Source organism: Melanaphis sacchari, unplaced genomic scaffold, assembly GCF_002803265.2.
Source record: "Melanaphis sacchari strain LSU unplaced genomic scaffold, SCAv2.0 Contig323_pilon_pilon, whole genome shotgun sequence".
NCBI lineage: Eukaryota > Metazoa > Arthropoda > Insecta > Hemiptera > Aphididae > Melanaphis > Melanaphis sacchari.
Window position 1 is genome coordinate 216,400 of NW_020271194.1, and position 144,179 is coordinate 360,578.

Here is a 144,179-nt window from a genome sequence, read left to right on the forward strand (position 1 = left end):
AAGTTAAATTCCTAAAAACTCTAATATTCTTTAAAAATATAAGATTCTGATTACGTGTTTTTATCTGCTGGCGTGGTTTTATTTTGTAAAATATATGTGATGTTAATCTGTTAAGGTAAATACGGAAAAAATATAGTCGCACAACATTCCAAAAAAATAAATAAATACAAAATATTGACGAAAGACCTTTGCTAAAGACTAAGGTCATTAATTATAAGTACAATAACAATAATATACGAAATAATTCTTACTGCGTCATATCTATTAAGAAGTTAAATATACCTGATATATTTTTAGTATACTTATCAAATTCGCAATGTATTAGCACAGCTTGATTCTAATAATTCTGAATTAATAAAAAAAAAATCACTTATTAACGAGCCGAATTTAACATTTATTGTTTATAGATTCGAAATTTAATAGGTAGGTACCTACTGTTTTTTACCAGTAAAACGTACACAGCTTTAAACGATTGAAGTTATCTGAAACCATTTGCGCAAATTGGAAACTTTAAAGAAGTCTAAATCACTTTTGATGGTTGACTTTTCAAGTAAAACAAAAAATGTATTTATGTACTTAACAAATATTTAAAATATATTTTTATTAGTACTACTTACCACTTTTTTTCAGTTCAATAATGTCAATCAGTTTTCTAACTAATTTCATGAAATGTTTTTAAGTAGATACCTTAATTTGTATGATTTACAATTAAATATATAAATTTTGAATAATTATATTTGCATTTTTCATAAATTTTTTGTACATACTTTACAATTTTATTTATTTTTATTAATTTCCAAATCCAAGATATGATTATTCTATTATGAAGATTTAAATAAGAATATAATATACCAAACTTAGGTATACTATATAAGCTGCTTTTTTTTTATTATTTTATACTCCTAAACTAAATAAATATTGGCTGAAGTGGCTATTTAATTTTCAATTAACATGCGTAGTTCTTATTAAAATATGTGTCTCAGTGCATTTTTAACAATTAGGTATTCATAAAAAATTATTTTGATTAAAATTAAGAAACAACATTTTTATGGTTAACTTTTAAAAACAAACTATTTAAGTTGACTATTAAAGTATTTACCTATTTTTTTTTTAGATGTTAAAACCCATCATAACTATTACTTATCTAATCTAATATATTGTTTATTATGATTTATGAATTTTTTTTAAAAATATTAAATGAATTCTTCAGATATCGAAAAAAATAAAATAAATATTTTACTGTTCCTGTCTTAAAAACTACACACACTACGTCACGGAACCTAAATTGTGATTTACAAATAAAATTAAAGATAACTATATATAATATATTTATATATACCTATTAATATGTATACTGAGTGGCTCAAACACGTCGCTTGGATATCCGATTACTACTTAAATTGCGTCATACAGCCTGTATGAACAATAGTTATTAATTATTATAAGCTATCATATCTTATAGTAAAAAAAAAGCGATAAACGTATACTAATCATTTAAAAAAGTGCATCATATTCTACGCGTATTATGACAATAATGATTAATTGTACGTTTAATATTATACAATTTTATCATACGCAATATCTTATTCTTATGAAACTGTATAATAATAATAATAATAATAATTAATAAATCAAAAACTCTGCTTCTAATTCTTTTCAATTCATCGAAAATTTAATGAATGGCACAAATTCAAATTTTCAAGAAGTGCCTATAACCTATATTACATATCTAGTTGGGCCTAACTGAAGTAAGTGGTATATTTTTGGGTATGTTCAGACTTAATGAACTAAACCATCTCTTAAAAAATAACATATATTATCAAAATTTAAATATAATACAAAATTTTATTCAATTTTAAGAGTCAGAACTTTGAGAAGTTTAATGTTAACTTTTCTCTCAATTTCCATTTTTAAGTAGAAAGAACACCGTTAATCATTTTAGATGTGAAATTATAGTTAATTATTTTTATGTAACGTACATCAGTACATGGCACATCCGTATTTTAATTTCATGTATAAAAATATATGATATGACTACTATTATATTATTATACTTGCTGTGTAGTGTTGTCTGGTGAAGTGGTGACCTAAATGTACTCATTGATTAGATAAAAATTAGATTATTATACCTGGGTAAGCCGGTCGTCAGTAAGTGATAAAAAGCTAATTCTGTTATTAAATTACATTATTTAAATATTTTCAAACATAAACGAACAAATTAATGCCATTTATAAACGTAATAATTATAAGTTCCTCTCGAGTAAATTTAATATTTCATAATTTAATAAATTATAATAAATTATGAATAGGTACTATATTATTAATTTCATTATTGTATTAATAGTATTTTTTATGTGGTTCTTGAATCATTTAATATGATAATATTCAAAATGATATTTACTTTTAATTTATTTAATTTCAATAAGTAGTTAATGTAAAATATATTTCATATAAGACATAAGTACCTATTTATTTAAAAAAAAAAAAAACTGATTAAAATTGACTTTTTCCCTGATATCTATCAGTCGTCTATAAGCACACAATGATTACCCGTAGGCTACTATTGCGAACTGCATATTATAATATATCTACTATATATGATAGCTGTTAAGTAGTATAACACATAGCCACATAGGTATTTTTCATAAATATTTATAATAAATAAGAGTTATGTTATCTTAAAAAATGATTTAAATTTGATATGAAAGATTGGTTATTTTATATTTAAATAAAATAGAAAATTAAAAAATGATTTAAATGAAGTATAATATTATGAATTTTATATGTAATAAATTGTAACAAAGGTTGCATATTAAAATTATGTTTTTATTAAAACGATATTATTAAAAATAAAAATCATTATAATATAAACATACTGCGATCTTGTGGATTTGCCAGTCGTTATCGTAATTGTCTAATATTTGTGTTTTATTATTATAATACTTAACGTTTGGAATGTTACTTGTTAGGATTATTGTTGACTAATACTCCTGAACTGTATTGAAGATTCTAATGATATGCCAATACATTGGATATGCATAACTTAACAATGAAACAACTAATATGTCCATTGTCTATATTATAGGAGAAATATTAGATTAAAAATGTGACAGAGTTTATGTACTTTAGAGTAATTAGTATTGTATTATAATATTTTTACAGGGATTTAAGTACCTATTAGATTCTTAGTAGAGCAATATATATATTGATTTTACAATATATTTTTCTTTGTTTATGTATACACGATAAATATGGAAAAAATACTTCAATTCTTAACTTTAAGGATGGTTATCGGTAGAAAATTAATTTTTATAATTATTTAAATTTCAAATATTGACAAAATTTGTCGATTTTTTTTTGTTTGCAGGTTAAATTAAATAATATGGGTAGGTTAAGTTTTTAAGTCGTTGAAAGTATTTTTGTTAAGTTAATTATAAATAGAGTACTCATAATAATATCTTGAGTTATTTTCTTTATCAGTATTAAATTCATATTATAATTTCACACGATTTTTTAGGCATTAACATAAATAACCGCAAAAATACGTATGTATACATCGTAATCATGAATAAGCCACTAACAATTATATTTGTATTTATATTTTATTTTTTTATACTAACTCGTATGTGGAAAATAAATCTAAATCATAACGATTAAATGTGGTTATTTAAATCAAATAATTTAAATATAATAATATAATGGTACAGTATATAATATATATTATATATTATCCTATGGTTTATTATTAAGTTATTTTTCTCAGTTTCTATTAGCTAGGACAACCTAAATGACCAATCGAGCATTGGGACATACCTTTATAACCGGAACGAATAACAATCCTAATTCCTAGGTATATAGAACGGTATATTATGCACTTAATGATAATCTATTTTTCATATGAAATTTATATACCTATGTGCTATTATAATAATAATATTTTTTTATAATTAAATTAATTTATAACCTATAATGCAATTAGTATTAAGTATTTTTATTATACGAAGTCACTTATTGGTAATTTTTCATCATTTAGATCTTTTCTTTAGAAATATAATAATATTAAATGCTTATATTTGATTAAATTAAATTTTATGACGTTCTCAACTTCATTTAAACAAAATTAGCCCATTTCGTTAAGTAGTAATGAATAAATTATTTTTGTCCTATGTGAAGTTAGTAGATAAGTATCTATATAATGTATAAAACATTACTCATGGACGTTATATTTTAAAATAAAACTAAAACTAGCATCATGTTACAATCAACGTTACTTCTTTTTTACAAACTATATATACCTACCTACCTATGAAAAAATGTATTACCTACAATGAAAAATTACTGTTAATAACTAATATTTTAACAAAATAATAAAAGCACTTAATTCGGCAGTGTTAAATGTTGGTAAAAATAATTTGATCATAAGAATGTAAAAAATATAATAATGATGAAAAACCCTTTATCATTAAAAAAGAATATGTTTAAAATTTAATACAGATATAAATATACACATTGCACATGTATCTAACATTTATATTTAGATGTAGGTACACATTTTAATGTACCTATCTACTACCTTTATTAAAATTTACTTGGCATTACTTTTTTTTTTTTACATAATTCATGTATTGTTTTTTCTTAACATCACTAGTTTCCACGATTTCGCCTAGAATAATTTATTTTAGTCTCATTTAACGCAGACAAATAAAATAAAATACGGGACTACGTTACATTACATTGTTTTTGCTGTTTGCGATAAGTGCGAGCGAGCATCAGCACCTGTGTGCGGTGCCGTTGTTATTAGTAATTACTTATTACGAGTATAAAAAATAATTATTGTAGTTTATATTTAATAAATAAATCCTTACACAGGTTATTCGCCCATCTGTATGTATGTTTCGTACATCGTATAAATTGTCTTCTGAACGAAATATAAAATAGCTTATCGATAATATACTTGATCACTTTATATTAATATTAAATTATCGTTTAATATTATACTTACTTAAAATCACACGAGCAGATAATTTATATACTTATTTATACATTATGTATATTATATTCCTGAGTTATTTCATGAACTATATTTTTAATTTCTAAAATATTATCAGGCCATTAAGTTTGTTATTGTAACGGGACAATCCGTCTTTGAATAGATATTACCTTCATAACGCAAATAATAAAATTATGATTTGCGTTTATGGAGGTAATTTATGCTATTTGTTATCATAATTTATTTCGCGTGTTCGTTTCCCGCCAAATGGTACATTCGTGTTAAACAAAAGTTATGATAACAATAAATTCAATAGCATTTCATTTTGGATGTATTTTCAATTTTGTATTCTATCGGTCGGTTCAGTCGTCAGTGTTTAGTTTTTTCGAATTTTGTTTAAACAATTAATTGGTGAAATTAAATACTTGGACGGTAATTGATTTGTGAGTATTTTGGTTTATTATTATTACAAGTGCTTGTGTATGTAACTAAATGTAATATTTTGTTAATATACTCCTCTACAGTGCCAAATTTTATGTTTTTTGACATATATACTATCCAAATACTTGGAAGATTTGTTCTGTAACTCCTATTATTAAATTGAATCACCTTTCCAATGTTACCCATTTCCCTCTTACCTCATTTTTCTAAGATTTTTAATCAGATAACCCTTACAAAAATAAAAGTTAGTTTAAATCACATAATAATTTATCAACTACACAGTTTTTAGTCAAAAAGTTAACCGTTCTAAATAATGTCGTATATTGTATTTATGTCTAACATTAGATAGCTTTGATTTTAGTAAAGCATTTCATTTAATTGATTATAGTTTTTTACTTGGTGAGCTAAATACCCTTGGAATTACTAATCAATTATTATCTTTGATACACTTATATACTAACTGCATTTTTAGAGCATTATAAGTATCAAATTGTGCTATAGATCAGGCGACTATACTGACAAATTTTAGATACTTAACAGATTTTACCTTACAAAATGTTCTATATTTTAATTTAATCTTGGTTTCAGTCTTGATTTCATAAGTAATTGGATTTTTTTTAACTAAGGTTATCAATTTAAAATTGTATTTGTAATAAAATTAATTAGTAAAGTTTTATTCATCAACTTTAAATATCAAATATATTGAAAATATTTTTAACAAACAGTCGCAATTTAAAAATTATTATTCATGGATATCTGTATATATTTTATTTTGTTATCATGGAAATATATTTAAATAATTGTATTGATTTTGAAATGCTTATAAAATGAGCAAAATTGTAATAACAAGTCACAATTTCTTAACCAATTCGATGACATTTTTATGTACTTTGATACTATCATTATATTTATATTAAAAAAATTAAAAAAACTTAAATAAAATTAATATTATGTATTTTATCAAGAACGCTTTTATTACTATCACCATATTATATGACTAAAATTGGTTTTAGTGTAGAATAATTAATATTTATGAAAAGTAAAGGGTGAAATAATAAATTTACATCACTAGTCAATATCAAATATCTGAGTATATGCTTTTTTATTTAACATTCTTGAGAACCGCTAATCTACACCATATTAACTGTAAATTTTATTATTTAAATTAATAAATATTTTTTTGAATGGAAGGTTTATCTGAGTGATAATGAATTTTACACCAAGCAGAAAGAATGTAGCTTTAGAAGGACTTAAAAAAGCCTCTTGCGATCATGATTTACAACTTTATCGCGAAGTTCCTGACATTAATATTAATTTGGACGAATTTGAAGAATGGGCAGTTGAAAGACTAAAGGGTAAGACAAAAAAATTAGATATAAAAATAATATGTATTGTTTTGGAGTTTAAAATACTAATCTATGATTAATATTCTGATTAGTTTTACAAATATTGGAACAATTAAGTTTGAAAGGAAATACAAATAATTATGAAGATTTTACTAAATCCGTAGTTCAAGAAATAAAGAAAGAAGGATTAAAACATATGTATAAATTGGTATGTATTTTATACTTAAAAGATAAAATATAAAAATAATAAGTTCTAACTTATAATATTAAATTTTATTTCTGAATAAAATTTTTAAGTATTTTTTTTTAAATATTATCTACTGTTATAACTTATAACTAATAAGTTAATACTATTAAAATATGAGGATTTAAACTTTTACATACTTTATATTTGTAGTTTGAAAATTATTAATATCTTTAATTTAGTCTGTATTTATATTCTTCAAATCCTTTATTTTTAAAAAATATTATAAATACCTTGAAAATGTGTATTATTGTACTAAATATATTTAAAATCTAATGTAACTGTTATTTATTTTATTTAGATTAAGGGTGGCATTTATAAGGATTACAATGAAAACTGTGATGCTAGAAAAAGAGATTTATGTTCACATTTTATTCTTCGACTAATTTATTGCAAAACTGATGAGTTACGGAAATGGTTTATCAACAGAGAAATAGAACTGTTCAAATTACGTTGGTCACTTCTTTCAAAAGGAGACAAACTTAAATTTTTATCAACTAACAACACTAATTATTCAGCAGTAAGTAATGTAAAAAAAAAAAAATGTCTATAAGAAAGAAAATACAATAATACTGTACTAGACAAAAAAGAATAATTGTTTTTATTAAAACTTCAATATATTATATTTATTATAATATTTTATGAATACGCCAGATTAAATTAATTATTTAAGAGTTTTTATTTTATATTTGTGTAATTGCTATTCTAGCATTTGTTTAATTATGTTATATGCTGATGTAACTCAACTTATGCGCATTTGATATAACACACTATATCATATTTTTATTAAATAATACATCATATCATGCAATCAATTGCCTAAATTTATTGTGATTTATATCATATATTTTTATAAATCATTTGTAGGTTAGTGAAGAAGAACATCAAATGATGGTTGATAACATGGGCTCTTTTGCTACAGCTGGAAACAATAATGAGTATTTTAAAGTTCGCTGGACACAAGTATTGGATTTAGTTCGTAATAGAAAAGTATATCTCTGTGATGGATTTGCTTATGTCATACAAACTGATGTTATCTCCGGTGTTTGTCAAACATTTCGTTCAGAACTTTCTCAAGAATTAGTAGTGAGTTTTTCTTTACAGTTTAATATGATTTTATTTAAAAAAGCACAAAATATTGAAATTATTGGTATAATAAATTGTAAACTACATAAATGTTCTTTAATATATATAGACATATAGTACATATTATATAACTTTTAGTTTCTCTGGTATTAACATTTTTTAAGTTTTGTTTATATATACATTGTATTAAAATTTAAAACTATTTTTAAATGAAAATCTTCAATTTAAATGTATTTAAATGTCTAATTGTATTATAATATATTTTTAGAAATGTTTTCAAAAATTCAGTGTTATTAGTGAAGATGAACGATTTGGTGCATTTATCAAATATTTACATCAGTCCTACATGGGTAAAAATTATTCTGTCACAGAAAACACGTCTTCTTTATCTATTAACACTATTGATCATGTAAGTATTTTATCAAGTTTATTATTATGTTATATGACATCTGCATTGTCGTGTTACTGAAAAACAAGTTAATTCTCATTTTGGTTTAAATAAATAATTTTATTTTACATCTCCCATTAAAGATTAAACAGTGATAGAATTATTATGTCACTGTTATTGAGACTTAGTAATAATAGTAACTATCAATAAAACTTAAAAACATTGTCTATTTTTATTCTTTGGTACTGTGTATCTATTGGTGAGATGTAAACTAACTAGGAAATATGAAATAATTTTAATATTAATAATGTAAAACAAGACATAAAGTTATTCAATTCAGAGTATTATATAACACATATTTAAATTTCATGTTTATATGTTTTACTTAACTGAAATGACCTGGTAACAAAGGAAGCAATGAAATGAGACTGGTTTGGCTCATGTATATGTTGCAGGCTGAAGGATTAATATTATAAGTTTTATTAATTATTTAAGAATAATTAAACATATATGGTGAAATTGAGATAGTAAAAAATGAATGTAAGATGACTCGCATGTGTAGGATATAATGGTATGAAAAACCATTACATCTATATTTTATTTCAAATTATACATTTTTGTGTTAATTATCAATTTTAAATGTGTCAAAAACATTTATTATACTTACATCATTTTTACACATTTTGTATAACATTTTGATATTGATTGTTAGAATAGAGTGAAATTGGGTTTCAACGAGATATCTGTGGTTTATTAACATTTATTTTAAAGTTTTAACTCTGCCCTTTGAATCTTGTTTTTGTTATTGATGAGGTTTAGTTTTTTTTTCATAATAGTATGCTGTTTCTGTTTTGAAAATAATATATTAAAAATGTTGTATTTCATAATTAAATACATATACAGCTAAAAATATTTTTCAGTATAACATTTTTTTTAAAAAGTAACAGTTTTTATAACGTATAGGTATAGTCATCATATATTTTATGTATACTGAAACAAAATGTTAATATTCATTAATAATACAGAAAAAACTAAAAATGAAACATGTGTTTGGGATATATGTATAATATTAATTCTATTAAAATAATTAATGTAAAAATATGTAACTATTCATTTTTTGTTTTAAATATTTTAAAAATTAGTCTTCAAAGTCATTTCCTCTATGTATGAAACGGTTGCATGTAGTTTTGAGGACCGAACATCATTTGAAACATCAAGCTCGCCAACAGTATGGACTATTTTTAAAAGGAGCAGGATTACCGCTCGAACAAGCTTTGATATTATGGAGATCAGAATTTACCAAGAAAATGGATGCAGATAAAGTAAAAATGACTTGATTTGTATTTATTATTAATGATGATTAATGTTTTTTTCTTCTCAATTTAGTTTGATAAACAATATAGTTATAATATAAGACATAATTATGGCAAAGAAGGAAAAAAAGTAAATTATACACCTTACAGCTGTATGAAAATAATTATGGGCGCAGTGAGTTTGGATGAATACCATGGTTGCCCATATAAACATACTAGTAGTCAAGCTTTAAAACAATTACTCGAGGCTTCTAATATTCCAACTCAAAGTATGAGTGTTTTTAGTTATATTATTATAGTGAATTTAACATAAAATTATTAACTATTATCAACATTTTTGTGTTTAGGTGTTCAGGAAATTTTAAATTTGTCTCAAAATGGACATTATCAAATCGCTTGTACAAAATATTTTGAAGCATTTAATGGTGCACCACCTTCTTGCACAGCTATCAATCATCCAAACCAATTCTTTGAAGAAAGTCAAAAACTGAAAGGGATCAATAATGGATTTTACAATGATTGTAAGTGTTTTTTTTTTTTTTTTTTATTTATTTTAATATATTTCAAGCTAAATCTAATGTACATATTGCTATGTTAACAGCTCATATGAATGATTCATCTGTGATAGATGATATTGACAATACAGAATTTGATCAAACAATTGTTGATTTTGTTGATAAAATGGATTGCGATTAACATGCGAAACAAAAAAATTAATTTAACATTTGTACAATAATATATTTTTTTTATCATTTTTATTTTTATTTTAAGTATTACTCAAAAACTGAATGGGTTATTCAATTAATTACAATAATTTTTTTTACTCAACATAAGTAAATACAAATAATAAGTATTTGTACAATATATTGTTTTACTTTTAATAAAAAATTTATTTGAATGATTGCTAGCTAATTAAACTAATTTATACTTATGCAAGCATCATATAATATGACTTATCGTGTGCAACTAAATCTTTTAGATTTTAATATTTAAAGAAATAAATGATTTGTTAAAATTTTTTAAAAACTAGAAAGTAGTAGCAAATTTTAATATATAAAATGTATAATTAAAAAAAAATACCTTAAAATTAAAAAAGTATAAAAGTATAGTTATTAGAATATTAGTTATTTTACGAAAAAAAAAAACAAAACAAATTTTAAAACTTATCAGTAAATATAAGGAAGTAAATTTCAATACTATAAATTAACAAGTGCAGAAACATTATATTTTCTTCACAATAAAAACAATTTTTATTTTAACAAAGTGTTAAAATTTAAAAAAATATTTTAATTATCTAAGTAGTAAGTACTATAATTTAAATTTAGGATATAAATTATTTTTTTTAAATTTATTTAGCAACATATAATTTAACTATAATAATTTTATACAATAATATAATAGAAAATATGAAGAGGTATCTAGAATTGCCAATCATTTAATATTTGTTTAATTTGTTCTGTCTAACAATGCTTTGAAGTTAAATCTCTTCAAGAAGTTATGATAGGTATAATAATTGTACATCAAAAATTATCTTACATTATGCAATTTGAAAGTTGGCAACCTTAGGGTTATTGCTAAAACCTCATCATCCTATAATTACAATTGAGGAGAGTACATCTTAAAAAAAAAAACATATACATTATTTATGAATACATTACTGATTTTATAAACAATTAATCTTAAATATTATAATTATTCAATAGTTTATTGAAGTTAGTTTTCAGTAACATGACTTAAGTCCATTGTATCGAAAAATTGCCTCTCCATATTTATGAGTAATAACGATTTATAGGTGTCCTTGTTTGTTATTGATTCCAAAGCAGTTATAACTTTTTTTAATTCAGAAGAGGATTTTTGAACAGGACAATTGGTAGCTGGAATGCATAATGCTATTTGTATCACTTTAGAAATTTGTGAAAAATGTTCTTTAAACCCATCTAATCTTATAAAAGTACTAACTCCTTTAATAGTAGTTGGGTAGTCTGGATTATTTATTACATATTTAGGAAAAAGCTCAAATAAGTCAAACGATTCGCTATCAATGTGGAATGTTAGTTCTCGGTATTTATATAGTAGAGCTTCAATTTTCGGTATTCTATTTATTCTTCTTTCTGAGATTGTATTTAAAAAGTCAAAATTGAGTGCCAAATCATTGTAAATAACAATTCTGTTATTAAATTCAGATTGTATTTCATCTATTATTGAAAAGTAAGTGTTGGTTTTAAATCTTTCGGCGTCATCTATATAATCAACAGGAAATCTCATTTGTGGTTGTTCGACATAATGTTTGTTATTGAAATGTAGAATTTTAGATTTTTGAAACGCACGAGTCTTAAAATCCATAAATTTTTCATTGGTTCGAAAATTATTTAAATGATTTACTAGTAATTGATAAATCTCAAGAATCTCGTAGAAATTAAATTCAGTAGACACAAGTAAATGTAACTTATCTTCAAAACTTGTAGTTAGTTCTATAATTTCTTCCCAAAACATTGCTAAGATACATGTTTCCAATCTTTTAATCTTCACCATAATTATAAAAGCTTGAGTACGAACTTTTTGAGGAAAACTCAAGTTTTCAGATATTTGAAACAATGCGTTTACAATTGTTGACCAATTTCTATTAAGGTATTGGAGCAATTTATTTTTCGATAAATTATTAATTTCAGGCAGATTTTTTAATAAAATTTGTATCTCATACCATTGGGTTTTAAAAGACGATAAAAAGTTCAATAGTTTATCAATTGTTGTAAGAAAATTATTTCCTTCACAGAAAGTAGATGCTGCCTTAGCCATAACTGAACTTAGAGAATCCGATGAACATGGTAAAATTTCAGCTAATTTGTTAATTGTTTTTAGACTACTCTTTAAACCAGAACTGTGTATAGGTAAATTACTATTAATATCGTATGATAGTCCCATAAAACCACTACGATACAAACTATATTTGTCAAGTACCATATGGATTATATCCATTATTTGCAAAGCATTATCTGCTTTTTTATTTATAATATCCAGAAACCGTTTTACTGGTATACCATCATCATTAACATACCGAATATAAATCGCTGATTCATCAGTGTCTGGCAAAGAATCAATATATATTGAAAAATAATCAGCTTCTAATAGTTCTGTTGCAATTGTAATCTTAATTTTTTTGGCTATTAAAGAAATTATTTTCTCATAATATTTTAATGAATGTTCAGGTGTAGGGAATATTGGAAGTTTATATTTATTAATTCGTTTTGATACTGCTTTATGTATATCAGCAATATACTTAATTGTAAAAACATCATCAGGAAATTTCTCAGGTACGTGGGACTTTATAACATAAATGACTTCATCACAAATATTTGTCAAATATTTATTTTCTGAATTTTCCCTTTTTCTTTTCCTTTGATCCATTGCAGTTAATTGTCTTTTTTACTGCAACTCCTTTATTGTCAAAAATACTTATTGAAAAATCTCATATAACACCATGAATCATCTATAATTGATACAGCTTGATCAATGCTAAAAAAAAAAAAAAAAAATTATAATTAATAATGTCGAAAAAATTAAAATTATTTAATTAAATGATTTTTAGAATATTTATACCTAGAATGTAACAATAACAATTTAATTTTTTTTAAGACTTATTATTAAATAAGTATAATATTTTATTATTATTTAAAATTTAGAATTAAATACCTAGTGATTTTTTTTTTTATTTTAAAAAGAAACAAAATACCTATATTTAAAAAGAAAATTTAACACAATTAAAATTTGTGATATTTCATTTGCAGGGCACAATTTGAAACCTCCTATAGATAACAGATTTAGTATCACTGATTTGATCTCAACATGGTTTTTCAACAAATAAATTACCATTTCATATCTATTAAAGTGATTGGTACATAATAATGTTAGTATATGAAATAATTAACACAATATTTGTTATTATACTCATAATGTTAGGTTTAACAAACTTTATTTTATTTATAATTAATTATTCTTTAAACACGAAAACTCTAAAACATAAGCTGGAATAAGGTATATGCAAATATAAATAATTACCTATACTAAATTATGTAAAGAGAGATCTATATAAGTTTAATTCAAAATCTTAAGAAAAATACTCATTAATTATTTGTTGATAAGTTCGAATAATTAAAGTATAAAACATAATTATTAAAATAGAAATATTTTTCCTTATTTTTAAAATTAAATATGTAAACCAAAACACAAAAACTGTTTATGTAAACTTTACATAAAATTCAGCTCCCATACTAACTTTAACATAAGTCACCTTACTTCCCACCAAATTCTAGACAACCTCACATGCAGATTCAAACAAAAGTGGTGTAGAGACCTCTTTTATTTAGACTATTCATCAATAATAATCCAATTAGGTCATTGTGTCATATTTCATGTTATGTACAAATCAATTTATCATTATTACTTGTTGTGTTTAATTGTTTAGTTGTAAATTTTGTTGTTAAAATAAAAAATATGATACCAGTTAAAAAAAAAAAAATTAAGTAAACAATAGTACCTAAGTTTGTGTTACAGTCTGCAAAGGCGAGTTTAATACTTATATTAAATACCTACATGGCGAAATCTTTAATGACTAATTGGTAAAAATTTGAAACAATATTAATTGATAATTTGTTACTTGATATTAATTATGCAGTAACAATTTCTATATCAATGTATTTAAACTAAATCAATTATAGCTTGGAATAAAATTAAAACTTTCACGACAAAAAAAAAAAATTGAAAAAAAATTAAGTAAAATACATTCCTTATATACAAATATATACAAAAACAAATTCTTTACCAAAAAAATTTATTCAAGAAGACCTGATAAATATTATAGAAGATTTTCGTATTAAGCGGATTCAAAAAAAAAAAAAAAACATCTGGAGAATAAGTGTGTAGATGAAGTTAGAATATGACTTTTACAAAATTAAAGTAAAAAACTGTTGTGCTCAGTTTTTGTTTGGGATACTGAAGAACTTTTGATACAACATTTACAGTTTCCAGAATTTTATCAATGAAAATTACCCTGAATAGAAATTGAAAATATCATATTCCATATGAACTTTTAAATAATTTGCTTAAAATATTTTGTCTTTATATAAACATTTTAAAATATCAACGTAATTATGTCGAATAGCTAATAAAGAATCATACCTTGATAAGTGATAACCAATCAAGAGTACATAATATTTTTAATGTAACTAAAATATTTGATGACTCTGAAGATAATAACTGCCAAAGTTTAATATTGTTTAAAAAAATGTATAAATTTTTTCCATAAGTCTAAAGAACGTTTTTACTTTTGTTAATTCATTACATCGTTTAGAACCAAGTTAAAATTATGTGAAGCGCAATAGATAATTTTGCCAAATTTTGTTTAGATTTTAACCTAGCCTGGACTCCTAAATGTACACCATTCAAGTTGGTTCGTGGCATTAGCATATATCTCACTCACACACATGTGTGATACTTCACTAATACACCCTGCTTAGAACTATTTATTAATTAGCTATTACTTATTACGAATTAGCACAGCGGAAATAACAATATGAGACTAGAAATAATTCCAGTGTAAAATAAAAATTATTAAAATTATTACAATATTCGAATTATCACTAAGTAAACTCTATGGAAGAAAAACCATTACTTTTGGATTATTATACCACGTGATCATATAAATTGTGACTCTATGTTATAACTCTATGCATTTATGTGTTTGAATTTTATATTTACGCAATCCATCATAGACGAAAATCCAGAAAATAATAAACAAAGCTCCTGATCGCGAATTTTTTTACACTTTAAGTATACGTATGCGCAATACAACTTAAATATTTTGAATAGAAACATCATTTATTTTTTAGATATTTGGATACATTTTTTTTTTTAAACGTTTTTCGTAAAAAATTCTATTTATAAAACTGACTGAAGTTAGAGAAGTCAACACGTGAGTTTGGTATACAAAATTCGTGTTTAACAACATTTCCAGTTAAAATCACTGGAAATAAAATAAATGCCAAATAAATGTTTACTTTACCTTATCTGTTTACAAATAATAATATAATAATAATATCATACGTCATCCGGATGAATATATCAAGTATGGAATAATGTTAATTCAGTTGACTGCTATAATATGATTACAATTCTAACCATTTTTAAAGTGGAAATTAATTTTATTTTTCAATAATTTTAATGACTATTAGATAATAAGATAATATAATTATTAAGAAATAATAAAATAAGTAATTAAACATTATTTTTTTTATTTCGTAACTGTAATAATCAAATTTATCTATAACGAAACAGTTATTCTAATAATAGTAATATTAATATTATAAAACAAAATAAAATGTATTTAATTAATTTATCTTATACATTTTTTAAAACTTTCACCATAATGTCCTTAACATGATTCAAGTTGCCTCAAAATTTCAGTCGTAGTTACCGCCTTAATCAATACTGTCAACTAAATAAAAATTATCATATACTCGAGATATTCATCTGAACGACGTACGATGTTATTAAATTATTATTTGTAAACGGATAAAGCAAATTAAACATTTATTTTATTGTTTCCAGTGGTTTTAACTGAAATTTTGTGTCAAACACGAATAATGGCATAAATTCAAATGTGGACTTCTCTAACTTGGTCAGTTTTATAAATGGAATACAACTTTTTATATGAAAAACGTTTAAAAAAAAATGTAAGTTGTATTACGCATGAGCACACTAAAAGTGTGAAAAATCTGAAAACTATAAATAAATGTGTATTCAAGTACCAACTAAGCCCTCTAAAATATTCACTTCAATACAAGGTCACCCAGCTGAGATATTTAATAGGACCTTGAATCGTGATCACACTATATAATAAATTAATAAATAATATAATGTTGATTTATTAGAATTTTAAGCCTTCAAATTCAAGGTGTATCACCTACGATTACCACTGTCGAAATTTGTATACAAACATTTAAAATGTGTTAATATTCAATTTCAGTTTCATTTAATTTATTAGGTACTATAAGTATTAGTATTATAAATGAGCAGTTAATTTTCAATTTTATTTCAATAATATTAGAATGAAAACATTTTTCAAATTTATAACTGTCTAAATTGAAATATTTTCAGTTATGACACACACTAACTCAAAATTAGCATAGAATTTTTTAATTCTTCTAATTCAATAGTTTAGCATTTTTATTTTAAAATGGTTAATATATTATTTATCGAAATTCAATTACATTATGCTCGAGAATAGACATTATCCAAAAAAAGGCTGATTCTAAGCTATATACGATTTAAAATTGGCTTTATAATTTCAATAAGTTTTGAACACATGACCGCAGTTTTTCAAGCCATCTGATGAATCAAAAACTGGTGAAAGTAGTTAAAGTTAGGCACCAAGACACCTACAGTCACGGTTCAATGATACCTGTGTAACATGCTACACCTACCAACTTACATGTGTATGTGTATATATACTTATTTTAAAATGTTATCTGTTAAAAATGTTATATTCTTCCAACTCGGTAGAATTTCCTAATTTTAGGTGTTATTTTACAGCGTATTAAAATTTATTTAACAAAAAGCTATTTAATGTATTTTCAATAACCATTATTGTCAAGTATTTTAAAATGTTTTTACTGTTTTTTAAAGTCATAGGTTGCTTTCACATAATTCAAGAAAAGTAAGTATAGTATTTATGAGTATATGACCGTTAATTTTGATTACCTTAATAACTCAACTCACATTTGTTTTTCAGTAATAAAATATAAAAGAATAAGAGAGATAGATATGCAATATTTTCTAGTAGGTAACAATTTATCACTTCACTGGTTAGTATAGCAAACTATAGCAATGAAGTAGCAGCAGGTAACATACAACACGACTTTGGTAAATATCTATGTTTTTTTTTTAATATTAAACATGATGTTATACAAATAATATAATATAAAATTTATCTTATAAATATAAGACAAATTATAAAAAAAGACTCGAGTTTTTCTATCAATTCCAATTATATTGTTAAATAAATTGATACGCAAATAATGTACGAAATTTAAATGTAGTGAAACGTTCATAAGTCATAATCCAAAAATCAATGTGCAACTCGCTGATTCGGCCGTATCTCGCGTCTCGCTATATGGTTCCATTTCATCGAACTTATTTTTGAATATACCTAGACAAGGCCGTAACTGGAGTGGGGGAGGGTCCAGAGGTCCAGACATTGAAACATTTTAGAGGTGAATATGTGTTCAGTACCTATTTTACAAAATATGTTGGATCCCAACCAAAACTTTTTTCAATTCTGATCTGGTTAGCTCATATAACTTATCGGAATACACAGTGTAAACATTAGAAACTATCACGTGAGTATCACAGTTTTCAATGCACTTTCAATATTTTTTATTCAATATTTTATTAATTTCAAAATAATAATTATTTAAAACAAAATTGTATGGATACTGATAATAATTATGCGACACCTTATGACCAGGACAAACTTCATTTTATTTTATATACTTAATAATCGGGAATTAATCAATTGATAACGAGTTAAGTTTAGTACTAAGACCGTTTCAAATGGTACATTTTTCACTACTATGTTTTAAAAAAATAAATAATTTAAGAATTATACGACGAAATGAGACGGCGAAAAAATGAACAATAGCAATGCGTAAACGATACGCCATCTTATTTATTAATTGTATTACAATTAATTATATTTTTAGAACCTTAGCGATAATTTTTATTTTTTTAAGCGACCATTACGTCATCATAACAAAAATAAAATTCTATTATGAATAAAATATTTTAAATTAATGATTTTACTAAGAAAACATCAGCATACTGTTTGTTTTCTATCTCTGGCTCACACATAACACAGACAAAACACAGTTGGACATTATTATGTTTTTGAATAATTTTAGAGTAAATCATCTATAGTAAAAATTATAGAAAATAATTTTTTTTAAGAATTTTAAGGGTATGACATATTGATTTGTAAAATGTTGTTTTAAAACAATTTTTAACATCATTTAAATTTTTTTTTCGTTTTGAAAATTGAATACTGAGTCAAATAATAATAAAATAAAAACCGATATGTTAAACCCCCGCAAAACTACTATGCCCTATAATTTTGGTAATATGTGTTTTGTCTATGTTACACAATTGCCAGAGGAAGAAAATAAACAGCGCACTGACATCCTTTTAATATAGTATGACGTAATACGTGGAACGTTGTTTATAAGAAAAAAATTATTAAAAATATCGAAAAAATAATAAATATGAAAAATGACCTAAAATTCCCCCAAAAAGAAATGATGAATTAAAAATGCTAAATAAATAAAAAAATTCAAAATAGAAATTATTTGTACCTAATTCAAACTATGTATTATAATAAATATTATGTGGAACGATAAGATAAAAATAATGTATTCACAGCCCTATGGCTGTAAAAATATAAAAATGAACCATTATTTTTGTATAAATGTTACAGGTAATAATTGTTTCCTTTAAAAAAAATTAAAGTAAGTTTAATGATAGATGGAGAGTGAGTTAATATTTTTCGAATTACAACAAACATTTTTTAAAGCTATACCTTTAAATAGTTCAAAAAAGTCAAAATATTAAAAAATTTCATGTGTAGGAAATATTAAAATAATCATTGGGTGAATAAAAGTACATACAGTTATTCATTTTTTAGTTATAACAAAATCAATTTTGTTAAACTCTTATTTTTCCATTATTATATTGTTCTCCCAGTTTTTAAGAATAGTGTTAAAATTGTTTTTCTATTGAATCCAAATTACTAACAACATTGATTTTTAAAACAAAAAGGATATTGAAATTGAAGATTGAAGCATTTTTACTGCTCAGAAAGTAGATGATAGACAAAAAATATATATATATATATACCATTCTCCTCTAATTATCTAAAATAGAATCTCTAAAACCTAAATCAAATAAATAAATTACATCTAAAATAATTAGATTTATTTTTAGTTATTAATTGATTTATATATATATATATATATTTTTGTAATAAGATTAAAAAAAAAACATTATGAAATATTTAATAATATCTAAAAAATTGTGAACAATTATTTGCCTAAGATATACTAAAAATGAAAAATGAGCATTTTTATATGCAAGTTGACAAAAATTTAACTTTTTTGGGAGTGGTTATTTTTTCTAACTGTGCAACAAACAAATTTATTTTTGATAGGTGAATAAATATTATATTGAATATAATATTTTATTTTTATTTTTTAAATTATTTTATAATATTATATAATTAGAATATTGTATTCTTGCTTTTATTAATTTCTTGAAAAATACTTTAAAGTTCTGATTTAAATAATACTTATAATACTTACATTATAATAAATAAAGGATATTTTTTAAACAATTCTGTTGTTTAGCTAAATTGTATTTTATTAGTTGCACCAAAAATATCATCTGATGCATTTTCCTCAGCTAAAAATGATAAAATGTGATCATGAGTTTTAAAATTTAGATTTATATTAAGGAATTCATCTGCTTCATTATCAATTATAAATTATATAATATTACTAGTATTACAAATTTGGTTTAAAATAATTTAATAAATAAAGTATTATGTATTTATTTTAAAATAATAGTAATTATTTTTAATCAAAAGTTGAATAAACTATTTGGTGTTATTTATTAATTATCATATCACAGGTTTAATTTTGGGATATTTTAAATTAATTGATTACATGTTTTATAATTATTTGAAATCAAAGAACTTGGTAATATAAAACACACTTAAGTCATTTAATTTGGATAATATTAATTGATATATTTTTATCTCTATTAATCATGTAAAATTTTGGAAAGTTACTACATGACCAGTTGGTTATAAGCTAAAGAAAGCTATTTCTTCATTTAGAAGTACCATATAAAGGCCTAACATTTTAGTTTTTAATATTAAAATAGTAAAAAAGTCAAATTAATATCAAATAAATTAGACTAACAGTATTTAATTATAATAATAAATTACTAATCAAAAATATAATATCAAGTAATAAGACCCAATACTTTAGCAGTTATTTCTAGATTTTATTAATTATAATTGCTTTGGGTGAACTAGCTTCAAAAGCTGTATAAATACAAAATACTGAAATAAATTTAATCTATTCTGTTATACATATCAAAACTCAATACTTAACTCTAAAAACAATTTTGACTATTGGTTATAGTTTCAAATTTTCTATACTTATAACTATAAGAGCAAGTCTCTAAAATATTCCATGATCTCGTAATAGCACATTGAATTATACGCTTAAGACATCAACTTTTTATGACACTGTATACTAATCTAATGAATTATCCATAATAATTATAACATATATTACATTCAAAACAATTAATAGATAAGTTATATACCACCATAGTATATTTAAGATTAAATTTATTGATTACATGTTTATGAAAAGTTAATACCAGGTATTATTATTTATTGTTGAACAAAGATGAATGGATCATATTATTAATAATTCTTAGTTATTACTACCTACTATATTCTCTCTTAAGTTATTTCGAAAGTATAACAGCCACTACACTATTGGAAAAAGGCTTGGACGTCAAAACATGTATCATAAAGATTGATTAAAAATTTTTTTATAATAGCACAATTATAATATCTACACAATTAAGTACAATCGATTAAATAATTTATTTTTTTTTTTTTTAGTGAGAAACTTGTTATAATATCCTAATTTATTACAAACTTGAAACAAAGTTTAACAGAGAAACTCGATAATTATAAAAAATATAAAATAAAATATTCAATAATATAAAATTGTGTTCCGTGGCATTATGAAATGGAAAATTTGAGAATTTTATTAATGATCTAAAACTGCTATTCATGGAAAATTTGAGAATTTTATTAATGATCTAAAACTGCTATTCATTACAGCTTACATTGTTAACTAAGGGGTATTTTAAAAATATGCATTTCTTTTAATTCTTAACAAGAAACAAGTAGGTATGTTTAACCATTTTTCGCAATCAAGATAGTAATGATTTAAGTGGAAACAAAGTAAACAAGCATAATCAGTGTTACTAGTGTTATAGTTACTAATGATTGAAATAGAAGGATTCACACTATTATTCAATAATAATGTACTTGATATAATTGATACTCACACGATTTTCACTATTTCTATATAATTTTATGATCTATTGAAAACAGTAAATGTTATAACACGGAAGTATATTGTACATACGCTGTTAAAAGTTAAATTAATTTTATATACGAGAAGTAAAATTATAAGTTTCTGCCAAAGAAATAAACAGTGGACGCAGACGCTGGAGTCTGGACCGGATTGTAAAGTAACAGAGAACAAAAACACATGTTTATTTATTTCCAAATCATCGATTTGTTATTGTTTTGATAAATATAAAATAAATATATATTACATACAAACGTAAACGATGTTCCATTATCAATTTTAAGTCGTTTTTATCATTCGTAAAACACCACAAATATACAATAGACTGAACACGTATCTATGTTCAGTTTACTCAATCTACTCTGCCCGACTAGACTGATTTGCTATCAGTCACGTGTGGCTTTTTGTTTTGGAGTTTGAGCTTTTGGCAGGGGGGATACAAAAATTCGAGAATTCGAATGGAAAATAATGTACCAGATGGTCCAAACATCGGATTTTAACATAAATCCATTTACGCATTGTGTGAGAATTATTGTCAATACGCACTTTGTACGACTGAGGATAATAGTGACCTTTTCCACGAATCGATAATGAAAATTGAAAAAAAAACAACACAAGCCTTATCGTAATAATACAATTCCAATACCGGTTTCGATATAATTGTTACTGATCAGTATTATAAAGCATTATATCATAATAAACTGCAATTTATTTAATTTAAAGTAGGTAGGTATATAAATAAATTAAGTTTGATGCAAGTTTAATGGAAACGTAGTTACAATTTAGAAAAATTCTGGGTACCTATTTATTCTTATTAAGAATATACCCCTTTAAACTTTGTATTATGAATTAATAAAATTATATATTATACATTTTTTTTTGTTTTTGACAAAATCATCCAGAGTTATGGAATCACTCAATCCCAATATTACACCTACCCAGACATCCCTCGATACAAATGTTCCAATACCTATACTTGCCCCATTCGGTAGTCGAGTTCGGGGACGACGCCAACCCGATAAATCATTTTTTAATAAATTTGAATTGTTAACAAAGTAATGCTTATTTATGTTTATAAAAAAATAATTTAAGACGTAAGATAAATTATTATTTTTATGCTATTAAGACTATTAAGACGTGTAGCCGTGTAGGTGATTTTATACATGCCTAGTTAAATATCGTACCATGTATGCATTCGTCACGTGCGCTTTCTCTTCTTTTTGTCAAGACGGTGAACTCGGTCGAGTCTGAACCTTTGAACACAAAACACACGGTGCTTGGGTGATCGAGCGAATCTTGATTCTAAATGTCGGCAGACCACGTGGCTACTGGCTATCTCGCCGCGCCACAAAGGTGTTCTCGAGTATACGGCGTGTCCCACGAGGTTATATTGAGTACTCTGTGTTGCTAGCGTTTGACGGTGTTCGGCAAGGACAGCCACTCCGTCTCCGATGAATCGTACGTGCGTAGGCGCTACTTGGTCAATATTGGCGGCGATTGGCGGTGCAAAAAAAACAAGTTCTGCGGTCTAACGCTAGTCCCATGTATCACGCGAATACTGTTTGCGCGCTATTGCGACAATGGACATAACAACAAGGTCACGGACTGATAATACAGTGAGATGCCAACGGTTCCTGTAAACACCAAGGAGATTGTAGCATACAACTTGACCCTTCTGTAACGCCGTGTTAATGGCGTTAGGTTACGGGTGTGGGTGCGATAGTGAGAGAGAGGAGAAGTTTCAACAACAGAGACAACAATATTTTTGTAAAAAATGGCGTTCTCGTCTTTAGGGTCCAATCACGATGTAGAGAAGATAAGGTGATACCACTCGTAAACATTCCGGATGCCAATTTGGACGGCAAATTGATAGTACCGCGGGTGCACGATAGGTAGCGCCACCATTCGCCCGGAGGCCTGTTTTTCCTTTTTGTTGCATGTAAAATCATGAGGTTTATATAGGATTTAGGATTTTCTTTATAAAATAATGTAAGATTTTGAAGTTAAAACTTACCAAGTGTTGAACCTGACTCATTGATTATAAATAGTTTTATAAATTATATTTCAATATGTTTATGTCAATGGTAAGAACTATTTTCTATAATTAAAATAATGGAATAGGAATACCTACCTTCTATTTACATTTCACTAATATTTATATTTATATTTTTTCAGCCAGGAGTCATGAAACATTAAATTAGTAATATTAAAATTTATCAATAACTTATTAACTAATAAATAAACATTTTTTTACATGCTCCTTGTATAATTATTAAAATAATGAAAAACTAACAATTATTAAGTAAGTATAAATAATTATCTAAAAATAAAACTATTAAGTGTAGGTAAAATGTAGTATTATAAAATTAAAATTAAAAATATTCTTTTTTATTGGTCAAGTACATTATTATTATATAAATTATAACTATTTTGATTGCTTGGCTAGATTTTTTTGTTTTTTATTTTTTTCTCTAGCTGTATTTTCTACTGTACCTACATGTAAAATGCATCCGACATTGCAAATAAAAAGTTATGATGGATTTTGCTAGCAAATGTCCATGTTTATTGTAACCGATAGATATAATTTTTAAATTATTAGTTTCCAAATATTCTAATATTTCAAATAATATATTTTTATGCATTTTGGTAGATGTTAATATTTTGCATATTGCGTCTTCAAACTGAAAATAATAGGTAGGTATGTAATTTTATTGTTATTAGTTTGTTGTATATATTTTAATTTAATTTATTTGTTTTTTAAATACATTATCCATAAGGTACCTGATATATTATTTCATATAAATCCTTGATGGAACCATTAAGAATCCACGACTCTTTAATGACAATAAATTTTCCCTTTGTTCATTTTCTTGATTGTCCTGCATAGCACATAGAGCTGTACTGCATGCACTACAATTTTTTGCTGGATTCATTTTTTTCATTTTTCGTGCAACATATCCGCTTAACATTTCTGAATCAAAAACTAGCAAGTCCTTAGGAGTATCATAATTAAATATATTTAATTAATTTATTTTTTCATTTTTTCCAGAAATTTGTGGTCGTAATTTTGGTGCTGGACGTTTTTCTATAGTTTTGGTCAAATATTTTGGAAGACTTGGAAAAATTGTTGGAACTGTCTCTAATTTTAAAATTGGAGTAGTTCTTTCTAATTTTTCTACTACACCTTTACTTATTTTAAATTCATCATATTTAATGATGCTGTCAAAGTCAAAATGTAGAGAACATACGTGGTCTTTTTGCGTTAATTTTCTATCACTTCGAGGAATACTGTTCCTCACTACTTATTCCAAACTTCTCGAGTTTTATCATCCTAAATTATGATTTATAATTTATTTTAAATGATTTTATCTATACAATAATAAGTGTAATTTATTGGTATATTAATATTATTATATGTATATTATAAATGGAAATCTCTATGAATTCAATTCATAAAAATGCAAGTAATAATATAGCAACATATACATCTATAGAAGAAATAAATCATCAACTTGAAAAATAAATAAAATTTAAATACCTTTGGTGAACTAAATAATGTTGGGGTTTTTTCATTACTCAATTTTAATTTTTTTGACTCGCTAGCATAACCTGTTTTACACCCAGGTACATAACACTTTTTTGGCATTGTTAAATATATATAAACAAGGTTTCAAACTTTAATGTTGTTTAAAATCATCAAAGTTGTGGTAAGTTATCTTATCTAAATCATGAATCATAATCATTCAATTGCTTTGTAACTAATTTTATTACTGGTATTTACAAATAAATAAACTAATATTAGAATATATTTTCGGATAACAACTTAAAATAAAATAGGTCTCCGGGCGAATAGTAGCGTACTCAGTTGAGAGATTTCCAAACTCCTGGTTTGCCGTACATTTTGGCATCCATTTTTTTACATTGTGAGATAGGGAAGTAGTGTCACCTTATCTTCTCTACATCGTGGGTTCAGTTTAGCTATCATAGTTATTGGTAAATGATAGCGCGATTGTGCGACGAGAGGAAAAAAACCTTTGCTTGAATGTTCTCCGCTAAATAACTGATGCCATACAGCGCTTCCGGTGGATTTACATACTAACTGATGTCACAGGTAAAAACGGCTGCTTTTGGTAGTATATTATTGTTTAGTGAAAAACGCCTTGTAAAATATTTTATCACTTATATCAAAAAACGTAAGTTATACACGTCCGTAGTTCATACTGCGACTGTAGCATCATTTTATCCATTAAATATACACAATATATTATATAAAAATTTAAATTCGAAAAATAAATATCAATCATGTTATATTATTATTATTTTTTATAACGATGGATTTACATTTAAGATCTACAGTCTTGACTTCGGGAGTCTAATCTTACGCCATAGATATTTAATATCTATGACCTATGCACGTATATTTGCTATCTCTTGTTTTCTGTTATCACTAATAGTTTTAATAATAATTCTACAATTATTAAAATTCTATGACTGTATTTGAGATTTTGACTGTGTGAAATAGTTATCGGATTATCTCTTATAATTTTACATTAATTGAGTGTTCATTATAACGTTCACAAATGTACTCACTTCCTCGATAAATACAAATTGACCGTAATTAGGAATCACTGACGTCGGTGTTATAGATAATAACATTTACCATCGTATTTGTAATCTAAATGCTTAAATAGGTATGTGCCTAACCTATAAACCTCACACCTTAGTATAAAATCTATGGCCAAACTAAACGACAAATTACAGTAATAAATAATATGTGTATCGAGTAAAAGTGAAATTAATAACATTATTCAACTAAAATTAATAATAATATTCAATGGCAACAATTATTGATTTAAATTTTGTAATTATTGTGTGTGTGTGTTTTATTAATTTAATTAATATATTTTAAAATTATACCAGTAGCATTATATGCTAGTAGATAAGTCGTTACAATGTATGGCCTATTGTTTAAAAGGAAATTTTTACATAGTATACAAATATGTTAATAAGGTATAGGCGTGATTATATAGAAACAATAAACTAGAACTCATAAAAAATTAGATACAAAAATAATTTAGATAGAAATAATTCAGAATATACATATAATATAGTTAAGTAGTATTTAAGTAGTAGTAGAAACAGAGGGGCCTGAAGATTAATTGTTGTTAGCAGTTTTAAGCACGCGTTACAAAATATGATTGTGCTCATAAGAGGTCTTGTGAGTTGGAACACAAAATTGGAATTTGTTTTTGGAAAAGTGAGAAAGAACTCTGAAAGGAATTGCAGTAAGGAGATTAGGAATGTCTAGAGAACTATTTAGAATTGAATTTAAGAAGTTCAAGTCTACTTTATCGCGACGAAAGACAAGTGTAGGGACATTAAAAAATTGTCTTAATAATATATTGAAGTAATCGTGTGGATCATGGTAAATATTCATTTTGATAACAATAAAGTTTAAAAAATTATTTTGGACACGTTCGAGTAGCAGCTAGTCCTAACCTGGCTGCCAAACCATGGATCTGTAATCAATAAGAGAACGGGCGAGGGTATGGTATAAAGTTCAAACGCACCCAGCAAACTTAAATAATTTAGTATTGCATATGATGACTCCAAGAACTTTGAGCGCTCTTTTAACCATTGTATTTATGTGGGAAACTCGTTCAAGTTCAGTGCTATTAAAAAAAGTAAGAGGTTAAATTAGAATATAAAGATCTCAAGAAGGAAATTATGTTACACTTAAAAAGGTTTAGGAATACATAAAAACATGAACACTAAAAAATATAAATGGACTAATATGACCCTAAATCATTTACCTGATCTATTCGAAATATTACTTACAAACATGTTTCTAAACCCTAGTATAAATATACCTAAATAGGTATTACATAAATTCCTAATCAGGGGACCCATATTTCTTACGATCGAAAGTTATAACTATTCTTTTATAAAATCAATCTAAGGTTATTTTAATTTACTAATAAATTATTAGCTATTAATTATCATTTTTTGAATATTTATTAAATATGTATCATCCAAATACCTTTTTTTTTGGTCCGCGGAGACAGCTTTTATATTGCTTTCACGAACATCCAAACACCGGTACAACATATCTATAACGTGCGTAATTATCTTAAGTGACACAATGAAAGAAACAAAAATATATATTATCATTATTTATATAATTTTTTAGTTTTCTTCGATTCATGTTTTTTTAACAAATTTCATTAGTGATATATGAGTAATGGGTAGGAGCATAGCCTGTTTCTACTAAGTTTTCATTATTCTTTTCCGTTAAAACTCGTTTTCACCTTAAGTGTACCTTTTTCTTTTCCACCAAAACAATTTCTATACTACACTATATTAAAAACTATAATAATATGATATATATCGCATGTAAAAATGATTTTATGTTTTTCTTCATCATTATTAAAAAATTTTAATCTTAGGTATTTAATATTCGTGCTATATTGCTTAATATTTTATTTACCTCTGCTATATTTTTTGAAATTTCAAGTAGTTCAATTTTTTTTCTTAGTCATTTTAAGACATAATTAGTGAAATTAGATGAACCTTTCATTTCAGATATTTCTTTTAAAATAATTTAGTTTGGTTTATTGACATGGTATGCAAAGGTCGCGAATATCAAGTACAGGTACCGCAGCGACCGGTCTACGCCGTCACAACCGCCACCACGGGTAAAGATGCAACACCGTCGACTCTCATCAATGTCGCAAAGGCCTAAGGTGGGACGGGAAGATAGTCATGCCGGACGAGTATCAGTTACAGACGATCGGTTACTTTTATTTTGACCGTGAAATGTGAATCGGACTACACCGCGCAACGCATCAACACAATAAGTCATACCGACAGTAACTTTGTATGTTTTTTTGTCGTTCTGCCGATTATTTGTTTATTTTGTCAAATATAAGTCACGCGTTAGTGTTCGGCTAATTGCTATTAGTTTTTTTAATTTAATTTTTCCTTCAAGTGATCGTGAGTGTTACGGCGCGACCTACCCACTGCGAATCTTTAAGTTATTCAGCACCCGTCGTGGCCGTGTCCACTATTAAACAGATCATCAATTATTTTTGTTTTAAACTTTGAGTTTATAATTTACAGCCTTTCAATTAATGTAGTAGAAAATTTATTGATAATAATTAATACTTCATTTTTATTATGAGTATATACTTTTTGTGAATCAATTAATTTTTTTTTTTAAATATAGTTAATGAATAATTTCATTAGATATGTTAACTGGCCCGATACAAAATTTTAAGTTATTTACTAATATTATTTTGTTTTCACGTTTACTTAAAATGATTTTAGCCATTACAAAATTATAAATTTTAAAAATTACACATGTACAATTAACATTTTATTTCACCACATATAGTTTTAATGTACAATTTAAACTGTGCAACCTTTTCATTGTTTCATAAGTTATTTTTCCATTGGATATTATATCGGTTAATTAATATAACCGATATGTACAATAACCCTTTAACATACAATAAAATATTACAATGTATATTTATGTATCAATACACTTGACATTGTCTATACAATTTTTCCAATTTTCTACTAATCATAATCTATACATTTAAAAATTGGCGTTTGTATGTAAAAGTTATGTCATTTTAAATTAACTTATACAGTATATAAACATATTATATATTATTTTATTTTTATATATAATTTTAAATTTAACCATTTTTTTTTTTTTATAAAATTTAATATTTTTTATATTATATATTTTATTACTGTATAAGTATAACAATTTTTAATATAAGCTTATTGTAGAAATTGTCATGGTGGAAACGTTGGTGAATACTTATTTGGTGGAAACGAATAATGGTGAAAAAGATAAAGATCCACTTAGTTTGAAACGTGATACACTCATAGGTATAAATATAAAATAAGAGAAAGGGGATCTTAGGGGTCGTTGGTTATCATATTTGCATTGTCTGTTTACTTGTGCAAAATTAGCATTAACATGTTGAAAAACAGAAGGGTGTAAAAATATGGAAAAGTATACAAATTGTACATCACACATTTAATGAAATTTTAATAAATATCGAGATTCTAATATAATACAAAAATTTAATAATTGGTAAGTTTACCCACGAAAGTAAATTTACACCTAAACAAAATTAAAAATAAATTTGCTTATTTGATATTGTAATTATTTAAATTTATAGATGATGCGAGTAGCAGCAACCGACCAACTTTTTCGTTGAGTTATTTTAATAATAGATTTAAAACGTTAGTATTTTAAGGATAGAATTAGTGCTCGATTAAAACACATTAGTAATAAGTAATAACTAATAAAAAATAATATTTATCAAGCAAATAGTAAATCGATTTTATTAGTCGTAGTAATTTTAATGTGTGATCTGTGTTAATTTGCTGTTGACATTGGGTATGGCTATTACAATAATATTATAATGAATGGTCAATTACGTCATAAATATTGAATATTTAAAAGTGTCGCTGAAAAATAAAAATTTTAAATTATTAAAGATTTTGAAAGTAATGATACAATTACAGTTTCTAACGTTTACTCATTAATTTTATCAAGATTATTTTTTGGCAGTGGTAGATTAACCAATTGTATTAATTCATCAACGCTTTGAGCTATTATCTTATCATTCAGAAAACTTTTGATTTTTATAAAATATTGAAAATTTGAAGTTATTTGAAGATGAAACATTTCGAAAACATTGTATAAATTTAGAAATACTACGAAAAGACGGTGAAAATTGTGATTTAAATGGAATTGAACTTTTTGATGAATTAAAAATATTTTGTAGAACTTTGAACAAACAAAAGGCATCTATTAAATGACTTAATTTAATAGAATTAACATGTGGTACATTTCCAATTATTTCTATTAAATTAAGAATATTATTAACTGTTCCAACAATTACTAACAATGCTGAAAGAAGCTTCTGAAAGTTAAAAATCATAAAGAACTATTTGAAAACAATAAAAGTTGCAAGATCGACTTTCTGATTTAGCATTATTTTAATAAAACGAGTTTTGTGTGAAAATTTAGACTATTACGATATTATTTTTAGTTCGTCAAAACAAAAGCCAGAAAAATTAATTTTTAATGAATAAAATTATTCTTTTGTATTTAATTAAATTAAAGCAAATTTGTATGAATATTCAATAAATTAAAATTAATGTATTATAGATGAGTAAATAAAAAGAAACATGAGTTTTAAGTCTAGTGTACAGTTATTTTAATTTATTTATCTTTTCTTTATAATTCATAAAAAACCCTTATTTTAAATTGTAATTAGTGAAGTTTGTGTAATAATAAATATTGATAATCGAGGACATCATTATTATATATAGGTATGTATAATAATTAATAACTAAACAGTGTTACAATTATTTCTGCTCTGGGCATTGCAAATTCTAAGGACGGCCATGGTTATTGGTATTTTAACATAATAATATAACAAGTATTTTCTATAGTTAATTTAATTTATACATCTGAACAAGGTTGTGGTTTCTTCTTATTTCTGCAGATATATTCATTTTTCCATAAACGTGAAGGTGGACAATTTGGAAATGGAATATCAATGCAGCCTATTTTAGTGCAGCAACCAGGATGTTTGCACGAATCTTGTAGGCCATTGAGTTTTACACATAAACAATTTTGAGTCTAATAAATAAATAAATTGAATTTCTATATTGTACTGTATTAAGTTAAGGATTTTGTTAAATTGCCTATTCTATTCTAATCAATATTAAAATAAAATATATTAATTATAAACATGAAAGCTTAATCGTATGCACACTTACTTAGTAGGAAGGCTAGTTTAAAATTATTAAAATCTTATATAAAAATTGTTATGTATATTTTCTATACACCATTGAATTTACCTATAACATTCCTTGCATTATTATTTTACATATTAATAAAATATAAATGGTAAATTTCTCCCTCCATCTTGGTTTTGAACACTATCTGTATAAGTCGCAAAGTTCTCATCAGTCTACTTTAATTACCCCTTAGCTCTTGCCTATAGCTGTTATATAGGTAACTCCCACAAGAACAGGCACACGGTACACTTGGTCTACAAAGAATTTTGAATCTTAAACTTACTTCATAAATAGTATTTAACTTTGAAAATTAATTTTTTGCGCTAGACACTTTTATTTAATTTTAATATGAGCTTAAATGGAAGCCGGTGAAAATATCAACTACAGTCAAAATTTTGACAAATAAAAATGACGACTGTTTAAATATTGAAAAGAACGAAATATTGGAATTTTAAAATAGCAATTGTGAAAGTAAAAATATCGAAAAAACATGAAATTTCAAGAAATTAAAGTTTATAAATATTAAAGTAAATATTGATGAATATTTATTGTGACCAATTGTTTGTAGTAAAAATAATCGTCTTTTAAATGAATTAAAATTAAAAATTAAAAATATTTATAAAAACAGATCATTAAGACCAAAATAATAATTATCTAAGTTCTAAGTTATTAACTACCTATTTATGAATTACTTATTATTTTATTTTATTATTACACATTATGTCATTATAAAATTATTCATTAAAAACGTCATTTTTGCTATTAAAAAATAAAACTAAAATTTTTTTTTAAGTAATTTTCTTATTTTAATTTTTTTCTTTGAAAAATTAATAATTATCAAATATTTAATCTATAGAAATTATAGTAACTGTCCATATTTTAAGTTATCGATATTTCTAATATCGGCATTTTATCTTGTCGATGTTACGTACCACACATCATTTAATTATGTGCTACTTTAATTTATGTGTCAATAAATTAGTTAGGTGTTAGGTTCTATGCATTTTAGTATATAAATATATCATTATAAATTTATAAAAATGTTCACTCACTAATCTTCCGGTTCTCAAAACAAATTCTTTTCCGTATGATGTCAATTCGAAATCGTCACAGTCGGCGTTAACTGTTGAAAAAAAATTGCCTTTGCAAGGTCTAGCTTTTTCACAACAATCGATATGAATCAAAGGAGTTTGTGCAACGGGTGATAAAGTACAACATTTGTAAAATTGCCCGTTCTTAATTGCAAGCTTTTGATTTTCACAATTAACATTTTTGAATTGGTTATTTACTGTATCTTTCTGTGTGTTAGTTAAAGTATTTTTATCGCACGATGCCGGCTCGATATAACATTTCTGATATTGAGGAGAATCCATTTTAAGATTAATTTAAAAAATTTAAATTAAAAATCTGATTTTAAAATATTTGTATTAATGAATTTTTAAAATATGAATGTTATATTATATTATTTATTTGTAAGAAATAGAATATACCAACGTAACGTTGAAAATAATTTTTCTCGAAATATTGTTTTTAGCCATGCTTTGACAATTTAAAAGCAATATTATACTAAATTAATCTCTTGGTTAAAGGTTAATATTCATTATAACATGATAAGTATATATGTTTAAGACTTACAATAAATATTATTAAAGTGCTTAACAAATAAAGGTTAAATCTATTTAATGTATTTTCAAGATCATTTATTATGACATTGTTATTTCAAAACCTACCACAAAGATAAAAAGTCATGTAACCTTTTTCTATTCATATACATGATTTCTATAATATTAAATGATGTATGCATTTTTCTATATGGTTAAAATTATAATATAAATATTAGATAATAATTTTAAATATAAACCAATATTTATTATTATTATCAACTTATTAGGTAGGTATATTTTTATTAAATGAGATTAATAATCAATACATAGCAATTATTGATGCTTAATTTATTACCTATGAGTAACTTATACTTTCTATAAATTATATAAAGACAAAATATATAATTATTTATTAATTATTACCTAATATTAAGTACCTATTGGGCAGGGACGTAGCCAGGATTTTGTTTTGGAGGGGGTCAAGTAAAAAAAATAATGAGTAGGTAGTTTTAAAAATTCTTATAATTGAAGTAAAAATTAAATTATTAAAGCAAAGTAATAATTATTATTAGTAAATAATAATAAATAAGAAATAAATAAATAAATGTAGGTACGTACAAATTATATTAATAATAATTTTCTTTTGGTTTTGTCATTATATCTAACACATTTTTTGGTGAAACTTATATTTCCCAATGAACGAATAAAAGAGTCAGCCTGTTAAATGGTCATTTCCAATTTTATTTTAAAGTAGTGTTTTTACTCTTTTTAAAGTAAAAAAAAAAAAAGATAAAATTTAAGTAATATATATATATTTAAATTTTTTTTTACCAGTGTATCAATAAAAGATAAAATTAATTATCTAATTATTTGATAAAGGACAATCATGATTATTATATTTACAAATTTATCTTATATTAGGTAGGTAAGTATTAATATTGTGTAAAATTCTTATCTACGCAAACAAGCGGTTATTATGTGGTTTGGTTCATATGAGAGTAATTTTTTCTATATATAAAAGTACAAAAAAAAATATTATCGATGATATTACGGGGTGGGGGGGTCCGGACCCCATGGACTCTTCCCCTGGCTACGTCACTGCTATTGGGCAAACAAAGATCTTAAAATTTTATGTAAATTATCAGTGTATTGGCGTATAGTTATGAATTATGATATTATATGACCTGTTATGTTACCTTTGATATATTATTTAGATGCATGCATGCTATGTTACGAAAAAAAAAAAACGCTAAAAAATAAAAACTTTAAATTTTAAAAATGATAAGTTTAAAATATATGATATAAAATAATAACTTAAATAAATTGTGTATTCTGTAAAAATGTATTAATTGAAATTTAATTGTCTGAAATAGATTTATAATTTAACAATTATTAACATCATAAATTTTAGAGCTAAGTAAACTATAAATTTATGTAAATAGAAAGCAGTGGCGAACCCAGGGGTGGACCCCTCCTCCTCTTGACTTATGTCATAGTATTTAAATTTATTCTAACATTTTCATCAAATTTTATAAATTAGATTGATTACTCGATTTGGTATTTTGTTATTAACACGACGAATTCGATGTATAGATAAAATCAATATTAAGACTAATGTCTAATGCAGAGGTTCCCAAACTGTGTGCCACGGTGTGTTATTAGGGGAGCCGCGGCTGTGCCTCGCTATATTTATGTGAAACTGGGTTTTCGGCGGCCGCTGTGATAAAAAGCAAATATCGGTCAAAAATCAATGTGGAAAAGGAAATAAGAGTAGCAGTATCAAGTTTGATCCCAAGATTTGAAAAACTATGTAGTGATGTCCAGGCTCATCCATCTCACTAATACAATTGTTTTCTAAAAATAAACTAAGTTTAATTTACTTTACCTAATAAAATTAAAATTAAATAATTCAGTATATAATTATATAAAATAAATATTTCCATATTATCTATTGAAAATTAAACATGTTTATTACTAAATCTATTTTATTTTAAAAAAGTCGTAAATTTTACTAAGGGCGCCACGAGTAGAAAAAGTTTGGGAACCTCTGGTCTAATGACTATACCATAATTAATTGACATACATTGTAAGTATAAATTTAATAATGTAAAATATATATATTAAATAATATAATTTTATTTCTTAACAATAAAATGTATGTATTATTTAAGTAAAAGAACAAAAAAACAGTTGATAAATACATTTTCTTGGACCCCCCCTTGAATAAATCTTGGTAGTGCCACTAGTAGAAAGTAACATAATATTATAATTAGGTATACAATTACACACTTTATCTGTGTCCTTACAAGATAAGCGGAATTCATTACAAATAGTATCTAGCTTCTAAACTAACTTTTTTCATAAAAAAATTATACATTTTTCTTTATCTAAAGTACAAACTGTTTAGCTTAATTACATATTTTCATATAAGTAGATAACTAGTGATACTAGTTTAACCATATATATTTTAATACATTATAACTGTTAAACAAATTAAATTATTAAAATATTGTCTTAAAAAAAGTGATGTTGGAGGAGAGAATTTTCGAATGCCGTTAACACAATAGCGTCAACAACCTTGTAATACGTTTTTAGATATGTAGGTTTATATTGCATAGAATATAGATGCATTGACGATAAATTGAATACACACTATGTACAGGACTTCACAAGGGGTGGGGAGGGGAAGGGAGGTTGAAGAAATGTACAAAATAGATACATCAATAATTAATAACTAATTTTATATATTTATGTTTATTATTAATTTTTTTAGTACATTAGAAGTGTTTTTTTTATCAGTACTAGAAAATTTGAATAATTATTGTAATACATTTACACGACGAGAGGTAGAAAATAATTCATTCAATTATTGGTTAATACTTGATATCCACATTTATATCAATGATGGTAGTCTATTTAAGTGAATTAAATGTTTGTATAATTTATTATTGTTATTAACATATGAGTTAGTACAAAACTCTCTAACGTGGAACGGAGAATAGGTTCGTGGTGATTTATAATATTAATGATAACGATGGAATTTCACTAAAATTATTAATCTAATTATTTTTTAAATATCATTGCTTATTTATGTATAGTATATAATGATTAATAATATAAGCATAAACAAATTTATCTAGTGAAATAATATTTTTTTGTAATTTATCTTTTGTGAAAATGACTAATTTCTACAAAATTATTTCAAGAATTTATGAAACTACTAGAGGTGGGGCGTGGCTCATTAGGTTGAAGGGTCACTGAATAAAAAATGGTAATATGTCTCCTCCCCTATCCTATTTTATATATACTGTAAGAATATATGTGTAAAAACTAGATAGAAAATAAATTTGTATGAGTAGTTTACTATTGCATCATTAAAAATATCTCTAATTAAATCGTCAGACATAATAACAAATAACAATATTATAAAATGTTCATAACTAAAAAATATCGTAAAATAAATATCATAACCAATAACCACGATAAAAAATTTACAGTGGACTATGACGCAACAACGAGACACGCGACACGCGACGTCAACAATTACGAAAAAAAAAATCATAAAAATATGAAGGCCATGTACATCCTGTTGTGCAAATATTACCTGCACTCACTTTTTAATTTTTCGTACGCCATGTTTATTTTGTACTTAATGGTCCTTCAAAATACTAACAAGATTTTCTTTTGAACCAGCAAATATTTTTAAGTTAAAAATCTAATCATTTTTGCTCAGGATAATAGAGTTAGCATATAATTTGTTTATTTCAATTATTAGGTAGGTATAAAATATTTTCGTCGTAATCTCGTAATCGACGTAATCTGTTAAATACGAAATTCGCGGTGTGATGGGACCGCCGTATGCTGTCGACGCGGCGGGTTGTGTCTACACTAGGGTGACCATATTAAGAAAATAAAAAAACGGGACATCTGAAACGTCTAACCCCCCCCCCCCCCCACCCCAAAGAATGAGTTTACAGAAAGAAATTCATTGATCGAATATCAACAGCGAACAGTGTCAACTAACAACTATTAGCGATAAACGCGTAATGCCTATAAAAGAAGGAAGAAGACGGACAACGTAAAAACGATAAAGAACATAATAGAATTAGAATAGAATAATAATAATATTATTAATAATCGAATCAATATAATTATAATATTCATAAGACTACAGGCTTGTCGTCCAGTTGTCGATACCGTAATACGGGTATTCGTAATAATTGAAAAACAAAAATAGCAGACGACTGTCTATATACTTTTATATTTAAGGAATAATAATAATAATTGTGTAGCGTGTGTGTGGTTTGGTCGGTCGGTGCGATAAGACGACGACGATCGAAATAGTCGCACAGCTGAACATGGTGTCTGTTATTTATAAATTTGGTTTCTAATTTTTAACATATCTATGACTAAAACTGTTTTATATTAATTGTTTCTTAAATCGATATTTTTTTCACAAACATAATATAATAATATTGAAATAACGGGATTAAAACAGGACCATCTTCTAAAAACGGGATAAAAAGCGTCCCGTTCGAAGTTTGTCGGGACAACGGGACATGATGACCAAAAACGGGACAATCCCGTTTTAAACGGGACGTCTGGTCACCCTAGTCTACACCGTTCTGAGACATATAAAAATCCAAAACTAGCATTCTGCTATTGGCATCATTGTGTTACCAATCGTATCAGCGTTGGTGGGCGGTACACTTGTAGTGATGCTTGTTCAGTGTATAATATTGTTATTGAGACATGATGACATTTCAACCGAAAGTCGTCGTCGGTGAAGAAGTTACATCCCCGACGCAGACACAACAATGCTATTATTATGTCTATAAGCGTCGAGGTTAAATGACGTTTGGGTTAGCTATCGACGACCCGGCTCCATTAGGTTTATGACGCCAACGTACAGAATACAGACGTAAAATAAAACAAACAACAATCTTAAGCAGTCTTTGAATTCGGCATTTACCATTGTTTTTCATTGCAATTGTTTTATATTTCTACTGTCGTTTGCCTTTGCGGTAAGTATCAAATTTTTAATGACATAACCGTCTATTTTTGTTTTTTTACTTTTCATTTACCATTAGCTTACCACTCGTCCAAGTTACACAGCGTTCCATGATTCTTACATTGTAGGTATTTTTCTCGTTAAAACGAACGACCGTACGCTTATCGTCAACCACGTTTTTGTTATTTGCCGCTATCGCCGTGACTGTCAAGACGTCTGCACAAGTGCTCAATATTCATCTTGAAGACTCTTCCAACAACAATCGGTAAAATTATGTTCCTTTAACCCACTGAGCCTCCGTAAAATATTTACAACACTACATTTTAGCCACGATGTGCTACGAATTCAATTCGTACTTTTCCATGTTTTGTATTCAATACCCAGTAGTCTATATATAATTATTAATAAAATACTAATTAAGTCTATAATTTTTTTAACATTTTTTCCAAATATAATGTTAGATTTTTTGAAATAATATAAATTTAACTGTTTCATTATTAGATTGAAAACTTAATTGAAAAATTATTCTAAAGAAGATTTTTTAATCTATTAGTCAAATCAGATTGTATCATTGATATAATAACTAAACTTTTTATTATTTTTATAATGCATTTTTTCCATTTGAAATCAAAATGCTTAAAAGGCACTTTGAGTATTAATAAATATCAAAGCACACAAAAAAATATATTTATAATATTAATAATATTATAGATATAAGTTATAGAAATTCATTAATATTTTTAAAGTACCTCAAAATGATTAATTAAAAAAAAATTATACAAAATAGTAGAAATAATGTTTTTCAAGTACATAATTTGTTATTTCTAACAGATGCTACAAAAGTAAAACTTGTATTATACTTTTTTTTTTGTATTTTTCGATGTTTTATCATTTGTAATGCATTTAACGGAATACTGTATAATATTTTAAAGTAAAAGGAAAATTCAAAATATTTCCCTTAACAATTTTAAGGTATTTTCGATTTATATCAGATGTCGATGTCGGGAATGCAATAATATCTCCAGCAATTATCGGATGTGATGCCTAACCGGAACTTAACGAATAACAACAAATTGAAAATTTAAAGAAATATAGAATTTATAATCAGTATTTAGTGGATTTTATTATTATTATGTAACAGTTCATGAACACTCAACAATAACTTTTAATTTTTATAACTTAAACAAGAAATAGATTTGTTTTATTAAATGTATAAAACATTGCATAATATATTAATGTTGTTTGTTATTATGCATTATCCAATTTATAAAAAAAACATTTGAATTGTTCAATATGAATTATATATTTTCATTCATTATTTAAATGACTAAAAATAATATAATAATTTACTAAGCTATTCTATTAATTAGTAAATATACTTGAATAATTTAATTTTTCTATACTTATAGAAAATCAAAAGAAAAAAAATGAAGAATAATCCTGGGTTTTTGCCACCATCATCATGGAATTTCAAAGAAAAAGTTAAACCTCGAATGTATTTTGATCCAAGGTTAGTAACTGATTTAACTATAGAGGATTCAGACAGTTCAGATAACGAAGAAATTGTAACTGAAAATGATCCTGAACCACAATAATCAATCAATAATATTTCAGAAGAAAATAACTAAAACTTTACAAATATTTACACAATGGTAAATAATACCTTAAATAAAAAAACATGTTTGTATATTGATGTTTTAATTTTAATATAGAAAAAATAAACAAAAAAAAAAGCTTAAAAGAGCAACTGAAATAAATTTTGTTTTTTTTTTTTTTCAAGAAATGAAACATGTTATCAAAATTATTGAAAACAATGTTTATTACTGATAAAATTCAGAATAAAAAAAAAAAACATTACTCAGAAAATTGTATGCTGTTGCACATTTTTAAGGAATCAAAAAGTTACTCCTTGTTTAAATACAATAAGAAAGCATTTATTGTTAAAAAAAGAATGTAGTTTTAACAATAGCTTTAAAGTTGTAGATAAATATATTTATCAAAAAGACAGAATGTAAATATTATGCATGTATTTTTTTAAAAAAAAAAAAGCTTGATTGTTCTTAATAAGTAAGATTTCAATTATTGAAATCTTACTTATACTGGCTTAGTAGATTTTATGAATAAAATTGAATGTTCTGAATTAGCTGACCATGTTTTTTTTTTTTTTTTTTGTGGTAAAGTTTAGCTGATAATATCATTTAACTAATATAAGTGTTTGTGCTGAGTGGACCAGTTAAAGATATAATTCCCAATAATAGTTCAAAATCTCTTATTTTTAAAATAATATAAAGATCCTTAAAGTATTATAATGTTTTTATAATGGTTTAGACTTATTACTTGAAAATATTCATTGGTGTTGATTTGACTTAGTTTTATGGTCTATCTATCATTGCTGAAAGACAGTAAATTATAAGTACTAAGTTTGACTAGTGACGGAACTTTTACAGATAATATAAGACATTGAGTGTTAGTTAGACTTCAACTATTTCTTTGATAATCTTTTTGATGAAAGCCGTTCAATTATCATGTTTTGTGATTTTCTCCATATTATCAAAAACATAAGAAACTGTGTAGTAAAGCATAAACGCCTAAAATTAATATTTTACATTAAACTATTAATTATTACCTTAATTATAAACATTAACAAAAACATTTATTTTTCTAAATGTATCACAATAAAAAATTCTATTAAATGAGAACATTGTTGAATCCTATAGAACAACTCAAAGTATACTTCAAAATAATAAAATGTCATACAAAACTAAACAATCTTTTGAAAATTAAAGTGAAGTATATCAGATAGGTAGTCATAATAATTTTGTTATCATATTATGATTAGTTCAAGTATAAAATTTAAAAATATTTGAATTTGACATTACATTATACAGTTTTGAAACAAATAATTTTTTATTTAGTTGTTTAGTAATTCAATGGAAATGAAGCTATGGTTATATTAAGAACAAAATTGTGAAGACTTAAAAGATTTTTTTTAAATAGAATTATTTATTTTGCAAATAAAGAGAAACATTTCCAGTTGAAGTCATTAGAAAAATGGCAAAGATAATAGTGATTTATTGTGTGCAATGCTTTTGTGTTTGTGTGTTGAAATTATTTATTGAATATTATTATGTATTGTAACTAATTTTATAGCATGTATTCACTTATTTGATTATAATGTTATGTTTATTAAAAATAATTGTATAAATAAATAAATAAATATATATATATGTGTGTGTGTGCATTACAAAAAAACATGGTTAGGTTAAACAATAAGAAAAAACAATAAATTACTTGAAGAATTTTTAAATGAAAAAGTTTTATTAACTGAAAACTACTTCAATAATTCAAAACAAATTAACATATAACTTACAAGTTATGACTTAAGTAAATTATATTTTATTAAGTATATAACCTCAATTGTATATCTGAAATTGGAATTAGCAACATTTTAATACCCAAACTATAGTTACACAATAATTTGTTATCATTTTAGCTCATTTGTTTATTTTATGGTATTTGGAAACTATCTAAACAATTACTAAATTCATTTAAATCGAATGTATATAAAATTCTATATCAATAAACTTAATATTTCATTTCTTCTACTTCTCATATGCCTAATTATTCCATCCATAAATGAAAAACTACAATAGTTCCATAGTGAAAATATACATTTACCAATTGATTATGATTTTTTTACATTATAAATGTTAAAGTCATATGTATGCTATGTATTCTTAACAATTATTAAGTTGACTTTGAAAATGTTTTCATATAACTGAATAAAAATTTCAAAAATGTACAATTTTTAAAATAGATCAATGATTGTTAAATGTATTTATAATTTGTATGTATACTAACATTAATTTTTATGATTTTTATTAAAATGTTAATTAATTTTATATGTACTTAACAGTTTAAAAATAATTCAAATCAATATGAATAACTAGACTACTTCTGCACGAATTAGAGACATGCAGTTGCTCAACGAAAAAAATTATGTTATTGTAACTATAGTAACTAGGTAATAAGTAATAGTTCTTAAAATTGGATAAATTATTTCATAAATTATTGACTACTAAAAAAAATGATTTTGTAAAAATAAATTTTCAAATAAGAGACTTAATAATGACATAATGATTTAAAAATAGTTGATCAATTCTTAATGAATTACCAGTTGTTCCATTTCACTACTGTAGTCACTAGTCAGCACTTAGAAAAAAAATAATGAAGTGTAGTCAATCTAATTAATAAAGAACTTAAATTAGTATAATTGTTTTCAAACATATTTTGAAACCAACTAGCTTAGTACTAAGTTTTATATACATAATAGAATAATAAAATTTTAATACACGTGAAAGTTTGAAAAATATGGGACAAAATAATTTATCTGAGATTCAAAGACAATTAAGTTTGAGAAGTATGTTAAAAATTCTGAATTTTCAATAATATTATACATTTACTTATTAGAACAAGCAATACCTATCTGAAAAAGATATCCATTTTTATGTGCATGTTGAAGGTTACTTTAATTGGAATTATTGAATTATTTATATCGTTTATACCATAAAAATAACTAAATTTTAGTGTCTCCAAAAAAATGTCCTAATTTAGGGTTACATCAATTAGCCTTATCAATCTATGACATAATGTAAGAGTTTTAAGTTTTGAAATTCAAATTTTGACAAAATTCTGAATTTTTATATTTAAGAATTGAAAATTTAACTAAAGATTGCTCTGTAGTTTATATTTCATACAGAATCCAAAAAATATGTAAGATATTTTTATAGAAATTTGAAGTTAATTTCAACAATATTGGATATTGAAACTAAAAATAACTATTTTAGTTATTTTGTTAATATTCAAAAATATTATTTGTGAACAAATTTAAACATTTACGTATATTACCTATTATATTTTCCAACGTGTAAAGTTATTTTAATAATATTTACCTTTATAAATTTCAAACTATCGCCCAATTATATCATAAACTTATTCTCGCCATTCTATAGTAAGAAAATGTTAACCCAAAAGTTAATAACAATAATATATAATATAAATATATACTATACTACTTTAATAATTATAAATTTATGATATGATAAATAAAATATTTTTGGAAAAAGTAATTTAACCTACCATATAAATAATTGTAAAATAACTTTCTATAGTAGCAATATAAATTTATCGAGAAATACAAGTACCTACTTATAGTAATATAGGCAGACCGTCTTTGTTAAAAAATTGTTTTTCATTAACAATGATTACTGAACAAAAATGTAATACATCCTTTACAGTAACCTGCTCAATTATGAAGCACGCTCGAAAATAACTAGGAACAACTTGATTTTTTTTTCGTGTACTCAAAAATTATAAAATCATAATAAAAATTAATTCCATAGGTTTTCAATGATATTTGAAAAATGAATGTTTATACTGTTTATAGTTTCCAAGTATGAAATCGTTTTGGATGATTTGATTAAAATTTTAGTACAACGAAATGATCCAAGTGCTCTTAGCTAATTTGTTTTTATAATGATCTTAATTTAACTTGAAATGATTTTATATCTAATATATATCTGACAATAATTTGGCAGATTAAACATAACAGTTTACCTTTATTCTCGATAAAAAAAAATATAAATCTGTCCATAACTCGTTGAATATACGACATTCATCACGAATTTTATATTTTTAACATCGTATTAATAATTATAAAACACTGCGCGATTTTAACTTAAACTTCACGATTGTTGTACGATGACTGCACATTAGCATGTTTCAAAACGAACTGCATGTCTGCACTAAAATAATAGTTAATAAGTAATAACCAGATAAGTATTTTTCATAATCTAATCGTATCTAATATCTAATATCAATATATATATGCATATGTATGCTATGTAGGTATGTATACTATGGCCATAAAAGATTATATTTTGAGAAAACGATGTGAGATACGCTCATAGCTTGTATGTTATATTCCTAAAAGTATATTAGATTTTATTTATAACAATTTAAGATATAAAATTCAAATTTTAAACACCATGTTATTATACATTAAGAAGTCCGAAGTAAAAAGTTCCTTGAATTACCAATGCCTGGTCTAGGTTACTAGTTAGCTATCTATATATTTTAATGTTTTTATTTTATTATTTTATACTGTTCTTCTGTAAATGTAAATCTCAACGCCAGAACTGCAACATCCACCCGGACAGTCGAGGCAATTTCCCGAGAAAACGTCTCTCATACAATGTAAGTGGCCCCTAATTAATATTAGGAACTTATAACTTATATGTATATTTTGTCATGGATTGTCTAAGATTTCAATAAAATATTCTGTATTGAAATTTATAAGATCGTAATACTAGCAAATAGCAACCCTAAAACCGTATGGTATTTTGTCTTTGTAATAAAATAAATCTAAAAATGTTTTTACAAAAACAATGGATAAGACTGATTTTTATAATAATAAATGTTTGTTGGAATTTCGATATCCGCCGATAAGAGTTATAACGACAACACCAATCTATCGATTCGTTTCTTTAAATAAAATTGGGATATTCCACATTTATGTAATATAATAATAATATGATAACAAACAATTATTAACAGAAAACGTTGATAATATTGGTATGGCTATATTTACGTACAGCGTATAATATTTCAGTAATTCGGTGTGACGTAAGTTCTCATTTATTATTTTATGCATAATACATATTTTTAAAACTGACATTTGTATTTGGTTAAAACTATTATTAGCCAAATTTTATCATTTAAAGAATAAATAAATAACAAAAATTTTAATAGTTTAAATGAAATAGCTACTTTCATACATTCATGATATTGCATGATAGTACCCCTTAAACAACAGTTAAAAATCTCAAGGTTGCAAATGTGTAATTTTAAGGAATTAAGTGTAGACTATTCATTCGACTCTTATGGAAACTGTTTTTCGTTATTTGAATAGTAAATAATCATTAGTGTGTTTAACATCCAATGATTATACATGCATCAGATACACATTACAATATGTGCGGTTATAATTATGTTGTTAAAAAAGTGGTTTAAAATTTTAAAAACCAATTTTTGAATGAAATAAAACTATGTGCCTAACAAACATTTAAGTACTCTTATTTCTGCGATTTCAAAATTAAAGTATGTTTGAATTTATTAACAAGTTTTTACTTTGAATCAGGTCGTTAACAAATTGTTTATAAATATATGAAGTTAAAATTAAATTAAATTAATTGAATTCGTCAATGTTTAAGACTAAATAGTTAAAAACTATATTTTCAATAGAAAAATTGTGGGAAGTCACTCCGGTCTCCGGTGTATGATAGACTTCGAGTGTACCTTGTAATAAATTGAGTAGGTCACTGAAACAGATGTGTTAAGTATGAATTCAGTGAGAAAGACGAAAGGCGATTCTGAGCGTACACGGTGTGTCAACCTCTTTTTCTAATGATGTTTTCTGATTTATTTATATTACTATTATCTATTACCAGAATTGTGATGTATTTGAATACTTTTATTTAAATACATTTTTAAGTATTGAATTTAATTGTTTTTAAATACTTTCAGAATGAACCATTTTTAATCGTATTTTTATATTAAATAGGTACTTTTGTTTTTTTTTTTTTTGTAAAATTTAGTTAAAAAACTAACCCGACGGTTAATAACTTTAAATATATCATATTTTTAGATCAACCTAAATATGGCACAGTCTTATATGCAGGTCGGGCAACTAGTAGAACTCTATCATATTTTCAAATATCAGTTTGCTTGAACATTGAAAACGTGAAGTTGTATATTATAGTGTTAGTAAGTTTATGTCAAATATGGATCTTAAAATTGATAATATTTTTAATACAGAACGAAATTCAAGTCGAAACTAACACAAAATGCAATGCTATAAATAAAAATATCTACAATATTCGACGAAAAGTCATATTAGAAAAACAAGAATATGTAAAAACAAGCTGGAATAAGTATATGTCAGGTAAAATTAAGATTTTAGAGTATATACAACGTATGGGGGTAAAATTTCCAGGAAAAAAAATTTATATTTTAACTCAACTTTTAATATTATTTTACTTACATATTTTTGAATTTTAATAATATTTTAACATAATTCATAACATCAATTTTTAATCATACCCGTGGAATTCACGGACAATTCCAAGTCTGTCTAAATGAGAGGGACAATTGATTGGTAAAATACAGCATCCCAGTAGGAATAAAGAAAAAAGAAAGTCGCCCAAACACATTACAATGTTTTAAAATAACTCGCCCAAACGCATTACGTCCGAGTTTTTAAGTACATATTTAATAGTTAGAAAATAACATTTTTATTGCTACAACTTCTGAGCCCCGATTATATATAATTAAAATATTATTATCACGTATTATAGTTATGTAGTTATAAGGCCATACTTAAGTATCATAGAATAAGTATAAATGGTAAAATAGAATAATCCTGGTATTAAGACTTAACAGTGTAAATATTTTTAAAATGTCATCATTTAAAATGTTATGCTTTATAGTAAAAAGTATTAAGTCCTACGAAAAGTACTTAAATATTACAAAAATACGATTAAGATATTGTTAAAGGATAAATTTTTAAAAGGATAAAAATTTTCATTTAAATATTTAAATTTACCGAAATTATACTTAAAATGTACCTATTAAGCAAAGAAGTGTGTTCATGTAGATATCTATTTTTAATGTTGATATAAGAACAACTTACGAGAAACCTTATATTGAATTTTCAAACTTAATGACTTAATAGTAAAAATTTATCAACATAAAACGAAAAAAGTAACCAAGTCTAGAAAACTGTTCTTTTGTGTAGTAGGTTTTAAGTGTAACTTTTCATTGAAAAGGTTATAGGCCACTGTAATAAATGTGTTAAATCTAAATTCAATGATAAATATTTAAAACCAGTATACCGTATACATAATACTCGTACGTTACATATTGAATATTAAAAAAGATTTTAGAGATAGTCTTTCAGCCTATATTACTAAGAATATATTTATTTTTACTTTATTATTAGTAATGCAGTAGACTTCATAAATTTATGTCGAAAACATCGGATTTATAATATATTATTTATTATTGCATAATAAACATATTATATATTTTTATTGTTAATTATTGATTTTTGAATCTACAGAATGATGCGAATAGTCGAAACATATATGCATTATGCATGGTATAAATTGTTAATAACTTAAAATAAATTAAATATTTTGAAAATATCATTGTATATAATAAAATATAATTATATCAATAAATGTACAATTTTCAAATTCTTACGAATATTTTTGAAGTATGAGCAAAATAACTAAAATTTTTATCATTCTTTATTTAGTTATCCAATTTCGTTAAAGTTTGAACTTAAAATACATTAAAAAAAAAAAAATTGTGATTGACAATAGATCTTTTAGATTTTTGGATTTTCAATAACAACTACCTACTTATGATACCTTATATTAAATTAAGCTTTAGATGATATTTTGAATAAACTAAAATATAATAATAATAATAATAATAATAATAATAATAATAATAATAATATTATCAACATTCATAAAATTCCCACAAACATTTTTAAATTACAGAAAGATACGTTCTTCTTCATTTTAAGTTTAAAATATAAGATTTTCGTCAAAAAAATTTAAACACAAAAAATATTGTTGTTTTTAAATTGTTACAAGAAAAACCATGTGAGATCTTTACATATTTTAAAGCTTTTTAACCAATCCTAGATAATTTCGAAAATAAGAAAAAACTATAAAATTTTAAAATTTAAAATGCCTTTAAATGGTTTAAATTTAATTTAAAGATTCATTGAGTAGAAAAATTATAATTTAAATAACAATGGGAAGTAAAAAACTATAAATAAAAACTTCATAAAAAGAATCGGAATATTTTGAAATCTAAAACATTACGACTAAAAAGTTTTTATATAAATATTTAGGGAATATTTCAAGTTTCATGTTATTCCTTGTAGTATAAATTACAAAAAAAAATTTTAAATTTATTTTGTCAAAAACTTGTGTTGTACAAGTATTTTTCCAAAATTTTTTTTTTTACGTATATTAATTATTAATAATATTATTATAAAATATCTAATAAACCAAGTTTTCTACCAAAAACCACCATCAACGTTTAGGATTGAAATATTTTTACTACCTACTCTTAAAAGTTTCGTTAGATACAAAAAAATATACACACAAACACACACATGCACACACATAATCATTGTAAAACCGCTCAGAATTTCAAAATACACTCTTATACGTATAACGATACAGCAATATACAGTAAATTACTATAAATTTTAAATATTTTCAAAATGAAACAATAATAGGAAGTAATGAAGTACACATTTTTATTTGTCAGGTAAAGCAAGGCATTAGGTTAGACCTAGATTGTTAGGTAATATTGATGAAAAATTAATGATGTTTGCTGCCTTACTGGCTTTTGCGGAGGCTTTCATATAATTTATGTATCTATTCTTATATTTTTAATTATAATTAAACCCATGTGTTATGTACTGCAAGTATGTGAACGTTATGTATGATAAATTTTACCTACTCATATGTTTTCCGGACATTATATCATAAATAGCATTAGTGTAGTCTGCGCAGATTGTAAATTTCCAAATTGTCCATCCGCAGCATTTCCTTCACTGTCTAATTATCGTTAATTTAATCGTTCCACACACGACACGTAAGTACACGGTCCGCTGTGGCTCGACGCTCGTTGATAATAATAGAATATTATAATGTTATCGAATTCATCCCGAGCAATTGTGTGAGAAAAAACAATGCTCCGAGAATATATAATAATGTAATACTTTAATACATAAAATAGTCTCAATAGACATGTACATATGCGGCCGTCATTGTGTTGTACGCTTTTATTGTCCTACATAATATCATAATTTATTATATTATATAGCTGTATCCATAATAATATGCAATGTATGTACATACATATGTGTCATATTGTTTTTGTCATCGTTATTGTTATTATTATTATTTGAAGACATTTTCGCGTAGTCTTCCTCATTATACTTATATCAGCCGAAATCCGGTTATCACTCGGAGTAATGCTATTGAAAACTAGAGCAGCTCGTCGCGTAGTAGGGAAATCTTTCATGGTCCAGTGAAGCATAGTGGAAAGATGGGTTCCTATATTATATTAAACGATATTAAAATCAGTCGCGTGCCAGTGTTTGGCTTGTGTTTGTATACGACTCCTGTCACGCGCTGTTGTGGCTACCGAAAAACGAAGGCAGTTTTATTTCAATTTAAAAACGCCCGATTATCGTTTGTAAACATACACGCGCTTGTAAACTAAATACTTTTTATTATAATAATAAATATATCAGCTGTTCAGTTTTGGGGAACACACGATCTTGTCGGTGATTTGAGCCTTGAAACAAATATCTACTATTTGTCTGTAAATTCGTCATATCGAATTGCAAAGTAATTGATAAATTCGGAAGACGACCAAGATCATCATGCCGTATAAGGTAAATTGAAATACAATTTTATTTACTTACACAATTTTTCGATTACTTTATGAGTGTTCATAGGGACATTATAGGTGTACTTATGTTTTGCTTTTCTTACGATTTATATTACGTGTTACATATTTTATTAATTATCTTAATTTTTTGATGTAGAGATAATATACACATGCGTCGTGCATAGATAATGTGTACGATATTCGTAATTAGGTTTATATGTATCTATAATATATATATACCGGAGTTTACATATTTTAATAGTAATATACCATTGATTTTAGAATATACTAAAATAAGTTTATTCTAAAATCAATGGAATATTATTTCCACGCATAAATATTGTTAAAGATTATACATTGAAGTAACATTATTTATTAAACTTTGGGTATATGTTGTACACAAAATTTTTTAATAAACACCTACTTAGTAGGTATTATGTATAAAGTATAACTGTATAAGTACCTATTTACAGGAACAAAAGCAGTTGTAACGACAATATATAAATGTTTAAGTTACTATAACGAATTATAATATAAATATTGTGATAGGTAACCGATAAACATATACTGTTTAACTTAAAAGCTATAAATAAAAACTGCTCTTATTTGGGAAGTGGAATTATATATTTAAATAAATCAACCACCTGACATTTGAGTCATTTCAAATTGGTCATTGAATCGTGCTTGTATGATTTATTCTAAACAGTAAACACGTTCAAACATCTTTATCTCATATATGATGTACCTATTAAAGATTATGTTTATTAATTACTACCAAGTATTGAAAGTTCTCACTTTCGGTATTAAAAAATAGAAATTAGCTATCAAAGTACATGTATATTTTGATATATTTTTATGGTTCATTAACTCTATAGAATAATATATATATTTAGTATTTGAGGATGTATATTAGTTATATCAATATGAAATGGCAATTGTGTAGTGTATACATCATAATATAGAGTATTTATTTTAGTTATTAATTCGATGCATTAACTCAAAGAACATATGAAAAAAGATCATATAAATATGTGATCATATTTACTATTAGATAATTATAATCTGCAGTTGAGCCTATGATGTTACGAATAGTTTAATCTGTTTTTAATCAACACCATTACAACCGTAATAAAATGGTCAAAAGTGAATAAATTAATTTTCAATCATCTTTCTAGAAAGTAAAATATAAAGTTAAAAGTTACTGTATGTTTTTTAAATACTGTTCTTATATTTATTTTATGCTAGTAAAACAAATAACAATTTAACAGCATCCAACATAATTATATATTACTGTATTGCTTTATTTAGAAGTTCATTTAAAAATATGTTAATAAAATCATATTATAATATATAAATGTATAGGAATTAGTTAAGTATGATCATACATTTTTTTTAATTAAGCTATTATTACATTTATGAAACATGTGTATCGTATTTCTTTTTTAAAAATTTAAAAATATATTGTTGATGAACTTCAAAATCTGAGTGATATTTACGTGCCACATATTTTACTTAAGTCAACGTGGCAATTGCATCGAGGTGTGCATGTGTAATATGCCTCCTCAATCATTTGATTACCAATGCTTTTATAACATTTTAATAATTTTTGTGCAAATGCTGAGATTTTTCACTTATGATTTAAAAATTTAGCTCTTTACAACTCTTATACTCATTATAAAAAAATAAATTTTATTAAAAATAACATCGTTAAAATTGTTATGATATTTAAAATATATATATATATATATGAGACATTTTATAGAATAAAAGTTATTGCATATGTTAAATAATGCTGATATACCCTTTATGTAAAATAAATAGTTATAATTCATTTGAAAACTTGAAAACTTTTATTTTTACCATAAAAAAATTCTATTGCCCCTTTATCCTCCCTTTAACCTTATAAGTATTGTTTGTAGTACAAATCAATACAAATGTATATGATGCATAAATACAAAAATATATAATTAGTGTTTGTTACCTATCAAACATATCATTTTTTATAATTTTATTATTTTTGGGTTGCCAGAAATATATTGTGTTAAATGGACAAATTACAATGGTAAATAAACTAACTTATTAGTTATTGTAATACTTAAAGTCCACAATTGAAACTTAAAGTTAAGAATATATAGTATATACCTTACATCTAAATGGCCATAATTTGTAAAATAAACTCGTGTTAATAATCATGTTTTTTTATAGTTTAGTATCCATTGTAAATCAACTTGTTTTAACTTTTAAGGACTGGAAAGTGTAGTTGATAATTGAATTCTAAAATACTATATAAAAACAAATGTGCAGCTAATTACAATTATACAATTTATTGATTTATTGATTGCTTGGAATCAAAACTTTTAATGATTTCTTATAAAAATGTATTTTAGTGTGTACTTATAGTATATAATACATTAATATAATTAATTGAAAATTAGAATTATTTTTTGTAAAAATATAAAATAACTGGTCAAGGATTTCGAACATCTTCTGTAGTTATTGACTATTATTATCTATAACAGTATATCTGTAATAGTAGAATAAATTATTAATATATGGTAGGTAAAAATAATTTAATACTTAAATCGATACAAAAAAAATTTACGCGTTTTAAATAATTTTAAATTTGTTATTAATATTTTGGTAGATTTCAATAAAATTTAGTATAATATATTACAGCAATCTATTCTATGATTATTATTTACCATTATTTGAATTAACCACAAATTAGTTATTATAAATGTTATGTTAGGAAATATTTAGTCATGTAACTTAAGTAGTTAGGTCCTCGTTACCTCATCTTACATTATTCAAAACTAACATTAAACACAGTTTCTTTGTATGTAATTGTTGTTTTTTTTCATCTAGTTAGTGAAATTGAAATAATTTAATAAGTTATTATTTCCATTTATTTCAAAGAACACTTATTTAATCTTCTTTGTTATCGAAATTTTTTTCATTAAATATTTAATGTTATAAATAGTAAATACAATTATCATAGTAAATTGTATTCTGTAAATTTTATATTATTTTTAAAGATCTTATTATTTTAACAACGTTTTTGAATACTTAGATTATAAAGTATTATAAAGTATTTAAATATTTCGTAAATGGTATAGTCTATATATATGTATATAAATAGCCATGTATATAATATATATTTTTTTTTTTTTTAATTTACAAAATAAAAATATAATATAACATCTTTGAGAAAACTGAAATAAAAAAATAATTTTTAACATTTAAAATGTAAAAGTATAAATAAAATTAATTGTCAATTATAAAACATGAGATGTTAGTTAAAATATATTTTAGTTTCATAAGAATAGATTTATAATTATTTTAATCAATTTTATAGAAACATTTACTTTGTCAACTATATATATGATATTTGATACAGTGATTATAATTTAAGATGGTTAGTTTTTTATATGAGCTTTAAATTATTTGGAGAACAATGCAGAATAGGTAATATGTATTATGAGTTATAATAAAATAAAGAAAGTTTCGTTTCGACTGGTGTCACAAAAACAATCGCGTATGCGAAGTTAACAATTTCCTTAACAGAACAATGAAAGAATGTTTTTCTGATTGTATAATAGTTGATTTAGATTTTATTTTCTGTTAAAGTAATTATAAAATTGCTAGATTTTTTTTTTTTATCTATTTAAATCATTTCAATCATTTAGGTAGTTATAGACACTCTAAAATATAAACAACTATTAATATCTCTTAGAAACTAACTAAATTATAATTAATCACTCTATAGTGTTAAGGTGTACACGATTTAATTTAAGATGTATAAAAAACCTTTGATTACATCTTCATTAGTGTGACTTACTGTATTTTATTGATATTAAACATAATATAGAGACGTCATTCTTATTTCTAATCTTCACTAAACATATACGCACTTTTAAGCCAACATAACAGAAAGAAGAACGATGGTTTTCACTCGTACAGAAACTTCCGAGTGATAAACAAACCATAATTTAAATAACAGAGAAAGATATGTAACCATATTGCGATTAACGCTGGGATAAGTTGTATTTGTTAAATTTTTTTTATTAAATGTTACATTCATACGTTTAATATCAATACCATATAGCTCCTCTCTCAAATAGTGTTATATCAAAATCAATGTAATAGTAGTGGTAAGCATCTGTTTATAAGTTTATTCTTAAAAATGTAAAGCTGTGCTTGTCATATAATATTTCAATTTAAAAATATAGAATTTTTTTCTCCATATGTCTCGTGTTCTTTATATAGTATTTTTTTGGGGGTATAGATGCCTGAAATTCTAAATAGGCAGTCAATTAGGTATAATAAGTATACACTTTAACAGTACACTAATATATTAAACATTATAGACTTTATAAGTATTTAACATTTTTTAAAGGTTTTTTTATATTATTTGAACGTAAATAATAGTATTAATAATATTAATACTTGACATTTCTTTTTGTTTCAATTATTTTTTTTTTTACAAAATATATAAATATAAATTAGGTAAATTAAATAAATATATATAAATAATATTTTCTAAATTATTTTTTTTTTGTGGTAAATTTATAAATAACAAAAGAAAAATTACTTATAGTATTAATTTTTATTTTTAAAAGTTTATGTTTTTTCATATTTATCAATAATATAATTATCAAAAAAATATATAAATATTTTAATTTTTCTCACGATGAATGCACATTCATACCACCAGTTCCAGCCTCTTTGCTCTAAAAATCATATAAAAATGCAATAGTATTTATTTTGTGTCACTTTTATTAAAATCATTGTTCATGGTAGGTTAGTTGGTTAATACAATTATTTTTAAGTTTTAATAATTAATTGTTTAATTTAGCAATTCAAACTAATAGTTGACATGTTATGTTTGTCTAATACCCGTAAATAATAAAGAATATATTATGAACTATAAAATTTAAATGTATTTTAAAATAGTATTTAATTTTTTTTTTATCTTTTAGTATATTTAGATATGTCTATGCATTATAAGAGTTAAGTTATAAGAAAAAATTGACTTAATTAAAATAAATATAGCTCATAGTGACTCATAATTTAAAGGCATTTAAAAACCACTCGATTAACAGCTTATAGATATAATATAGTGTTTCAAAATTTCAATTTAAGCAAAAATATTAATTTTATACACATTTAATTTAAACATTTTTTTTTTTTGTAATAATAATTTATTCATAATAAAATTATAAAGCTGATTTTTATTTTTATAGAATAATTTTACTATAAGCTGCAGACCCATATATAAAAGTTCTTTGTAGTTAGTGCAACAAAAAAATTGCAGTTCCTAAACAATTTTATTTTACATTCGAAAGTGATTTTAATTTTGTTTTATTTTTTCTAATCGTAATTGAACTTTATTTTGTTCAACTTATACAAGGACAAAAACATTTGCTTCGATCAATTTTTTTATTTTTAAATATTATTATCAACGTTTAAAATACTTTTTAAATTATTATCTAGTTCTTAAACCTACTTGTACGTATAAACATAGTTTGATTTTCATTCGATTTTTCTTTTTTTTTTTTTGAAATTTCCATAATTTTTAGGATTGGGGACAATATTGAATATAGTGAGTTAAAATTGGTAGACGGACTTAGTTTCACAATTATGGTTTACTAATTTTGCCAATATTTTATTATAGTATACTTATTAAATAGTAAGTTTATTCTTGTAGTCGTGTATTGTCCAACAACCATACGATTGCCAAATAGTATAATGCATGAAAAATAACATTTTTAATTGCTTATATTATAATTACCGAGGGTGATTAATTTATTTCTATAAAGTATTGTTTTAGAATCTAAGTGGAGCTATAATTATTACGATTTTACAATAGATTATTTTTTGCGTGTCTTCATCATTTTTTAGGGTAGTAAAAATGCATTCATTTTTAACTTTAAAAGTGTATTTTGATAACAAATTGGATCTAGATAATATTTGCTCTTTAATCTCTTTTTTTTTTCTAATATCTGTTAATAATTTCAAAGTATATTTAGTATTATAATACCATGTTTAGATATATTACATTTTTAAATTATTAAAAAGTTCTCAATTAGGTCTAATTAGTGAAAAGAGATTGCAACGAATTTAAAATTCAGGTCGTTCATAAATATATAAAATGTAGACGTGAGCAAAATTGTTTGAGTACAGCAAAAACAGTTGTTTTATAATTTTTATGGATTTATAAATTATAATGTACTTATTTTATACATACATATAGTGTATATTGACGTTAATTTGAAGAGAATGGTATTAATGGTAATTATTAGATACTTTCCATCATTTTGCAGTACATATTAACTATTAAATATGTATAGGTATACAATGACTGTTTGGGTTTCCGAGTTTCTGACACAGCCAAACTGTCGTTCAAACTGCACGCAGGAACCATAAATCGTTCATATTTATGCTTTGCAATACACATTAAACATTGATGACATAAATTTCAAATTGACCGTGAATTATAGTTATCGGTTCAGCGCCGAGTCCGACGCCGTTATGTCGAAAAGTAATTTCAAATTAAATTTTTGTCCGCATAATTATTAATAAGTAGGTATATACTTAATATTATATTTTACATAGATATAAACGTGTGTGCTTATATTCCGTTGTATAAAGCATATTATATACCGAATGATTCACTAAGCATTGAAGTATGATTGCCATCATTTTGCTATAAATGTATTAAAATTAATTTTAATATACTTACCTATACTGTATAAATTTTGGAAAAAATAAAACTACTTACACTTTCTAAATTAAAAATTTCATGTTATAATTTCTAATAACTACTATAATAGAAACAAAAAGTAAGTTTTTAAGCATTGTTTTATAATAGGTATCAAGTATACCTTGTTATTGACATCTAATTTTTGACCACTGTATTTGTAATTAATATTTCATTATAAGCAAAGCCTATCTGTCAGCCTACATTACTGAAGTACTAATTAAATGCTGTGTTGCGCAAACAATTATTATCATTTAATGATGAATTATTAGTGTAACATGATTGGTTAATTCAATTTTATTGAATCATTAAATTAATATATTTTTTATGCAACCTTATATAAGTATATTTGATAAAATATTTATACAATACATGATTTTTATTAAATTTTTAGTCTGTACAAACCTATATTAAATAGATTAATTTGAATAGGTCTGTAGTATAAATAGAAAATAATATAGCACTAACTTAAATACTTTTAAAATGTTATTATATACCTATATAAAATACAATAAAATACGTACATGTTTTAATGTTTTAAATTCCAATAAACATTTTTGAATTTCAACAAAATAATTAAAATCATTACTCTTCATCTAAATATTTAATTTTGTCTAAATTTAAACTTCAAAAATATATTTTGGTTTTATATTTATTAGAATTTTAGGATTCAATTTAATATGAGCTACCTACTTGTAGAGAACTATGTTTTAAATTTTTTCAAACCTTATTTATATAAATAATTGAAAATATTACAACATTTTAACTACAAAATAATTTTAAAATGTTCATGATTTTGAAATTTATTTTTAAAAACTTAAATTTGAAATACTTTTAAAAAAAAATTGTATGTTGTACTGAGTATTTTTAATATTTTTATATATTACAATAATGTGTGACCATAAATAATTTCAAATTAATCCAAATATTTTGAAATTTTTATTACTTATAATAAATTATCATAAAAAAAATGATGATTTAAGAGCAAATGGGGAATGTTTTTAAATTATTACTTTTTGAGTTATAAAATGTTAGAATAATTTTATAAGAAATCTTTAATTTATGAGATAATATTCAACTATATTAAAATTTAAACTAAAAACGCTTAAAAAAATACTCATGGAATTATAACATAATTTTATAATTTCGGGGTTGGATACTGAAAATTTAAAAACTTTTAACTACATGATAAATTGTAAATTTTTACGATTTCGACGAATTTCGTAAAAAGTTTAACTTTAAATGCTTATAAAAAAAATATTCCGCAATAACTATATATTTTTGATATTTAATTGATAGGCATATATAAATAACTCATGAAAAATTTTGCATAAAAACTATTTTAAGCTTTTATACCTACAAACAAAATTGTTATTAGGTATATATAAATCGAAAAACAATTAAAAAATTCATTAATTTAAAATACATATAAATAGTTTAAAAATAGGCAAAATATCTTGAAAATTTTTTTCATCTAGTAAATGATAATATCAATAGTAGGCGCAAATTTCAAGTAATTCTTATTTGAGCCACAAGAAAGAAAAATAAAATCGTTTTCTTATAAAATTTCTAATTTATCTTAAATTTTTTTTTTTTTTTATTTTTCTCGCTATTTACTCTTGACGGACCAACCAAATTAAGTTAATTACCAAAAACTACTCACAAAGTTTAAAATCAAAGCATTTTTACTGTTCCAAAATATGGTGACAAAACGCAAAAAAACAAAAACAGTAAAATTGAATACAAATACATATTAATTTATAAAAGAATTAAGCTTAATAGGCATTATTATTTTAAATAAAATAATTATGTATAAAAAATATGAACGAGTAAAATGTTAAATACAATACTTAATAATTATTTATTACAAACTGAATAAAGAAGTGTTCTCGTTGACCAGGAGCATCATTTGATCAATTAGACTATTTTTATACCATGATCAGAACTCAAATGATAAGGATGATTTGAGAAATTTGAGAAGGAGCATCAATTTATATTTATCAATTTTTACAAGTATACCGAGTTGGCTGTTACTTGACAACTGTTAAGAAAATAAATTCAATATTAAATTGGTTCGATGCTCCGTCCGCGTGATTTTTAGCAAATAATAAATCATATAATATAAACTTACAATACAAAATGTATGTGGGTCTCCTCCAAATTATTAAATTAGTTATTAACTATAATATTCTAGATTTGCTTAACTATACTTTTATTAAAATATGCAAAAAATCATCAATAAAAGTAACAGTACTTAAAAATTCCAAAAATCAGAATTTTAATAAACAGGTATATTATAAAAAGAAAAATAGGAGTGAGCATACTAACTAGATAACCCCAATGATACCATGTATTATTGGCTATTGCATAAATGTGCAAAAAATGTGTTTCGATTTGTTGGTGTATGTATAATGTTTATAACATGTCCACATGAACACATGCGTAATAGCATGTGTACATAGGCACACTCGCGCGTGTTGCAATGACGTTGCCAAATAATCTGTCTCTTAACTCTTTCCACGGCTTCGTAGACAAACCTTCGACAACACATCATAATTCATATTATTATATATAATATATTATAACACTATGCGCACTGCTGCAGTAACGCTATTGCATTCTGCGCGGCCGCGGGTTCCATTCACTGAACTTGCCCGGAACTTAGGTCCGATATTATTATTGCGGTACTTTTTTTCGCCTTAATATGGATAATAAAACACTACAGACAGTGACCCAGTAACTGTTGTTTAATTGTTGTTCATTCGGTATTCGAGAATTAATGTCGTAGTTGCCTGTAGACCGTACAAGAATTATTATTACATTATACTATATAGGTTAGGTATACCTCCTATATGATGAGTCGGTAGTAGATATTATACTAAGCACCAATATCATAATTTATTACATTTATTATTTATGCATGTTGGAACAAAATTGTTTTATATTTTCTCCTCGAGATTTCAATACTTGGTACATTATACTCTACAGTAGCGTAGCTAAAGAGGAAGTGTTTTGGATTTATTAACACCCCCTCTTACCTGCTGCCGTATTAAATAAATTTGATATATTGTATTTTAGATATCTAAAAATTATGGTTTTATTTAATATTTGATGTTATTGTTATTAAGAAGATTGATTACTATAAAAAAGAGTATGCTGTGGACCACTCCAAGTGATATTTAAGTATACAAACACTTCCCTCTCTAAGAAAAATTTTAGCTACGTATCTATAAAGTCTAAACTTCGAATAATTTATTATAACTTATAATAACTACTGATTCTAGATTAAGTGTTTTTAACTTTTCCCCTAAACGAGTTATATAATATAATATATAATTCAAATTATCCGAAATAAATGGAGAAGCGGGTTTGGGAGTCAGGGAGGCGTTGTTTTTTACACTCTTATATTCAATATGTCCCTAGTTGTTATTATACATGAAATAAATTAAACATGGATGGAAAAACAATAATAGATAGGTAATAAGAATGGGTACTTATATAGTTATATTAATTATATTTGCATATAAAGTAATGAATTTATTTATATATACATATACATATAATACCTATTTAGACACCTGTACGTATTATTGTACCCGCTTTGACAATAGTTTTCTAATTTTATAGTTTTGTACGACTATTTATAATATATAGGTTATTCACGGTTCATCTAATTTGTCGTTTATGAATAAAACGCATGTGGTAGCTTAGGAAGTAGTTAGGTAGGTATAAAAATGTATAAATAAGTACACTTGCAAGTAATTCGCTGAAAAAATTTTATTTTTAAAAGAGAATATATTATAATATTCAAAATGAAGAGAATTATAGAAACGATTTGTTTTGAAATACATTTTATATTTTAAAAATAATAACAATATATAAGTATATAATCATGTATAACCACCTACATATAATGACTATATATGATTAATACCTATAAAACAAATAAAAACGATAATAAAATAATAATAATTCACGATGGCTTCAGGGTTTGTTATATAATCGATTTATTGTTGAATTAATTTAATTATGAGTTTTATAATTTGTTTCTATTAAATAAAAATATAATAAATAAGTGTACTGTGTACTCAAACATAATACATGTTAGTTTTAAATTTTAATGTAACTTATAACCAGTGAAATTGATTTAACTTATATTAATAATGTACTTAATAATGCACTTAAACCGTTGCACGCGTCAAAACAGAAAAATACATTATTAAATGAAACTAATGCAGCTTGTTTTTCATTAAAAATTAACAACATACACAACTGATTTTATAATAATTTTACTTGATTTTTTTAAAATTCTTATCATCCCGAGAAAAAATTGTTTTTATATATCTATGAAGATATATTACTGGCACGTACATTTTTTATAAGACTTATTACAACATTTTGACACGTGATCTGAAAAAGGTTTGCCACTCTTGATTTTAAGTACTGTAATTGCATGATATAATGATGATTTAGTTATTCAATAAATTTGTCAACCAAAATGATACCAGCACTAAAGCATGTACTGTGCGTCTGTATTACATTATAATTTTTCAAAAGGTACAAAAAGTAAATTTTAAAAATAAAAAAAGGATATTATTGTGATGGTAACAATTAACAACTATTTTATAACCCACACTGATATTTTGACAAATATAATATAAGTACACAATGAACGTTAGTATTAAACTTTTAATTTGTAGCACATAAAGTTACGACATAATGCTCAATGTTGTAAGTACATATTTGGTCAATAGCTTAACTTAACTCATTAATTTACTTTTTTTTTCATTTATTTGCCCACTTTTGTACGTATATAATATATTATCTTTGTGTACTCGTATATATAATATATATATATAGCATGTACCATAAGTACAGCCGTCATTAAACTTAATTGGTAAGTTACATTTATTATACGACAATAATATTTAAATAGTAAAAAATATATAATTCGTGTATTATATTATTTTTGCCTTCGGTGATCTAAACTCGATACAACTAAATAATACAGATTTATTTCTGATTGATGTTTTTCACTACCTACGTCGTCATTAATGGTAAAATTAAAATCGATTTTAGCGTTTGATGCATTATAACGCTATATTTTTAATACAATGACGAAAGCGCATCTATACACATCTATGAGCTATGGTGTTTTATTTGCGTAGACCATTAAAATACAAAAATATTAATAAAAACGCACGTTGCATGTAATCAAACTCATATTATTGCAGATGTACATCAAAATTATGTTAGCTATCTCGTAACGCGATTAAATTCCTATACTTCTTGATTTGCTCATATCATTTTTTTATTACAAGAACTTTATAAATCTTAAGTAATCTTGAAGATTATAAAACGACCTATAATTTAAATATTATTATTATTATTATTATTATTATTATTATTATTACTATTATAATGATAAGCATATAAAGAAAAAAACAGATGAGTTTGTTGTTTTTATTTAATTTTTTTTTTTATCGCCAACGATTTCTAAAACGCAAGCAATATACACAAAAACAATTATCATTAAACTAGAGACTGAAGATTGATTAATGTCGACAATAAAATGGGTAGGAATAGCAGGAACTTCGGCTCAAAACACTCGTTAACACTTTCCCTTGCTGATGATAATGATAACGGTGTTAATTATGTATGTCAGTTGTATTTTTAAAAAGCTTTTGTTATTCCATATAATATAGTGCCACCTACACAGCAACAAGTCAAAATTCTTTTACGTTTTATTTTCGTTAATTTATTCTGTAGTAATTTTATTCATAGTGTAGAACATTCCAATTAGAAAACTTATTTTTATGCAATATTTTATTTATGAATTATTTAATATAGTAATTAAACGTGGAGTAAAATTGCACATATTGCAAAAGTCATATTTAGATTTTAGATCAAATATACTATATTTTATATTTTTTTAGATAACCATCTAATATAAAGGTATCTACTTAGCTAATACAATTTAACTACCGATTGCACGATTCATAATACAATAAAAACATGTAGTATTTAAAAATTATTTAATATAAAATTTTTATTTATGTTAATATATTGTATTTCTCTGTAATGTGTTGTTCTACATATCAATAGCATCTAAGTAGGTTCTCGAATAAGACGATATACCTATTAATTATTAAACACATTTTACATTTTAGATTTTTTTTTCATTATCATATCCAGCATTAAGATCTTGTAAAAAAAAAATAGTGCGCTCTAAAGGCCTAAAAACATTATTTTTATTTATCCATTTGACAATAATATACAATATTACAACTGCAATATTCTAAAATGTAACCATATTAATTTGTGTGCACAATTAATGTAAAATTTGTAATTACTTAAATTGGTCAACACCTATTTTATGTTTTCTTATGTATCTACACCTATTTACGCACAAACACACATTTATCAATTGAGTCACACATACATAAAATGTTTAAAATGTTAAATTAAAACTTTCTTTAGCAACATTTTATCATTTTATTATTCTTTAAGTAATTTTTTACACACACACATAATATGTTTCTAATGATTATTATTAAAATAATAATATACCTATCATACATAAAATGTACATATATAGATGTATATTATAGTTAGTAATTTCAACATATTTTAAAACCTACATCAATAAATAAAAATTATCTGAGTAGACATGGTAGTAGCACATTAATTGAGTAATGAAAACTTCATATTGTAATCGTTAGTCGTTACGCATTTATACGTTTTTTCGTAAGAAAATATTATCAGAAAAAAATATAATAAGGTATGTTAATTCATGCATGTTTTCATTGGTTTTACAACCATGTGATTATTTTCCGTATCCAACTTTTTGGATCAAAAAACAATTTTTAACATTGAGGGTGGTTTTTGAAAGTAAAATTATAGATCTATAATTGGTGGTATGTACTTCATGTCAAAAGGAAGAAATTCCCGATACTTTTTTTTTTAAATAATTGAGAATAATCAATAAAAATTACTAAATAATGCGAATATTTATGCAACATCAATTTTCAGCTAGATCGATTTTATTTTATTTTTGTCCTTTAAAATTAAATTTTTGTACCAAAAATATGATATATAAATAATGATATTTTTACCAAAAATTAATGAAATAATTTTCTACACACGATTTAATTTTTGAAATATACTTTACTCTTGTTGGGCTAGTTCTATCAGATATTAGATTAGGTCATATTTCTTGATCAAAAATCTTTAAAATGTAGTAAAATATTTAAATAAAGTCACAATTTATTTTATGAACATTTGAAGTACAAATTATAGACTTCAATTTTCGGCGGAGCCTAGAACAAAAACGCTCCAATACTTGGAGAGTGCCCCTAATTTTTTTTCTTCAAGACATTAATGTACATTCTAATTGTAAATTAAAAACTTTGTAAGTAGAATCAAATTGTATAAGCACATTTCTAAACATATATTTTTGAAGTTAAAAATAAAATGATATAAACACAGTTCTGCATTAAAAAAAAGAAAACACAATATCCAAAATTTAAAAAAAAACTTGTTTTAATGAACAAAAGTATGTGTACTGCACATAATTTTTAATTTTATAAATGTAATTAAGTAATATAATTTTAATTAAAGAATTATAAATTAATTCTCTTATTTCTCATACTTTTCTTATACTATTTTGAATTCATCAATGACCATGTCAATATTAATACTAGATATTAGTTTTGATTCAGTATACATTAATAATTAACTATAAATTAAGTCGGTCTTGATGTAAACTACTCCTAAATTTATTTTTACTATTGTTAGTTTAGAAAATACCCATTCACAGGAACAACTTGTAACTGGTATTATACCATTAATCCAATGATTTTCTATAATTATTTACTTTCATATAATTTAGCCACGAATGTATTCATTGTTAGTATTAGCATAAATTAATCATACTAAAGTATATTAATATACTGTAGTATATTTAATCTATAGTATTAAGTACCTAATTGAAATTTTATTATGCCCCTAAAAAGATTTCGGTCGAGCCGGGGTTTACCCTGTGCGCACGCCTATGACTACTATAACAAAATGACGTGATGTAAAATATTCGTCATTGCTGTCGACGATTGTGCTGACCGAGAACGTCGAAAAACTAACCACATGGCACATAGTACCAGTGTCGCATGGGCTTGTTCGTCAATCGTCAGTGGCTATACCGGACGTCGACGCGTGTTGTGACAACGGCAGCAGTAAGTCACGGCCAATAGTTCGGCGGCTATCACAATCCCAATTCCCAACATACTGTTGCTAATCTGTGATCATATATTATTCTGATCGTTGGCATTGAATATTTTTCACTATGTTTTTAAGACGTTTACCACGACTCGCGAGTACATTCCATGATAGACTAAGTGAAATTTTCAGCAACTTTTGGCATTCATATTAAGGCAAATATTCAAATTTCAAATATTATAAAATTAAAAATGTAAATTAAAAAACTGAAAGTCGCTCTTTGTGTTGTGTGTCATTGAGTTTAAACAGGTAAATGATGTGGATTAATTGTACATGATGAAAAACGATTTGAGTGGAAATAGTTTATATTTCTATGAATAATACGGTTGAACCAATTCTTGGCTCTTGCCAAAAATAAATCGCATGTATAATATTGCATAGTAATTGATGATTGTTATAATATTACTTCATATAAATAGCATATAAGTATTAATGTATTACTAATTATTATAAACTAATTACTTATTAGTAGGTATTGGTCAATACTGACGCACAGTAGAACGGTGTGAATAGAACAATAGGTCCAAGGCATATATACGAGTATCATAAATATACTTTTAATATTTTTAAATTCCCGTTGAGTTTATTAAATAATAAGTATGTATAGGTAGTGGCAAAGAGATTCAAGTCTATATTATTAATATATTTTGAAATGTAACAAAATAATGTATAAGCATTTTTGATAACTTTATGTTTTATACGACCCACTTATGTGAAACTTTGTATTGAATTTTAAAATTTTTTTACCGAGCACACAATTTATTATCAAAATTTAAAAAAAAAAAAATCGATAATGTTAAATGTCTTTATGCCTATAAACTATAAATACTTTAAAATTAGTCTAAAAGCGTTGAAGACCTCTTTGGAATATTTTGTATATAATATACTTATATGCAGACTGGTTAGCCTGATAAAACTTATATGATGACTTTATATTATATTTAGGTGTACATCCATATTATCTATGTATTTATGTATTTCGAATTTAAAACAAAACCAGTTTTCAATAAAAAAGATATTGTTTTTTTTTTTAGTATAACCCTAAAAAGAATAACCATAGAATAGATATCTACTTAAAATTTTCTGCAAATAATTATAACAGCATTTTATATGCATGATAAAATTTTCAAACCTTTTTTAATTATTTTTAAATAAAAAAAAAATTTGGTTTTTTTTTTTTAATTTTTCAAATACTATCAATAAGTAGTTATTACCTGGTAAAAAGCTTTAAAAAATTAATACAAGATACATTACAAATTTACCTTTTTAAGATAAAAAAAAATTTACTGAAAAATAATATTAATTTTATGAGTGCTTGAAGTTCAAAATTGTACAACATTGGATATTCACTAATAAATAATTATATTACTCCTAAAAAATTTTTTAATATTTTATTATAATTTAAAAAAAAATGCTTAATACTTGAAATTTTTACAAAATGTTCATGTTATTATAACATAATAAAAATCTTGTATTAGTTTTTATTTCAATAATTGTTAATACATTTATTTGATTAATTAAGAAGGTTGAAAATTCAATACAAGGCTTCTTAATAAATTTTTTATAAATATTTAAAAATATTAAAGATACGTAGGTTTTACTTTCTTCATTAGTATTTGAAGTTCAAATTCTGACAAAATTATAAAAAATTGGTTATATTTTTGTTATTAAAGAACCTAACTATAAGAATTGAGAATTTAACACAAGAATTTTCATAGGTAGTTTACATCGTGACCAAAAAATCTAAAAAATATCTAAACTTTATTTTCTTAATTTTCTTCTTAGACAATAAATTGAAGTTAAAATTCCATACTAAACGAAAAATAATGAGTCATCTTATTATTTTGTAATTAAAAAATATATTTTGTTGGTACTTAAAACTTAACGAAGATTATTATGTTTTATACACACACACACACATTTTAAAATAAAATGTATTCAATTTTTGGAAAAAATAAATGCAGACTGCTTCGCTTAGAAATTAGAATCATTTTTTGTATACAATGATTTTATATATAACAGTTATTGCCTATTGGTAATGAGATTGACATTACCATTCAGTATAATATAGAACAAATTTCCAAATAGTCTTTCATTTTAAAATATAAATTTTTTTGTTTATCATTTACTAAGCGTATTACATACATCGTATGTAATTTTATAAAATTTTGCTTTGATTTGATTCCATGGAATAAAGATTAGGTAGATTCAACCATAAAGCTTAGAAATGACTAAATCCATTATAGTTTCGTATTGTTACACAATACGATTTCTCAAGGTTTTTATATGCTTAGCGAAACAATGTGTCATAACTTTTGGAATAATTAAAGTGCTATTTAATCTTCTGCAGCACTAGATCTAGGGGAGGGAAATTCGGGGCACATACCCCTAACGCTGGTCGTAAAAAGGCGCAAATTTCTATAATAGTAAGTAAGTAAAAAAAAAAAAAGGTTATTGATATAAAAAAGCGCTAATTTCATGTTTTGCTCCGGGTTAAAAAAATGTTAGATTCGACACTGATCTTCTGTAATGATTACTTATATATTATATCATGATTTTTAAAATGCATTTCATTATTTTTTTAGTTATTTTGACTCTTTAAACGCTATTTCTATACATTTGAAACTTTCTACTTTTTTTTCAATTTATTTATAATATTATTAAAGTTAGTGAGTAAAAATTCTTGTATATTAAACACAAGAGTCCTCAATCATACATTTTTACCACAGTTAAAAATATCAGAATTATATGGTTAATTTTTTTTATAAACGTTTTAAGTTTAAAATTTAAAAAATATATGCAAATTATTTTAAAGTTGAAAATTTATGAAGTATTTGATTTTAACAGATTTTGTGTAATCAAATAATATAATATAAGGTTAATTTAGTTAATATTAATAATGACAAATCAGATCAAACAAAAATATAAAAGTATGATTTGTCATATATTTAAAAATGTGTAATGGACGCTTGATCTATCGTCAGTTAATATAAATGACTTAATAAATATATTAAAATATCTATAGAAATATAGGATGACAAACGTCCCCCACTCACATCGTTTTAACTACCTATGTAATTGATTGAATAATTTGAATTCAAATTTAACACATCCATTTCAGTGACCTACACCTATCTGATGTTCGAGAGTAAGAATTTTTTGTAAACACTTAACACGATGATACTTGCTATGCTGTCTAAACAGAAAATAGTCTTTATTAGTTTTTTTATTATTTGTTGCCCCTTTAAAAAACAGATAAGATAAAAAAAAAATACTGCTGAAAAACTCAGATTCACTTAAGATGAAAAAAATAAATGAAAACACAATATTATTAAACCGATGTACATTCCACATTCCACTCTTTCCGTTTAAAATCTAAAATATGCAAAAAGAATAATAAGTTATGTATATCTTTTTGTATTTTTTTAAGCTAGGGTTTTTTCATACTTTTTACATCTTTATTTTAATTTTTTCAAAACAGTCATTATAATAACTAAAATTAATTTAAACAGTAAGCATTATTTATTTTTAAATATCCTGTACATACAATATACATACCTCCTATTAGTATTCATAGTTACAAATAAATAAAAACACAAACAAATATGGTTGTATTCATGCATAATACTATTTTAGTATTATTGATTCGATGGTATTTATAAAATCTAATCTGGCGTGAACTCAAAACGAGAGTCACAATCGTGAAAGTGTGATACGCGATTTATGCGATGTATAATTATATACTTATATATATGTGTAAACAATGTAACATAAAACACGTGAAACTGAGGAAGGAAACCAATCTAATGTTGCGTTTCATTAAAATTTAAAATATTTATATACATATCGATCAAAAAATAATTGAACTATAATTGTGTAATATGTGACTTGTATAAATGTATAATATATAATACGAGGTACGTACATTTTATTGTACATTTTAAGTGTTTATCTGTGTGTATAATTTTATTCATATACTATAATTTAACTTTACCGCAATAATACATTTATTAAATAGGTGGGTACCTATATTATACATACACTTTATTAAAACGTTAGCCGCAAACGACCGAGACTACGGTCAGATAGCGTTATATATTAGTATATTACTGTACATTGTATCTTTAGCAATCTAATGCATAACAATATTATATTATAAATACATCGAATCACTGGAGAATATAATACCGTAGGTGTATATTGTATATAGCCCAACCAGTCCATGCTCGTTATTGAATCGAGTGTAGAGAAAAGTGTTACCTATATAAATTATTTTATAAAAATAAATAGGTAATATTGCTGTTTGTAAGTCGTATACAAACATGAATTTAAATAATTTATACATTTTACGAAATATCAAAGAGAGTGTGCAAAGATAGTGTTTGAAAAAATACTGTTTACTAATACTGTTAAATGATATTTATTTAGTGATTTAATTCTAAAAATTTCGTGCTATATAAATTATTGTGTTGACATTTCTAGTAATGATTTTGTTATAATCAATTCTGGACTTAAAATTGTGTATGATAATAACGAAACACATTTTGTAATACGAAAAGAAGAGCGTGTAAATCAAAGTGTGTAGGTATTAGATTATTGTCTGTAATTAGTTAATAATTTTCGTTTATAATATTTTATTCTGGTCCAAAACCTATACAATTCAAATAAAATGTTATAAATATTTAAAAATTAGTATTACAACGTATTATATACATCATAACTATGATCCCATTCCCCTTAATAATTCAGACTTATGTTAACATTGGTCCGCGCTGAAAATGATTTCTGTGTATTGGATTTTAAGAGGTTTACAACTGCTTCATGCATCTTGATTACCTGTAACTAACACTTATAGTGTAGGTAATTAACGAAAATCGTCCAGTTTTCCCTATTAATAAAAAACGCCAATAGTCTCAGATTTATGTATAAAAAAAAGTCCTAAATAACGTCATGCGCGCGTCATACGTACCTAAGAGCCTAATAGTTATTTTAAAATGAATATTAATTGCTTTTTTATTTATAAAACCGTTGTTTTTTATCACAGGAAAAGATCGTGGCCGGTTGAGGTCATGACGACGCAATGCGGTCCACTGACGGTCTGCTGGCACTGCTATGGGTCATAATCGCCATAGCTGTGACTGCGAGGACGCCGTATGTCACGGCGGCTACGTGCCCACAGCCAAATGATGCAGTCCGGCGATGTAAGTGTTCCAGCCGAGACAATGAAATCCAGATATGGTGAGTGTCCGCACCTATGTATAAGTTCTGATCTGTAGTCAAAACCATATACAAAGTCCAAGATATAGCTATTGCACGTGTATAAGTGTATAAGTAAACGATTGACGTACCTATATGGGTATATGATATGCACCTACTAGTTACCTACTGGTTAATAGCTAGATAGGTACGTAATAGTAGACGCGCTCTAGCGCACTGGCACAAAGCGAAGTCAACAAAAAGTTCATTTTTTAAGGGGTTTAAAATAGGCAACATGTAGAGTGTAAAGTAATAATGGTCATAAATCACGATTATGTGCACACCACCGTCGCGATGAGTTAGAACTCAAACGTAATAATATGTACGCGTGTCGGGTATATATTATGCAAATATTATAATTTATAATACACTATATGTCTGTATCACATTGTCATGCACAAGAATATTTTTTTTTTAAATAAACGCGGACGCCACAAAGTTTAAAATTTTCTATATTATAGATTTTAGCCTTATGAGTAAGGACTATAGGCGTACCTACATAGATTATAAAAAGGTGCTTAAGTACCGTATTTAGTATAAGTACATATTTTATAGATGTAGGAACACGTCAAATGTCGATATGATTTTATATTTTGTGTGGTCATATGCGGTATCAACAAAACTAATCTTTACTATATAATATTTGTAAGTGCCGTTGTCGTGATTTTTAGAAACTTTTTTTAAACATTAATAACTAAATTTAAGTATTAAGTAGGTTATATGGGTATATATTTTTTTTTGCTTGTGATTGTTTGGACATGCCATTATTTTATTACACAATAGGTAAACGTAATATGATACATTTTATCGTCCACCAGTAAGAATATGTTTTTTACGATTATGTTTCAAATAATACGGTGTACTATAATATATTCATAAATAAATCGAGTCTTTTCAAATGTTTAAATTAAATTTTAATTTATACTTGAATCTACATAGAGTTTTTGAGGATGTCAATTTAATAAATATCTATTTTAGTTCATAAGTGGGTATTACGTATTATTATTATTAAATATTAACAATAATGATTAAAATATATTTACCATTTAATAATATTAATGGAATTATAATATTAAAAATGGTATAAACGAGATTCAAAATTTTTATAAGCTATACAATAACTTGAATTACATAATTTGATACATATCTAAATAATTATTTAATATTTTTACACTTTTATTTATAAATTGTGACTAATAGTTAATAGTTATTATTATAATGTTTAGATTTTTCTTTAGCTAAATGTACTTTCTTTAATCTTTTTTGTAAATGTTAAATAATAGAGAGAAATATACTTATATTTCTCCTATCTAGAAGAATCGGCATTGAGTGTCATTTTTAAATTTAGTATGGATTTTTAAGATAAGAATATTCACAATAAAATTAATCATTGCTCATCATTTTATAGTTTAAAAATTACCCGTATTATGAAATCTAATCTAATGCAACATAAATAATAATATTTTCTTGTGTTATTATATAATTTGATGCCTAAATTATGTGGTTATTAAAATAATAATTAAAGTGAAAGGAATCTTAATTTATCAAAAGAAATGTATTAAGTGTGCACAATGCTTTTATAAAATTTTCTCTCTTTTGTTATAACATAACGTAACTTCTATTTAAATTATAGTTTATCTACATGGTATTATTAACATTTTAATAACCATAATCATTTTTCAAAGCATTTTTTTTATTTATTAATAATTTGTATGATACTTTTATAATTTCAGGTGTAGTCATGGAGATTCGAAGACCATATTTGATGAGTTGAAGCATTTAGCCTCATCCGTAACAGATCCAATTGACGAACTAATATTGGAAAATAATGCCATTTCGTCAATGCCTGCCAACGCTTTTTCAACTTTAAAAATTATACGATTAATGTTACGTGAAAATGGAATTCAAAAAGTTGCTTCCAACTGGTTATCTGATCAAGAAACAAGCATACTAGAATTGTTTATAGTAGAAGCAGAACTTAGAAGTTTTCCAGAGGAAAGTTTAATGGTGTTACCTAGACTAGAAGCTTTATCATTAATCGCAGGATCATTAACTCGACTACCAATAATATCTGGCTTAGCTAGATTGAGGTATGTTCAAATCGAAGCATCTTCATTAATAAATATGGGAACAGGCAATTTCTTGGGATTGCCATTTTTAGAACAGTTGCATATCACTGGTTCTCCAAAAATGCAAAAATTGGATGTAGGCAGTGTACAGGATTTGCCTCGACTATTTTTGTTAAATTTCACGGATTGTGGAATCACGTGGATGCACCCTAGAGCTTTTGCTCGCTTGCCATCACTTCTTGAACTATCATTAGTCGGAAATAAGTTAGCTGATGCGTCTAATATTGGAGGAGCAATCAGAGATTTGACAGCTTTGACTACAATTAGACTGGATAGAAATGAATTAGAATTCATTAATGAAGCTACATTCGTAGATATACCGTCGTTACGTTACGTTTACCTGTCCAACAACAAGATAAGTGATATACGTAGGGGCGCGTTTCATCGGATGCCCAATCTTAAGTCAATCGATATGAGCAAAAATCAAGTGCGTCATATTCACCCGGAATCATTCACGCCCATCCGTGATAACAATCTAGAAGAATTATGGTTATCTGAAAATTCCATAGACAATGCGATGACAATAAGATTAATTTTAGACATGTTTCCTAAACTTCGTTTTCTGGATGTCAGCAGGAATCAGTTACAGGACATTGTTTACGGATCAGTACAGGGGCATTCGAGACTGGAAATGTTGTACTTAGAACACAATAAACTACAAAGGGTTGGCAGGGAAACGTTCACTGCTATGCCAATGTTAAGGGAATTGAGATTGGCCAATAATTCGTTGTCCAATTACCTAGCAATTCCTCTATGGAACTTACCTATGTTAAAAGGTCTTGACATATCGTTTAATAAATTTGACAAACTAGAACGACGCATGCTAGCTACATTACCATCATTAAGGCGATTTGATATTAGTCACAATGCTGTTTCATCACTAGACCCAACCACATTTATCGACACTCCGAATTTAGAACACATCAACATATCTCGTAACAACATAGATTCTATAAACTCTTTAACATTATCCCATTTATACCATTTATACGAATTTGATGCAAGTTTCAATAGACTTAATCAAGTATGTATTTTGTTTTAATTATATTAATAAGTTTAGAAAATAAAAATGTAATAATTACATAAACTTAGTTTTTTTTTTGAACAAACTAAAACTATTTAGTTAGTTTTTCTGTTAACCATTTTTAGTAGTGATTTATTTTATAGTTACACTCAAGTTTAAAGCATTATTTCTCTCAATATATTTGAGTCTTAAACTTATATGTCATGTTGTTTAATTACATCTTTTTGAATCTGAGCAGTGAGAACTATATTCATACATTTATCTTTCAGAAAAAGTTATATCTATTATATCTATAAAATACTTTTTTTAAATTAATGGAAATATTAAATCTTGTGCATATCATTTTCACAGTTGTACTATTAAATATTTTTAAATACTTATTACAATGAATAAACTTAAAATAAAATATAAATATAATTCACAGTTTGTTGGTGGTATGCCAAGGGCCATTGAATACTTATATTTATCTCATAACAAAATAATGAGCTTGCCAAGTGATAGTTCAACAGATTTACATCTACCAGCCTTGAAACTTCTTGATGTTTCAGGTAATGTAATAACCCATTTTATTAGAATATGAGTTTTATTTTATTATTGTTTTTGATATTAAAAATATTATTATATTTTATATTTTAAATGTTTAATTATAAATTGAATATATTTGTTTAGATAATAATATTCATAGAGTACCAGCTAATTCATTGACTGCTTTAAATTTACTGCGTTGGCTTTACTTGGGCGGGAATTCGATGCAACAACTGGATAATGGAGCATTTAGTGGATTAAACCAATTAGAAATACTGACATTAAACGATAATAAATTATTAAGTATACATTCGAACACTTTTAAGGAGTTACCACTTCTTGTGAGTAAAAATTAATAAAAGTAAAATTATGAAGTGTCTAATATATATTATTTTTTTAGAACGAATTAAATTTAAAAGGTAACAGATTAGAGATTTTAGAACCTTCTTTGTTGTCTAATAATGCAAAATTGAAAAAACTCGATATAAGTCATAATAGACTAACTGAAATTCATGAATCATACTTTTCTGTAAATAAGTAAGTTTTTTAATTAGATAATTTTATAAATGTATATTAATTTATACATTTATCTAGGGAACTTGAAGAACTATCTATTTCTCATAATTCATTATCGGATTTTCCATCATCGTTAGCAGCGAATCCAAATCTAAAAATTCTAGATTTAAGAAATAACGAAATTAAACATATGAAAAGTGGAATGGTCTCGTCAATGCCATACTTAAAAGAGTTGTACTTGTCAGAAAACAACTTGAACATTTTAAATGAAGGGGCCTTCCAAAAGCTACCAAATTTAACTATTTTAGAAATGGAAGGAAATAATCTAAACACATTACCTTCGTATGGCATACAAAACTTGCCAAATCTTATGGTTGTAAAAATGGCTAGAAATAAATTGGTGTCCTTACCAAGTGCAGCTATGGTGAATCTACCAATGTTACAAATTGTCGAATTGCAACAAAATCAACTCAATGAGATAGCAAGTGATGCATTTGTTGGTATACCAAATTTAATTATGATGAACTTAAGTCACAATTATTTGAATGGCATGGAGAAATCCGGTTTAAATAATTTAAGAAATTTAGAAGTACTTGATTTAAGCCATAACAAATTAAAACAAATAACTACTAGAAGCATACAAAATATGCACTCATTAATCATGTTAAAAGTAAGATATATAACATAAATTTTACTACGATTACTGTAGTAAAATATGTTCATAAAATAGTATATAAAATCTTGTATTGTTGTAGCTTGATAACAACAGATTGTGTAACATTATTGGAAGCCCATTTGAAGGAATGAGCCGTTTAAGAGTATTAAGCTTACGGGACAATAAAATGACTTCACTTTCTGAGTCTACGTTTAACAGCATCAAACCCACAATATCCCGTTTGGATGTCGATGGTACATTATATTATTTATACATATATCTAATTTATTTTACTGCAGATATATTATTATTTGTATAATTGTTTTTTATTATATTTTCCATAAATAACAACAATATAACTTAAGTGTTTGAATTATAATAATATGAAAAAATAATTTTTATATTTATTTTTTTATTTAGAAAAAGATATTTACAATCTGTGTTTACATCACAATAAGCTAAATGAATATAATATTATATTGTTTGATTATTCAATATTAGGTAATCCAGTACACTGTGCTTGTAACATGAAGTGGTTGCAATCATGGTTAAGAACGACTGCTGACAGTTTTGGCCCTAGGTGTGTCGATGGTACTTTACTTAGAGAAATGCCTTTTACATCGAAACACTGCGACGAAAAAGAATTAAACAGTTTAGAGGAAAATATTCCGGGCTGTGAAATTGAATCTGCATCTGCTGTTAATGGTGAGAGTTGTGTACAAAACATGTCATGTATAACAAATTTACAAACATAGGTTATAACTGAAATTTAAAAAATTGTTTAGCAAATACAGGGACTTCTAATAAAGTAACAACGTGGACAAACAGCGAAGAATCGGAGAAAAATAAACCACTGCCAGAAGAAACTGATTATTTTTATGATGACGTTGTCGATCTAAATGACAAAGATGAACACCAAAGAGATGTTTCAACCGAGAAAACATTGTCAACAATATCTCCTGCAATTTTATCACACTATGTACCCGGTGATACACCAACATTATATGCTAGTTCTCGGCCAAATAGCTCTTCTTCTTACACCGATGACCACTCAGTGCAAAGCAACGCCGGTGGTACTGCGTACACATTTTTCGGCGTACCAATACCGCCGCTAAACTTGAACAATATATGGGGTCAAGCAAAAGGTACAGGTAAAAGACTCAAAGATGGCAGGCGAAATCCATTGCCAAAAAGGACGTCATCAACAGTAGACCAAGATGGTTTTACGCCTATGTTACCGGGCACTGGAGGTTTTCGGCCAACGATGACTACTCCAGATAATTCTTTCTTCGGGGAAGACACAGAGAGCGATGATGATGAAGATAACATTTACAGAAATAACAGTTTATCCAATAAAATTACGGGTTCCGGCAGTCCCCCGCGGTATCAACTCAGCAGCACTACTGAATCACCGTTCCGTTATGATAGATTCTCCAGCAGTGACTTAAGTTTTTCAAAGTTCGTTAACATCACAACTCGTGATTCCTTATACGAGTCGGCCACTATAAATTCAATTATTAGACCAACCGTTAAACCTAGTTTAACCAACAACCAGCAACAAACGTTGGCGACCGCTACCACTTTACAAAGCAATGATTCGGTTAACCAATCTGAAATTTCACTAGTTCAATCCTCAACAGGTAACAACATGACGTCCAAGTTTCAATATATTTTTAACATGTAGTCTATAAACCCATGATATGCCCATTGATCATATGATCTAGAAGGAGATTAGATAATTTTATATTGAATCAAGAAATGTTATGTTTATTCCAAACAAAAATAGATGTATTTTACTTTTGTGTATATTTGTACCTATATTAACGGTCAAGTAAAAAAGTGACTGAAGTGAAAAACTTAATAAGAAATTCCTGATCCGTTCGATAAGTGCCATATTAAAACTATTAGCAATTTTCAAATACATTCAGTGATAGCTTACAATACCCAATTCGTTAAGAAAAGTAAAAAATGTATATAATTTATAGGTATCGTAATATGTACAAATATAAATCAAAATTAATACAATAATTGATTAAATATTTTTACTAACTGTATAGTATTTACTTAAATATACTACAAAAACACAATTTAAAATTGAAATGCCTACTTGTATATCTATACAACTTTTTCAGCTCTCTTATATTTATACCGAAAGTTATTATATTAATTCCAAAGTTTGAATTTGAATTTATAAGCATTTAAAAACAGATCAATTTACAATTATTTCCACGAATAATTACGATATTTATTTAAATTTAAATTTAAAAATTGTAGCTTTAGTTTTACACGTACTTAATCATATATCATATTCATATAAAATATTATGAAATACCACATTTTTGACCTACAAAATTGTACTTAACATCAAAACTATCGAAATAACCTATCAATAAATTCATTTTAGAATCTTGGGCACGCCACTAACATATCAAAACGTTTTTACTAATATTGAATAAATTATATGCACTATGGAGTAGTTTTCAACTATATAGCATATTAACGAAAGTCTTATAAGCAATCAACTTTGCCATTGTCAAAAGCATTTCTGTGAAGAGATCTTGACACAAATATATTTAAACATGGTTTTTCGACTGTAATCTTTGAAAATTCAAGTTTAAAAGCATACTTTCACATATCTAGAACAGCAATAAGTAACTTTTAGGACTTTTATTTTTTGGATATTATTCTCCGATTATCACCCCCTTCTTTAAAAGGTCGTCTCAACAGGTTAAGTTAGGCGCACCCTTGTGATAATTGTTTTTTAATGTACCTACACCCGTAAAGTTGTGTGTTCGCAGTGGGACCCACGACGAGGAGCTCGACGACCGAACAACAACGTCAGTTCGCAGTCGTCACGCAGACGGCCACCACAGCAGCGTCGACGATGGCGCCCGGATCGACTACAACATTCACCGAAGCGGTCAACGTGTCCACGCCGTCGTCTTTGACCGGTTTCTTGGCACCTGGCGGACAGCTACCAGTGTTCAACGATGGAACCGGTGGTCAAATGCCGTCGGTTCACAAGGACGGAACCAATGGTCAGCTGCCGTCATCTCACAAAGACGTCGGAAGCGTAGTGGTGACCGGAAAACCGTCCATCGTGAAAGTGACGCTGAGTCCGCCGGGTCAACAGAGCCAACAACAGCAACCACAGCAACCGCAGCAACAACCACAGCATCAAAGGCCACAGGCGGCGGTAGAAGACGCGAAGTACTCGAAGAGCGCCGGCAGTAATCATCAGCAAGCATATCAACTTCCGCTGCCCACCAGGTCGGCGGACACGTTCCAGTCGACGCCGTTCAAGACGAGTTCGGCAAGCGACTGGTACTACGCCAACTACAATAAGACCAACGTGGAACCGTTCGTCAGCAAGACGTCGTCCGCTGCGTCCCGCACCGGCCACCCGCCCACCATTTCGGCCACGACGGCGATTGCAGCGGCCGCCTTAACGGCCGTTTCCAGTTTCGGACGATCGCCTACCGCCGTCGTATTACCATACTGTACTTTAACCTTTGTTCTATATTATTATCATTATTATCATAGTTATTTTTATTAATTAAATCGTTCGCGGATTACAAAATCTACCTTCCTCTGGAACGTATTTAGGAGCGAGGCTTGGGCCCCGGTTGGTAATATTTTAGGGGCGGGAAATTTAGGAAATATAAAAAGTATTAGTTTTAAGTTATTCTTAAAAGAGGACGCTTAAGAAACAGTGCTCCCGGACACTAAAAATGTAAATACGTCTCTGACCTTCCTCTAAACAGAATTTTACTTATAGGATATTATAACGATATTGTGTAGATTTATATTACGAATTTTAATGTATGAGGGTAAATCTTTGAACTCCATACATAGCTACATACTGTATAGCGTATAAACTATACAATGAGTAATGACTATGTTATTCGATTCGAATTCGTCCGTACTCTTGTAATCATTGGCTGAGGGATCTGCGGCCTATTCCTCGAATTTTCTGAAAATTTAACGGTGCCTCCGTCAGTATTGTTTAAGCGTTAAAGTACATAGGATAAAACTATCGTGTACTAAAACTGTTAATTGTGCGAGGGATGCTGTGAAAGTCAAAAAGGTCATTTACCACGTGTCATTAGGTGAATCCTATAGGTAATTAAGCCTTACCTTTATTATAAACTATCCGCTTCCGAAACAAAATCCTATCCACGCCACTTCTTATAGTATATCATATTTCAACTGTTTAATAAAATGTATCTATTAAATGATTATGACTAGGGCTCAGAAGTTGTAGGAGTTGCATATTGTTCTATCTGCTATCAATTTACACCAGGCTAAGCTAGAAATCCTTACTTATGCGAAGGTCAGAAGGTATGTTTAAACATTAAAAGTTTAAAATACATATTTTGCATATTTCATACATTTTAGGGAAGAAGTGCATATTTCGTAATATGTATATTAAGCATATTTAATATTTTTTTTAAATTTATTTCTTTTTCTTAACCAATATATTTAAAATAATATTGAATACAAAACTCAACAATATTATTGGCAGGTAGTTTGTTATTGTTGCAGACGAATATAAATTTGACGACAACATTATGTACCTATATTTAATCTATATCACAAAATAAATTAAAATATTGCCTTATCGTTGATAAGTTATAAACTTAACTTTTAGCGAATCTATGCATTTTTCAATCGTTACTAAATTTGTTGCACATGTTTGAAATGTTACAGTATTTTTTAAAAATATTTTTACAGTTTAAAATGATGTTAAAATGTCAACCTGTTTTCCGTCATATATTTATTAAATGTAAATTAATTTTTCCATGTTTTAAATTTGTTTTTGCGCATACAAATATTTGCATCTATATTTTGCCTATTTTAATTCTTATAACTTTCAAGCCATAATCATGACTAATGGTTGTAGTAGATATATTATGCCCATATAAAGCTGTATCGCTACATCTAAATATGTTGTATAATTCTTATATAATAACTGTTCAATTTTATTTCACGTTCGTATTTTCGTATTTTATTTATTTAAATTTTAACAAATAGAAAATGGATTGATTATTTTGTCGTTTTCGGTAACAAATCCTATTCCTATCAATATACATACGTTAATTTAAGAATAGATGTGTAAAGGCAATAATTTTAATTCTAAACACGATAAAATATTGTTATTAACGATTTTTGGAGCATATATTACATATTATAAGCATATTTTATATGCGTATATTTTTATACACATCAAAATATATAATAATTGTTTTTAAAATATATATTTAATTTTATAATATTTTATATAATTAAAATGTTTTATTTAACAGCGCCTATATCAGGTATGACCTCTATATTATGAATTGTAACTTATGTAATAATGTAATGTATACCGATCTATTAGTGTACATGTAATGTAGTATATTATGCACCATTGTATCATATTATATTTGATGGTTGACAATACTTAATTCATATTTTACTCTTAGTTATTTCAAAATTAATGAAGTATGTAGTATAAATAAATAACTAGCTAATTCTATTTCATTTTTTATTTCTAACTATTTGTGTTTGATTTTTGATTATGTGTTACACTTCTTGCTCTAATTGTAATATGTATTGATTGATTTTTTTTAATAAAATACATTCTACAAACATTTATATTTAATAAAACCAATACAAAAATTAAAATTTTTTTTTTAAATTTTATTTCATTGAACATATCAAATGTCTATAAATTACTTTGTTAAAACATTAAATAGCCAATAGGTAATAATTATTATTGCACTTTGACATTGAGACGAATTTTCACTCTGTTATGCAATTAATCGGTAAACTTACAGTTGCTTGGATAACTTATAGTCTGAATATTTCTGAAAGCTCCATTCTTTATAGGTAATCAAAATATGGGCAAACTTGACGAGGTTTTTTACCAACTAGATATGCAGTGAAAAGATAAATATGATTGCATACACTCCGTACAACAATACATTCCTCGTTTTTAGTTGATTGATTGGCTTGACATTAAATACATAATTCCATAGTGTGATTGTGACAAATGGCACAATTGTCTACAACTACGTCAGAACACTATAACGTGACAGCACTCCATTTCGTTACATCCATAGGTATCTGACTTTTTTTTCACAGGTACTGATGCTTGATGATGAAACAGAAGCTTCAATAGCTTCTTTTTAACTTCCATATTTTTTTAAATATTAGCATGTTTTAATATTTCTTAAGAATACAATTCACAAATCCGATTAGGTTATAACTTATAAGTGACTTTGAATCATACAGTCGTAACAAAATATAACAGTGAACAATTATGTAATTTATTAAGTGTACATTTCGATTCGTAAAATTGTGGCTGAGTGACATGAGGAGGCTCCTAAGGTCTTAACGGCTATGGTACATCTACCATTGCTGCTCTCTGGACTCCCTTATAAATGAAGTCATTTCCTTGCTATGAATAACCAATGCACTATGTAGATATCCTTGGAATGTGTGGAAATTTGTTGTAATAAAAGAGCGACCTTGATGATGCATTTAAACCTTAATTGCTGACACGTGCAATGAGTAAATTATTATAATATACTTTGATATTTTGTAACCTACGACATTGCAATATTTTATTTTTTTCTGCTTGATGTTTCAAACAAAAATGATTTCTTATAAAATGGACGAACTTATGATTATAAATTCATTAAATGTCTTTTTTAATGAAAATATTGATGACAGTGATACTGATCCATTATTCGGAATTGAAAATAAAATTAATAGTAAATTTCAAGATTCATCTAAAAACAAGAGTTACCTTTATTTTATTTCAAATTTAAATTCTTGATTATTTTAAATAACTCTAAATACTTGTAATTCAAATAAACATAATTATTAGATTTAATAGTAATTCATAATATTTCAAAATGATGATAAGATAGTATTTGTGAAAAAACATCTTATGCATTTTTATATTATAAGTTATATTATTTCATTTTTTTTTTTTTTTTTTTTTTTTTTTTTTTTTAATTTTTGATTTCATTCATTGAATTAAAAATAAATTGATTTAAAAATATTAATTTTATCAATCTATTATTTATTCTGCTATAAATTACAACAGTTTAATGAATATAAAATTTTACCATAACTAAACAATAAATCATTAGTATTTATCATAATATAACTTAATATAAAAATTGCTTTAAATATTTCTTGCAAATGAAAATTTATTGAAAAATTTAAATGATAATAGTAATTACAACCAATTTTATAAATTCTAACTTGCTCACATCTTTTAGTGAACTATAGTCTAACTAAATGTTATATAAAGTATTTATCACTTATAGTAAAGTTAAGGTTTATCAACTAAAGGATACAATGTATTAATGATATAGAATAATACACAATTTATTTCATTTATACTATTTTAATATTTTATATCACTATAAACAAATTTACATTAGTTTGTTATAGTGCAATAGATTGAGACACAGCAAATGCAAGTTACATAAATGAAAAAATAAACAAAACAAAAATTCAAAATGTCTTTAACATCTAAATATGTAGATAGGTGTACAACATATTATAACAAAAACAATGTAACATAAAACATACATTAAAAATGGCTAAGTATAGCAAAATAAATTTTAACATACTTAGATAAAGTACCAAAGAATAACTTAACACTTAAATTTATTGAATCACTTCTCTAATCAAATTCCTGAATATTAGATTTATTGACTCTAAAAAATACTTTTAGATGTTAAATATAATTAAAATTATCATAAATAACATCTTAATTTAAAAACAAATTACAATTTTAATGAATGGAATATTTCAGAAAAGTTAATTTAAAAGATTTCAATTTTTGAAATTCATACACCAAACACGGTTAATTGTTAATATTTTTGTGATACATATCTTTTTAGTTAATCTATTATAACAAATATATCGATACTAATTAATGAATTGTTTAATTATGTTCTTACATAACACAATATATACATTATATTATTAAGAATAGAACAAACTAACAATAATATTAGTTAATTAACAATCCTCAAAATTAAATATTAAATTACCTGTCTATCAGTTATAATCAAAGTATATAAAAAGAGATCGCAACGCAACATATTAATATTTAATTGCTATTGTCTTATTACAACCACGACAACATAAATAAAAAAACAACGTATATTAGCTATGCATGTATCTACATTAAGACTAATAACGTGGAAAAAAAAATACATTTTTAAAGCAAGATACAAAATTTGACTTTAAATATAAAAATGATTAATTTAATTAATGACATTAATTATTTAAAAAATCAAAATAAATATTTTTATTTTTATTTACTTAGTACGAGAAATAAAATGGGACCATTTGGCAATACTTATTTGGCAATAATATATACCATTTTACTTATATCACTTAAGTAACTTTGTAATACGTATGTATTTAAATTTAAAATTTATTAAAAATTCAATTGATTAACCACATTACGACGATTTAATAATATTGATATTAAAAATTTCTAGATTAAAGTATATTATCAACATAATATATCATTATGTTTAAGTTCAAATTTCAATTTTGGTTATAAATTAAGATGACAAATAACATTTTATATTTACATAAAAAATACATCCATCCCGATTAATTTTAAATTAATTTATAACATACATAAAAATAAATAAGAAGAAACAATTTTTAAAATATGAAGATATGAAGTTAATTTTCAAGTTAAATGTTTCCAGACATAATCAGCTAGTAGTGAAGTACTTTGTGTGCATGAGCAATCCGTTTGTTCTCAACTATGTTTTGGATGACTATCCATACCCATCTGACGTGGCACCTATAAAACCATGTACGTTTTAATTAAAAAAATATATTATATTAATTTTTAAACTTACAGTCATGTTAGTAGGTTGTTGAGGAGCTGCTTGGTACATAGGGTTGGAGTTTAACACACCCACATTATGGTTGACTTGTCTTCTGTTGTTGTCTGATCTCGACTCTTGAACAACACCTCCACGGATGACTACATGAGAAGGTGCATTATTTGGCAATTGATGAGTTGGATGTCTATAAAATAAATTCATAAAAAATCAAAATATATTTTTAAACATGTTTAATAAGATGATAAGAAGTCTAATATATCTGCATACTATCAATACCTGTTAGAAGTGTGATTCTGATATCTATGTTGCATTGAAGGATCAATATTTCCATGATTTTGCTGATAATTTGACCTAGGTGGTTGGTTTGTAATCGGAGCTTCAACATGATTATTAGTAGTAGGAGGGGCTGGTGCTCGGTTCCTATTATCTAAAATGTATAATATATAAGTTAATCAAATATATTACTAAAATAACAATAAATGCTAAAAATAAAAATGATAATTTATATAGGTTTATATAAATTACTTTGAGGTGTGAGTGGAATTGCAAGACGTGCATTAACAGCTAATAAGTGATCACGGCGTCTTGTATAGCTAGCTAGTTCATCTTCCAAGCTAACATTTTCACTTTTCAATTGATATAAGCATGTTAACAATGATGCAACTAAATTTTTAATAGAACAATTTTAATTAAAAATAGTAAGTATTTATTAATGAAAATGTTCATACTATCAAAGTGCTGTGCTTGTTCCATCAAAAATGCTCCACCTTGTTCCCACTGTCTTTCAAGCAAATCTTCTAATGCTTGAGTATTATTGTTATTAATACCATTTGTAAATGATGACCAAGATGAAGCAGACCCTTGAGGTTGTGGTGTTTCCTATAAAATAATTTATTAAGAGAAATTATGTAAATATAATGAATGGCTATGATTTGAATATCAACAAACCTGAGGAACGATTTGAGAAGCCCTTTGATTTCGTCGCTGCAACTGTGGGCCCATCAATACATTTTTAGGTACATTAGTAGGCATATTTGATTCATTATTAAACATTTTATGTGTTTCTATTTCTTCATTTAAAGTATCTGCCATTTTCTGTGCCATACTTGATGATGGATTTAAGGAATTTCCCAACATATGAGGAGCAGCATTGGTCCTATTTTCAAATCTAAATGGATAAAATATTGTGAAATTATTTTATAAACAAATGTTAACATAGTAATTTACATTTTTTTGTCAGTTGTTTCTGTTTTGGGAACTTGTTTGCTATGTGAAGGAGAATTAATTACACTGGTTTCTTTTTTCAATGCATTTGCATTTGATTCTGACTTTTGGGTCAAATTTACTGCTGATCCACCTAAACAACAAATTAAAATTAAATATACATACACAGTGTATTTATAAAATTTAAAAAGATATTAAATCCATTTCATTCTATCTAATAAAATTAAAATTAAAATTAAACTTACTTGATTTTATAATTGTACTTTTATTTTCAACACGATATAAGTTCGGTTCTTCAGTTACTTTTAAGCTATTAGAGCTTTGATCTTCCTCAGACTTTGGAATATTCATTGCATTCTTTGTTTTCTGATACTTAGCTGAATGTTTGATTTCAGTCTCAGGATCTTCAGGATAATTTTTTTTACTGGCCGATTTGTTTTCCACTTTTGTTCCTATTGAAATTACTAAATTTCCAGATGGATGAGTAGTTACAATATGCGGTCCTGATAATCTTGAATCTTCACTCTGAGTGTTCCGAATTGTCGAATCTTTAACTTTCTTCTCATTAGCAATTTTATCACCTGAGTAATAAACCAAATTATAAATAAATTTATTTTTTTTTAATAAATATTATTGTTTAATTAATAATGGAATATTTTTATAACAACCACATACAGGAATAAATAAAAATTAAATGTAGCACTAAGTAAAAAGAAAAAAATTCTTTTACTTAATAAGGTATAGGAATTAGCATACATTGATTATACAATCAATGATAAGTGAAATTCTGAGAATAGCTTATTATTAGTATGTATTAAATGTATGTAATTAGGATGTAGTTAAAATTATTATTACAAATCTAGATTATGAAATTAACTGTTTTCAAAATAAATAAACATATACTACAGTAAATTATCATGATTATTAGAATTATATAATTAATATTATTAATTTAAAGTTTTTTAAATATTGATTTATGAAGAGATAAACAATCAGTAAGAATATTTTATTAAATATACATGAAATGTGTGGAGAAAAAAATTATAATATCTATCACAAATAATTGGTGAGCTCCAGAAAGTATTATCATTAAAAATTAAAAGTTTAAATTACTCAAAAATAGTAATCATAAATAAGTAGCTGACAGCCTAAAAATGTTTCTTTGATTCCTATACACAGTTAAAATTGTATATAATAGTTGTGTTAAATATAATAAAAAATAAAAATAGTTCATTCATTCTAGCATGATAATTTATTTAGACTATCAAATTAAATATTTTTGTTTTATCATTATAATAGTTTTTTAACATGTTTAATTAAAACTATGAAAAAATAAAATGCATACCAAAATTATTAATGATGGTCAACTTTCGTTTTGGTTTTGAAGTTTGAGAATCTGTAATACTATCAATGTTTTGAGATGACTGTTTTTCAGGTGTAATATCTGATGACGAGTTGTCTGATTGATTTTGAGGACGGTATGGAGCGATAGGTTTAATATTGTTGCTTTTCTTCTACAAAATAGATAATTATAAGTAACTATATGATAAATTTATTGGTAATTATTTATAGATAGGATGTTTAATTTGTATATGAAAAATATGTACAAAAAAATAATAAATACTAACCAACTTAGAATAATGATGTTTACAATAACCAACATATTTAACATTATCATAATAATTTCCAGCTTCTTCACATAGTAAACCAGCACTTTGAGCACATGTGACATGAAATCCTAATTTGCAACCAGATTTGTTACATGACATACATGCACCAGACACTGTTACTTTTTGTCCTTTATTTTTTTCTTCGCATATATAACACAACTGAAAACAAAATAAACACATAAATTAATCACTGAAAATATCATAAATACATATAGCTATAAATTGATCATATAAAATGATATGTATTTACATATTTTTAAGGACTATTAACTTTCGGCAATACAGCTTGAAATATTATAAAATATACTTGTGGTTTAAAAAATAATTCAAAATATACTGATTATAATATCATATTATGTAGTGTACACTATGTTCAACAATAATATACAAGGGCTTGAAACAAAAGATAAAGAATATTAAAAATATAATAATTACAAGAAAATATGAATACTGTTAAATAAGCTAAAGGAATTAATGTAAAAGATTAAGCTAAGAGCCATGCAAAAACTATCTACAATAATCAACTAATAAAGCTTTTAAGCATTTATATACATAACGTTTATAATTATTTAACACTTTATATAATTTAGTCTTTACTAATTCACGTGAATTAATTTCAATGTTTAATTTATTTTTTCTACTAACTAAAATATGATTAAATTATTAACTAATGCTTTTAAAGACAACTTACAACATAATTGAAATAAACATTGGGGATTTTAAATTAAATTTTTTAATTCATTGTCAAAACTTTTAAAATTTATATATTTTGTACTAACATCAAATATTTATTTATTTATTATTTGAAGAGTCTGATATAAGAACCAACTATTTCCATATTTTGAAATAATCTATAAAGAATAATATTAATGGTTATTGGACTGAACTTTATACAGCATTTATATAATATTAGAAATACCGAAATAACAATATTGTTTTTCATAAAAAAACGTCAAAAAATGCATAAAAAGAAGTGGAGATAACTGTTTTTTGAAATGAAAGATTTCAATAACTATCATCATTTTTATTTTATGATTAATTTTAAATTAAAAATAATAATAATAACTATGTATTAGATATATTAAGAATACTATCAAATTTAAAGCAGAACAGCTTATAAACATGGATTTATCATTAATGAAAAAAATATTAATAAAATTCAATAAATGGACAATATAAATATTGTTTTATATTTGTTTCCACATATAAAAGAAATTTAGTTGTATAAAATTACAGTTGCTGTTAAATAAAATAAAACTAAACTAAAAATCATGACTATTAACATGCAAAAATACTCTAATAATTTTAATTATAAAATGTGACATCTGTCCAATATATTATCTAATAAAATAAAATTACAAATACTTCAAATAATTTATTTTTGAATCTATTCAAAAATTGGAAACTAATTAAAGATAAATTCAAGCCCTATTAAGACGAAAAATAAAATTGATATGTGGAAAATTAATATTATTTACTCTGTTAAAGCGGTCTCGGGGTATTGCACTCAATTTTACTGGTTCCATAGTAGTAACATCCATAAATGTAACTTCTGGTATATATAATGCGCATACAACATGAGCCCAGTTCCCATTTTCAGTAGGTTTTAGAGCACCATCTTTAGATGGACATAGTTCACATTTCTGAAATTAATGCCATAGTTTTCTTACATTCTAAAAGGAGAGTTTAAAAATGAATCTAATTTTATTTAACGAACCACTTTAATAGATTTTTCTTTAAACGCTTCACATTTCCTGCAAAACCATTCTCCTTTTGGTACAATTCGAATTCCATAACAAGCTGTTTTAAGATTTTAACAAATTAAACAATATATCTATTTAGAAAACTTCACAAAAATTGACATCAAAGATATCAAAAAAATTAAATTTTTAATAATGTGACAACTACTGTGCTAATGACAGCAAACTTACCTTGATGTACAGCAACGTTACAATTAGGCCCATCACAATACACCAAGGGGTTTTCAGTCCATCCTGTATCATCACAACATACGCTGCATCCACCAAGCATTTCTTTCATATTGAATATTTACTACAGATTCAAGTATTACAAAATATATTTTAATAAATACATATCTGATATAATTGGGTAGGTAATATCGAATTAAACTTAACACAAACCTCAAGACACTATTTTTGGCAGAAAATAATAAAAATAAAGTGATAGTGATAGCGTTTTAAGTTAATCAGGATTCCATTCAGTCAAACACTCACTAAATCATACACAAAATAAAAACAAATAATAATAGTTATAGTAACAATGTTAAGATAAAACACACTAATAATATAATTAAGTATTACAGTTAAGTATTGCTTATAAAACACAAATACAAAGACTTGAGTAAATATCAAATACCTAACATAATATAGTCTACAAAACATAGCTAGACCATGGCATATTTTCAATATTAAAGACTCATACTATACAGCAATAAAATGAACTAGCAATTTATAGAATGAGTTCTGAACTAATTACAAACAAAAACAAAAATGATTGCACTCATACAACACGAATATAAAAAATAAAATAAAATTCCAAATCGGATAAATGTTTCAACAGAATGAAACAATCTCGGAACTCGGACATTAGCGTTCACAGGCAGGTCAGTAGAATAGGTAATAGTATAGTGTAGATTTATAACAATATAACCACACTGCAGCGTAATATTTGAAATGCTCCATTGCCACAAGCCTAATATTACCGATAAATTATAAAGATAAATAAAAACGAATACATACTTTTTCTTATGCCTATCACTTAGCGTAAAATTTCGTTATTACAAATTTGATACAACTATAACATAACAATATTTATCAAATTTAAATGGTATATACACCTTATATTTTATTATTATTTTATCTACTAAACAAAAATTAAATTCGGTTTACAACAACTGCGGAGATATAAAATCAATGATAACGCCAAAAACCATAAAAAAAAAAAAAAAAAACCCGTACTAAAGATTTTCGACCGACGAACGCAACGTCGATTCCGTTACGTTCGTTCGAGCAGTGCCGTTACGCATATCAGACAGTAACATTCGAGTCTTTGTATATTGTATTTCGAATAAGATAACACTATGAATGTTGATAACAATTATTAACAACTTGGAAATTTAGATATTTACTATTTAGATTATTTTGAATACTCTGATTACTTGTTTTAGTATTTTACATGACGGTTTTTCAGAATTCGATTAGCATAATCTTCCTGACATCGTAACACATTTAAATATGAAATTGGGCAAGAATTAGTAGTTAATGAGTATATATATTATATATAATATATTGCCAAATATATTTATGAAATGACTTTGTGTTGGGTTCAGACTTTTAAACACAGATGGATCGACCTAGTGAGATTTTGAAAATCTATTTATTTGATTTTTAATTACCTGTAGTTTATAGAATGAATCATTAATTGAAAATAATTATTTTTCAAATTTAATATAAACTTAGTATAAACCTAGCTGTAATAAAAATATTTTTCAATTCAAGAAAATATATACTATGATAATAATCTGCTACAAAAAAAAATGATTTACAGTTAATTTTAAAATGTTTTATGATGAATATTAACAAATGTATTTCAATATCATAATTTTTTAAACATAATTATTTTTTATTCTTTTAAGTTTTCGAAATTTCCTCTATCTTTGTCCATTGATGATAAACAATTTTAGTTATTGTACTCAAACTTTTCCAATGTTACTATTTAAACATTAATTAATTATTTAAACATTAAGTAAATATTTTTAATGGTTTTTTATGGAGAAAAAAAAATTAATATTACAATCATTTTTAATTTAGAAAAATATGATCTGTTTTTATACTTCGCTTAGGTACGTAATTGTAAATTTAGCAGTAACATGTTTATTTATTATTAAAATATAATAGTTCTTTTTACATATTTATTTATTTATTTATTAAATTTGTGTCTCACTCTTTGCTTTTATTTGGATTTATTACTTCTATACTATTAACTAAGTATCAAATATTTAACATGGAAAATATTAATAAATAAAAATCTAAAATTTATTTTGTTTTATTTTTGTTTTTATGTTATTTAATAATTTAACCTTGTATGTTTAGAATACTAATCATTATACGTTTTAAAAATAAACATCCTACAGAGTACAACTTTGAATTTATTTTTCAGATTAATTTAATTTCAAATTTTCAACATTAGTTAGGTACAATTTAAAAATAATTATTTTTGGCCATAATTTCTACTATGTAATACTCCTTAATAAATTGAACAAATTATTAACAAAAACTTTTTAATTTTCACAGATAGTTAATACTTAATTCCCTTACTTTTTATATCACATTAATTGTATCAATAACTTTTTTATTAATAAAAGACAGCAGTTAAATAATAAAATTAACTATACATAATATAATATGTATATATATATTTAATTCTTATTTAGTTTATGAATTTCACTGATTTAAAAAATAAGTAAGTAACTACCTTAACAATGATTTTTCTTTTAATTCCAAAGAAAAAATCAAGAAAATCCTTGACTTATAATTTTTCTGAGTCTTAGTAAAAAATTCTTTAACATGTATAGATTCTATAGCAACAGTGAAAACATAAGATATTTAAGACATTTTACATTAAACCTGTTTTAATGAATACTATCAGTTTAACCGATTTACTAAACATAAAACTTCAATACAATATTACCATAAAAATTCATTAGACAGATCTATCATCCAGACAATAATATTCTTATTTACGGCTTTACATGCCAGTTTAATTAACTAGAGACAATATACTCTTTACATAAATTGATTAAGAATTACATTCATACTTATCTTTGGCTTACAAACAAATAATATGATTATTTAGTTTTGTTTATATATTATTAAAATAGATTAGTGTTATAATTTTGAAAGTTTTTTATTGAAAACAAGTTATATTATGTATTACCAAAAGTAATACTTAGACAAAAATATGATTATGATAGAAAGAAATTATTGAACAATGCAATTATGCAACCTAAAAACAAAAAAAACCATTAAATAACTTGAAATGAGTATTATCACTGATCATTATAGTACATTTAAATTGTCTACAAAAATAGCAGGAAAAAATTATTTTTCTATTATCATTAAAAAAAGGCATTTGGCTTTAAATTTGAGTCCTAATTATTACAAAAATAATAGAGAACAGTATTTTTGAGAGTATGATTTATCAATAGGCTTAAATATTGTCTTAAAACATTAAAATATTCATTTAAACTCCCTTATTTTTTATTTTATGCATTTTTTTTAAAAATTTTTTTTGTATAATTTGTAAAGAATAATTTTTACTATATGAACAAAAGAAACATTTGCATTTACAGATAAATCGAGACAAGCAGCGTAAGAAAAAAATCCAACCATTGTTGGGACTTCAGAATTTTATGCTTAAAGATAAATAATAATTAAACATTATGTTAAACTTTCATAAATATTATTCTCTATGATTTTTGTAACATTCGATTTTACTCTAGGATTCATATTTACGTACTTCGTAGTTTGTATCTACTCAAACGTGGCAATTGTTAACATAATTTCATAGAATTGCTTAATTAGGTAGGTATGTAATTTTTACTAATTTTAATGCAAGAACTAAAAATTTCAGAGATTTTCCACAGAACGTTTTACACTAAATTTTACAAAACTTGTACATGGTACGGTGCCGTGACATCATTAAAAGAAATGCAGACTTTACTTTAATATTGGTTTTATTTTAAAAATTTTAATCATGTGCTAAAAATATATAGGATTCTGGATTAAGTTATTTGGGTGTTTTATTTTTTTTTAATTAATTAGGTAGGTATATTATTTGTAAGGTTTGTATGACAATTAACAATACATTTGTATTTTATGCAAACAGTCCCGAGTCCAACGGAGATGTTTGTTTTACGTTAATAAATTATAAAAAAGTTTTAAAACAATCGAAATGTTTGGTAAGAACTTTGAATAATATTTATCATACTCGCAAATGATTTAACTTCTGTTATATTACAAGGCACTGACACATCTATGATCGCTTTAATTTAATTTTCGCATTTACGTAAGCCTACCTGTAAAATGATACAACCCAAATACTCAATTTATATTAAATAAAATTTATATTTAAATAATTTAACTTTTAGACCCACTTCAAATTAAATGTTAAATGCTTTATCCAAATTATTTAGAAAATGATCTACTTTGGCTTGTCTATAATTATATTATTCTCCAAATAATTTGCTACATAATCAAGACCTTGAAAAAGTTGTTATATATTAATGTTTGAAACATTGAGCTACCTATAGTAAGTGCGATACCGTATAGCAACATATACAAAGGCGGAACTAAAATTTTTTACGTCCGGGGAAAATTTTAAAATTACGCCCATTCATAGACCAAGACTGAAATATCCTTCCTTACAATTGTTTTTTAATAATTGGAATTCAAATTCAAACATACTATATGTTTATTGGCTTTTCTAGCTAGTTCTTACTCATAGAATCATATTATTAGGTACTTACCTATGTTAAAATAATTAAATTAAATTAAAGTTATTCAGATTTTTACACTTCTATTTACTAACTATTAAAATTATTAATAATAAACTTGTTTAATTCATTGAAAGAATCTTTTCACTAAAAATGTTTTTATGTACAAATAGTTATTTTAAATACTTCCTTTCAAAGCCGGATTAAGGACCTATATTGGACTCCGGGGCTGAAATATCATTTGGACCTTTTTAACAAAACGTGCTTTGCAAAGCCGTTCGCTACGCTCACAGAAAAATTAATTTAACAGCATACGAACAAATTTTTATAAAATTAACAACATATAAAAATTATACAATAGCATAAAAAAAAAATTTATATACAAAACAAAAACTATTTCATCAAATAATTTATTTTTCTCACTTTACTTGAAGCCAACTCTTTTAGTATTTCATTTAAGTCTAATGATTTTAACAAATTATTATCAAAATATAAAATCGTTTTTATGTTTAAGTTTTATTTGGTTTGGCTGATAGTATACTTATTTTTTACTTTAGTTAATTTTAAAAAGCTCTCTCAGCAAAACAATTAGCCACAGGAATTTTTTAACTATATTTTTAAAGAAATAAATATACAAGAAAATACCTCTTCGAGTGATTTATTTCTAAACCAGTCAAATAATTTGAGAATGTCAGTTGGATAAAAAGAAGGTTGACAAAATTTCAGTATTCTCTAACTTGTACAAGTTCGTTTGGCAAAGTAGAATCTACAACATTGTTATACTTTGAAATAATAAATATTAGTTAATTTTATGTAAAATTTATCTATAAAATTTCTGACATAAATTTGAACCTCCTTCTTCACAACAAAAATTTTAAAAAGTTCGCATGTCTTATCTTTGAAACCAATATCCGTTAAAAAAAAAACTCAAAATATTAATTTTTTACCAGTATAACCATTTAAATTTTTAAAATTTTATTTTTATACAATTTTTATACTATATTTTTGATCATAAATTCGTCAATCATCATTATATCACAAAACACATACATAATTTTGAATAATACCAATTACCCGCGGTGAGTTACGTTTGACTCTTTCATAGCACAATAACGCGTATGATATAATCTTTACCTTACCATCCTTACCCTTAAAAAATTACGATTCCGAATAATAAAAAAATTAACAATACCAATATATATCTAATATTTAGAATTCAGTATTTATAAGTATACCAATACAAGTACTACATAATATTATGTGGCTGTAACGATAGAACATTAAACATTTAATTCCTGTTTCAATTTTAAAATAAACATATTAAATTAATTTAGTATCAAAACCTTTAAAATATCATACATTTTATAAAATAATAATAATATCATTACTGATATTTGTTTAATGGTTATGAAAAGTAGGCAAAATCTATGTTTAACAATGATCAATAATTATCCAAATATAATATAAATCGTTAAATATCATACTTTTAGCTTTAATAAAATAATAACGCGAAGACTGCACAATGCTTAAAAATTAATGAAGCTAAAAAACCTTCACCATACGAGAAAGTGCACTGTCTATGGAGTATTAGTTATACGTAATACGTTCTCATTTTTGCGAGAAGTCCTCTTAATATTTTAGTTAGTTTTTATTTTATATTCCAAATTAAAAGAATATGTAAAATATAATACTAAATAGTAAAATATAAACAAAAACAATTTTGATTGCTACAGTTACTATTAATTTATATAAAAAAGTAAATGAAATACTAAATATTTATATTATATAAAACGATTAAAGAGTATTTCTGAATTCTGATTAATTCTTAATAAGTTATATAGAGCATATTTATTAATATATAGATAGGTAAAATTAGCTATTTCTATATTTTTATAAATTATTTTGACGAAAAGTTGTCAAATAATTAATGAAATGACATGCGACACACCAGTATGAGAATCTTACCTTTATCGTACTAGCCATCTGAACTGTCGTTTGCGTCAATTTTGTTTCAAATCAATATTTCTACGTATATGAAGATGTAACGATATATTGACTAATAAGTTATAGATCTATAAAAACTAAATCTTAAAGTACATAGGTTTTGGAGAAATAAATGTATTGACGATCGCACAATAATCGTTAACTCGATGATATTGGTTCGCCAATATAATAATTAATTAAGATTAAGGAAAAATATCCGCGCTCAAACACTGATGTTCCTTAGGTATATTATTAAAGCTGAAAGGATTAAACCAAACTGACGATCGAAGATGAAAGATTTTGAGCATTGGCCAGTTACGGCGTATTATCATGTCTATAGTTGTTTATACATCTTGAATAATAAGTAAAGGGTATACGTTAAATTCCTTTATTACGGTCACATTTTTTGTCTCTGCGTGGTAGGCACACATAATTTATTTACCTAAGCGTGGCACCGTCATACCGGGCCTATAATTGTCATCGTTTCGTGTAATAAATTACCTATGTTAAAGGATACTTTTACGATTAATGGGGGCGCATGTAAAATACATGTAAGGGTTAACGAGTATAGGTGGATGGCGGAACAAGAGAAGATAACAAAGAAGATACACCAACCAAGTAGTAAACCTTTCATTCTTTATGCTATGACTGGATATTTATGATCTGCTTTACTGTTTTCAGAGAAGAGAATTTAGGAATTTAAATGTCCGATTATTTATAAAATCCCTATAGTTTATTGGACAGTTTTAAAAATGAAATAGGAATGTATTATGGCGTATTTAGGATTTTTTCAATACATGACAATACTTTGACAAATATAAAATTTAATATGGAAACATTCGTTGTGATTACTGGGAGGGGGTAAGGTAATACACTTACCATCACCAGCACTTCTGTTTTCTCAAACATATTAAGAGTTGATATTATCAATATGAACACAAGTCACACATACATATTTATGAAATTGTTTTTTTTTAAACAAAAAATGGTGACGATATTAATAATATATATATATACTTTGAATTTAAACAAGATCTATAATAAAAGTTTGTAGGTACTTGGAGTCTGGAACATTTAATAACAATTTTCATCGATTCTCAATCTTTTAACAGTTTTAACGTCCGAGTACCACCTACACATGTTGAAAATATTCACGTACCACTTAATTTAGAAAACTCTATTTTTTCATTTTGCTTAAAAAAAATGTAAAGAATATTAACATTTATTGAACAATAGTAAAATTAAGTATGTATAATTTGTTAAAACATAAATTGATCAAGCATTACTTCAACATTATAGAGATTATCGTTTATCTAATTTTCTATCTTTAATGTGAGCCCTAACTATTTGGTTTAGTTAATCAAATAAATGAAATAATATTTTATTTTATGATAAATATTTATTTTTCTTTCAAGTACCACCTTTAAGTTTTCTGCGTACGTTACTAGAGAAATGCTGGTCTAAGTGAATTAGTGCGAATGAGTGACCATAGTGAGTAGGTCAGTGATTCTCAACCTTTTTATACTCACGGCACATTTATTATAAATATTCAGTTTGCCGAAACACTACAGTAATGAAATAATAAGAAGCAAACAAAAAAAGCAATTTTATTTTAATTATTTATATATTATACAATTAAAAATTAATACCTAATAACACTATAGGCATGTACCATGGTCGCGGCACACCGATTGAGAAACACTGGAGTAGGTAATGAGTTATGTTGGAATAAAGTAATGCAATAATTAATGATTAAAATAAATGGTACTTTTAGTATTTTAGTTATATTATTACCTGTATTCTGTTGTATCATTAAAATTATTAAAAATGTCGAATTAAAATATAAATTTATATATATATGTTATAATTAGGACTGGAATTTTTAATGTTAAGACATTTTTTTCTGGTATTTCGAAACGTTGGTTCGTGAGTATAAAATGTATTTTAGGTGATACTGATTATCTTAAAATACTTTTTTTTTTGAATATTTTTGAATTTTTTGACTTAATCAACCTGTAATACATTAATAGGGCATTTTTAAACAATTTTAGTGTATTTTCTTAGTTTTTAGAAAATTTTTCACAATTTGTTCATAAAATGAACGAAAAATTAACAAGAGACTTTCGACAAACTGCTGACGCTACGAATAATAAATTATCGTCGATAAAAAAATATTTTATCATAGATACCTAGGCCTTTCCGCTAAGAATTAAGAAAAAACAGAAGATTATTAAACTAAACAAGTAACAATGTACAATACTATTTTTAAAAAAAAATACACTATTATAGATGGTATAGTAGGTATAGAAAAGATTAGTTACTTTTGATAGTAAATTAGAGACCCACCAAACTTACGATTCGATGACTTTTTAAGAAGAAAAGAATTTCAAATCGTAGAAAACGATGATGATGATAGCGAGACCAGCGATGAGTTAAAAATAAAATATTTTGATACCGCAATTTCAAATTTAGAAGAATTACGAAAGTTTTCGGCCACAGTTTTAAATTTAAATCTATTAGAACTAATAAAAATAACACGAGAATTTGTTAAACGTGCTATCTTTAGTCCTTGACCACAAAAAAAAGCAGTTAAATATTACAATAACTATTTTTCTTAGTTATAAAAAAAAGTAATTAAGTATCTAATATATTTTTTTTTAATTCTTAGTTTTAATTTTTTAACACATATTTGACGTATTATATACAATTATAATCTTTAAGTATAAATTTACGTCGTACAAATATTTACCCAAAATATAATTTTTTAAACACATTTGCACATTTTTGAAACTTGATTATTTTCCTACCTCCCTTTAATGGAAAACTCTTTAATAAATGATTCTGTTAAAGCTCTCTACTTATTGTAGTTATTAACAATAATGACCGAGATCATATTTTACAATACGCGAAAGTTTTCAGTCATACTAAGCAGTGAGCAGTGTGTGGATCACGGGCATCAATCACACAATTTTCAAATGCTTAATTCATCAATGTTATAATAGAATGTAATATTTTCGATAATTTATAATCCTATAATCTTATAGCATTACAAACATATGAAACAATACTATAACTATATTTGTGGTAAAAAGAAAAGACTAAGGGAGGATCTGTTCCCATATAATTTATCTATCATCTATGGATTTTTGTGGTGCGACATAAATTTATCAAAATTTATTGAACATCGTTCAATTGAACCCATCGCTTTGGCGCGTAAAAATGAATCACGGATTGACGTTCGGACCCTCCAAACAATCCTAATCGTTTTGCGATTGGTCGATTGCAGTCTTTGCCGTCGGTCGGTTGTAGTCGTCGCCGAGTACACAGGGAATTAAAATATTGAATAAATTTCCCTGTATACTATCGTTAAACTGTATGACAATATGGTATGCTACATATATGAGACAAGGTGCGAACTGCCGCGTGAACAGACGGGTGGCGAAACTGTTACAGTGCGTTTCACAATAAATTCCCTTCGATACTGACTGTCAGGTGGTGATTTTTTGTTAAGAGCACACAAAAGGCGGAATCCCCGCTGATCATCATATTTTTTATAAAAACCGTTCCCTTTATTTTCCAACCCTAACCGTGAACCCCTGATTTGAGTAAAAATCACCACCTGGCGTATTCATTATCGAGGGACATTTATTGTAAAATGGACTATGGTGTTGAGGAGACATGCGAGACTGTGAGAGTTTCGACCAGTTTTGCCCGGTGTCTTCTTATTTGGAATAGATGATGGTATAGTGTGGACGTATTTTTGTATTGTTTGTATTTCTCTGTTTTCAAAAATATTAAATAATCATAAATAGTAATAGGTAACTAAACTTACTAAACTGTACATTATTACGTTCAAATTCATTTTGGTTTATATTAATATTTTGAGTATTGATGAATGAGTGTATATGATAAATTAGGTCAGCCGTTTATACACTATTGAACAATATAAAAATAAAAAAAAATCGATAGCGGAAACACTGGTATACATAATTAATCACGGACGCACAGCGTAAAACGAAAATATTTGTTTATAAACGAGTAAATGACTATTTTTTTCTATTAATACTTTTCGTGTACATTTTTGAGGCGATTACCACATTTGACGCACAACGTATATTTTTACAAGTATGGACGCGGTTTTGTATGCGGATTCAAAATCGTTCTGTGAACACTTTTTCGAACAATACTGAGGTCTGAGGCGATAGTCGCTTGCGGTCGTGAGTCGCTACAAAGTATTCGATAATAGCAGTGCTCTTTATATGAAGTATGGTCTTCGGTGAGTTGGCCTTTGGCGATCGTAGGCCATCGTCAAAGTGCGGTTTTCAAAACGGGCTGTGCTCTACCTTATCATCGCAGGAACCGATTTGATATGTATATATACAAATACAACTGAACCGATGTTTATCTAATGTAAGGAGTAAGGACGCTCGCGATAGTCGACGTCAGCCCAGCCGTACAGCAGACCTGCTTCGGAAGTGTAATGTGTAAATCGACTTGTAAATTATGTTGCAGCGTGTTAGGTAGAGTACATAATTGTACGCAAACCACCTTAACATCATTGCGCCACTGTGTACTCGATTAATACCTGGGCGACACGGGCATAGTTTGAAGTTTTACGACTAATTGCTACCATACCTGTTCTTATCAAAAATTTTAATCTTTTTTTCGGAACATTTTTTTTCCACGACTCGTCTATTTCTCAGTCGGCGAGGATATTACCGTATTTCCGAGTCGTAATAACTTATAACCGATATTATCACATCGTTCTAAACGTACTGTTTGTTCTTAAATCGTTTTGTTTAAAATAATATAAAATTATTTATGTTTATTTGACACAATAATACAAATTTATTCGTGTTTAGTAATTAGTAAATGATAATTATCATTAGTAGTTTATATGTGAGGAATAAACAGACTATTATAGGAAAACACTTATATTGTCGAACGCATAGCAGTACAGCCACATAACATATACTATTTAAATAAAGTTTGTACTTAATTAAAATACTTTACATTTAAATCAACGACTTGAATCAAATTTTCAAAATAATATACTTTGACTTAAAAAAAAAAAAAAATAATAGCTTTTAGCTTTAGTTATTATTTTTACCAACTAATAATTATGTTAGAAATTTGAAAAATTTCAGGAATTACCTAACTTATTTTTCCTGTTTTGAATTTAAATTTCTAATCAGCCGCCGACGACGATATTTAATTTAATCTGAACATTTTTTGAAAACTAAAATTAAAAGACAATTCTACTAAGAACTTCTGTTTGAAATTGTTGATGTTTATTTTTTGTTTGTAATAAAAGACAGTTTTTTAGTAAATATTTTTATGTCTATATGATAACCAATCTTTTTCTTGTTATGTTATATGCACATCTTTACAAATCTAAAAAATTTCTTCGTTTTCATAAATTTGACATAATATTTATCAAAAATAATTTAAGGTAAGGTCTTTGTCATGTTTTAGACATCTGTCACATACCCACAATAATAGAATTAAATTTCTGTTTCAGTACAGTTTTGTTGTTATCAAAATTTCCTATAACTTTTTTAACCAAGCAAAAAATGCTTTATCAAAATTTCAGAAATACATTAAAAAAAAAAAAAAAATTAAAGTTTGTAATGTTCAAAAATAATTCAAAAGAGTCAAAATATTTAGAAAATATTATCATGTATAGGAAATGATAATATAAGAATGTAGTTTAAGCATACTAAATATTATTCATACCATTTATCAATAGAAATTAAAGTTATTTTACAATCATTAATTGTAATTTATTTCAAAATATTCTCAAATAAATTTTAAACGGTATTTGAATTAAAATATTTAATATAAAATGTAATATATACATATATTTGTAAAATTATTTATTTTTCAGACCTATAAATGATAAATATACATTTAAATTAAAAAAAAATATATAACAATTTTACATAGAAATAAAAATATGGCTATAACAAAAATTAAATTATATAAAATAATATAAAATAATAATCTTAATATTGCAAGTATATATACCTACTATACAGAGGCCTATCACAATAAGGAAACAAAATAAATTAATCAGCCAAATACACACAATGTAAATGTTATTTAATACTTAAAAAGTTTGAAACACCTTTAGGCATATTATATTAAATTAGATTAATAGTAAATGAAGAGAAAATCAAGTACTACAAACCTAGTCATGAGATATAACTTAGGAACAAGACATTTCCTCGTTGATAATAATACTTTTGAAAGGGTGATAAATATCTAATACTTAAGGGTAAATATTAACGAGAACATTAACAGTCATGAAAGAATAAAGCAAAAATTGAGGTAGTAATTAAACAGTTATTTAACTAACACTAGTAGTTAATCCACTCTTTTACGGAGGACAAAAATAATGCGCTGAAGAAGATAGAGCATGGCCTATAATAAAAATAAATAAAAATAATTGCTACACTAAAATTAGTCTTTTAGAAGCATATTAAGACTATAATGAAACATTTAAACTAAGAAATAGAAGATTTTTATAAAGAAACAAGTATAATATAGTCCTTGGATGTAGAAGGCTGAATTGGGACAATCACTTATAGAAGTCAGAAGACACTATAAAATTGAAACCAGACACTAAACGACCTAGAAGATAACTTATGCAATGATGAAGAGATAAGACCACCAAAGAATCATCACTGCCATGACTAAAAATGGAGCACAATTAATAAAGGAAATGGAAAGATAGTCGTGGTAATGGACCTAACATTCCACATAACAAGAGTAGAGCCAAAAGACAAAGAAATCAATGTATTAAAAGTAATAATTTAAAAATGATTGTATAAACAATTTCAATAATTAGTCATTTTAAATGTAGTAAGAAGTGTGTACTTGACTATTATTTACAGAAATATCTTAATACTACATTATACTAATTAATAAATATTTAAAATTAGGTTAGTAATACTAATATATTTTATAATACCCTGTGTAATTTTGTTCAATAAAAATTTTAATAAATCACAATATACTTTTATAATAAACTATATATCAAAAAAAAAAAAAAAAAAATAAAATAATAATAATAATAATAAAAATAATAAATTAATAAATAAAAAATAATATAACTTATTCAAGTTTTAATTATCTTATGACGAATCAGTTATATGATGTATATTTTATAGTTAAAACATTCTATTTAACAGATCTAAATAAAATTAAAGTTAAACATACATTTTAAGTAGTTATTTGTTCATATCTTAAAAATAATTTAAATTAAAAAAGACTGTTAATATAATAATAAATAATAATAAAAAAAAAAAATTCTGTAGATTACTGATAATTTTAATTGAAAAAATAAATAATGAAATCCACTTTGAATAACTCCTTGATAAATCAAAATATGTTTTCAAAAGAAAAATTTTTCCTACTAAAATCTTACTGTATTATCAGGTGATTTTATTAAAAAACTACTTTTCTATACTAAGACAGCAATCCCTTTGTATTATTTACATGATATAAAAAAATTTTAAAGCTATATCAGCGAATAAGATCAAAATTATTGGATTCCAGTAAAGATCTACATATTAATAATAATTTGCCAAAGTTATTGAAAAAAGTATAACTTTTTTCTAGTTCTTTCAATGTGGTAATAAATGGTTATAAATATAAAGAATAAAATGTTATTGTTTGGATAAAATAAAAATTAGATTGTTCTTTTTGTGGTAATTATAATGAATAAATAAAAAAAAAAAAGAGTAGTATTTACAACACAACCTTCTTATATAAAAATCATAAACTGATATATATATATATTTTTTTAATTGAATGAAAACATATAATTGCCAATATTAACTATTATATTATACTGAAAGAAATGTTCATACATAATACTATGTATCTTTTTTGTTTTGTAAAAGTATATTAGATTTATGAAATTATTATTATTAAATAAATTAAAATTCTTTTAATTTGTTAAAAATATTATTAAAAGTATATGAAATGTAGTTAAATTATCATATAAGAGAATATATTTTCACTTTTAATTAGTGGTGGACTGGATGAATAACATTGTAAATTAGCAGTTATATATCCAAGTTGATTATTATATAGTTAATATCAAAAAGATGTCATACCCAGATGTATTGTCTTTATCTTAAATACATATAACAGCAAATTTGTGTTTAGTAGAAATCATTATGTGTTTATAGCTTTAATATTGGAGAAAATTTCTTTAATATCTATTTTAAAGTTTAGAATATCATCGGTGATGTATTGTTGGAGTTTTTTTATTGATATTTTTGGCTATTATGAGCATTTAAAATTATTTATAAGCTCCTATCTTGAGTATACACATGCAACACATGCAGATGTGATGTCTTCTTTTATTAATATACTTTTTATTTAATAAAAAAACTTGTAATAACTAATGAACATAATAGTGGATGTAACATGAAGCATATTTTAAAATAATAAAAGACACTAAGATTTAAACAAAATGCTGATTAACATCTTTTGTCAAAGAAAATCTATCAGTTAAGTAACTTATTAGTATAATCACCAAATTATTACACTTATGGTTTATGAATTATGAAGTCCCAAGTATCTTTCCAACGTAGTTTAAAAACTTCTTTAGATGTTAAAGGAGTAGTTCCATAACTAAAGACAATAAACTTTTTAAATACATACATAACACTTAAAATCCATATGCAAAGACTTAAATGAAAAATAAATCTCGGGACCAATTTTGTTCTGCAAATAAACATAATAATATAAATTATATTATATTAATTAATAAATGTATTTTAAATAACATACTTAACAGTATTTGCTAGGTGTTGTAGAAATGCAGCACATAGTAATATCTTAAATACAAGAGCAGGCAAATAATGATGTAAAAATAATGTACGGTCAATAAAAAAATATGGAATATAATGCAAGCCATATCCAACTACTAACACTTCTCCAATTGTTTTGAATTGTTCCCATTCATCTAGTAAATAATTAAAAAAAATAGTTAAACAATATGAATACGATTTATAAAATATTAAATTATTTACCTAAAGATAAATCATAAATTTGTCTTCTTTGGCGCAGTAAATAAAATACAAAGAATGATATATATAACAATAGACATAATGTAGATGAATACCATACGACAATGTTTCCCAACAGATGAATTTGTCCCTGTTGTATAATTTTAAACAATAATTAATAATTATACATACAATGATATGTATCAAATTAAATTAACTTACATTATCATGTTCACTTAACCAGTAGGCAACTCCTCGAACCATTAATGGCCAATCAAGAGGTTCACTACTATACATATGCGAATGAACATTTTGCGTATTTGGTGAAGCAAATATAATTTTATATTGTAATTCCCAAAATCTTTCCCAAAGTCCCAATTTTGTTCCTTTTGATGGTATCATTTCAGCGGCAACAAGTTCTCGTTCTCTTTCTTTTTCATTTTCACCTAAACCAAAATTATTTTTACAGAGAAATGTTATATACTTCAAATAATTAACAAAATAATTTTATTACTTTTAGTATAGCGATGTTCTTCGACATTCCATACAGTATCATCTTGAAATATTATTTTATCTGTAACCACTTCATGTTGATTAAATCCCCAATCTGGTAACTGTCTACCACTAAACTTCAATGCTTGTGTTGAATTTAAATGAATTAGTATTACCTTTAGATCATAAAAGTAAAATAAATTACAATTTTTTTTTTTTAATAAATAAATAAATAAGTAAATAAATATACTTGTGAATTAATAGCTTGCCAGACATCTCCAAATTGATCACGATTAATTATTTCCACTTTCCATAAATTTTGAGCAGGCATAGAAACATTGTAATCAATGTAACATGATACTTCCTAAAACAATACAATTATAAAACGTATGATCTTTTGCAATAATTTTTTTTAGATTTCACACATATATACTTAGTAGCATAAAAATTGATTAATTTAATAATTTACTAAAATTTATAGGATCAGACCATAATCTCACTATTGTTTCATTAAATATTTAGTGTTTTTTTTTATGCAATTTGGCAATAAATGGTTTAGTTTAAATAAAAAATATACTTGATTTTGTGGTGATACAGGTGCTGCAACATCATGAGAATTTAAAGCACGACTTGTCATTCCATGTACCAACTGAATAATATCACCATGTTTTATACCATCTGGGTTCTTTGTATTTTCTACTGCTAATGTGTTTCTTTCTGGTCTTTTAACTATCCACCAATTATTTACATCCTGTATACAATAATTATTAAAATGTTAAAAATTATGAACCTATAATATAGCATTGATTTTTAACTATGTAAAGAGTAATGAAACAATTTGTTCAGAAAATTATATATACAATTACCTTAAATGTATAGCATGTAACTTGTTGCTGATGAGAACTTCCTCGCTTATCAGCGTATTTAATAGGATAAACATGAGTATGTGAGTGAAGCCAACATGTCCTTCCATGTGTATGCCGTAATGTTATTTGTGATCCATGCGAAACATGCAAAGGTTGACCTTTGGTAATAGATGCTAGTCCACCCTAAAAAAAAAAAAAAAATAATTTATTTAAAAAATAATAGACCTATTATAAAAAATAAAAACCTACTTCTAGACTAGCTTGAAAAGCGCTTGTCATAACACTATCATGTGGTCCTGCTTTATTCAAAATTATGAGGTGAATAAAAAATACAGAAAAATAAATTGCAATGGATATTGAAAATGTAATAATACATCTTAATACTACACATAAGAAAATAGTAAAATCTGATAGACGCTTATCACCTAAATGGTTAACCCAGAAATCTCTACAGATTATCCATAAGCTCAAAAACCACGAGAGAAGTCCAACATACTTCACACTATAAAAAATAATATATTATAAGCTACTTTATAATATACATGTAATAAATAATAATATAATTACTATTAAATTTTACCATGTGGCCATAGTTAGACAAATAGAAGCAATAACTAAGTAAGTCAATGCCCAAGGTGATTTCATATTCAGTCTTTTATACTTTAATACAAATAACAATCCACATAATGTAAAAAATATTAGTATAGACTCCATCAAAATGAATCGAGATTGTGTTAATAATGTGTTTTCTAAAAAAAGGAATTTTAATTAGTTATTAATAATAAAAAAATAAAAATAAATTACCACAAAGGAGAAGAAATGCAGCAAGAGCAGCACACCAGTGTCGACAACCTAGTTCCAACATTAATTGATATGCAACAGGAATAATCAAACTACCGCATAATGCTGGTACAAAACGCAAACCAAATAATGGGACTTCATTACTAAATTCACTTCCAATTCTTTCAAATTTAAATTGACCTAATTAACATATTCATATATAACATTGATTAAAACTTAAAATAAAAAACACCCAACAAATTTTATTTATTTCATTAAATTATAAATTATATTAAAATTTGGTGAAATATTTATTTTAGATTTAATGAAGTAGAAATTATTTTTTATTCTGTATTGTAGTATTATATTACATATGAAATAAAATAAATACTGAGTAAAACATTATATGAAATTAATCATAGGAAAGAACATACCATTGTAATTATATAAATATGCAACAGCTGCTATTAATTGCTTTCCAAGAGGTGGATGAGTGTCAAAGAAAAATGTTCGCTTCATATATAAACTAACATATTTTCCGTGGTGAAGCTCATCAAACCTGTATTTTAGAAAAATATGCAAGACAAAATAAATATGTATATATTAATTTATACATGTCATAAGTAAATACTCTTACACAACATTGCGAGGTTGGTCAAGTTTAAAAAATCTTGATGACAGAGCTGACATAAACAGTATTACTGCCAATATATTTATTTCAATACTAATCTTAAAATTGTTAAATATATCAGGTTTTTGATCGTCGATTAATTTTTGTTTGTTGATTAATTTTTGTTCGTTGTTAAACTTTTGTTTGTTGATTATTTTTTGTTCATTGATTTCATGGTTTTTAATTATACATTCAAGTTCTTTTTCCTAGAAAAGCAGGATTCATAAGATTCTTTTAAGTACATAAATTGATAGTTTTATTTGATCATAATTAGAATGTAAGTTGTTAGCAAGGATCACAAAATAAGTTTTATAAAACAAACATTTACAACATTATAAATTATAAAAATGTTTCAACAATAATTACTCTAGTATTATTTTAATTTAGTCTTAAACTTCCAATTGGAATAGTTGAATTGTTGTATAAATTCTCATTATATAATATAAATTTCCATAATTTCATCAACCACAATTCTGTTTTAGATTTGTGTTTAATGTTGATACTTCTAGTACACAGCTATCTAAACTCATATTAAAATATCATGATAACAAACCTGGTTTTCAGTATTTTCAACCTTGTTCTTTTTTCTTGTCTGTTTCTTATTTTTGGATTTGACAGATCGGTCATCGGTTTGCTTTTCCATCGTTATTTAGTGTTATTGTTTTATTCCAACAATGTAGAACGTGATGTATATTTAATTTGTGTACATTCTTAGTGATAATAGGGTGTTACTACTTAAATTTAGGCATTTAAAATCGAATACTAACGGTTACCGGTCCCTGTTAGGGAAAAATTTAAAAAAAATTCCTTCTAAAGCTATGCCTGTGCATTGCATTGGCTTTGCTGACATGTCAATCGAACAACTAACACGAATAATGATACAAACCGTGTTACTGAAGATAAGAATAAGATAAGAACATATGATAAGACGTGATTTCACAACAATCTGACAAGTTTGGAATGTTTGGATAGTAATGCAACATCACGTATGGTCTAGAGTAGTGGTTCAATATTATGAATAGATAACTATTAATTAGAATGTGTTCACCGCGGACTGAGATGCAATATTGTATAATATTGTCCGAGGCGTACTTCATGAATCCCAATTGAATTTTTCTGTACAAGTCGCGATGCGTAGTGTATTCAAATATTTAAAATATTTTCTTTTGATGTGGTGAAGAGGAGAGTATTTACTAAGTACGATTTCAGTTTGCATAGATTTAGTGAAATTATTAGAGTATTGAAAATGTCATCAGTATTTGGTGAAACGCAAAGATTCCGGTTAAATTGAGGTAGTTCGGTAGTTGACAGTTGTAACAACTCGTATTGTTTATATTTTTTGTGGTTTTTTTTTTTTTCATTATCTATTACTTACTCGAGGTAGATGATAACACCATGGGACAAGACAAATGATAAGACGCCTGATTTAGATAACAACAAAACTAGTATTATTGATCGCAATCGTATTATTCCTAATTATTCGTATCCGATTTTTAATTTTGAATATTGTAGCTACTCAATGTAATTTAACTATCCATTAACTCATTAGTCATTAACATTCCACAATGGAGAACGGTTTTGATTATTACAAACCATGACATAAACACTCGAGTCAATAGTGTTATTTCCTGAATTTGTAAGATGGAAAATAAACAAGTGATTTTTTTCCCTAAAACGTTATTGGGGACGAGTGACATTACTGTTGAACTATTAGGATTCATCAAGCTTATGAAAAATGTCAAGTATTATTTTGTAGTTCCTAATTATATTAAAAACACCAATACAGGATGTAAAGTGAACACAATAGGCCATTTTACCAGGACTGAATGTCGGGTCTGTTTCAAACGTACAGCCACTAACATTTTGTGCATAACTGAAATCAATGGAAATTTAAATGCCAGTTTGTCACCAGGACAACTTGACAATTTTGTTCTGGTAATTTATGATGCTTCAAGACTGTATGACTATGGGACTCTATTCAAATATGAAGGTGAATCACAGAAATTTATTTGTTTCATAATGCTGTCAAAATGGCTATCCAGTGCAGAAAATGTTCAGAGACAGTATCATCTATCAGAAGTTGTAATATTTCAGAGATTTATTAAATATTTGTTGATTGTCCTTAATGTACTTATAAGCAGTCTTGAAACAAAGATTGTACAATTTACAATATTACGATTGACACTATTTAAACACATATTGAGTGTAATCAAAAATTACGTGTGGCTCATAGACAATCTCACTCACAATAAACACATTTTATCAAGAGCAAAATCAATTAATTACATGATGTCATGTATTTGTGATGCAGTTCTTGGAATAATAATTCTGTATATTCTTAATACTACATTTACTTCGTCAAATGAACTATTTTCCTACATTTCAAGTATTTCACACGTAAATAAATTTAAAATATTTGTAGAAATTTATTTTACTTAAAATAGTTGTTTTAATTTACAGCATGTGATTAAAGTGCTACAGGGTACGTTGCAATGGCTTATGGGGAGTCCAGCTGGGTTAAAACTCAATGATCCTCTTAACAGTTTACTTGGAACATGTTTTCTTTATTTAGTCAATCTCTGGTGGTCATTTTTAGGTAGGTAATGTATATTTAATATTAAGGTGCTTTGGTTTAAACTAATTATTAATCAAGCATAAAACACAATAAGAAATAAATAATTTAACATTTTTATTATTTAGATATACTCATTGCAGTAAAAGACATATATTTTGTTTCTTTGTATGGTGATAAAAATTGGTTTTTTTTATATAAAATGCAAATTATTTACTTAGTACCTATATTTATTTACTAGTAATGAAGATTAACTGATGCTATTATATAAATGAAACACCAATATTTCTAAATTTGAGCTATAAATCTTATGTTATAATATTAAAAAAAAAAATCTAATTGAGTCAATTTCTACTTATTTACAACAGAATTAGTATAGGTATTTTTCAGATTATTTCATATTTATGATCAAAAATAAAATTTATTTTTGGTTCAATATATTTTAACATTGAAATTATAATTATTTTATATAGTAAGCAATAATATCTAAATTGAACTAATTATTTTATAATTACTGTAATATAGCAGTAATTTTTACTGGTCATATTAAATATACATAAAATATACATTTATTTGTTTTATGACTTGGAGGATCAAGTTTTTTATTTATAGTAGATCAAGTGTTATTTTTTTTATATAATATTGTTTATAGACTACTTAACTATGGATAGTGTCACATATATTTAAATTATTTATTTTTTTTTATCATTAAAAACTAAATAGTTAATACAAAAATATAAAAATATAATAATTAAACTTTTATCTCTATTTACAGTATTATGTCGACCATTCTTGGAGTTAACGTTTCAAGTTTATGTTTTCATTGGTATTTTTGGATTATCTTACCAAATAGCAATCATAGAAGATGTATTGGCAATAGTCAGTTTTCATGTTTATTGCATTTATGTATATGCAGCATGGTGAGGTTATTTTTTTTTTGTATTTAAAAATAAAAAATCTTAATTATCTTGGTTTAAAAAAATTATAAAATGGTGAAATTGGATTATTATATTTTAATCAAAATCTTCTTGTAAAAGTAAATCCAAATTCTTAAATTTGCTTCAAGTTGAATAGTTTAACAAATTCAAAAAATAATTTTATTATTTAAAAAATATATTAATTCAAAATTAATTACCTACCAAATTTTAAATAAATTTACCAGCTAACTATCGAAATTTCATAACTATAGACATTTTTTTCATCTTAAATATTATGTTTAATTGTAGAAATATCTAGGTTATTCCATTTTGATTCCTATATAGGTTAAATTGTGTTACTTAAATATTTCTAACATATTACTTAAAACTTAAATGTTTATTTTTAATCATTAATCAGTGATGCAATCCATATGTATGCTTTGATATTGAATAATATTGTGTTATGTTTTTTTAAAGCTAGTACCTACATATTTAAATATGAATCATAATAATTAATTTTGAAATAAGTAGTGAACGTCAGTTACTGACCGAAGTATACAGTCAAGTTCTACCTTTTAACTTTTTGTGTTAAATTTTGTAGTATTGTACTTTCTTATTATTAAATAGTATGAACATATAAACTATAAACATTAAAATTACACAAAATAAGACAAATTACAAATTGTTTAATATAGTTCCAATCACTAATTATGTATTAGTACAATAGTAGTACCTATGTAACATATTTATAGTATACATTTTACAAAAAATCAGAAACTGTTTATTTTTGATAATATTAAATCCATATTAAAAGTTGACGATTTTATAAAATAAATATATCATTGCTAATACATACAATCAATAATTAGGTTAATAACTTATTCAACAATATTGACAATATTTGATTACTTTGATGAATTAGACTGACTTTTTCTGTCTAGTAAATGAATTTGATAGTAAATTATTTTAAAACAACACAGTTATGTGAGTAAATGGTAGGCAGCACAAATTTTAAAAATTTTCATTTGGTAAGAATATTTTTTTTATTTCACTGGATGTTTATATGCTATTAAAGTGTTTCTCAAATTTGGCTATCATCAATTTGAAAAAGATGTAGTTATTTTATTAAAAAATGACAATATATTTAAAAGACGAATATTTGTATTATAATACAAACTAAATTTGTTGGTTATACAATAAGGTCTCGTTAATCAGAACGGGCTTGGAAATTGCTACATCGCTATACTAACACACACGTGTATCATAATTTATAATAATATGCAATATATTTATATGTTCTTAATAACTGGCTATTTATACATAATTATAATGATTTTATTAGTTTTGATAGTATTTATTGTGTTTTTCAAAAACAAGTCATAAGTAATCTGAAAAAATCGTTCATCTGAATGATCCCTTTTTGCAATCTTGTTCAGATTAATGAGACCCTACTGTAAATATTAATAAAAAACTTTAATTTGTATTTATTATAAACCATTTGTAAATATATTACTTGTTAGAAATTTAGAGTGAATATTTATACAGATTAAATAAGAAAAGATATAACAGCCCTCTTTCATAAAATATAATAGATAACTAATTAATTTACTGTTCAGTAGGTTTTGAGTGCACCTTGTCAATGTAATGTATGTGTTAAATTTGAATTTATTAATAAATTATTTCATGTATCAAATGATTCCGAGTGAAAACCAGCTATAGGTCTGTTAGCATATATTACTAAGTTTATTTTATATGTTTTTAGATATTGCTGTTTAATTTATTTTAAGGTAGGTTAATTTAATATTTATAAAATTATGGTTAATTTTATTCTTTAATTTCAGTAATAACAACTTATGTGAAACCTTTATTGAATTTTCTTATGTTATTAATTTATAACTTACTACTAATTAAATACGTGTCTAAATTTTGAGTTTTATACATCAAATAATATTATCCTTTGAAATATAAAATTAAAAATCTTCAATCGAAAAATCAAACATTATGTTCAATATATTTATTTAAATTTTAAAATAATATTTTAGTATTTCATTTTTTTTTTTTTAATATAATTTGCTTTTTTGAACAATGGGCAAAATCAAAAGAATAGCTCAATAATTCATTAATATTGGTTTTTTAAGTCATAAAACATTTGATTAATTAATAAGAATTAAAAAAAGAATTTAAATATTGACTCCAAATTTAATATTTTTGTATTAATAACATTAACAAACTTAACTCATGGAGTATATTCTATACAATGACATAATATGTTTTTAAGTCAAAATATCTGTAAAAAAATAATTGATCTGTGAACTATAATTCTTAGGTTTTATATATAAATTTATCAATATTAAATTCCATGATTTTAATACTGTTATTGAATTAAAATATCCATCATATTATGACAAGTATAATTTGGTGTTTATAAAAAAGGAAAAAAAATGAAATTAATGATTTAATTACTTAAAATACTAAGATGTTGTTATTATCAAAACATAGATTTATAACTGAACAAAAGCTATATTACAATTCAAAAATATTTAATACAATATTTACAATAAAATGTTGAGTTTTTTTAAAAAAAAATATTATTATTAATTATTAATTAAATTCAAAATACAATTATTGCTCTAAAATTCCTTAAAACTATAAAAAAAAAATTAATCGTACAGGAATTGGATGAGTTATTGTTGTGGCTATTTTAAAAGCTAATAACAGATAATTAGTAAGTTGGCTACAGACATTTATGATAGTTAATATGGTTTACTTAGATTATAAAATCTTTACCTAACCTCTGGATGGCAGCAATTAGTTTTTTTCAATTTAAAAATTATAATTAGCCTCAAGTATAAAATAGTTTGTAGTTCTGTGCTCGATAGTTTGCTGGTTATATAGCATTAATATCAAAAAATAAAATGTTTTTTTATAGAAAAACTTATTTATATTTAAATGTTGCATAACTTTAATAATATACATAATTATTTTTACCATGTTTAATTTTATAAATGGTAGTTTTTATTGAATTTGGTAATGAATATATTTATATATTAGATAGTATTTCTGTCTCAAATTTTTATACATTAGTGATTTTTTACATTAAGAACATGTTATTTTTATATTCAGTTTATACAAATAGGAATAAAATAATATTCATAATTTGTAATGTAAATGTTTAATAGGCTATATAATTTACAACGTAAGAGTCTCATGATATTGGCAAAACTTTTTGTGGGAAGAAGTTGTAATCCACAGCCAGGAAGGACTACACCATATACTACACAACAATTATATGTTGGAACCATATCATTTGCAATATTGTTGTTTCTATTACCAACAACTTTGATCTACTACATTGTATTCGTAGTTGTACGTAAGACACAACATTGTTTAATATTGACATAATATTTAACTTTTTTATTTAATTTTTATGTAGATGCGAACAATAATGGTTATGGCTAAAGGGATATTAATAAGGTTAAGGTATGTGCTGCAAGTTCTTCCCGTGTACACGACGTTGATATGGTTTGTTAAGCCGAGCAGTTCTGCAGGTCAGTATTTAATTCACATGTAACATTATGGCCTATTGATCTTGAAAAAATAAAATTATGAATATTGTTAAAACGACCTTAAAATATTATTAAGAAATAAAAATTCTAACAGGTATAATAAAAATGAACATAGTCAACAATGAAAACTCGAGTACAGTGGTTTTGAACACTACAATAGTTGCAGATTCATGGTGGGCAACAGTGAAACATTATCTCCCAGAGTTGGTTGAACAGCCACCTTCAGTATCTTGGACAACATTGACAAAACGTGTTTGCACGGGTAAAATATTGTATCCAATTTAATTGAGTAGATACAAATATAAGCAACTTAGAACATTCAAATTAAACGGGGATCCATCACTAAATTGAAATCGTTAAAAATCAATTACTTGGTTGTACATTTATTTATTTATTTATTTACTTATACATGCTATACTTATGTATGCTATAGTGAGTTATTGATGGTGTTCAGATGATCAAATTTTTTTTTTTTTACATTTACTATTCTAGTACGTAAAAATCTCATTTGGTTTGAAAAATAAAAAAAATTAATGTATGGTTAATGAATAATTCTATTATTAATGTTCATCCATTTATTGGTTGATAAATTATTTTTGTATATTGTCTTCCATTTAATATATGGTTATAAACATATTAATATTAAAATTATAATGGTACATTTTATATGTATGTAATGGCTTAAATTTTTTTACATTTTTCTTAACAAAAGTGCATTGCCGGATGCATTTAAATTAAACAAAAAAAAAAAAAAAAAAATTATATTTATAGTATTTGATTAATTAGTCTATCACAATATTCTATACTTACATAATGGAATGTATAGATAATAACAATGAACATGCCCACAACATTGGCATTGAGCTTAGAAGTTTAGTATTCAATTTATAACATCGTAGTACACAAAAAAAAAAAAAAAAAAAATTATGATAATAATAATAATAATAATAATAATAATATTAACAACAAATAACATGTACACAACATTAATATTGAGCACACACATATTATATAAATATTTATAGACTATACAGTAATGTAAACTATTAAGTTAGAATAAGGTAAAATTATTAATATAGCCAATGGTGGTAAACATGGTTCATAGATCACAGTAAACTGCGAAAAAATATAATAAAATAACAATAAAAAGATCACAATAAACATTTTTTTTTTAAATAAAAAAAAAAAAAATAAAAAAGTAAAAAAATAATAACAAGTACCAACGAATCAATATTGGAGTATTGAAAATACTCGTACAGCCCAGAAGTAAAAATTTAAAATACCAAATATAAACAAAACTTTTTTTTAAAAAACAACAATATATACAAGTTTTAGTAGATACTTTTTTAAAACTTCTGAACTGACATGAGTTATGAAATTTGATAACATTTATTGCGAGTATAATACGGTTTTGATCAAGACTTGATTAATTATCCTAAAAAAAATGTTTGCTATAACTATGTAATATTCTATTCTAATACACATTAATTTTACTGTCACATGCCTTAAGACATATAACTAAAAATTAAGAAAAAAAACGAGTTAACAATATGATAAAATTAATTTAACAATTGAAAATAAATATACAATAACAGCTTTCACATTTATTAGCTAAATATACAATATATTTGATTACATAGATATTGGAATAGAACAAATAGAATATATTTTGTGCTGCCACTTTACAAACGCACATTAAATTAAAAAATTTATAAAATATAATTGTTTAAATGAAAATATCAAACAAGAGTTAGGTAAAATATATAATTTATATTGAAATCAGTCCGTATAAGATAAAGATGATTAGTTATAATTCACAACTGCATGATTAAGGTCTTTGTTAATAAATTCTAATAACGAAAGATGCTTATTAAAACTAATGACTAATATTAATTAATTGCATTCACAAAAGTAGCACAGCCATGAAAAGATTAAAAATAATATAATGATTAACAATATTATTTATTACAAGGTAAATAGTCTTCGACCAGCCTATGACAAATATTATTGTACTCTGTTGAATCTCCAGAGAGTCGTTGAATTTTTAAATATGAATTGGCACCCATATCGTTTGAACATACTTCCAGTTCAATTTGCAAGCCTGTTGGAAATTGTAACACATTTTGTCTATCTAGCACAGGCCATACCCGAATGTTGGACGATATCAAATATTTGACAATGTTGAGTATATTACCAGAGGTGAAATTGGAATAGAAATCAGACAAGTCCACAACAAATGCATCGCTAGCTGTTCTTTTAAGAATATAGTCAGAAAAAAGTGGAGCAGTTTTCAAACAAGTTGATGAGTCCATATCAGTTATAATATTATTTCTATCAGCAGTTATATGATTGATTTCTTCATAATCGTCATGTATAGCTGAAAGTGGTTGATCAGTACTTGACTTTCTTAGTAAAGTATTACCTGTATTCACGGAATTCACCGAATTTGTCAGCAATGTGTCAACTTCCATCATACCACCTTCTTCATTAGTTATCATAAGTGATATTTCTGGATTTGGAAGTTTTTTTTCACAAATTTCTAAAAGTAAATAAATAAATCTGTAATATTTAAATGTTAATATCATAAAAATTAAATATTAGAGTATGAAACTATAATAGTAACAAAAATTTAATAAGATTAAAAAATAATAATCTAAATGTATCAATATACATATAAAGAAATATGTCTGATACACTCATTCATTCATTCATTAACACCCAGCAAAACCGCTAGACCGCTAGACTTGAAATTTTAGTGAGTATATATATCTAATTTTGGAGGTATGATACAAAAATTAATTTTACTCTAACTATATCTCTAAGGTGGTAAAAAGTTAACATTGTTTTTTTACACTGGATGAATATTTTTGGAATTTTACTTTAATCTATTTCTATAATTATATTTCATATTTTTAACAATCAATTGAAAAATATTAATTATATCTATGTATAACAAAGATGATCCCATATAATTGGAAGATAAGTGCAGAGACAAACATGTATGTTAAGTTTAAATAATATAGAATATTTTGAAAAAAAAATAGAATTAGATCATTAAGACATTAATGACAGAAAATATTAATTAATTTACTTAGAAATTATTATAATAATAATTATTAATTATACACATTTAATCAATTTAAATATTCCCAGTGTATCTCTAAAATATATTAAGCATAAATAATACTAACCTAGTGTTTTATCTTCTACTACAATAGTTGGTTGAGGATTTATTTTATTATTTGTTCGTAAGTCCAATGGAACTGGAATTTGATTAGACATTATATTTGGAGTACCTTGAGTAATTGAACCTATAAGTTAAAACAAAATAAAACATTATTTAAAAAAAAATTATGTTGATTATTTTAATATGAACTTAAGGGTTTGAAAATTTTAAGTTATAAATATTATTCCAAGTAAATTGACAATCATTTTTCATAAAATACAAATATAATTGATAAAAAATATTGGTTGTTACCAAAATCTAATATACTAAAAAAAAGTTTCATAAAAAAACTAAATTGAATTAAGCTGTATAATTTTACATACATAACATTCATACATAAATAAATATGAATAGTTTTTAAAAAGACAAACATTTAGTATGTAATCAATTGACCAATAATGAAATGAAACATTTAAGACTCATAACTCAGACACCTGGGAAAGGAGGGAGCTGGTTTGCAAATGCATTACTTTAGAAAATACTTTTTAATAAATTGGAGTTTTAAAATAAATAAATAATTTAATTCAAAAATTTCTTTGTTGTTGATTCATAATTGATGTCTTTAATTATGGCCAAAATAGTAAAAAACGTATAAAAAATTTTAAATACCTATTAAGAGAAACATTCGTACTTTGATGAAAATACAGTCACGAGAGAATAAAAATACCACATTCTATTAGAATATTTATTTTGGTCACTAATGATATAATTATCAATTTTGTTATGCGTGTATTATATTGACCATTGCCTGTGATACATTGGGTACGTTATGTTTGGGCAATTTGTTATAATTTTGAGTTGATATAATACTACAATAGTTTAATCTAGGGTATTAACCCTATTCATAGACAAAGATATGAAATCAATTTTCATAGATTTAACTAATACAAATTGTTAAGTTTTAAACATACCTTACTGATTATTGATGTATAAATATTTTTTATAAATTTCGAATAAGAGTGGTGTAGGGGAAAGCGAAGCTCTCTTACAACTTATATTGGACAATAAAAGTATTTTGCATTGAGTCATCCCTGTCATAATTTATGAGTCTTAACTATAGACATGCGTAACCATTGTTATACTTAAAGATGCATACAATTTAATTGGTAAGTGCTTACAGGTAAGGTGATTCTTAATTATTAATTATAAATAATTATTCAAATGACTCATAAAGTATGATAAAAAATAATAATGCCTAAATAAATAAGTTATCTAAGCTCCTATTAAATATTAACTTAACATTACTTTAATGAGCATTTAAAATTATTTTTACCAACAATTTTAAAAATTTTAAATATTAAAAATTCTAAAAATTCTTACCTTGGGTTTGTGGAACATTAACTAAAGGCGCTTGATGTAAATTTAAATTTTGCAAATGTTGGCTAAGAATATTTGAATTACCTGAGAAAAAAAATGTTATAGTTCAAAATTAATGGTATTACACAAAATGTAAACATAAAAGATTTGTTTAATACCCTGATGATTAGCAGTTGCATTTATGAATGGAGTTTGATCTACTAATGTCTGTAGACTTTGTAAATGATATGTATGAAGCATTTGTAATTCAGCATGATCCCAAGTATCTAATGTGTTTTCACTCAATTTTTGCTATTATTAAGGAACACATTAAATATTAACATTGAATTTATAAGAAAGATCAGTTAAATTTACTTGAAGTTGAATATGTTCCTGTTGAATATTACGTATATTAGGTTGCTCTAGATGTTCACTAGATGTAACAACTGGTTCACTTGTTCTACGCACAGGACTATATCGTTCAGATGGCAAATAACCACTTACATCTTTTAAACTTTCTCGACCTAATTAAATAATATTGAAAACTTTTTCATAAATTACAAAAATTATTAAATAACAAAAAAAAATAAATATGTCCTCAGATCCTAGATACTCATTAGAAAATAAAATACCATGATACCTGAATGTCTATGTAGTTCTTGAACTGTTGGTAAAACTGAAACCTGAGATATACGATGACTATGTCTAGAAGTGCTGACCATTGGTAATGGTGGTGGTATATACTCTCGATTCATACGTGCTTCTACTTCACGTACCACTTCAGGACTAATGACTTTGAAAAAAAAAATAAGCAATGGAAACAAACTACTAATAAAGAGACCTTAACAGTAACAGTTTTTAATTAAATTGATATAAGGTATTTTGATAAGAAATTTAAATTAAAAATTTTAAAAAGATGTTTCAATTATTGAAAAATTAAATAAATTGTGTTCATATTAATGGAACAACAATATAACATAGTTCTAGTATAATGATACTTTCTTCTTCATAACAAAATTATTAACTAAAATAAATGTTCTATAGAATCTAAATAAACCTATTTTATACTGGTTGAAATTGATTAAATATCTTAATATGAACAAGCTAATTTTTTTTTCAGTAATTATTTGAAATAAATTTATTATTGAAAGACTCATGAATAAATAATAATATAGAATATTTTTAGTAAAAATTTGTTACTGTAGCACTCTCTCTTTCTCAAAAAATCTTAATGTGTTAGCTAAAAAAAGAACAAAAAAATAACAATAAAATTTTAAGCTATACTACACATCAAATCCAATACCACAATGCTATTTAATGCAAATCTAACAACGAATAGGTTATAATGCAGATTAAACATACACACAAAAAAAAAAAAAAAAAAGAAGAAAAAAATTCTAAACTTGTCACAGAAAGAAAGAAAACTAAATATTATTAAATCAAAATACTACAGAAAAAAATAAATAAAAAATATTAAATGAGTGACTTACTTTTTTCTAAAGTCCTTTTATAGCATATTTGGTTGTAAATTTAAAAATTGCTTTGCTCAAGTTATTTCACAAAGTAAATAATCAGGAAAACTCATATGACATTTTTTTTTAAATTTAAAATTGAAAATTTTAGTTGTAATTTATAAATAAAAATGGTATGATATATAATATATAATATTTATAAAACAATGATGATAAAAATTATTATAATAATAAATTTAAATGAATTATAATTAAATTAATAAGTACTTACAACAAGAGTATAATGTATAGTGAAGTAATATAAATTAAGTAAGACTTAAATTTCAAATCTCAAGCAATTTAAAAAAAGGAACACAATATTTTATACAATAAATAATATACCTGGGGGTCTATCCATTACAGTTGATACTCCACTACGTCTAGTTCTTGTATTTTGTAAATTTGTTTGCTGGGCCTGAGCTTCTTCTTTATTTCCCATTCCATGTCTAGAGGTATTACACATTACTTTTGTATAACGACTGCAAGTATTAGCATAATAAATATTAACAGTAAAGTACAACTGTAGAAGTTTAGAAAATTAAAAAAATAAATAGCTAAACATAATATATTTAATTATACCTAGAACTAGTTGATACAGCATTTTCTTCAGATAATAAGTTTCCTTTACTCGATTGATCAATTATTGCGTTTCTTAAATCATTTGGATCAATTTTCATCTGCTATTCACAAAATAAAATAAATTATGATTTGAAAATTTTGGAATAATCTTAACCAATACACATGATAACAGTGTAATATGCAAAAGCAATTAATCATTATAAAAATAAAAAAATAGTTTTGTTGTTATTTACTTTTTTTAAATCTTCCTTGCTACTTGGTTCACTGAATGTACAATTCATTTTTTGTGACATTTGTAAATTTGCCCCACCATCTGATGCACGTCTACCAAAGTTGTTATCTAAAAAATAATATGTACAAAATACATTTTCCATGGTAACTTCTTTTAAATCTTATATTACTTGCTCCCATAACTTGAGGTGGTTTTAATAAATGTTGATCTTTAATTGTAAAATTTTTAGGAGACTGAAATTCAACTAGTGGAATATTCAAAGGTAAATTTGTATTAGGCAAAACATTTACATTACGTCCTGTTTGAAGATGTGTTATGTAATGTGATTCCATTACCTAAAATAATGTATTTATTAAATCAGAGAATAATTATGTACATAATATAAGAAAATGAGTTAATATCTCTAAAAATATAAAGACGTATTTTTTTCTCATTATAAATAATTTAAATTTATAAAGAATATAATTATATTTATTGATTGAATTCATTCTTATGAATGTTTTAAGTTTTTAAATTTAAAATCATATTTTATCATTGTAGTGAAACATAGCATTAAAAAAATTGAGTTAATATTCTTAGTAATACTAATAATTCAATAGAATAACTAAAATAAATCCATTAACATAATAAAATAAAGAAAATTTAGATTCATAAGTTACATAATAAAAGATATTTGTTACTTGAGTCATCAAACCATTTCCTGGACCAACGGTATGGCGACGAGTAGTCACTGGATGATTATCTTGAGCCTTATTTGAACTAGCAGATTCTCCAATATCAACATCACCATACTGTAATTTTTTTTTTAATTGAAACCATATAAAACACCAAGTATATTGAAGTAAAAATAACAAAAAAGAATATTTTATAAAATACCTTTTCTAATTGCTGGCTATCATAAATTGAACCATCTTGGCCATAAAATGACATAGAGTATAGCGGCAAATTTTCAATTAGATTTGAATTGATATTAACAGATCCATTTATATCTATAAATATAAAATTAAAATACATTATTTTTAATGTTCATGATTTACTTATGAATAAATGCAAATGCAAACTTACTAGTCTCATTAACTAATGATTGATTAGTAGTGTTGCTTTGATTAACAGTTGTATCTAATTTATCAACCAATAAATGGTAAATTGCACTGACATGATCAAATTTTTTTTGTTGAACAGACTAATAAAACAAATTCAATTTGAATGAAAAAATAGGTTTTTTTTTTTTAACAAAAAACAGAATATTGATAAGATACAAAATGCAACAACCAAATAGAAATTGTACCTATTATTTATGGTTATTAGTATTAAAGTCATTAATTATGACAAATTATTTTCAATTTTTATTCTTAGCAGAAATTAAAAGTAGTAAATCAATACAACAGTAATAAATTTAATAAAATTGATTTTTTTTTCTATACTAAAAAAATATAAAGATCTATCCAATTAATACATAAAATACTAATACTTTTCAAATTTAATAAAATTATACTAGTTTAACTGATTTTTAATTATCTATTTTAAACAATAGGATGAATATATGATTTAACTAGAGATATAATTAATCTTTCACTAAGAATATTTTGTCTATTTAATTATAAACAAATTGTAAAAATATCAAAATAAACTGCAACTAATTGCGCACCAGTCACAATTACACTGGTTTTGGCGGTTAACTATTCAAACACACAAGTTTTCTACATCAAGAATAAAACATCAGACATACATCAGAGAGTTATGGTACCAAGAAACAATAAAACTAAGAAGGTTTGGAATTTTTAATTTTTAGGAGACTTACACATAGAAAAGTTCTAGTAAGTACAAAAATAATGATTTGGCAAAAAGAATCACATACACTAAGGCAGAGGTTCCCAAACTGTGGGTCGCGCTATTTTTTTAAATAATACAAAAATATAAATAAAATAGTTTAATTTTCTGTTGTATGATAAAAAAAAAAAAAAAGGTCATTCATTGATATTGTGGGTCGCCATATTTTAAAAAGTTTTCAAAATGGGTCGTACAATAAAAAATTTGGGAACCTCTGCACTAAGGCACACCAGTATAGTAATAAAATGTCTATACTTTTAATGCTTAAACAGCTTGAAAAAATTCTTAAAATAAGATAATTTATTAGCACTTACATTAACAATCATATCTTTATCTAAACCCGGTAACTGTAACATAAGTTCTATTACTGCTGTATTCATCATTGGATTAACATCCACAGTTAATCTTTTAGTAATTGGTTCAGACAACTAGAAGTAAAATATAATTTTAACATTAAAATCAAGAATTCAAAGCTATGGTTAAAATATAAATTAATATATTCTTAGGTACCTGTTTAATCCATTTATGAGACTCTATTTGATTCAGACTTAGTCTCTTTTCAGGCTCAATGACTAACATATGTCGTATTAAATGTTCACATGCTAACATAAATTAGAAATAACAAAACAAGCAATTATTGATACTAAATAATGCAGTAATATTATTTAGGATAAAACAGTTAGATATATGCATAAATTATATGTCAGATACAAGTAACTGTAATAAATTTATAATATTAAAAAAAAAAAAAATCAAATATTGTACTAATTTTTTTTTATACGTTTAGATTACAAGTGCCTAATACTTGAATAATATTAAATATTAAAGAGAAATGTAGTTTAAAACATTTTACATACTAATGATAATTTAGGCAATCATAATTCATTAAATAGAATTGTCAATTTAAAAGATATTTTGTAAAAATGCAAGCTAATAATGTAGTGGATTACGAATAAATATTTTATTTTAGTACACACAATTTAAAATCTAAGTTTAATAATTTATTTTAATTTTTTTAAACAAATACATTAATCTCCAGAAAATGTATATATTATAAATAAGAATTAAAATATTATTTAATATACTACAAAAAATGCTTAAATATTATTTAAATTATATTATTGTTAGATTTGTATTATTATTATTATTTACCAGCTGACATGAAGTATGGCACACGAAACATTCCAGAAAGAACATTAGCACGAAGTACTTTTAAAGTATTTCCATCAAATGGAAGAGAACCACAAACCAGAACATACAATACTACACCTAAACTCTGTAAAAATATATTATGTTATCATCTAAAATTATTTGTAAAAATAATCAATTAACTACATATTTTATTTTTATTAAAAAGTGAAAAAAATAAAATAAGTGTAGAAATTGGATCAAAACATTTTGAATATTAATAAATTTATTATTGTAAATAAAATTATTACCCAAATATCAGCTTTTGGTCCATCATATTCTTGTCCTTGAAATAATTCTGGTGCTGCATAAGGAGGAGAACCACACCAAGTAGAAAGTAATTTTCCTTCGTAAAAATGATTGCTAAATCCAAAATCTAAATAATTTAATAATACAGTTAAATAATTTTAACAAAGAGCAATAGTTATTCATTCTTTCATGTCATAATTTATTTAATAATAAATAATACCTGCAAGTTTAATGTTGTTATCAGCGTCTAAAAGCAAATTTTCTGCTTTCAAATCTCTATGAACTATGTTTTTATTATGACAATAGCTAACAGCTTCAACAATTTGTTTAAAAATATGACAAGCAGCAGGTTCATCCATTCTTCCTTTTTTTACCAGGAAATCTAAATTGAATTAAAATAATAAACAAAATAAATTAACTTATATTATCTTTCTATACTCTATATTCTATAAATTATTTTAGAATAAAGTTAACAAACTGATATGATTGATAATTAATATTTAAAACAAAATAATAAAAATAAAGCAAAAATCTTTTTATTTTAATTAATTAATTAAATCAATTAAGAATAAAAATAATCGTTCAAATTATACAGATTAAATATAGATAACAATACATAAGTATAGTATTCATAAAAAGAAAAGTTAAAGTATTAATTATATAAACAGGGATTAGCAATAATATACCAACAGAAACTCAACATTGTTAATAGGTAAGGGTTTATAAAATGTTATCTTAAAATTTAGGTATATTTCTTTTTAATGGGAAAAAGTATTTTATCTATTTTAATAATAATTTAGGAGATGCCACATTCACACAAGTTGTCTCTGTCTCACTAGAAGAACTAATTTTGTGTGTTTAGCTCAGATATTAGACTGAAATGACCTACTATCAAACTAAAGGATAAGAATATTATCTGTGTTCTCTCATAAATTTTTAATTTTATGTAAAATATTAATATTTAAAGATTAAAACATTGTAAAAAACAAATAATATTCATATCCTTAAGTTTGATTATGTCATTTCACTCTAATATTGAAGCTAAATACATAAAATTGGTATTAATGAGGAAATTTTACCATGTTGTATGTTAGGAATATGTTAGGAAGACGAAGACATATGTCATGTATGGTGTCCTCTTAATTATCTAATTCAGTAGTTCCCAACCTGGGGTACACAAGATGATTTCAAGGGGTACATGAAAAAAAAATACCTAATGGCAGAAAATGTTAAATTTGTTTATTTAAATCGATTCATTAAATGTTATTAAAAAGGAAAATTTGTGTTACAAATTAAAATATAACCATCAACTTACTTAATAGCTTTGGAGTATAAAACGTAACATAGAATTTTTTGTTTGAATATTTTAAAAGTAGTCATGTGAAAAAGTTAAAAAATTATAATGAGGGGTAAAATCTAGCGAAATATTAAACTTAGGGTTACGTAACAAAAAAAAAGGTTGAGAACCGCTGAACTAATTGATAAAATCTATATTTTATTTTTAAGCTTTATTGTTTGAGTTAATGAAAATTGAAGTTTGGTATATTGCTAATTGTAAACTACAAAATCTTTATTTTAATCAAAATATAAAATAACAATGATTTTTGACATGGGATGGAATCACGATTATTAAAATGTAAATGTGAGCGTATACAATGATAAAACAGTTTTACTACAACATACATAATAGATTTATTTTCAGAGATAATACCTCAACTATGAACTAATATTAATGTTATGCCTGGTACTGATAATAATGGGCTTCATCTACATTTACCCACTTTTCACGGGGGTAAAAATAACAATGAATAAAATTTCAATTACAATAAATAGATTTCGCACATCACTGCATATAACCACATTATACAAATAGATAAATAGTATACATTATAATTTTATTTACCAAAAATTTCTCCTCCAGCAGCATATTCAGTTACCAGATAAATCATTTTTTCAGTTTCCATTACCTGTAAATAAATCAATAAAAGATAAAATAAACAATACATAAAACACTATAGTTAATATTATTTAAGTAGTTAATACATTCAATTATTTATGGGTTATTTGTTTCTTTCCTAAAGTTTTTAAAAGGACTACAATTATGGATAATAATTTTACCAAATAATTATTATCATTAAATTAGGTAGTAATCACCGAAATATAATAGATTAAAATCAACATTAAATCACTGTTCATGAAAATATAATTAGTATAATATATGTCCAAGAATTTATAAATTCATCATTGACCAATTAGTCACTACACTACACAAAATAAATGTTTATTTGAATCCTCTCTCTCCATCACTATGATACATTTACTACATTTACGTTCAAAAAGAAATATAAATAAAACTAGTGACAATTATTATACTTTAAACTGCAATAGTTTTTATAATTAAATTAAAGAAAAAAGAAAAATTATAAATTTAATGATTACTTAAGACTAATTAATCTAAGCTATCCAACTCTATCTATGTAATATATTACATAAGATGTCATTTGTTTAAAATTATAAAACTATTACACCAATTTAATTTACCTAGTCTTTAGCTAATAAATATTTACAATTTTAATCTGATAATTTCAAGGTGAGTTTATTTTTTCTTGTTTACTAGTCTTAGTAGTTTCTAAGTTCAAAATAGTCTATCCTTAATTTTGTGTTTACAGATTAAGATTTTTATTTTTTCAGAAGTTTTATAGATTATTGTAAACATAGTTTAGGTTGAAATTTTAAAGTATTTTTAAAACATTATGTTGAGTTCCTAAACTGGGAATAATTATTAATAAATTCTAATACAATTTCTACTCTGTTATCATTAAATAATTAAAAAATATCATAAAAAACAAAGAAAGTATATAAACTTAAATAATGACAGTTGAATTATACAATGATATTTTGATAACAAAGCTGTTTATACCAAAACTGTAATCGTTTCATGAATAGATTAAGTATATAGCATAGATACAGTTATACATTAATAATAAGGTATGAATACATGTCGACATTATAAAATATACATTTTCTATATCACTATCAGTTTTTATAAAGTAATACAAATTCTAATTATCAACTGATTATTATTGACAGATTATTGTTTGTATCAAAAATAATACAATCATTGATAATATTAAAAATATTTTAGTTTTTAAGATATCATAGCTTTTACAGCAGGTACTTTGTAAAATTGTAATAAAACAAAAAACTTTGGTCATGCGGTAGAAAATTAAAAATACTTGGATTTTATAATTTCTTCTGTTAAATCCTTAGAACCTCCTTAGCTTCATCACTGATGTTCAATAAAAGTGTAAAATAATAATAAAAATCAAATGTAATATGAAATTTTGAACAAAGTGTAAATGTATAAAATGTTTCGTTTATAATTAAATACATTAAACCAGTGGCATGCCCAGGAGGAAGAATAGCGGTCAACACCCCCTCAGATTAAGAAAAATTGTTAGGTGTAGATAGGTTTTTTATCTGATGACCTTTTTTATTTACTTTAAACCTTTCCCATTTCAAAATCCTGGGCACGCTTCTACATCAGACTATGATGTAGCAATTTGATGAAAGTATTATTTTGTATATCAATTATATTTTTTATCTTCCATCAACTATTCATAAAATACAGTACTCAAATCATGAATTTTATTATAACATAATAATAATTATAAATTAAGTGCAACAATTAAAATATAATCAATGTTTTGTATTTCGAAATGTATTCTTATTAAAATAACTTAACTAAGCTACTATAATATCATATATTTCACATTCTTCTTTGATCAAAATAAAAAAAATTAATACCTGAAATAATCTCACTATATGTGGATGATTAAGTTTTGACATAATTTGAATTTCCCGAAATATTTTTTTCAAATTATCCTCATTTAGTTGTGTCTTATCAATTATTTTAATGGCAACCTGAAAAAAACAAATATTAAAAATAAAATAAATAGCCAGTCTTGGAATTAAATATATAATTTGATTACTATACACATTTATAGATACTAAAAATATATAATATGAGCCTATAGTTTTCATAGAAATGAAAAAAATTCTACACAACCTAATACCCATCATGTGTATCATAATATGATACATAATACAACTCAAATCTATTATAATTATTTAATATGAAAGCATAAATTTTTTTTTTCATACCAATAAAAATTTATTACATTTATAGTTATGTTTTTAAAATTTTTTAGATAATTAAAATTGTAAAATAAATATGATAGAAAATGTTTAAATTTTGGAATTTTTAATTTAATGTTCATTTTTACATTTTGACAATATAAAATGCAGATTAATGTCTTTTAACTAATTAAATAGTTTTGTAAATTGATACATTAGTATAATCTATTTTATTATAGGAGAAAAGTTTAATAATGATAATTTAATAACTGAACTCAAATTAAATTTAGCTGTTGGGTCAATTTGTAATAATTATCTAGACACAATTAAAAGTTAAAATCATAATAATCTGTCTATAAGGCTAACTTATTATGAAAATGTTTAACAATGAAATTAAGTAATAATATTTTTTAAACTATTTGGTTAAAAAAATAGAATTAATGAACTTTGATTTTAAAATGATAATAATCGATTTATAATAATATAATTACCTAATTTATTAATTTATAAATTTTTTTTTTTTAGATGCTTTCTTACATAAATAAAAAAAAAGATCCTAGTATAAAATAATATATTTAATAAATTGCTAATAGTAATTTTTTTGCAAGAAGTTAACAATGATCTATGCAAAATAATTAAAATTGAAAATAGAGATAATATTTTACCAAACCAAATTGTACTTAATCATTAAATTTAACTATCATTTTATCTAATACTTTAAATGGAACAAAAAGGTCAGCATCTTCATGATTTTTTATTATTATTATTATCGTTATGAAACCGAATGTAATACCAAGTACAAGTAAACATTAATGAGATTATATTTATGCGATTCTACTAATAATATACATTATTATCTATAGCATATAATTGGAAATTATAGTAAACATTAAACATATAGTATTATATTATTGAATACGTCATAAATTTGATGCTATACTTTTTGTACAACACTTTATCTGAATACAATAGATTTTTAATTGAAGATTAAAATAATGAACATTTTAAATATTGAAAAAAAAATATAACAGATATTACATTTTAATTTAGTAGGTTAAAAAACAAAAATAGTATAATCCATTTTTTTTTTTAGCAATAAATAACTATAGATATAAATTTAACCTTATAAATATTTACAAATAAGTATACAATTCACATAAATTATCTAAAAAAATTATTTTTAGGAATATGCCAAATTCATTTTCCAATTTAATAGATCTTATGTTAATTTTTTTATTGAACCATGCAATTATTTTTTTCAATACACATACAAAATTAAATGCTAAGGTCAGTAGTTTGATAAATCAATAAATAAATAAATAAAACCAAAGGTTAAAGTAATCCATACGTAATCATTAAATAATCAAACTAAAAAATAGAATCTAATACACAAAAGAAAATTTTTATAATATTGTATTTAAACAATAAAAAAATGTATTATAGTTATAACATTATAAAATAAAATATATTCTTAGTACAAGTTTATAAAACATGATGTAGAAAAATATATTATTAAAAATAATATGACATTCTCAGCTACAAAAATTATTTGTGTAAGTTAACAGCATTCCATAAAAATATCTTTTATTTAAACTCAAAATATAGCTTACTAAGGGATAATTTATAAAATAAATTAATTCAATATCAGAGACCTAGTAATATATTTGAAAATAAAGATTTTGCATAGTAATCAAATTTTATCAGATATTACCATAACTAAAAAGATATAAATTTGATTAAAATATCAAGATATTACCTACTATATGTTTGCATATTTTAGATCTTAGGTTTTTTTTTTTTTTGCTATTTTTTTGCATCTCAGTATTTATTTTATATAAAAATACTTATTGTATGATTATATAAATATAAACAATTTCTTAGAATAGGAATAATCAAATAAGTAAGTATACAAAAAAAAATTTTTTTTCAACTGAATACCTAAGTATACAATATAAACATATTTAATTTAATAATTATTCTTAATAATAATTCTTCTAATAATTATACAATACATACCTACACATTCCTTTAGATATTTCTTTCAATAAAATAAAAGCATTTTTAAATATTAATTTTATAGCTTTGTAATAGATACTAAATTGATATGTTTTATTTTAAAATATGTTTAAATAGATAAATATATTATATTTTATCATTATAAATTAAAAATTAGTATTTCTATATGACAGGTACAGCTTAAGTTATTTGTATAACTATTTAAATCAGGTATGAATTGATTAATTAAAAAAAGTGATTTATGTTTGATTAATTTACTATTTAAACAAAACGAGTTAAATATATTATATGTGTATAATCCCATAGGAAAAAATAAAAGACTACTATATTCTATTATGAGTAAATTAAATTACCAGTTTTATAATTATACATTTTTCTATTCATTTTTTTTACATCAAATCCCAGTTAAAATATAATATTTTTTTATTAAGTAATTAAAAATTAATCAATAAGTAAAAAAAGTTAGTTTTTAATTTTAATAATTTGAAGAGATGGTACAATTTATTTTTTATATATTACCTACCAATAATGTTTTGATAAAATAGTTAAATAAATCAATTTTTAAGAGTATATCTTAATTTAGTAAATATTGAATATACTCGTTTTTTTTTTTTTTTTTTTATATTAAATTAAAAGCTAAACTGTAAAGTTACTTAATAAAATTAACCTTATTAAAAATAAAGTAAATTTAATAGGTTTAATATATTTCAAGCTAAAGCTTATAATTTTGTTTTTAATAAAGATAAAGGTAAAGTTACTTTAAAATTCGAAATGAATATAAAATGAATATACATGCATTGCATAATAATATTAAAGCAATTCTTAAATTCTATTGAAAATTAAAACACTTAATCTATCATATACCAATGTCAAGCCCCTTATCAATATCTACTATAATATTGAAAAATATTTAACTTATTTGGAGAGTGCTTAAGTTTATTATATGACCTAATGACTATCTATAGAAGACATATTTAAATATATATTTATTTTGATACCAAGATAAAAACAAAATACTAAAGTTTTTTTTACTTATAGATTTTGAAAGGAATGATGAATGTATGTATTTTGCAATGATGTGTGTTCTTTTTATTTAACTTTTTGTGCCTGAAAAAACTTCTCTGATCAATGTATTGTCTTCAATGGTGATTTTTGGTAGCAAATTAGATCTAGTTGGTAGTTTTGGGAGGTCAAAATTGAAAATACCAAGTATTTTTAAAATAATCAGGGAAAAAATAAAAACATTTGTTAAAATTTTAATACTATTAAAATAATTGTTTTGTAATCTTTATTACTAAAAGATTAAACCACTTTTGCTCAGAATCATATTTTCATTGCTTACAATGATTTATCATTGAATTCATATTTAATACATCCATTATAGTGCTTACTCAATGACAAATACAATCGACTTCTACTGTACAACAGAGTGGTTACCTATTTTACCCCTTTTTATACTTAAAAACAAGAGGATAAACAATAAATACCTTGGTATGTTAAGTTCTTAAAATATAATTTATATAATAAGTACAACTATTTTATTTATATACTAACTAAATCGTGATTAGAGTTTTGAAATATTATGATTAAAATACATAAAATAATTGAGTTGTTTTTTATATAGATGTATGAATGGGTTTTTAACCAAGAAATAATTTCACTAACCTAACTATTATTCTATTATTACAATATTTTATATACATAATTGTAATGAAACAATAATAATAATAATAATAATTAAACATTTGGAAAGAAAATTATACTAAGTAGGTAAATTATTTATTGTAATAAAGTATAGGTATTATGACTTATGAGATAAATTTTCTTTTTAACATTAATTAGGGAATTTTTTCTTTTTTTTTTTATATACCTATGTTTAAAGCTAAATAAATTTGAATCTATAAGTATACTATTATTTTAAAATAACGATTTAATTTGCAATGAAAATTTAATTATTACAAGTATAATTATAGATAATAAAAAGGTACAAAATAATTGATCTTATTATTTAATAATGTAAATAACTTATTAAAAAATTATTATTTGATAATATTTTTAGACAGGTAGTAATAAAAATTTTAATCAAGTAAAATTAAATTTGTATGAAGTTTTAACTACAAAATATTTTTATTAAGGTACTTGAAAAAAAAATAAAAAATAACATTTAAGACAACTAGGACATCATTTATTCATTTTTAGTTAAATTAATTTTTTTAATACAAATTAAATAATTTTAATTTTAAAAGTTTAAGAAGTAATAAGATATTTTAATAGGTAGATAAGTTGAATAAGTAAAAATATTAGGTACACTTATGATAAGTTTTGATTTTAGCAAAAATTATAATATAATAATATACCAAAATAATTTTTTTTTTTATTTAATTAAACACCCAATATGAAAGATAATATGTTTAAATTGATTTAAAACTTAATCCAAATTTAAGAATTTTAGTTTTGAACTGTTTTAGTAGTAATAAGTATTTGTTTGTACATACCTAACTGGTTACTTAAACAGATAAACCTTTTTAATTTATATATTGAATATCAAGACCAAACATATATTTTAAGATATAAACATGAAAAAAAAAAAAACTGGAATATATTTTATATATGTACTAATAAGTACTTTTTAGATATTTATTTACATAAATATTAAAAATTTAATTTCATACATAAGTCACATTGAGGTAAAAACATAAATATCAGTGACAATAGTATTTCTAATATTAAAATGTTTCAAGTAGGGAAATATTGAGATAAAGTAAATGGATTTGATGTACCTAATTATCTACAAATGTTAAATGATAATTGACAATAAGTCTGTAATTAAGGCATTTTTAAATAAATAAAAATTTATTTTGTATGTAAAGATAAGTATTTACCTTGGAGTTTGTGACAACATGTTTGGCCAGCTTGACAACAGCAAAGTTGCCTTTGCCAATTGTCTTTTCCAGTTCATAGTATCCAACACGCACCAGACGGTTGACCAATGGATTGTTGTGTCCGGCTGAGGGATGTGATGGCACACGAGCCATGGTGTTTGCATAGCTTAACTAACGATAAATTTATTTTCGATTTGTTGACTATTGTCGACGGATATATTATTACTAACGTCCAGACGGTGTCTCAGTCAACCGATTATTCACTACTACATGGCCGTGTAACGAGTAGCAGCAGTAGCAACAATAGAAACGATTGTACTATAGCGACAGTGACACGGAAAAGACGTCGATGGTAACGACCACTTACTGTAGTCTGTACTGGCAGCAACCGTCACCATACCGGACTCGACCTTTAGGGCAACTGAGTAACTGACAGCGGCGCGCGCGACACCGTGTGGACGACAAGTTGTCGGGCTTTCGGAACGACGGGTGGGCGGTTGGGCGGTCGGCGGGAGGGGACGACGAGGGCGCTCGTCAGACTTTGGTTTTACGCGGGCCCGCCGAGGGCTTACATAATAACAGTAATAATAATAATAATAATAATAATAATAATAATAGTAATAATATCGCTAACGAAAATTATTACGGCGGCGACGAATTACACAACAATACCTGTTTTAACTATTTTGTCGCCGTTAGTAATAATAATAATTTAACAACGACGATACGCGATTACTGTTGCGGTTGCGAATTTTTTGGTAACGTTACGTTTTTCAACACGCAATATTATTCAGACGGCGTGAGCGACAGATTCCCCGAGCCAACGACGAATAAAAACAAAAACACTCGTCAGCCGTCGCACTCGTTGGTATTATTATTATTATTGGTTTTGTTATTATGTACAACATTACATATTACTGTAATATTATATTACACACATATTATGACATTTACACATTATCATTAGTATAAATTCGTAGGTATGTGAAGGTGTTATTGTGATGGTTTCCAACGAATGTTTTATAAACGGTTACAATACGCGACAAGTCGGTGGGCGGCGAACGGCTGAGACCTCGTCCTCGGCTAAAGTTTATTTTTTAAATTTTTTTATCGTCGTCGGCGACGGGCACTCGAGACTCGAGTCAGTACTCAGTATAGTCATTAGCAAAGCCCGTCACTGTCAAACGAGATATTTTTTTTTTTTTCATTATCTTACTCTCCCGCTCTCACACCCGAACTGACGAACAACTCTCTCACTCACACGGCTCCTAATGAACAGAGATAAAAGTCAAAAAACGAGATGTCGTCGTCGCATGTCTAAAGTCAGCAGTATGACAATCATTTTAATATTGTGACAACGACGCGTTTTTAGTACACGTGCACACGCACATTGCAATGTCGTGTTAAATACTCCTGTAATTCAAGTATGAAGTAATTCTACTCTTACGACAAACAAGTAGGTAGTGGGAGAGTAGACGAAAACTATGCAGTAGGCAGTAGCCATATCGTCATCGTCAACGTACATTATCTGTGAACCATGATAATTACGGTGGGAGGAGCGTCGACGCGTCCCGTCCGTCGAGGAAAACAAACAAAAGTTTTACTCCGTAGTCCACACTGCTGCGCCACCGGTTATACCATGGTTGGTAAACGGTGTAGCAGTGGTATGTGCACGACGTAGTGTTACAAGTTACAACGTCGCCTTGGACAAACTCCGTCATCGTTTAAACGTGATATTGCCGGCACAAACCACGAATAATATAATATCCGTAGATGCAGACAACATTATTGTTATTAATGCTGCGTCTGTTGACGGTTTACAAGTGACGTTTGAGTCGTTTGAGAAAAGTTATCGACGATGAACCTCCAACGGTGGTATCTGGTTATACCGATGATAACACTACCGAAGTACTGACGCACTAAATAATAAATTATTTAATACTAAAGCTTATCACTTTATCAAAGTAAAACAGCCCGTCCGCCATTCGCCGACTCGCCGTACAGCATTCAGCGCTCTTCCGACATCTTGGAATTGTTGTGCAGCATCTCGTCACTATTACTCAAGTTTTTAACGACAAACGTTCATTTTTTTTTCTTTCGTTTTGTTATTACTTGCACGTCAATCAGTCAAGTCACTCAGCGTTCCAAACAATATACATTTGACGCCGCCATTTTGTGCATCTAACAACGAAGCCGGTGGTCAGCTTGATACACGTCACACGGCGTTAATATTGATCGTGGGATAGCCAATTTCGACGACGTTTCAGTCGTTGCGGCCATTTCCTGTAATTTTCTCAAGTCATCCACTCAACATTCGCCCAGATTACTCGGCAATCAATACCGGTTAGTAATATTTCTTTGATCTACGCTGTGCCGCCATTTTATTACATTAGGCACGCCAAACACATTTGTGCTTGGTGTCTGTTTATATTGCGTTGTTTTATTAATATTATTTATGATCTGCTGCGCGCGTTATATTATCGTTGACATGTCGGCCAAATCGTTGTTGGCTAGACGTCTTACAAAATGCAATCCGACGGCCGCCGCCGCCGACATTTTGTTTTGTTGCACTTCCCCCTGCCCCCTCCCGCCACCCACCCGAAAATCGATAATTTGTTCGTATTAGTAGTCAGCCTCTATTCCCACCTTGTATTGTTAAATCTAATGACTTAAAAGTCATTTTTAACGTTCCAAACTTATATGTATATTTTATTTTGTCCATTTTGGTCAAGTTATAAACACTAATTGTATGTGTAATATGGTTGTCTGTATAATTATTGTTAAGATCACTAACACTGCTTGTGATTTAACATGTTAAGTCGTATTTATTATTTATTATAGTTTGGAGATAAAATGGATGAATGGCAATATTTTATTATAGTGAATATAATTGAAATATTATATTTATTATATTTGAATTGATTATAAAATGATAATATTATAATTTTATTGTGTTTGATCCATTAATATTTACGATTATAACTAAAGGCGTGTTGCACAGAACTGTTAATATGGAACGCACCTAGGACAAAAACAATTTTTTCCACAATTGAATAGTATCGTATTTATGCTGTATTCAATGTTATCATTGTAATAAAAAAATAATTTAGTATTTTAATTTTTTTATGTTTTAAATAAAAATTGGTAAACTTAACTTTTATAATCAAAATAACAACTTGTTACAATGAAATGCTTTTTAATGTATGAATTAATACTTTATGCGTTTTATATTTTCAGTTCAAAAGTTATAGTTTGTATTTAATATGTTTACGCTGTAAAGCTAAAATGGTTATAAATCTTCAAATTAAAATTACTAGCAAGTAATTATACTTTATTTGTACAAATGTGAGTACTTGTAGACTAAAAAACATCTGGTCACAATTTTCTTGGTCAAAAATTTGACATGAATAAGTCAATAATATGTTTATTTTCAATATATCTATTTAATTTGAAATGTCATATTCATCGCTATTTGTCCAACCTATATTTATTTATGCATTTACTTTATTGAGTTTCCAATGTAATTTAGTAAAAAAATAATTTAGTATGTTATATGATGGCATTTAAATCAAAGATTTTAAACTTAACAGTTTTGCCTAGTCTATACTACTAACATACGCTGAGATTACGTAATGATGCATGCATGTAGTAATATATAAACCAGGATTCAGCTATTAAATTTTATCTATGGCAGTCCAGAAAATAAAAAAAAAAAATTTTGAGAGCCAGTAAGAACTCAGATATTAGATTAGAGGACGTGATACCCGCATGTATTGTCTTCGTCGTACAAGTGGATAACATAGCAAATTTTATAAGAGGTCAATTCACTCTAATTTTTAAACCAACGGAACAAAACGTGATCTGTTGAGTGTAAAATTTGCTATGCTATCCACTTGTAAGACAAAGACAAGACATGTGGGTATCATGTCCTTTTAATAATTGTTGTGTTATCGTAACTATTATAGTAAACAGCAATAAACAATAAACACCATCGTAATCTCCAAATATATCATAAAATATATGATACGTGTGGAAAACCAGCATTATTAAAAAAATATTTTTTGCGGTCCAATTATTTTCCCTCTACTGGTTGGATTTGGTTCTGCCTATTACCGACCACTGATAACAAAATTATAATTTCTACTACCATCAGCGCTCTTTATCATGAAACCATTTTGAATTTCCAGCATCTGTTTATGAGTACACATAATTTAAACCTATGAATGCTTGCCTTCTACTATAGTTTGAGCTGTTTTATTTACCTACCGTTAAAAATTCAAGTGTCCATAGATCTATAACCATTTTAACACTATTATGTAAACATACTAATTAATTTTAAAATTAAGGATGCAGGATTGTATAAAAATTTGTGACTGATATCATTGTTAGTCACAGTGTCATTTCATATATTTTCTTTATTTTTTGAGCGTTAGTTTATTTTTCATAATTTTTTATACGAGTAAGAATCATTGTTCCTTTCCATTTTGTTGAGTGAAGATAGGAATACTTTTATACTAGATATTGATGATTAGAAATCTGTATTAATTTAGTAATTTTTAGTTATAAAATATTATCAGCCACTATTTATGTCTATACCTTGTGATTTGCTTATATGATAATATAGTTGCTCAAGATAATGCTAATTTTTTTTGTATATTAGCTTTCATGACAGATAATAGTTTTGCTAATTTTATATTTTAATTTTTCATCCAATCAATCTAACAGCTAAAGTAAAATTCTATTATTCAAAAAAATATTTAAATTGTATACAAATTTGGGTTCTAGTATAACTTACTTAATTAAAAAAGTATATATAAGTAGTATTATTGATAGATTTCCATTTTTTTTCTTCTATTATCTTTAAATGATAAAATATCCTTGATAGCCACAATATTATTTCAAATATTTTTATCTCAAACTATAGAATATGTTCTTTAAAAATAACTATCATTTAATTATGTTTCTGGTATGGTACCTACTTAAGTGTATTAAAGTTATTGTTTAATAATGTTGCTAATCATTAAACTTAAAACTAATTTATATTAAATCACTTAGAACAAGCTTCCTTTAAGTAGTTTATTTTGGTCACTAGGTGATTTTTAATGATATTTTATTCTCTTAGTGGTTTTTTAGCTTAACCTAAGTTCTATAAAACCCCTTAGTTCAATGATTATTAATAATACTTTTAAATTTATAGAAGGTATTGTATAGCTGGCATTTGATGATTGTTTCATTCAATCAATTTTGGGTTTGTTTGTTACAATAGTTAAATTAATTTACTTGATGATAAATGTCAACATAGCTGCAATGCTGTGTGCATTCAATATCAACTCAAGAAAAATGTCTGGTAACTGTAGTTTATATTTATTAGTTTACAAATTATATCATAACATAGTAAAGTAATTAATTCATGATTAAATTTATGCCCAAGTGTCTCAAAAAAGGTCAAACTCAAATCGTCTATTGCATGTTTTCTATTGATGTGATAAAAAATTATAATTCACATCAAATATAAACATAATGCAAGTGAATAGATCAATGCACAGTTGCACATTTTTATGTCTTGTATAGAAATACATTACTTTTAATAGAATGTTTTTTAGTTCATGTGTTACCTATAGTTCATAAATTTTATTTTGACATACAGTAAATATTGATTATAACTAAATACAAGGTTTATTAACTATAGGTTAGGCTTTTAAAAAATTTCAAAACAAAATAATTAATGCACTAGTAAACTTTATTTATTAACTTAAAAAATTATAAATTGTACTTTATATTCTATGGTATTATGTATTTCAAATAGTTATTCATTTTTTTAATTGTCATTATTGAGTTATTTTATGTATTATACATTTATTTACATACAATTTAGATTTTATTTGATTTTCTAATGAACTTGCCCTAGTATTTGAATTATTCATGTTTCCATTATATTTTACAAACTCGCTGTGTACTATAATTTACTTAACACATGTTTAATAGTGAGGATAATTCCTAAAATAACATAAACTCCGTATGAGTTAATTAAATTATTTATGAATGAGATTAAGATTAAACATTTTAAGAAAATTTAGTAATCTATACCAATACTTTTCAGTACTGATAGATTAACTATAGGATTTTTCATATGGTATATACATACATATCATACATATTTTATTCATTTCAGAAGTGAATAATTCTCTCTTTGGTATTAAATTTGTTGTCCCAAAACTTATTTTTTGAAAAGTTGTGACTTATCACATTAATAAGTAAACAATTCATATAATATTATCATATTAAATGCTTTGATTAAATAAATTTCCATTTTAATTACCTTCATGTTATTCAATTAAAATTGAATAAAGTTCATGCAGGTTCTCTAATTGAAATATATTTGTGCACATGATAAAATTAATAAGTTATCAATATTTGCCAAAATATTATTTAAACTTAATAAAAATTAAAAACAACTTAAAAATGTGTAATTTCCAGTAGTGTATTCAATAAATAACAATGAAATTACCAATAATCTGTTATCCCATAACCAAAGTTTGAAATTTAATGCGCTTAAAATCTATCTTAAAATTATCTAAATATAAATTTACATTACATAATACGTCAACCATTTTAAAATAAAATATTTTGTTTGTGGATAATAACATTATCAAAATATAATATAACAGCAAAATCTAATTTTTAATGATATACCTTTTAAAATTTCAATAAAGTAAACACTAATTATATTTGGATATTGGTAATTAATGTGTTTGTAAAATAACATTTTTATTAAAGTATTGCTTGAGCATGAATATGATATTTTATGTATGTGGTTCATGTCTTACTAACCAACAGCATAGAAAAATTATGTTCAGCAATGCCAATATTGTGTAGAAGGAGTTTAATATATATTAAGTTGACATATTATTGAACATTTAAGTAAATTATCACATTATTTGTTTTTACATACATTTTAAAGATTTTATTATTATTATTTGTTGAGAATGAAAATATTACAATTAAAAAATATATGCAGCTATCTTAAAAATTTAAATGCAGTAAAAAAAAAAGTACAAAAAAACATAGAAATTGTTTTCATCTGTAAGTTTAATTATTCATTGTTTCTCTTTAAACATCAAAACACAATACACATAATTGAAACTGCTGAATACAAATTTCTTATATCATATAAATGGGAAAATGGTGTTATCTCCAAGTATAATGTAACATTTTTGTACTTTTCTTTTAATATACTCAAATAGATCTAGTTTATTTAAAATTGATAGTATATACTGATGTATAGTATTTTATCTGCTAAAAACCTATAAATTACAAAGCAAATTAGTAATAAACCATATTCCATTTACTTCCTCAACAAATATCTAAATGCATGAAGTTCCATGCCCTAGTCATAATGATATTTACTGAATGCTTTATAAATTATTATTGTGTGTAGATAGTGTGCAAATGTTATTTATTACACTTAATTAGCTACAAACTCAATAAAATATAGTTATTTTTATTGAGTTTTAAAAAGCTACAAAAATAACCTTGGTTAATTTAGTCATTAGTAGTATAGCCCATATTAATTTTTAAAAACTTGTTTATTGTTATAAAGTATTATTACAGGATTTTATATACAAATTATATGGAATTTGTAAAAACTAAGAATAATAATAGAAATAAGTTTAAAAATTCATAATATTTTAAAACATTTTTGTGTTACTGTTTAAACTTGAAATACAAAAAAAATAAGTAGATTCTAATTGTAGTACAAGCTTATTTGTTAATGGTTACTTGCTTAAAATTTACACATTTATCTATATTCAAATTTGGTTTTAAGTAAAACTTTAAGGTATTAGTTTGAAATTTAAAATCTTAGTGTTTAATTAAATAAAATCTTAGAATAGTTAAAATCTGGTATACTTGACAAAAATCAAATAGGTTTTAGATCTTATCGCAAATAAGTTAACAAATTGGGCGTACATAGTTATTAATATGAATTGTATGAAATATATATTCAAATATTTTTAAAGGGAATAACTGTTATTGATTTTAAAAAAAGTGTTGTGATATTTATTCAAAAAAAGAAAAGAATACAAAATTCCTTTACACAGAACGAGATCAAGATGAAAATATATGTACAGATCAATTTGAGTTTAGAAAAAGTATAGTAGCTTGGAAAATATTTATAATATTAAGGATACTAATAGAAATATAAATCAAAAGGAATAAACTATTTGTTATTCTAAAAAACATTGGCATACAATTTTATGATTAAAGATGTATTTTTAACTTATTTAAAAACCTTAGTATTCATTATTTGGATGGAAAAGAAGAAATAACTAAAATCAATAAAGGAGTTTGATAGAATTCTATCCTCAATATTATTTAATTGAATGCACATAAATTTGTTAATGGCAAATACAAGGGAAGACCTGCAAAAAATGAAGTCAAAATTAACAAAATACTATGAGACAAAATTGATCCAAGTAAATAAAGTCAAAATTTATAATGTGTAATAAGACGGATTCTATTGATCTTAATATACAAGTAAAATAATACATACATAGAATAATACTACATTTTTATTAAAGTAGTAAGTAATTAACTAGTATTTTATAATTTGGCCTAAGTTAAGCATACATAGTTAATAGGATTGCACAAGAAAATAAAAGATTGTCAAAATAAAAAACACTTAGTGACCTTACATGGGCCTACTAAGAATAAAGTTCTGAAAGTATATATGTGGCTCTATACGGCTAAAAAACTTGAACAATCTGTACAAAAAAGAAAAAAAACTTTTAAATTTGGTATTATTGAAGACATTGATTAAATATACAGAATAATAAACCTTGTATGATAACAATCATTTTATACATAAAATACAGAATTGTATACCTGTGTCACTTATATTTTTATAAATTGTACAACTTGTCAAGTACCACATAGCATCCGATAATAAAAGTAGAAGAAGTAAATACAATAAAGAAAATAATCTTATTTGGCATAATTTAAAATTAGTAGGGGCAAAATTACTATGCATTTGCAGCGTCTTTACAAAAAAATATAGAAGATGAAGAAAGCCATTATGTAAAAAGAAGACCAAGGATGCAATACCATGGATTAACACAAATAAAAATGTTAAAACCAAAGAACTCCAAGCACAATAATCAAACAATTGATAACAAAACCGAACTCAAACATTACATAGTTTAACCTAACCTTACAGTGATAATATGTCTGAATAAATAAAAGAAAAATTATGGCTAATAACTGTGAATACTTAGCTCAATTTAATATTCTTAAAATCAAAGTTTCTGTCAAAAGCCACTTATATGAAGCTATACAAAACTCGCGTTGTACCAGTGGTATACTATGGTATCAAAACGTTTGTGTTGTCAAAAGTTAATTGCAACAGGCTATAAATATTCAAGAGAAAAGTAGTAAGTAAAATGTAAATTGGTGAGAATAAAAAAGTGTGGAGAAGAATATGAAGTAATAATGAAATAGAACAAATTCTATGTATATAGAAAGTATAGTAAAATATATAAAAGGCAAGCTCAAATAGTGAAGTTATGTTAGAGAATAGGTAAAAAATAGCTTGACGAAAAAAATTATATTGAAATGCTATTAAATAATGAGATTGATTAGGAATAATTATTTTGGATGTTAATGGTCTTTACAGTCTGTAATGCTCACAAGTAATGTTATTTTTTACTGTTAAAAACTATCTATTTAATAATATTGTATAGTCAATTTTTTTAGTTAACTTGAATCTATTGCAGAAAAGGCTGCCAATGAAAAGAAATTCTTCTATGGACATTTTGATGTAACTAAATAATTAATTTGTTTAATCTATACTCGATTCAGAATAAAAATATATTAGTTTTACTGTTAGACTAATGAGTGTGAATAGGCTCTATTGCTTAAGTCCTGTTGTATTATTATTCTGAATAGAGTATGCTATAATTTTGTTTGTTTTTTTCATTATTTTTAGAATATATCTAAACATTTTTGTTGGACATTTTAAATTATATTATAACTGCTTCAGTTTTTTTTTTTTTTATTTACTTTATGTTAAACTAGTAATTATTAATTTTATAAATTATGGTATTATAACATATGGTATACATGATTTATGCAGTTATACTGTCGATGCGGTTTGTTTATTTTTAAAGGTTTAAAAGATAGAAATATGGTAGATATTAAGTTGTTCTCAAGAAAAAAATACCAATTTTTTATGTATACTTTAGCATTTTAAGTGTATGAGATAATTAGCTATAATAAACTTAGTCTAAAATGTAAGTATTTATATTTAAAAATACATAATATTTTCATTTTATATATGAATGTGCTATTTTATATCTAGAGCAGCGGTTCTCAAACTTTTTATTTCGCGTACCACTTAACTATATTATCAATCAGTCGCGTACCACTGAAGATTAAAAATCCTACCACCATGCGGCCTTCCGCAGTTCCGCGTACCATCATGTAGTCTTTCGCGTACCACTAGTGGTACGCGTACCACAGTTTGAGAACCGCTGATCTAGAGTATTTGTAGAATAATTTTAATACAAGGTAATTCTTTTTAAAAGAATTTCCTCTTATACAATTATTGTCATAAAAATGTATTGTTGGTTATATTTAAACTAGATTTTATTGTTTTAATAATAATATATTTTTTTACAGTTTTAATTCAGTGAAGAATTCTTTTATAATATTTTATTTTTA

The 144,179-nt window shown here is 25.0% G+C and overlaps 8 protein-coding genes across 19 annotated transcripts; 3 read left to right on the forward strand and 5 right to left on the reverse strand.

The window, feature by feature from the left end:
- Positions 1-5,304: 5,304 nt before the first annotated feature.
- On the forward strand, positions 5,305-10,537 carry LOC112596497 (DNA primase large subunit-like). The gene is made up of 10 exons (XM_025342214.1): positions 5,305-5,433; positions 6,623-6,786; positions 6,870-6,985; positions 7,323-7,541; positions 7,889-8,107; positions 8,376-8,516; positions 9,638-9,817; positions 9,882-10,077; positions 10,156-10,329; positions 10,410-10,537. The coding sequence occupies exons 2-10, from the start codon at positions 6,639-6,641 to the stop codon at positions 10,502-10,504; spliced, it is 1,488 nt and encodes a 495-aa protein (XP_025197999.1). The 5' UTR covers positions 5,305-5,433; positions 6,623-6,638; the 3' UTR covers positions 10,505-10,537.
- A 690-nt stretch (positions 10,538-11,227) lies between these two features.
- Positions 11,228-44,260, reverse strand: LOC112596496. 5 transcript variants are annotated; one of them, XM_025342208.1, is made up of 4 exons: positions 44,098-44,260; positions 28,073-28,142; positions 23,217-23,666; positions 11,228-13,321 (listed from the first exon to the last, which is right to left on the reverse strand). In XM_025342208.1, exon 4 carries the CDS (start codon positions 13,211-13,213, stop codon positions 11,522-11,524), a length of 1,692 nt encoding a protein of 563 aa, XP_025197993.1. In that variant the 5' UTR covers positions 13,214-13,321; positions 23,217-23,666; positions 28,073-28,142; positions 44,098-44,260; the 3' UTR covers positions 11,228-11,521. The 5 variants fall into 5 exon arrangements, with proteins under 5 accessions (XP_025197993.1, XP_025197994.1, XP_025197995.1 ...); XM_025342209.1 differs by lacking the exon at positions 28,073-28,142; XM_025342210.1 differs by lacking the exon at positions 23,217-23,666.
- On the reverse strand, positions 31,407-33,239 carry LOC112596498. Its single transcript, XM_025342215.1, has 2 exons — positions 32,919-33,239; positions 31,407-31,705 (listed from the first exon to the last, which is right to left on the reverse strand). Exons 1-2 carry the CDS (start codon positions 33,237-33,239, stop codon positions 31,526-31,528), a joined length of 501 nt encoding a protein of 166 aa, XP_025198000.1. The 3' UTR covers positions 31,407-31,525.
- A 5,486-nt stretch (positions 44,261-49,746) lies between the features above and the next one.
- Positions 49,747-79,571, forward strand: LOC112596491 (protein artichoke-like). 3 transcript variants are annotated; one of them, XM_025342199.1, is made up of 11 exons: positions 49,747-50,029; positions 70,104-70,297; positions 72,049-73,468; positions 73,893-74,016; positions 74,138-74,334; positions 74,394-74,530; positions 74,588-75,179; positions 75,265-75,418; positions 75,666-75,869; positions 75,950-76,804; positions 77,963-78,720. In XM_025342199.1, the coding sequence occupies exons 2-11, from the start codon at positions 70,140-70,142 to the stop codon at positions 78,718-78,720; spliced, it is 4,599 nt and encodes a 1,532-aa protein (XP_025197984.1). In that variant the 5' UTR covers positions 49,747-50,029; positions 70,104-70,139. The 3 variants fall into 3 exon arrangements, with proteins under 3 accessions (XP_025197984.1, XP_025197986.1, XP_025197985.1); XM_025342201.1 differs by having other exon boundaries at positions 77,949-78,190; XM_025342200.1 differs by lacking the exon at positions 49,747-50,029 and having other exon boundaries at positions 70,140-70,297; positions 77,963-79,571.
- A 4,240-nt stretch (positions 79,572-83,811) lies between these two features.
- LOC112596483 (protein AF-10-like) lies at positions 83,812-89,817 on the reverse strand. 3 transcript variants are annotated; one of them, XM_025342183.1, is made up of 15 exons: positions 89,694-89,817; positions 89,076-89,167; positions 88,866-88,986; positions 88,652-88,734; positions 88,413-88,577; positions 86,893-87,093; positions 86,610-86,778; positions 85,510-85,845; positions 85,268-85,397; positions 84,989-85,208; positions 84,769-84,919; positions 84,566-84,703; positions 84,317-84,467; positions 84,053-84,224; positions 83,812-83,994 (listed from the first exon to the last, which is right to left on the reverse strand). In XM_025342183.1, the coding sequence occupies exons 3-15, from the start codon at positions 88,972-88,974 to the stop codon at positions 83,950-83,952; spliced, it is 2,070 nt and encodes a 689-aa protein (XP_025197968.1). In that variant the 5' UTR covers positions 88,975-88,986; positions 89,076-89,167; positions 89,694-89,817; the 3' UTR covers positions 83,812-83,949. The 3 variants fall into 3 exon arrangements, with proteins under 3 accessions (XP_025197968.1, XP_025197969.1, XP_025197971.1); XM_025342184.1 differs by lacking the exon at positions 89,694-89,817 and adding an exon at positions 89,311-89,668; XM_025342186.1 differs by lacking the exon at positions 89,076-89,167.
- Positions 89,818-103,431: 13,614 nt separating this feature from the next.
- On the reverse strand, positions 103,432-107,905 carry LOC112596480 (protein O-mannosyltransferase 1). The gene is made up of 14 exons (XM_025342180.1): positions 107,816-107,905; positions 107,230-107,468; positions 107,027-107,151; positions 106,617-106,793; positions 106,393-106,561; positions 106,062-106,314; positions 105,813-105,995; positions 105,524-105,697; positions 105,197-105,310; positions 104,969-105,122; positions 104,677-104,900; positions 104,479-104,605; positions 104,237-104,411; positions 103,432-104,170 (listed from the first exon to the last, which is right to left on the reverse strand). The coding sequence occupies exons 1-14, from the start codon at positions 107,903-107,905 to the stop codon at positions 103,993-103,995; spliced, it is 2,382 nt and encodes a 793-aa protein (XP_025197965.1). The 3' UTR covers positions 103,432-103,992.
- A 532-nt stretch (positions 107,906-108,437) lies between these two features.
- On the forward strand, positions 108,438-114,841 carry LOC112596481 (phosphatidylinositol N-acetylglucosaminyltransferase subunit Q). Its single transcript, XM_025342181.1, has 6 exons — positions 108,438-109,659; positions 109,723-109,858; positions 110,610-110,754; positions 113,931-114,117; positions 114,185-114,299; positions 114,412-114,841. The coding sequence occupies exons 1-6, from the start codon at positions 108,904-108,906 to the stop codon at positions 114,600-114,602; spliced, it is 1,530 nt and encodes a 509-aa protein (XP_025197966.1). The 5' UTR covers positions 108,438-108,903; the 3' UTR covers positions 114,603-114,841.
- Positions 114,842-116,074: 1,233 nt separating this feature from the next.
- On the reverse strand, positions 116,075-134,655 carry LOC112596492 (serine/threonine-protein kinase SIK3-like). 4 transcript variants are annotated; one of them, XM_025342202.1, is made up of 22 exons: positions 133,694-134,655; positions 133,464-133,634; positions 128,236-128,352; positions 126,332-126,395; positions 124,649-124,810; positions 124,431-124,555; positions 124,144-124,267; positions 123,502-123,593; positions 123,306-123,419; positions 122,227-122,344; positions 122,038-122,150; positions 121,842-121,952; positions 121,331-121,496; positions 121,163-121,269; positions 120,930-121,030; positions 120,693-120,829; positions 119,480-119,632; positions 119,215-119,363; positions 119,019-119,151; positions 118,864-118,944; positions 117,509-117,628; positions 116,276-116,856 (listed from the first exon to the last, which is right to left on the reverse strand). In XM_025342202.1, the coding sequence occupies exons 2-22, from the start codon at positions 133,614-133,616 to the stop codon at positions 116,276-116,278; spliced, it is 3,021 nt and encodes a 1,006-aa protein (XP_025197987.1). In that variant the 5' UTR covers positions 133,617-133,634; positions 133,694-134,655. The 4 variants fall into 4 exon arrangements, with proteins under 4 accessions (XP_025197989.1, XP_025197990.1, XP_025197988.1 ...); XM_025342204.1 differs by having other exon boundaries at positions 116,075-116,856; positions 120,930-121,027; positions 133,464-134,655; XM_025342203.1 differs by lacking the exon at positions 133,694-134,655 and having other exon boundaries at positions 116,076-116,856; positions 133,464-133,616.
- Between the last annotated feature and the right edge of the window lie 9,524 nt (positions 134,656-144,179).

Bases quoted from the DNA above. Each gene is read 5' to 3' on its own strand.
- LOC112596496 (XM_025342211.1), bottom strand. From the start codon at position 13,213: ATGGATCAAAGGAAAAGAAAAAGGGAAAATTCAGAAAATAAATATTTG.
- LOC112596483 (XM_025342186.1), bottom strand. From the start codon at position 88,974: ATGAAAGAAATGCTTGGTGGATGCAGCGTATGTTGTGATGATACAGGA. The intron at 85,209-85,267 runs GTAAATTACTAT...TTATCCATTTAG, and splicing joins GAAACAACTGACAAAAAAAT to ATTTGAAAATAGGACCAATG. The intron at 84,920-84,988 runs GTTTGTTGATAT...ATTATTTTATAG, and splicing joins CTTCTCAAATCGTTCCTCAG to GAAACACCACAACCTCAAGG.
- LOC112596497 (XM_025342214.1), top strand. From the start codon at position 6,639: ATGAATTTTACACCAAGCAGAAAGAATGTAGCTTTAGAAGGACTTAAA. The intron at 7,542-7,888 runs GTAAGTAATGTA...AATCATTTGTAG, and splicing joins ACAACACTAATTATTCAGCA to GTTAGTGAAGAAGAACATCA. The intron at 9,818-9,881 runs GTAAAAATGACT...TTCTCAATTTAG, and splicing joins AGAAAATGGATGCAGATAAA to TTTGATAAACAATATAGTTA.
- LOC112596481 (XM_025342181.1), top strand. From the start codon at position 108,904: ATGGAAAATAAACAAGTGATTTTTTTCCCTAAAACGTTATTGGGGACG. The intron at 110,755-113,930 runs GTGAGGTTATTT...AATGTTTAATAG, and splicing joins ATTTATGTATATGCAGCATG to GCTATATAATTTACAACGTA. The intron at 114,118-114,184 runs GTACGTAAGACA...ATTTTTATGTAG, and splicing joins ACTACATTGTATTCGTAGTT to ATGCGAACAATAATGGTTAT.
- LOC112596480 (XM_025342180.1), bottom strand. From the start codon at position 107,905: ATGGAAAAGCAAACCGATGACCGATCTGTCAAATCCAAAAATAAGAAA. The intron at 104,606-104,676 runs GTAAGTTAATTT...ATTATACAACAG, and splicing joins GGTTAAGTGAACATGATAAT to GGACAAATTCATCTGTTGGG. The intron at 104,412-104,478 runs GTAAATAATTTA...ATTATTTACTAG, and splicing joins AATTTATGATTTATCTTTAG to ATGAATGGGAACAATTCAAA.
- LOC112596498 (XM_025342215.1), bottom strand. From the start codon at position 33,239: ATGGATTCTCCTCAATATCAGAAATGTTATATCGAGCCGGCATCGTGC. The intron at 31,706-32,918 runs GTGAGTGAACAT...TTTATTTATTAG, and splicing joins TTTTGAGAACCGGAAGATTA to ACTCAAAATTGTTTATGTGT.
- LOC112596491 (XM_025342199.1), top strand. From the start codon at position 70,140: ATGCGGTCCACTGACGGTCTGCTGGCACTGCTATGGGTCATAATCGCC. The intron at 74,017-74,137 runs GTAATGTAATAA...ATATTTGTTTAG, and splicing joins GAAACTTCTTGATGTTTCAG to ATAATAATATTCATAGAGTA. The intron at 75,180-75,264 runs GTAAGATATATA...GTATTGTTGTAG, and splicing joins ACTCATTAATCATGTTAAAA to CTTGATAACAACAGATTGTG.
- LOC112596492 (XM_025342203.1), bottom strand. From the start codon at position 133,616: ATGGCTCGTGTGCCATCACATCCCTCAGCCGGACACAACAATCCATTG. The intron at 126,396-128,235 runs GTATTAATTTTT...ATTTATTTACAG, and splicing joins ATATAGTGAGATTATTTCAG to GTAATGGAAACTGAAAAAAT. The intron at 119,152-119,214 runs GTAAATTTAACT...CCTTAATAATAG, and splicing joins AGGAACATATTCAACTTCAA to CAAAAATTGAGTGAAAACAC.